At 36.1% G+C, this 130,145-nt stretch overlaps 1 long non-coding RNA gene and 1 pseudogene across 1 annotated transcript; both read right to left on the bottom strand.

The window, feature by feature from the left end:
- Nucleotides 1–9,223: 9,223 nt before the first annotated feature.
- LOC114206210 (heat shock cognate 71 kDa protein pseudogene) lies at nt 9,224–41,054 on the bottom strand (annotated as a pseudogene).
- Nucleotides 41,052–70,181, bottom strand: LOC114206086 (uncharacterized). Its single transcript, XR_003608551.2, has 4 exons — nt 70,104–70,181; nt 49,253–49,419; nt 48,625–48,725; nt 41,052–41,154 (listed from the first exon to the last, which is right to left on the bottom strand). It is a non-coding gene; the product is annotated as an uncharacterized LOC114206086 (long non-coding RNA).
- Nucleotides 70,182–130,145: the final 59,964 nt, after the last annotated feature.

Below are 130,145 nucleotides of genomic sequence, written 5' to 3'. Positions count from 1 at the left end.
ACTAAACATCACCTGAGTTTATGTTAAAATAACACTAATATAAACAATTAGCATATATTTACTGTTTTCTAAATATTGATGCCCCCCATCCATTGGCACATTTGTTCATGCATGCAGTCATGACAGCTTTTATTTAAAAGTGTTTGTTCCTGGGACGCCTGGGTGGCTCAGTCAGTTAAGTGTCTGCCTTCGGCTCAGGTCATGATTTAGGGGTCCTGGAATCAAGTCCCGCATCGGGCTCCCTGCTCAGCGGTGAGCCTGCTTCTCTCCGTCTGCCACTCCCCCTGCTTGTGCTCTCTCTCTCTGACAGATAAAAAATTAAATCTTTAAAAAAAAAAGTAGTTTGTTCTGACCGATCAGAAAACTCATAAAGGCCCTTTGCAAACTTAAATAGTACAAAGTAATAATTATTATTAGTAGCAGTATTTCTATATATTTCATACATATATGATTACTGCTAGGTTAGTTGACACAGGGCATGTTATGAAGAGATCCTTGATAATTAGGACATAACAAGGCATGACAAATTATTGACTCTTACATAGCAGGTAACATTTCTTGAGGACAACAGAATGAAGGTAGGGAAGCAAGAATGCAGACAGTGAATTGGAGAGCATTTGGTTCAGGAATAAAGATGTGAAAAGAATCAATAATTAAATTTGAAAGGATTACTATGGGGACTCAGGAAGGGAATCATCAAAATATGAGGAGGGAAATAAAAGATTTCAGAGATGTGCACTTGCTGTGAAGAAGTCAGACGTTGTGATTTTGTAGTGAGCCAGGTCATCACAGTTCTGTGATAATCACTAAAAACATTTTCTGGACATATAAAAAAAAAAAATCCCTTCACTAGTTTCTTTAACATTTTGTTACCATCACATCTCTAGTATATATGAAAGAAATCTATTCTAAGTGTGGAAAAAGGAGTGAATTAGTTGTCTTTTAAAAAAATTATGTAATTTGAAAGTAGTTTTTAATTAAATAATTCCTGGGTAATATTTTGATACTAAAATTTCAGCTGATGCTCAGAGTAAAAACTCAGCTAGATCTTGTGAACCTTCAAGTCAGGGAAGAATTTCAATGTTAATAAATCAGAGTATGAGAAAAATGAGTTATTAATCCTTTAATGTCTGTGTCAAGCTTGAAGCTAGTGAGCCATTAGTCTTTCTAAAGAAGAGAATATTCTCATTATTTTAAATGTCTATTAAACAGGAACTAGCACATTTTAATATTGATAAAGATAGTAAGTAAATATTTCTGAAAACTTTTATGCATTTGAATGTAAACTGAATCAAACCATATCAAATTTTATGTCATGTCATAGGCCATGTGGACCTTCAAAATATGAGAATGTATTCTGATTTCTTGTTATATTTTAAACTACAGAAATAAAATCTGGTTAAGAAAAAAATATTTTAACAGATAATCCAATCTTCTCTGTTGTATAATTTCATTTTTTCTGCAACCATTAATAAACAATACTGATTCCTTTTATGTTATTGCCCGAATATAGTAATTCCAAATCTTACTAGGATAGACTGTAAATCTAAATGAAAACTGAAAAACAAACTGAAAAATTGCTGACTTTCAACTTGGAGGCAATAAAGTTAATAGCTGTTTATTCTACAGTTGACATAATGATGTGTATCAGTATCAGAAATAAATATAAAGTTTCCGAAGTCAGAAAGTGAATAGTAACTAGATTTGGGATGCATACCAGTCTAAGCATATGACTGAAAGATGAGGAACACAATTAAGTCATCCATAAGGGAAATAGCCATATAACACTGATATTATCATATACATTTTTTTTTCTTTCCAGGTGGGATAAATAACTGTTTTACAATAATTCTGAATTAAATCGTTTAACTATCAGTATTGTTTAAGATTTGGAAACTTCAAATATAGAATACAGAGAACAATGAATACTTTTTCATAATTCAACATAAAGAAATGGATCTTCTTGTAGTTTGTCACCTGTGCCTTCAACTACTCCTAAACATAAACAATTTAGCTGTTCCCTAATTGAAGTATCATGTTTTAAGTTCTCAACCAAGTCAAGTCGTAGAGGGTGAAAAACTAACAAATTACTTTTATAAGTCACCAATGCCTTTTAAAGCTTTGAGACACCTGTGTGTCACTTAACTGTATTTGCATGTGAGTTACTCTCACTTGGGTACTACTGATTAATAATTGTAGAGCTGTGATTAAAAAAAAATTCTCATAATTTGGGGCATCTGGGTGGCTCAGTCGGTTAAGTGCCTGACTCGGTTTTGGCTCAGGGCTCAGGTCATGATCTCAGATTTGTGAGATCAAGCCCCTCATGGGGCTCCGTGCTCATCCGGGAGTCTGCTTCTCTCCTTCAGCCCCTCCTCCGTTCGCATGCACGCACTCTCTTAAATAAAAATAATCTTTTTGTAAAAAAATCTCATAATTCAAGTGTAAATATTCTAGATATGATAAAAGTTTTAAAATAGAATTCTATAATATTTCAGAGGACAGATCTTAATTTAAAAATGTTTGACAGACATCACTGGACATCCCTTAAAATTGGGTAGTTGGAATTGAGAATGAGAGAATCCGTCAAGTTAACCCAAGACCAACTATGACTTATGTCACTTTTGCAGGCACTGTGGTCTTCGGTCTTTTAGCTTTTTCCATTTTACTACTCTGCATTGCCTTTATCATTTCTGACCACAAGGAGAAAAAATTTAAGTATTAGAACTACTTGATCACTAACACTTTAAACAAAGTTTCCTTTATTTTTTTGAGTGGCTGCCCCTCAAATCTCCTACTTTAATCAAACCGATGGCTTAACTCCTCAGCTCCTTTTCCTGGGTAGCAGGGGCTGGTGAGGGATCAATAAGATGCTGCAGAGTGCTGTATTACACATTCTCATCTCCAATTTGACTGAGCCCTCATAACCTGTCAATCTTTTTACTTGTCCTTATTTTTCTCCCCAAGCTTCTATCAAACACTAGCAAATTATCTAAACTCATGCAACCTTGATAAAATTGTGAAAAAAATCTTGAACTTCCTCCAGTTACTGACTCCAGTGTTCACACTTCCCTACAGGCGCCTTCATCAACCCTGCCCCTGGTATTAGAGGGTGACTTTGTCCCTCCAATCCCTGCTTTTTAGAAATTATCCTGAATTCTGTCCCTCCCTATAGCTTGAGTTCTACCCAATCAATCGTGCTCTCTCTTGTCTGTTTTTTTCAACCTTCCCAGTTTTCCTAGCACCTGCTCCTTGACCTAGAAAAACATTTTAATAAAAATAAACAAATGTTAAAATGCTATTATGAAAGAGCTTTATTAAACCTGTTAATATTTCATAAAATCTACTTTTCTGATGTTAGTAGAACCAGTGTGCATGTGCATGCACTTGTGCATGTGTATTGACATGGAATGTTGTGTTCTATCCTTTAACTTTTAATGTGTTCATGTCCTTATAAAGACCATGTTCACTTTGAATAATCTGATGAGTCATTTTCAGTTACCACTGTTAAAGTAACCAGGTTGGGGCATGATGGAGTCACTCATGCTAAGTCCCACATCAGCAAACTAAAACTTCACTCTATTTCTATGCTCAGATCTCCCAGAACAGGAGGGCCTACGCCGCTTGGCACAAGTTACTAATTTGGCTCCAAGACTTCCCTTTGCCTTCTATGAGGAAAGTAACTCTGCATTAACAAATCGGCAAATGCCCAGTATTGTTCTTGCTCACTTTGGTCTATAAAAAGCTCTTGCCTTGCAAGATCTTTGGAGCTCCTGTCTATCCTTTGGATGCTGCCCAATTTATGACTCACTGAATAAAACTGCTAAGATCTTTGACATTTACCCAGTTGAATTTCGTTCTTTGTCACCACAGTTTAGTTAAATAAACTTGTTACTTCCTCAGCCACGTGCGTCAGTTTTCAGTTACCATGGTGTATTCACTCTGAGTGTATTCACTTCTATGCTAGCTCTTTAATCCATATACATTAACCAACATGTGCATTTCCTGACTTTGTTGATCGCTGCACATCTGGTGTTAGGTTTATGCACAGACAGCAGAGCATGTGGTTGTGGTGACTTTTGTTTCCTAGTGATAAACCCACATGACATTTTACAAAAATGGATGTCAAAAGAGGAAACTGGCTAAGAAAGACAAAAGAAGGAACAAGAAAATGTAAAGTGTTCATTCTAGAAGTCAAATTCAAATCAAGTGTAAATGGAGTTTAAGAGAGACAGCTGACTAGGGAACATGGAACGAGCTACTATTCAAGAGACTAGCTATGCAGCTAAAGGCACATGGTGAAGGCCAACGTATTCACAAAAATTTTGCAAGTGGTTGTGACAAAAATAATTAAGATGTTCTGGACAAACTGACACTGGCTAAAACTTCACATTAAAGGAACTCTCAGAGATATTTCATGACTTGAAAGCAAAAGATAAAATGCTGAAGGTATTCCACCTTAGAAAAGAGTATAAAAAATTGCCAACGTAAAAAAAAAAAGATGCTTCCTCTGTATAATGTTATATAATCAGCAGAAGGCAAGTGTTATTGATCCTTCTCCTGATATATTTTCTTTTTACAAAGGAGTAAAAGACTTAAATCCTCAATGTTTCAATTTTTAAAATTACAGTGTTTTAAGGAAATAACAGTTTTACTCTTTTTTGTTTTTAAATTTTCCTATACATTTATAGCATATGGTAAGAGAGTCCTTAATGTTTGGACAAAAATTAATGTTAAAGTTGATGGAGTTATTATAATTTTTTTCACTGACTAAACTTGCTTATCGCATTTTCAACTGGCAGGGTCATTTTCACTGTCTCACACTACCATTCAAAGTGACAACTGCTTATATTTAAAGTGGATGTTTTCATGACAGTGAAATGATGTTTTATCCAACTGCCAGTATGTTCATATTGTGTAAACATAACACATAATAGCAATTAAGACATAATGACAATCTACATGAACAAAAATGTGATTTGTAGATAATTTCCTTCTAAAACATCAGACAGAATGACAGAAAGAAAACTCTAATTACACGCATTGTTCTGTTTGATGGAACTCTGCCAGCAAGATGGTATCATTTTATAAGTTGTGACCTGAAGTAGCATGCTCAAGAAACTAAGTACAAGTACGTCATTTTAAAAATCAAACAATTTATAATTAAAATAAAATGATGCAGATGTAATGATACAGTTAAGGAAAAGCATGATGAATAGATATTTGCATGGGGTAGTTCTCAAAAATGTTTGTAATCCGAATTCTTTGACACAGTGAAGTTGGTTTGCTTCGTCTGTTTTTACTTTGTGATTTCCCTTTATCTATAAGCAATATCAATATTGACAGTACCCACGGCACCACGGTAGCATTTGCTCAACCTTTTGCAGATGTGTGCACATAGATTAAAAGACAAAAGTCAGGTTTTAATTCCCTAGTTTCTAAGATTGCTTTGTCCCTAGACTCCTTTTACGTCATAGAATTGCCAAGCTCTGACTTTTGCTCAGGTATCATGCTTTTCCAGGCTTCTCCTCCCTTCTGAAGATTTCTTACATATTGTGCCCACTCCTTTATAAAATTAATTTCCTTTTCATGTAAACATTCAAAGTAGACCCTGGAAGTTCAGGCACATCAACTATATAAAATTTATTTTTTATTGCAGGTTTTAAAAACTCAAATATTATTTAAAAATGCAATTAGAAGAATGCATACTGCTCTCTACCCTGCCCTAAATCTGGGGGTTTTAAAGTGACAGAAAGAAAAGAGTTTGGCTTCATTGCCATGATGGGATGAGTGCCCTTGAAAGAGGAGGAGACACCACACTCTGTCATGTGACAATAGAGCAACAAGGGAGCCATCTGCAAGCCAGAAATAGGTTTTTACCAAGAACCCGCTATGCTGATGCCTGATCTCAGACTTCTAGCCTCTGGAACTGTGAGGATAAATGCTTGCTGTTTAAGTCATCCAGTATTTTGTTATTATATCTTTCTTTCTTTCAAGATTTTATTTATTTGAGAGAGAGAGAGAGAGAGCACGAGTGGGGGGGCGTGGAGGGGCAGAGGGAGAGAAGCAGGCTCCCCACCGAGCTGGGAGCCCCATGAGGGGCTCACTCCCAGGACCCCAAGATCATGACCTGAGCCGAAGTCATATGCCTAACTGACTGAGCCACCCAGGCGCCCTGTAGTTGTGTCTCTTTCAAGAAACACAGACAATAACTCCAATTCAACACAGCAGACTGATCATACGTTGAAGTCTCCTCCTTCTGCACCAAATCTATACAAATAACCCAAAACAGAGGAAGATAAATACAGGCCCACTCTTAAAAAGCAATTAAGAACTTGAAAGAGATCAAAATCTAAGAGAACCCCTTGAACAAGAGAAAACAGAATTCAGAGCCCAAAAGACATTCAACAGACTATTCCTACAAACAGTCGATGCAGCATAAATTATGCTCATCATCGATAATGCAGGAAACGGGAAGATACTTGGGGCAAGTTACAGGATGACTAGATAAAGCAGCAGCAATTAGTGTCTAAGCAGTGAACGACCAATTTGGGACCTTAGATCAAAGAGGCAAGTATCTCCCCCTTGTGGCTGCCATAAAGACAGGCTAACTGGGTTGTTACATAGCAAGAAATGAACAGGTACCTGATGTGAGAAGAAGCAATTTAAAAGGCCATAATAGAGGGCTACTTTCTTTCTTCCTCAGTTTGTGAAGGTTTCTCAAACCCATTCAAAACTAAAAAGTTAATTTTAAGAGTGTCATACTATAGTTATTCTATATAAAGGTTTTCTCTCATGTACAATTTATCAAAGGCAATTTCAGTTTTTTTTTTTGAGATTATTATGAGGTTTTTATTTTTATTTTTTAAAGATTTATTTATTTATTTGAGAGAGAGAGCGAGAGAGAGTGAGAGCATGAGTGGGGAGAGGGGCAGAGGGAGAGGGAGAGAGAATCCCAAGCAAATTCCCTGCTGAGCACAAAGCCTGACGCAGGACTCGATCTCACGACGCTGAGATCATGACCCAAACCAAAACCAAGAGTCAGACCTTAACTGAGCCACCCAGGCACCCCATCATTCAATAATTATTTATTGAATATGAACTCCAGTACATATCGAGCACAATGTTAAACCCCAGTTAAATAGCAAATGAGTAAGGCAGACATAGTCCCTGACTTGCTGGGTCTTATCTTTATAATGCAGTAGATTTCTAATTGTAAAATAATGAACGCCTCTCCTTTTATTTACATGCTATTTTATAACTTTGTAAAGTTTGCATTTCTATTTGAAGAGGCTCTATGCATTCTTCTTCTTCTTCTTTTGGCTTTATCTAACATATTATTTTAAAATTTGAATGTAAGGTTTTGTTTTGCTTCGATATAGTATCTTCTGTTTTCTGCTGCATTATAGGAAAGATATTGAGTAAAACACAGGCATTCACACATTGGTGTGTTTGTGGTGTGTATTGTGTGTTTGTGTATATCTTCTATTTAAATTCTTTAGGCTTTAATATTTTCTTGGGATTTTTAGATAATCATACAATAAGTTAAACATTTTTTCTCCCATTTTCCAATTGTTATAACTTATTAAGTACTTCACAGCTTATGGAATCAGCCAGAATTTTTAGAAAAATATTAAACTTAAAATAACTTAGCAATAAAATCATCTGAGCTTACAGGCCAGTTATTTGTCCATTTAGGTGTTTAATTCTTTCTGAACCCTTTTGATTGATTTATCTGTTCCAGATATTCATCCATTCAATTTATCTAAATATTTTATTATGAGCTTTATATTTACTTATAGTTTATAAAATTTCTTTTTTATTATAAATTCTTTCTCATTTCTGATATTACTTGATTTCTCTCTTTTGCTTAGAAAAATTGTTAATCTATTTTAAAGTTCTCAGCAACATTTGGTAGTTCTGGATATTGTTCTGAATATGCCAGAAATATGTTCTGGATAACATGAAGTGCAAAGGAATTCCTTGGAAAAATATGGAGTAGCTCAAATGAAAAGTTAGACAAGACTTCCAGAAGGACATGGATCAGGGCCGTAGTGTGGATAACAGAAATCGAAGGGCATTTCGAATTTCAGGTTCCTTCCCTGACCGTGGATGAGCTCCAACTTTTTTTCATCCTGTGTTACTCAATATTCAAATTATTGAAAAAGAGAGTCTTATCAGTATCGTTTTATATTAATTATTATTGCTCTATAACAAATGACCTCCAAACTTAGTGGCTTAAAACCAATGTTTAGGCGTGCCTGGGTGGTTCAGTAGGTTAAGCGTCTGCCTTTGTTTTCTTTTCTTTTTTTTTTTAAAGATTTATTTATTTATTTGACAGAGACAGACACAGCGAGAGAGGGAACACAAACAGGGGGAGTGGGAGAGGGAGAAGCAGGCTTCCTGCAGAGCGGGGAGCCCTATGCGGGGCTCGATCCCAGGACCCTGGGATCATGACCTGAGCCAAAGGCAGACGCTTAACCAACTGAGCCACCCAGGTCCCCCAAGAGTCTGCCTTTGGCTCAGGTCATGATTCTAGGGTCCTGGGATTGAGCCTCACATCTGGCTCCCTGCTGGGTGAGGAGGCTGCTTCTCTCCCCACCCCCTCCTCTGTGCTCTCACTATCTTTCTCAAATAAATAAAATCTTTTTTTTTAAAGATTTTATTTATTTATTTGACAGAGACAGACACAACGAGAGAGGGAACACAAGCAGGGGGAGTGGGAGAGGGAGAAGCAGGCCTCCTGCTGAGCAGGGAGCCCGATGCGGGGCTCGATCCCAGGATATTGGGATCATGACCTGAGCCGAAGGCAGACGCTTAATGACTGAGCCACCCAGGCGCCCCTCAAATAAATAAAATCTTAAAAACCAAACCAAACCAATGTTTATTATCTCACAGTTTCTATGGGTCAGAAAACTGGGTTGCAGTCAAGATGTTGCCTGTTGCAGTCAAGATGTTGCCTGTGTCTGCAGTCTCCTGCAGGCCAAGCTGGGCTGGATGATCTGCCTCCAAGCTCGCCCACATGGCTTGGTGTTTGGTTTTGCCAATTTTAAATACAGTTTTATTTAAGACACTGCATTTTCCACTTATGATACAGTACATGTAAGTTGCAATATTTCCTTTCCCTGTGTACATATTCCATATTCAAGTATCAAGAATGCCCAATTATTTACTATAGCACCTCAACTTTGAAATTACCATGGCATTTGCTACACATATGGGTCCTTCAATATTTTGTGTGGAACAATGGTAAACCTATGCTTAGGTTGGCTGAATCAATCTCTCCCATGAAAGGCCCAAGGGAGATACCATCATTTGGAGGAGCTCCACCACCAGGGAAGCCCCAGACATTCCTCCTGATATGCCTCCTGCACTCTGGGATAGGTTGGTAGTGATAGGGTTGCAGTCTTTCTGTTGATGTTCATATTCTTTCTCCTCTGCAGTCTGATTTTTATCAAGCCATTTGATGATTTGATTACTCTTGTCAAGAATTTTTGGTTTGTCCTCAAAGTAGATCTTGCCTTGAAGTTTTTCATCTTTAATAGCTGCTTGAATGTTGAATGCACAGGATGCAAGCCAGTTCTTGGAAGGCAGAGACAATGGGAATGTCGCTGTCATCAATATCAAAAGTGACTTCCATTTGAGGAACCCTATAGGGTGCAGGAGGTGTTGTCTGTGTGTTCAAACTCGCCAAACAGGTTATTGTCCTTGGTCCTGGCGCACTCACTTCCATAAACCTGAGTAAACACACCAGGCTGGTTGTCAGCATAGGTAGTGAAGGTCTGGGTCCGCTTGGTTGGAAAGGTGGTATTGAGTTTGATGAGGATAGCCATGACTGCCAGTGGTTATAATGCCAAGGGGAAGAGTGACATCCATGCACAGCAAATATTGAAAATTTTTAGATTTGTCTCCATGGAGGATGGTTGCCTGGACCTCCCAGTTCCACAAATGGGTGTCTTCACGATATGACCACTGACTTCCCCTAGATCTAGTGTTGCAAGAAGAGCGAGCATAAAGTCACAGCACATTTTATGACCTGGTACCCCAATCGACACTATCACTTTTGCTCTATTCTAGAAACTGAAAATGAGTCTCTAGGTGCAATCCACACTCAAAGAGAGAAGATTTAGGCTTGACTTCTTGAAAGGAAAATCAGTAGAGAACTTATTTTAAGCCATCAGAAACAGATCAGAAGTACTGGGTAGCTGGTTAGAAAATGGTATGGCAATTTGGTAAATAAGTGGCAACAACATTTTGTGGAATGAGAGAAAACACAAACTAAAATGTTGTCACCAAGAAAGGGAAGAGAAGCTTTTGGATGGCAAAATGCACCATGCCCACTTTTCAAAGACAAAACCCTTCCTTATTTTGATATCTTGAGACATGCTTTTAACTTTATTATTTTCTCTCACCTTTGTGGTTTCCTTTTATATTCTCTTCTCTAAACTGTTAAATTTAATAAATATTTCACTTAATTTGTATGATAAACATGGTTAGATTGTAACATTGCCTGCAAGAATAGCACGGGTCTTACCTCAGTTATTATTATCCTTTAAACATAATATACTTAAAATGCAATAACCTTAAGCATACAACTCAGTGAATTGTTGCATATGTACACTTCCTAACATATCACTTAGACTGGGATAAGGAAGATTTTTGGCTGCCTCTTCCCTATTTCCAGTCTGTATACCCCTCCCCCACTGAAGTTTCTGACATTGGCAAGCATATATTAATTTTACAGTATCTTGAACTTCACCTAAATGAAGCATCTTTTATATTGTTTATTTCTAGCATTTGCATTCTTACAATTTTCTAGAAAGAAATAATAGATTGCTTCTTTCATTTTCAAGGTTTGGGGGGCAGGATGCTCAAGCTTGTTTTTAATATTTTTTTATTACCTTTTTAGTTGAAGAATGTGATTTTTAAATATAATGATACAGGGGCATCTGGGTGGCTCAGTCATCTAAGCATCTGCCTTTGACTCAGGTCATGATCTCAGAGTCCTGGGATGGAGCCCCGCGTCGGGCTCCCTGCTTAGCGTGGAGTCTATTCTTCCTGTCCCTCTCTTTCTGCCCCTTCCCTCTGCTCGTGCTCTCTCTTTCAAATAAATAAATAAAATCTTTAAAAAAATAAATATAATGATACAATATTAAAACTCTTGAAATATATTGTACATCTTCAGAGAAAGGATATTCTAACCTTCGTTTTATCCTCAAAGTCGTATCTTTATTAGCTTTGCTGAATTAAAGGCAGTGCATCACATTTCTTATAATGAGCTAATATCTCTAGCACGTGTCCATTTTTACAAATAAGTGTATACCATTCAGCATCATTGATCCATCAGAAAGCAAACAATCATTTCCTAGGATAACATTCAATTTAAGTAAGAATGTGATTTCAATTTTAGCTTTATATAGTTCTAATGAACTTTTACTTCTTAGCCATATTAATTTTCAATGAATTTTTGTTACAATCCTAACAGATTTGCTGTATGGTAGCTATTCTTTCCATATTTTACTCAATCATAGACATTGCCCTAAAAGTTTTTATCATTCATTCAATCCAATTCTCTAGTTCACTGTACATTCCTTATATCTCTATTAAAATTTGAAAATGCAATTTGATAGACTAAATCTTAGGCTTTTAAAATTATATCTGGCTTAATTTCTGTTTTGATATTTATTATAATTTCTAAACATTTGTATGGGCATTATGTTGTCTAAATTTAAAGTAAAACTGAGATGTGTGTCACCATCTGACTTATTCAGGATTTAGTCTCATTCTAATTCCCAGTTGGGACACTCTAATTGGTCTAGAAAATTATTCTCAAAAATAGCAAGGCATAATTTTGGAAAACTATGAGGCAGAAATAGGGTTCATTTCTCTTCCATTGTTTCCTCCACCCTAATGAGCACAAAAATAATATTAAGTTCAAACAATATTCTATTACGCTTCTCTGAACTAGAGATGTGTATTATTGAAAGTAATACTTCATTGTACAATAATTGAAACTTCCACTAGATACATGAAAAATAATATAAAGTTCAAACAATATTCTATTACGCTTCTCTGAACTAGAGATGTGTAATATTGAAAGTAATACTTCATTGTACAGTAATTGAAACTTCCACTAGATACTTCTTGTGCACCATTGTAGTCTGGGCCCTGACTTTTGCTCTGGCTGCTACTGGAGCATCTAACTCATGGCAGGCTTCACCCAGAATCTGGGCAACACCCCATTTGTCCAAAGCCCTCCTGTATCTCTTGCTTCCTTCTCTAGAGTTTTGTTGATGCTGTCACTTTTTTTTTTTTTAAGATTTATTTACTTATTTGAGACAGAGACAGCAGGGGGAGGGGCAGAAGGAGAGGGAGAGAGAGTCTTAAGCAGATTCTGTGCTCAGAGCAGAGCCTGAAGCAGGGCTCCAATGCACAACCCAGAGATCACAACCCCAGCCCAAACGAGAGTCTGATACTTAACCAACTGCACCACCCTGGTGCTCCTGACGGTGTCACTCTTAAAAGGGTGACCTGGAACTTTGGAGGGTCACTCTTTAAAAAAGTAGAGTTATCCCTGACCAATGGGGGACAGAAACGGTGGATAAATGCTTTTATTCCTTTCTCCAAAAAGACCACTCTGAGACACATTTAATTAAGTTTCTTTACATCTGGCCTTGAGCACAAGTCACCTATAACATTGGCCAACTTAATAAAATTTCCTTGTACTGTTTTTTTTTTTTTCCTCTTTCCTTTTTCCCTTTTCTGGGTCTCAACCTTGGATTAGTTAAAAACAAAACAATAATAAAAACCAAATGACCGACACATGAGCCTTTGTATGAGGTTTTTTTCTTGGAGGCAGGAAGGGAAGACGACTAAAATAGAGTAAATGTGCACATTTCAGTCCTCTCCTCCTCTCCCGCTGTTTCCAGCCCTCCACGCACTTTTATCTGGCCTGGGTCAACTGGCTCTTCGCTTGCTGAGCTAGGGAGGCATTTTCTCTGGGACACGACAGACTGTCAGCTACACCTCCCAGATCTTTGATCCTTCCCCTTTGCTTATGCACAATCCAGAGTGAATGGTAATGACAGGCTGTACTATGTTCTGTGTCTCAAAACAGAACTAGCAGCAGGCGATTTGCTCAAGAAATCAGAGTGCTTGGAGTACCCAACTTGTCATTTGCATCTAGATCTTCTCCAGAAAAGTGGGGATATCAGTGGTGTCTGGTCCCTCTCTTGTTCACTCCGTGTTTGCATTTGATCTGACTGAGTGTAGGCTATAATCCGTATTCCATGCCAGAAAATGCACAACCACTTTTGCCTTTTTGCTTTCTCATCCCTTCTTTGCAAACCACTAAATATTTCATTTTGGGGAAACCTAGAATATAAGTTTAAAAAGATTTGTTTCCTATGCATTTCTATTTACCACATCTGTGGTATTTTAAAAAATATTATATATTTCTCTTAAAATATTTTGTTTCAAGCTTACAAAGTAATAGAACTCATTTTTTGACTTCAGCTCAGATGCCTCTGCTTGATGCTGACCTTTTCTTGATTGTATCCATGAAGCACCTCTAACTTTTCACCTATGGAAAGATTCCCTTTGTTATTTTATTTTTTATTATTTTTTAAGATTTTATTTATTTATTTGTCAGAGAGAGGGAGCACAAGCAGGGTGAGAGGGAGGCAGAGGGAAAAGCAGACTCCCCGCTGAGCAAGGAGCCTGATGCATGACTCGATCCCAGAGCCCTGGGATGATGACATGCACCGAAGGCAGATGCTTAACTGACTGAGCCACCCAGGCATCCCCCCTTTGTTATTTTAAATGCCAGTTCAATAACATCATAGCCTTCAATTTCCAATCTATGCTTTCCTTCCTAAGAACACAGGCATGCCCATTATACAGACTGGCATAATTGAATACACTAAAAAAAATGGAGCCTCAGTAAGTGCTTGAAACGCTATCTTTATGCATATTATTTCCCTAACTTCATAGAAAATAGAACAGAAGTCCATATATACTTGAAGTCTCTAAATAGCTGATGTAAATATGCACTCTATGTATATTCTATGTGTGCATAGGTTCATCCTGAGGCCTTTAGAATTTACATTGACTTTGATTTGGGTTTTTCACTGTCTTATCTAGAAAGATCCAATAAGTTGGATAAGAGACAAGTCTCTATGTACTTTTTAAAAAAATATTTTATTTATTTGAGAGAGAGAGAGCATGAGCAAGAGGGGGGGGAGAGGCAGAGGGAGAAGCAGATTCCCTGCTGAACAGGAAGTCCCACACTAGGCTCCATCCCAGGACCCTGAGTTCATGACCCGAGCTGAAGGCAGATGTTTAACCAACCGAGCCACCCAGAGACTCCTCTACTTTATGTACTTTTGAAAGCTAAGTTGTCTACAGTTCCTGTTTTGTTTATCATTAGAGGTATTTTAAAAAGTCCTCAAATCTTGGCTTGAAGAGAACAAGGAAATATAAAATGGATCAAATGCTTTCAAAAGAATGAATAGAATCCAAAGTTAAGAATTTGATTTTATGTATTTTTACTGTAGATGTATTTATTGGCCCTCTTACTGAGGCTTACAGATTATATATTCATGACATAATTAAAATTATCCTTAAACTTCTGTCAAATAAGGTCTTTATGAATAATTTGAATCTTTAATTAAAACCCAGCTGTAGCATTTAGTGATAAGATCATTTGGATCTGTTTATAAATTGTGTATCAAAGGTACATGTATTTTTTTTGTATAATGAATTTAGCAAATATTGGGGGAAAGTAAATTTCCATAATCCTGACTTCTAACACCATATATTAGTTTTGCTTGTTTTTGAATATTTTATAAATGTAATCATGCATTTTTCTTTATGTTTAGATTTTTTCATACACTATTATGTTTGTGAATTATTGAGGCATAATACTGTGGTTCATTTGTTCTAATTGGTATATAGTATTCTATTGTATGAGTAAAAATTTATTTGTCCACTTTACTGTAAATTGACTTTTAGGTTGTTTTTCATACTGAGTTAATATAAATAATATTGCTATGAACATTATTGTATATGTGTTTTGGTTTGTTCCCACTAAATAAAAGTATATATTAATGTTAATATTTTTTAGGTGAATATGAAAGAATGGAATTTATAGATAATAGAGAATGCAAATATTCAGGACTAGTAAATAATGATAAGCAATCTTTAAAAGTATTTTTACCGATTTACACTATCAGGAAATTAGTTTTCAGGTGCTCCTCGTTCTTATTAATTTGGTATTTTCTGCCTTTACCATTTTAGCCATTCTGTTATATGCATGACTTTAATTTGCCTTTCTCTAATGATTAATGAATTTGAGTGAATTTTATGTGTATTGGCTTTTGGGTATCCTCATCTGTAAAATGCCATTTGAGTTTTTTTGTCTATTTTTTTATGGGTTGGAATTTTGTCTTTTTGATTTACAGATTTTTCTATAATTTTATGAGTCCTTTGCCAAATATGTATAGCAAATATCTTCCTTAAGGATAGTAGTTGATTTTTCTTTTTCTCAGCTCTCTTCAGCTTTATCCCTTTTGAAGAAATCTTTGCTTATGAGGTCTTAAGGGTATTCTCTTATGTTTTCCTCTAAAGCTTTATTATTTCACTTAAACATTAGATCTACAAGACAGCTTGAACTGATTTTTCTGTTTTGTGTAATAGAGATTTGGTTTGGTCTTTTCTATGTAGATATTTAATTAACCTAACACCACTTATTAAAAAGACATTCCCTTCCCAATAGCACTTCAAAGTAACCTATGTTACAAATCAAATGACCTTCTATGTATGAGTCTGCTTCTGCACTTTTGTTCTGTTTTATTAGTCTTCTTGTTGTATTCTAATTGTCTTGCTAACCATACAATTTTCACTGTATTATTAACTAATATCTCAAACATACAATCCATTCACAATGCAATTTATTTATTTTTCACAATAATAAATAGAATTTTCTATTTCAGAATGCTCAATTTAAATTTTTTATAACTTCTCATATTCAATTAGGTCTTCAAAGTTTTTGCCTCATAACGTAGTTGATGAAGACTCTATTCTTAGAGTAGACATGACAACTAAACAATTTTCTTCTGAGTCTCTGGTTTTTAATTATCTTCAAAATACGTTTGTCTTGGTGAATTTTTTAGAACACTTGATTTTTCACTTAGTTAAAATTACATAATAGAACTCCAGATATGCTTAATTAGAAATGTTATATTAATTTCAATACGCTGAAAAGGAAATGATTCCACTACCAACCTCCCAGCATTAAGAAACTTAAACTTTTATCTCAAGATAACTCCTGATACAGCATTTAACACAAGAGCCAAATGAAACTGCTGGCTTCAATAAGACCATAAAATACAAATGTAAATTTTAATTTTCTCTTGTTTTGGTTTCTTTTTTTAAGATGAAAAGTAAATAGAACTTCTACTTCCAGTCACGAAGAAGTAGCAGTGACTAGATTTTTCTTTTTGCCCCAAACAACCATAAAACTAGATAAAATATATGAAAACAATTTTCGGGAATGCCTGGATGGCTCAGTTGGTTAAGCATCCAGCATTTGATTTCGGCTCAGGTCATGATCTCTGGGTCATGGGATCAAGTCTGGTGTCAGGATCCACACTGCGTTTGGGGCCTGCTTAAGATTCTCTCTTTTCCTCTCTTTCTTCCCCTCCTTATCCCTACTTATGCACGTTCTCTCTCTTTAAAATAAATAAATAAGAGAAAAAAAGAAGAAAGAAAATAATTTTCAGACATTAGACACAAAGAAGCACAAGACAATGATTCCTGAGAGAAGGGAATCTATAAGACGAACCCCACAACTGCCCCTGGCGGAAGGTCTGGGGGAAGCATGGATGGCTGAACCCAAAGCAGAGCCTACTGTGGAACCCATAAATAATTCAGCAGACAATGAAGGAAACTGAGGTTGGGGAGGGAGGATAGGCAGTTGTTAATACTTTTTATTCTTTTCTTTGTATTTAAATATAGTTGAAACCTGTTCTTTAGTGCCAAGTCCTTAACCCATTAATAATTCCCTGTTGAAAATTTCCTTATTGCACAATCCTGCCTTCACTTTTGTTGAATGGCTCCCTTCCCATTTTGTTGTCTGCTTTTAACATTTTTGTGAAAGTTTCTGTAAAGAAAAATCTAGAAAAGTCTTTCAAAACTTTCATAAAATCTGTTATTTAGACCAAAGTCTGTCTTCACATAGTTATTAGAGTGCCTATTTGCTGTTTGATTGATTCTGCATGCAAACTGTTAATGTGATGATCTAAGTATAAAGAATCAAAGTGAATCATAATGTAATTTTATTTCATGTTCACAGGAAATGACAATCTTTTATGGGATTGTATACTTTATACATTCCCTTTCCATTATCATCAAGAATAAGCAATTAGTAATTGAGAGAAATTGATTTGAAAAATGAATTGATCCAAAACAGTAGAAGAATCTGGATTTCCTCCTTCATAGTTTTATTAAAATGGAAATTTGCAGCATAATTCTACTTTCTGTTATTTCATCAATTGATTCAAAATTTAATATTCATTTACATTCATTTACATTTTACAAAATTTAATATTCATTTACATTACTGTAATAAAATATAGATTATGTTAAGAATAAATTAGTAGCAGTGTCATAGGAATGAGGTTCAAGATGGTGGCATTGGAAGATCCTAAATTCACCTCTTCCCATGAACACAACAAATTTACAACTACATATAGAATAATTTTCTCTGTTAAAAGACCTGAAAACCAGATAAACAGAGCCTCCACAACAAAGGATAAAAGGGCAGTATCAAAATGGGTAGGAGAGGCAGAGACATAATCTTGCAAAATAAAACAAATACCACCCCAGGCATAGCAATTCACAATCAGGAGAGATCTCAAAAATATAGAACTTTTCCTTGAGATGCAGGAGTCTTTGCTCTACATCAGGCACCGCAACCCCTAGATCCTACATAGGAGAGATGAGCCCCCAAAACGCTTGGCTTTGAAAACCATGGAGGTTATGTCCAGTAAAACCATGGAACTGTAGGGAATGGAGAACCTGCTCTTTTTAAAATTTTATTTTATTTTTCATTTTTTAGTTGGGGGGAGAGAGAGAAAGAGAGAAAGAGGAGGGGCAGAGGAAGAGAGAGAGAATCTTAAGGAGGCTCCATGCCCAGCACAGAGCCTAACATGGGGCTCTATCTCATAACCCTAAGATCATGAACTGAGCCAAAATCAAGAGTCAGATGCTTAACTGACTGAGCCACACAGGCACCTCAGAGAACCTGTTCTTAAAGGGCTTGCACAAAGATTCACTTGCCCTAGCACCTAGTGCCAAAACACCATTTTGAAAAGTGCCTAGACCATATGTGAAAGAGATCCACTTAATAGTTTTAAAGGATCTTCTAGAGAGGCAGAAATTTGTTGTGATGCTCTCCAGGGACAGAGACAGTGGTAGGAGCCATTTTTGCTATCTCATTCTAATGTGCTCATGTTGGTGCTGGCAGGTGCCATTTTGGAACTCTTAACTTGTGAGTGCCAGAAGGCATACCCCACTGAAGGCTCTTCCCACCTCTGAGCCACAGCCACGCATCAGCCAGGCTAGGCAAGAGCCCTGCCCTCCTGTGTGCTGCCGTCATGCACCACAGCAGACCCAGGTGAGAGCCTATCCTGAACCCACACTGCAGCTACAGTCTCATCAAAGAAGACAGGCATGTGCAGATCACAAAGGGAACACTGTTGAGTGTCTAAGATATAGCACTGAGAGCCCCATGAGACATGTCCTACACAGGGTACTCCTTTAAGACTGGTAGAGGTAGCTGATTTGCCTAATACATAGAAATCAACACAGAGAGACAGGCAAAATGAGGAGACAGAGCAATATATTCCAAATGAAAGAATAAAACAGAACCTCAGATAAAGACCTTAATAAGACAGAGATGAGCAATCTACCTGATAAGGAGTTCAAGGTAATTGTTATCAAGATGCTCACTGAAGTTTGGAGAACTGCGAACTTCAATAGATAGAAAATATAAGAAAGTACCAAACAGAAGTTACAGACTTCAAGAATACAATAACTGAACTAGAAGGTACACTAATGGGGCTCAACAGCAAACTGGATGAAGCAGAAGAAAGGATCAGTGAGTTGGAAAACAAAACAATGAAACTCACCCAGACAAAACAGCAAAAAGAAAAAAATAATTTTAAAAAGTGAAGATATCTTAAGGGACCTTTGGAACAACATCAACAGAGAACATTCACATTATAGGGATAACAGAAGAAGATTAAAGGGCCAGGAAACATAATTGAAAAAAAAATGGCAGAAAATTTTTCTGATCTGGGGAGGAAACAGATCCAGGAAGCCCATAGAGTTCCAAGATGAACTACAGAGATCCCTACCAATATACATTATAATTAAAATGGTAAAAGTCAAAGATAGAGAATCTTAAAAGCAGTAAGAGAAAAAAATAATTTGTTACATATAAGGGAAACCTCATGAGGCTCTCAGCAGAATTTTCACAGAAACTTTGCAGGCCAGAAGAGAGTGGCCCTGAAAACTATGACACTGATGAAACATTTTTAAGAATACACAAACAAAGTGAAAGATATTCCATGCTTACGGATTGGAAAATTTAATATTGTTAAAATGTCCATACTACCCATCAACAGGTTTGATGCAATACCTACACAAATCCCAATGGCATTTTCCACAGAACTAGAACAAACAATTCTAAAGTTGGTATGGAATCGGATAAGATCCCAAATAGCCAAAGCAATCCTGAGAAAGAACAAAGGTGGAGATCTCACACTCCTTGATTTCAAACTATACTACACTATTGTAATAATACCACTATGGCATTGGCATAAAAACACACACAGAGATCAACTGAACGGAACTGAGAGCCCAATAATAAATCCACACATATGTGGGCAACTAATTTATAACAAAGGAACCAAGAACATATAATGGAGAAAGGACAGGCTCTTCAATAAATGGTGCTGGGAAAACTGGACAGCCACATGCAAAAGAATAAAACTAGACAATCTTACACCATATATAAAAATTAACTCAAAATGAATTAAAGACTTATATGTAAGACCTCAAATCTAATATTCCTAAAAGAAAACAAGGGGATAAGCAACCTGATTTCAGTTTTAGTGTTGTGTTTGTGAATCTGGTTCTAAAGTCAAGGAAAACAAAATTAAAAAATAAATAAATGTGACTATATCAGACTTACACTAAAAAGCTTCTGCACAGTGAAGGAAACCATTAACAAGATGAAAAGGCAACCTACTGAATGGGAGAACATATTTGCAAATCATATATTGGGTAAGGGGTTAATATCCAAAATATATAAAGAACTCATGCAACTCAACAATAAAGAAAGCAAACAACCAGTTTAAAAAATGGGCAGCGAATTTTAAAATACATTTTTCCAAAGAAGACATACTGATAGCCAACAGACAAATGAAAATATGTTTAACAGCACTATTATGGAAATGCAAACCAAAAGCACAATGAGATACCACGTTACACCTGTTAGAATGGCTACTATGAAAGGGCAAGTAATAACACATGTTGGAAAGGATGAAGAAAAAAAGGAACATTCATGTACTGCTGGTGGAAAGGTGAATTGGTGTAACCATTATGGAAAACTGTATTAAAAAATTAAAAATAGATCTACCATATGATCTAGTGATTCCACTTGTGGATATTTATTCAAAGAATACAAGAACACTAATCTGAAAATATATATGCACCCCTATGTTCATTTGAGCATTATTTACAACAGCTAAGAAATTGAAACAACCTTAGTGTCCAAGTGTCCATCAATGGATGAATGAAGACGAGGTATATTTATATATACAATGGCATACTACTCAGCCATAAAGAAGAATGAAATCTTACCACTTGTGACAACATGGATAGATCTTGAGGGTAGTATGCTAAGTGAAATAAGTCAGATGAAGAAGACAAATACCATATGATTTCACTCGTATATGGAATCTAAAGAACAAACAAAGCAATATAAAAGCAAACTCATAGATACATAAAACGAATTTATATTTACAACAAGGAAGGGAATTTAGGGGTGGGCATAATGGTCAAGAGGGTCAACTGTATGGTGTTGGATGGTGACTAGACTTCTTTGGTACCACTCTGTAGCATATACAGATGTTGATTTATAATGTACACCTGAAACTTACATAATGTCATATACTAATTTTACTTTAATAATAATAATAAAAGAATGAATAAACCTAAGCAAATGGATATATTTTTTCACACTAAATGATGCCAGTTAATTGGTCCACGTTTTCTGTCTACAGAATGCTGAACTCCAACTGACATTACATCAAAATGAAGAAATATTTTAGATTATATGAATGAATAAGAAAATGAAAAATAAGTGTTATTGAATTCAACAGGAGATATGGCAACACTTGAAATAAATAAATAAATAAATAAATAACAACAACTAATTATCTTAGTAATTCTGAATGAAAACTTTGGCCTCAGTGGCCCTTCACAGTAGGAAGAAAGCCCAGGTCTCTCCCAGTATATGGTAGTCCATGTTATGGCACATGCCAGCCTATGAAATGGGCATATAGACTTGAACAAAGGAGCAAGTCTGAGTTTCCCAATCACTAGATTTGTCATTATGGTACATTTCAGTAAGTAGAGTAGAATCATAATTTTTTCACCTCACTGAAAGGCGTTTTCTGCTGAGCACCATGCAACTGTATCTAAAAGAGATGATGATACTCATGGGCTGAATCTCCCTAAGTCTTGGCAAATGGTTCTCCTAATGGATGGTCATGGACTGGGAGCAGGAAATAAGATTATTTTTAGAATTAATACTGATTAAATTTCAGAGTTATGAGTAGGCAACAAATCTGGACCTCTTACCTCCTTCCTGCTAAAATTTTTATCATTATTGAAGCAAAAAAATTGCTCTCATCTCTTCTCTGGGAAGTTTACTGATGAAGCAAATTTTATAAATCCAAAATGTTCACTGGATATATTTGCTAGGAGAAGAGTTAAGAAAAGGAAAACACAAAGTGAAATTTTTCTCATTATCCTGAATCCTTTTATAATAACAATGATATATGTATATTTAAAACTGTTCACATCCAGTGTAGTATTTTGAAGTGACCTAATGGGGAAAAAAAAAAAAACTATTGTACAGTCTACTTCTAAACTCTTGATGATGATAATTTTAAACTCTGAACAAAATATGGGGCGCCTGGGTGGCTCAGTCAGTTGAGCGTCTGCCTTCAGTTCAGGTCATGATCTCAGGGTCCTGGGATCGGGTCCTGCATTGGGCTACCTGCCCAGTGAAGAACCTGCTTCTTCCCCCCTTCTCCCATCACCCACTTGTGTGCTCACTCTCTCTCTTTCTTTATCTCAAATAAATAAATAAAATCTTAAATAAGAATATGAAAAAACAGACACTATCTCTATAAGCATCAGTTTCCTCATCTTTAAAACAGAGGTGTTAAACAATATCATCACAGGGTTTTAGGAGGAGGTTCTTTAGAACCTTGCCTTTAGAGAGCTTACAGCATGTAGTTCCTGGATTTGGTAAGTCTTTTCAAATGTCTGCTGTTAGGGAAAAGAAAAAGAAAAAGATCAGAAGACAAAGCGAGCATTAATAAACTCATATACATTCCTATCACATGGAAAAGTCTCTAGACTGGGGAGCAAGTTTTCTAGAACTCTCTCCTTGGAAGTGTGACAAGGACTTTGGGAAACAAGATTTCATCAGAGCGAATCTTCCTGGATCCTACAGTCACCCCCTGAGGTCCTAGATTTACTTCATAAAGAACCCCATAGATAACAGCATGGTTTGGGGAACACTGGTGACTCCAGAACCTACTTCCAAATCATTAACTTCCAAATTGCTGTGAGGATTTTAGTGAAGCTTCCTTCCTATCGCATCCTTCATCAGAATGCAATGAAAGATTAAAGCTCTCTTCCTGTATGTTAGGCCAGAGGCTGGCAAAGTCACAGAGAAATGCATTTGAGCAATTAAATTCAAGTCTCAGATGGTCTGAAACTCTACCCTTTCCTAGGTCATGGCGGTTGTCCTAGACCCCCATTTGTATATATCCTTTGAGGGGCATTTAAAAATGATGGCCAGACCAGAGAACAAGCCTTCTTTCCCTGGTGTATGTAGAAGTAAATGAGTCTAAGGAGTAACCCAAACTGCCCCAGAAAAAAATGTATTACTACTCTGTGAGGTCAGAGGAGCACAGAAAGAGGAGGAATAATGGGAACCAGCTTACAAGAAGAATTTTGTTACACTGCCCCTGAGGACCCAGATGTGTGACCACACTGTTTTGGTAAGGTGGCAGGGAACAGAACAACTTGGGCGGATGAGTTGCAGAGAGAGAATGAGTCAAAGACCTGGGCCTCTGGCAAGGAGAGAAAGTGCTCTCAAAGAGATGCACACAGACAGAGGGGTAGAAGTGAGCTTAGAGGTGAAGCCGGCGGAGTCTCAAACTTTAGAACTGTTTCAGGAGAAGGGATTAAGAACAAAAGCACTTGGGATCATAGCAGACAAGAAGCCCATCTCTAAATCGGAATTTCTACAAGTGAAAGTTAAGCTGGGTCATGGAATCCTCTATTTACTGAGGACAGCAGCTTCAGTGTTGCTAGATCTCCTAAGCAGGGATATTTACTGGTGTGACTATCAGCACCTCATGAGAGGGCAGGCATCCTGACACAGCTTAGAAAAATCCAGATGTATATGTTTGGAGAAACCTCACCACTTTAGGAATGAACACTGAGTCTTAGGAAAAGAGAGTACAAAGGATTTTTAAAAAGCAAGAAATATTAAAAATGGTAAAAAAATAAAGTTACAAAATTGCTAAGGATGGCCCCTATAATAGTTATACTTAATAGTGAAGAATCAAAATTAAAACATAAAGAAAGAAAAGAGAAAAAGGGTCTACCGACCATAAGCACAAAGAAGAAGAGGTGGCACTATTCTCCCATCTGGAATAGGGCAGGAAACTCTTATCATCTAAGTTTTTTTATTTTCCTGTTGGCCCAAATGAGAAAGATGGTAAGTGCAATGCTAATGGTTCATCTTGGACATGAACTGGCTGTGCTCTCAGCTAGTTTGTGGCTTCTATTACAGTCAAAGTCAGCAGAGTAGGATTGAGTTCTATCCAAAGAGAATGCATGCAGTAAGCTAAGAACTGCATCCTACCCCAAACTGGGACCACTCCATGTTATGTACATCTACCACAAGGATGTTACATAAGATAGCAAGGTCTAAAATCTCACTGGTTTACCTGGTTTAGCTTCCTGACTGATTAAACCTAGTCCAAAGTTATCTTTAACTTATTAATCTAAGACCTAGCATTCTAAATCAAGCATACTTAATAAATGAGCCTAATCATATTCACTAAGATTCTCATTTTACCTTTCTTAAAGAATAGGGAATTGATAATATTCTTCAAGAAATTCAAAGAGCCTATTCTGGGAATGAGCTAAAAGAAATGTATCTGAGAGTTCACAACAGAATATAAAACAGCATTCCCTCCAAAGCAGGACCTGTGGAATCCTACTCTTAAAAATTCAAATTTTAACATATACTAATCAATTTATGTCCTGCTATATTTTGCTTAAAATGTTAAAAAAATTATTTTTTCTAATGTGCATACCACATTTGTTACAATAAAAAAACTAAAGTGAATGTCGATGGTTCAGTGGTTGGCATCTTCCTAAAGAAAAACCAAAGTAAACCAGTGGTTTTATTTGGTTGAGTAGAAGCTGGAGAAAGTAAATGACCAAATAATAAAAGTAAACAGCAAAAACTTATCAAAAAGTCAGAATGTTGTAACAAAAATAGAAACCTTGGCATATGTATTTAGTTAACACATACTTATTGTATGACTAATATAACTCAAATTTTGTTGGGCCCTGCCCAAAAAGTAACATTTTGGGGTTAAAATGCATATTAGGGAAAATATATGAACATTAGCAAAAAAAAAGAAAATTAAAATCTAGCAGTAAGAGTCCTTTAGCACAGGGGTACAGAGTTTGTCACTAGAACATTTAATAGGGACACTGAGCTCAGACTGCTTTGTGGAGAAAAGAGTACTAATTAATAAGCAGAATTAAATAAAAGGACATTACAGAATAAAAAACTTTTTTCTGTGTGTAGGGAAAGACAAAAACAAAATAAGATGGCAATAGAAAATTTAAAAAATGTTTAAGAAAAGGCAAATAATTGAATACGAGATGAGAACAGGAGAAAAATATATACAAATATTTTTTAATGATTTTGCATTGAGGAAGAAAAAAACTAATTCTGATACCATGATACTGTATTAGACATCAAAGAATGGGGAGGAAGCACATAGACCTTAGGGCCCAGTGGCTTCGGTTCATGTCTTAACTCATAAGAGGGACAGGAGAAGTAGTGTTCCAGGACTTCAGCACTTCAGTTGCCTTATGTGAAAATGAAGAATAATAGTCCCAGAATTCTGGGCATCTCCAAGGGTGAGCATAGAGCTGTCCAAGGCCACTTCCCACTCATGTTCAAACTTTTTAAATTATAAACTGTTCATTATCATATTTCTGTATCTTTTGTACCATTTATAAAACAGAAAAATCCAAGAACAACCAAAATACTAAGTATTTGCATCATGCCATGAAATGAATATTGCTTCAAAGGACCACTTCTATTTCCAAACATTCCAACCCAACCCAAACTTGTCTGTAATCCTGTAAAACTTGACAACTTTTTAACATGATTTCATCACCAAAATTTGAACTTTGGAAGTGATATCAATAGATTGACTAACAATTATTTAATTATTAACTATATAGAGTTGTTACTCTATCCAACCAGCTTTCAACAGACGAACATTTTGTGGAGGTTTTAATTCAATCTTTCATTATATTTGATCATTAATATCATTATTATCAATTCAATTTAGTAGTACCAATTATACCAATATTATGATAAAAGTTGCCTTATGAGTTAGAAGATTATTAGAAAATTGGTTTTAAATATAATAGCCTTTGCTCAGCCTTTCCAGCAAAAGCAGCCCTTGCCCTCATGAGAAATGTCATTGCTTAGGGTACAAATCAAAAGTGAAATTTCAGCTAATTTTGGATTCTAAATCTCTCATGGGAATATTATCTCATGCCATCAGGTTGTACTGATAACGGTTCTCAATGGGCCTTATCTTTAAGTAGTGCCCATTTTTCCTCACTGGTAAAATTCTTATCAATTTCCAATTCCAAATAACTGAAGAATTGAGTACATATGAATTTTGTTTATGAGTGGAACTTGGTAGTTTGAGAGCACCCATGCAAATTACACTGTCCAACTATGAATTTTTATAGGCTAGAAGGACCATAAGTCTCTCATAAAATCATTCCTTGTGCTTCTGCTGCCATGATCCCAGGCCATTACCCTTAGGCAGATGAAGCAACATTAGAATTATTCCAAGTGTTTATTCACAAGGTGCTGTCAGGGTCATTGACACATAACATACAGATGACTCCAGATTAAATGCTTCTTAGATCAGCTGAGGCCCATGCTAGATCTTTAGCTCGAAACAAATGAAGTGATTTCTGTAAGCAGTTACCTAGACCCTTAAGGGCATCAGTAAATAAAGCTAAGAGATAACATCTTTTTTTTAAATACAACTTTGGCTTTTATTCTCATTGTTTAATCACAAAAATAATATTAATATATTGTTTCTAATATTATATATGTTTCGTTACTGATTCTATCAACTGTTTACAAGACTAATAAGAGATAACATAATTTTCTTGTTCTCAGCCTCTCACAAGGCACTAAGTTAACATAGGCTCCTCTTTTTTGTTTTGTTTTGTTTTGTTTTGTTTTAAGAGAGAGAGGGAGAGAGTGTGGGGCAGATGGAGAGGGAGAGAGAGAATCTTAAGCAGGCTCCCCCTCCAGCGTGGAGCCCCAATGCGGGGCTCAGTCTCACAATCCAGAGATCGTGACCTGAGTCGAAATCAAGAGACAGATGTTTAATGGACTGAACCACCCAGTCACCCCTAGGCTTTTCCTTTTCTGAATGATCATTTACTGGTTTCTTTTCCAATATCAGTCATTTCCTCTTCTTTCCATTTATCATTATTTTCACCCGGAGCCTCTGGGAAATGCCATCAGGTCCCATCAAAGGATGACCCACAGAGCTGGTGGCAATGTGACTCTGGCTAATCCAGCTCAAGTACAAATTTATCAGACTACTTCATCTCTTGACTAGGAGAGGGGCAGGAACCATTGATCCTAGCTTAACCAGGTGAGGGAAACACACAACCTAACCCATCACCCCCTTAAGAATTGGGATAGTAAAATTTTGAGGAAGTGCCAAGAGTAATATTTAGCAACCAATCCTTCGTCTGGAACCCATAAACACAATGCAGATCTTAGTACTCTAGGATCAGGGAGATAGAAAAATAAAATAAAATAAAAGTAGGAAAGAAGCTTATGTAAGTTCCTGTGCCATCTGCTATCCCTTCTACCTTATCCTCCCCACAATATTTCAACTCCAATATTCTAATAATCCAATCCAATATTTCAACAATCCAATAATGATCCGTCTTTATTTCCAGGCATATGGAGTTCTAACACACATTCATCCAACTGTACAAGCCATTTCTTCAGTCTTTCCTTGTTGGGGTTACTGTAGAGCAAGAAATCATCCGTAATACCTGGCTTGCTAAAATGTAACATGGAGGCTGCTGAGGGCAGGGAAGGTTTGGAGAAGGCCGTGAGCTTTGGAATGCCGAGGCCTGCGTGACCACTCTGCCCTAGGAATGCCGTGGGGAGTTGCCTTCCTGAAGCTTTCTTAGCCCAAACAGCCGCCCCGGGATCTAAAAGGTGTCTGCATTGTCCCCTAGGCTATGTTTAGCAGAACGTGTAGAACATGCAGATTAGCATATCATATCTTTCCCGTAAATAGATCCTCCCAGTTCCAGTAAGACCCCTTGTCACACTTCACGTGCTTAAGAAACAGAGTGAAAAAGATTCATGATTTGTGATTACCCTGAAGGACCAATAAAAGCTGGAGCAAAGAAGAGGAAACGGTCTGTGTTTCTGAGTGTTGACTCCCTTGCCTTCTCCTCTCTTTCACAGCAAAGTCTGGAGTCATCTTTCATCCATCGGTACAGGGATTGCTGGCCATTACCGGCATTTCCTTACCCTGATGTTTTTGTAAGTAGGTGCTTTAACTACTTCTTTATGGATGGAGAGATATATGATAAGCCCATTGTATATGATGCTCCTTGGACCATTGTAATATTGCACCTAAGGTAAAGTTGTTTCTACCATCAGATAATATATAAGCAGAGGATCGAAACTGAACATTTTCTGTGATAATTCTTTTCCTTTAAGATTTTATTTATTTATTTTAGAGAGAGCATGCAGAGGGAGGAGCAGAGGGAGAGGGACAAGCAGACTCCATGCAGAGCCTGATTCAGGGCTTGAACCCATGACCCTGAGATCATGACCTGAGCTGAAATCAAGAGTCAGACGCTTAACCGACTGAGCCATCTAGGCGCCCTTCTGTGATAATTCTTTTAGAAAGTTAGAACTTAATTACTAGGTATGCAAACCCAAAATAAGAATGAGAATTGGTTCCAGTCAAGACCCACTGATACAGACACCAAGCTAGAGGCAACAGTAAATGCATTCCACCTGCTAGCTATGGTCCACTTCCAGTTAGGCCCCACTAAGTAGGTAGATCTCTTTAGTTGCTTTTAGTTTATGATGGTCTTGTTGACAAGCAGAAATGCTATTAGTCACTTTTCAAATTTCTGAGGATGACAGTAGGCTGCATCTTTATTGTGCCTTTTTTTAAATTTTGCATTACTTGTATCCTTCCACAACCACTCATCTTGTGCAGCAAAAGATCAAAGACAACACAAGAAAAAAATTATAAAAAATTATGATTAGGGCAAGATGGCAGAGGAGTAGGAGACCTGGATTTCGTCTGGTCTCAGGAATTCAGCTGGATAGGGATCAAACCATTCTGAACACCTACGAACTCAACAGGAAATTGAAGAAAAGAATAGCAACAACTCTCTGAACAGAAAAGCGACCACTTTCTGGAAGGTAGGACATGCGGAGAAGTGAATCCGAGGCGATATTCGGGAGGATAGACGGCGGGGGAGGGGGCCTCCATCGGCCGCTTCTGGCAAGTGATAGAGCCCCGGAGCACAAAATCAGAACTTTTAGAAGTCGGCTCCACTGAGGACGTTGCTCCAGTGGCTAAGCGGGGGTAGAACCCTTGCTGGACAGTGTGCTCTCAGGACCCTCGGGGTCACAGAAAGACCGGGGGTGCCTGAGTGTGGCAGAGCTCCAGGTATCGGAGCGGAGAAGCTGGCTGCAGAGAGGGAGCCGAGGTGTGGGCTCTCAGCTCGGGGTTGCCATAAACCGTGATCAGTGGCACAGTCGGGCCACTGCTCCTCCAGCAGGGACCCAAAAAGCGGCAGATCTGGGGAGACTCCCCTTCCTCCCCCGGAGCGGTGCGGGAGCGCACCGCAGGGATCTGATGGGTTTGGAGACTCCACACCAAGTCAGTGCCAGAGATAGAAACGTTCGGTCACAGGCTGGGAAAGCACAGAGTGTGGCCGGAGACCAGGGAGACAGGAGTGATTGACTGCTTTTCTCTGGGGGCGCACTGAGAGGCGGGGCCCCGAGTTCTCGTCTCCTCTGGGTGGAGATTGGGAGGCCGCCATTTTCACTCTAGTCCTCCAAGCTGTACCGAAAGCCTACAGGGAACAAAAGCTCCTGAGAGCAAACCCAAGCAGATTACTTAGCCCGACTGGGCAAGGGTGGGGCAATTCCGCCTCCAGCAAAGACATTTGGGAACCACGGCAACAGGCCCCTCCCCTAGAAGATCAACAAGAACAGCCAGCCAAGACCAAGTTTACCGATCAATGAGAACGGCAGAACTCCAGCGCTAGGGCGATACTGCACATAGAATTGATGGCTTTTTTACCATGATTCTTGAGTCTTTCAAAGTTAATTTTTTTAACTTTTTTTTTGAAATTTTCTTTTTCCCTTTTCCAATCAATATTTTATCAATCCTTTTTTAAAAAAAAACATTTTTATTTTTCATTTTTAGAGTCATAGTCTATCCCTTCATAGTAGTTACCTTTATTTTTGGCATATATATATAAGTTATTCTCTCTTTAAAATTTTGAGATACAGTTTCTTCTAACAGATCAAAACATACCCTAAATTTCTAGTGTATGGCTTTGTTCTAGTCTCCTGCCTGATCACATTCTCTCCCCCTTTTTTTTCTTCATTCCTTCTTTTTTTAATCCTCTTCTTCTTTTTTTCAAACTTCATATCTAATCAATTCCGTTTACAAAATTTTTTATAATTTTCATCTATACAGTCATATTCCATCCCTTCATCATATCAACCCTTATTTTGTACATATATAAGTCTTTCATTCTTTAAAATTTTGGGAGGCACTTTCTTCTAACAGACCAAAATACACCCAAAATGTAGTGTGTGGCACTGATCTATGCACTAGCCTGATCATATGTGATCATATTCTGTTTATTTGTTTTGTTCTGTTTTTGTTTGTTTTTATCTTTTTCTTTTTCTTTCCCTTTCTTCTTCCCTGGTTTCAGGTCTTTTCTGATTTGTTTAGAGTATATTTTCTGCGGACATTGTTACCCTGTTAGCATTTTGTTCTCTCATTCGTCTATTCTCCTCTGGGCAAAATGACAAGATGGAAAAAATCACCTTAACAAAAAGAACAAGAGGTACTACCATCTGCCAGGGACCTACTCAATACAGACATTAGTAAAATGTTGGACCTAGAGTTAAGAATCATGATTTTAAAGATACTAGCTGGGCTTGAAAAAAGCATGGAAGTTATTAGAGAAACGCTTTCTGGAGAAATAAAAGAACTAAAATCTAACCAAGGCAAAATCAAAAAGGCTACTAAAGAGGTGCAATAAAAAATGGGGGCACTAACTGCTAGGATAAATGAGGCAGAAGAGAGAATCAGTGATATAGAGGACCACCTGATGGAAAATAAAGAAGCTGAGAAAAAGAGAGAAACAACTACTGGATCACGAGGGCAGAATTCGAGAGATAAGCAATACCATAAGATGAAACAACATTTGAATAATTGGGATCCCAGAAGAAGAAGAAAGAGAGAGAGGGGCAGAAGGTATATTGGAGCAAATTATAGCAGAGAACTTCCCTAATGTGGGGAAGGAAACAGGCATCAAAATCCAGGAGGCACAGAGAACCCCTCACAAAATCAATAAAAATAGGTCAACACCCCGACATCTAATAGTAAAACTTACGAGTCTCAGAGACAAACAGAAAATCTTGAAAGGAGCTCGGGAGAAGAGATATGTAACCTATAATGGTAGAAACATTAGATTGGCAACAAATCTATCCACAGAGACCTGGCAGGCCAGAAAGGAGTGGCATGATATATTCAGAGCACTAAAAGAGAAAAATATGCAGCAAAGAATACTATATCCAGCTAGGCTGTCATTGAAAATAGAAGGAGAGATCATAAGCTTCCAGGACAAACAAAAACTAAAGGAATTTGCAAACACCAAACCAACCCTACAAGAAATATTGAAAGGGGTCCTCGAAGCAAAGAGAGAGCCTAAAAGCAGCATAGACCAGAAAGGAACACAGACAATATACAGTAACAGTCACCTTACAGGCAATATAATGTAACTAAATTCATATCTTTCAATAGTTACCCTGAATGTAAATGGGCTAAATGCCCCAATCAAAAGACACAGGGTATCAGATTGGATTAAAAAATGAGACCCATCAATGTGCTGTCTGCCAGAGACCCATTCTAGATCCAAAGACACCCCCACATTGAAAGTGAGGGGGTGGAAAATCATTTACCATGCTAATGGACACCAAAAGAAAGCTGGGATGGCAATCCTTCTATCAGACAAATTAGATTTGAAAAAAAGACTGTAATAAGAGATGAGGAAGGACACTATATCCTACTTAAAGGGTCTATCCAACAAGAAGATCTAACAACTGTAAATATCTATGCCCCTAACATGGGAGCACCCAATTATATAAGGCAATTAATAACAAAAGCAAAAAAACACATTGACAACAATACAATAATAGTGGGGGACATTAACACCCCCTTCACTGAAATGGACAGATCATCTAAGCAAAAGATCAACAGGGAAATAAAGACTTTAAATGACACACTGGACCAAATGGACTTCACAGACATATTCAGAACATTCCATCCCAAAGCAACGGAATACACATTCTTCTCTAGTGCCCATGGAACATTCTCCAGAATAGATCACATCCTAGGTCACAAATCAGGTCTCAACCAGTACCAAAAGATTGGGATTATTCCCTGCATATTTTCAGACCACAATGCTTTGAAACTAGAACTCAATCACAAGAGGAAAGTCGGAAAGAACTCAAGTACATGGAGGCTAAAGAGCATCCTACTAAAGAATGAATGGGTCAATCAGGAAATTAAAGAAAAATTTAAAAAATTCATGGAAACAAATGAAAATGAAAACACAACTATTCCAAATCTTTGGGATGCAGCAAAGGCAGTCCTGAGAGGAAAGTATATAGCCATACAAGCCTTTCTCAAGAAACAAGAAAGGTCTCAAATACACAACCTAACCCTACACCTAAAAGAGCTAGAGAAAAAAGAGCAAATAAAGCCTAAACCCAGCAGGAGAAGAGAAATAATAAAGATCAGAGCAGAAATCAATGAAATAGAAACTAAAAGAACAGTAGAACAGATCAACAAAACTAGGAGCTGGTTCTTTGAAAGAATTAACAAGATAGATAAACCCCTAGCCAGACTTATCAAAAAGAAAAGAGAAATGACCCAAATCAACAAAATCATGAATGAAAGAGGAGAGATCACAACCAACACCAAAGACATACAAACAATTATAAGAACATATTATGAGCAACTCTATGCCAGCAAATTAGATCACGTGGAAGAAATGGATGCATTCCTAGAGATGTATCAACTATCAAAACTGAACCAGGAAGAAAGAGAAAACCTGAACAGACCTATAACCACTAAGGAAATTGAAGCAGTCATCAAAAATCTCCCAACAAATGAAAGCCCAGGGCCAAATGGCTTCCCAGGGGAATTCTAGCAAACATTTCAAGAAGAATTAATACCTATTCTTCTGAAACTGTTCCAAAAAATAGAAATGGAAGGAAAACTTCCAAACTCGTTTTATGAGGCCACCATTACCTTGATCCCCAAACCAGACAAAGACCCCATCAAAAAGGAGAATTACAGACCAATATCCTTGATGAACATGGATGCAAAAAGTCTCACCAAAATACTAGCCAATAGGATACAACAGTACATTAAAAGGATTATTCACCATGACCAAGTGGGATTTATCCCTTGGCTGCAAGGTTGGCTCAACATCCGCAAAACTATCAACATGATACAATACATTAACAAAAGAAAGAACAAGAATCATATCCTCTCAATAGATGCAGAAAAAGCATTTGACAAAGTACAGTATCCTTTCTTGATCAAAACTCTTCAGAGTATAGGGATAGAGGGTACATACCACAATATCATAAAAGCCATCTATGAAAAACCCACAGCGAATATCATTCTTAATGGGGAAAACCTGAGAGCTTTCCTCCTAAGGTCAGGAACATGGCAGGGATGTCCACTATCACCACTGCTATTCAACATAGTATTAGGGGCGCCAGGGTGGTTCAGTTGGTTAAGCGACTGCCTTCGCCCAGGTCATGATCCTGGAGTTCTGGGATCGAGTCCCACGTCGGGCTCCCTGCTCATCAGTGAGTCTGCTTCTCCCTCTGACCCTCTTCCCTCTCGTGTTCTCTATCTCTCATTCTCTCTTTCTCAAATAAATAAATAAAATCTTAAAAAAAAACAAAAAACAACAAAAAAACCCCATAGTATTAGAAGTCCTAGCCACAGCAATCACAACAAAAAGAAATCAAAGGCATCCAAATCGGCAAAGAAGAAGTCAAACTCTCACTCTTTGCAGATGATATGATACTTTATGTGGAAAACCCAAAAGACTCCACTCCAAAACTGCTAGAACTCATACAGGAATTCAGCAAAGTGGCAGGATATAAAATTCGTGCACAGAAATCAGTGGCATTCCTGTACACCAACAACAAGACAGAAGAGAGAGAAATGAAGGAGTCGATCCCATTTACAATTGCACCCAAAACCATAAGATACCTAGGAATAAATCTAACCAAAGAGGCAAAGGATCTGTACTCAGAAAACTATAAAATACTCATGAAAGAAACTGAGGAAGACACAAAGAAATGGAAAAACGTTCCATGCTCATGGATTGGAAGAAGAAATATTGTGAAGATGTCAATGCTACCTAGAACATTCAATGCAATCCCCATCAAAATACCATCCACATTTTTCAAAGAAATGGAACAAATAATCCTAAAATTTGTATGGAACCAGAAAAGACCCCGAATAGCCAGAGGAATGTTGAAAAAGCAAAGCAAAGCTGGCGGCATCACAATTCCGGACTCCCAGCTCTATTACAAAGCTGTCATCATCAAGACAGTATGGTACTGGCACAAACACAGACACATAGATCAATGGAACAGAAGAGAGAGCCCAGAAATGGACCCTCAACTCTATGGTCAACTAATCTTCGACAAAGCAGGAAAGAATGTCCAATGGAAAAAAGACAGTCTCTTCAACAAATGGTGTTGGGAAAATTGGACAGCCACATGCAGAAGAATGAAACTGGACCATTTCCTTACACCACACACCAAAATAGACTCAAAATGGTTGAATGACCTAAGTGTGAGACAGGAGTCCATCAAAATCCTAAAGGAAAACACAGGCAGCACCTCTTTGACCTCAGCCGCAGCAACTTCTCCCTAGAAACATCACCAAAGGCAAGGGAAGCAGGGGCAAAAATGAACTATTGGGATTTCAACAAGATAAAAAGCTTTTGCACAGCAAAAGAAGCAGTCAACAAAACCAAAAGACAACCGACAGAATGGGAGAAAATATTTGCAAATGACATATCAGATAAAGGGCTATTATCCAAAATCTATAAAGAACTTTTCAAACTCAACACCCAAAGAAAACATAATGCAATCAAAAAATGGGCAGAAGACATGAACAGACATTTTTCCAAAGAAGACATCCAAATGGCCAACAGACACATGAAAAAGTGTTCAACATTGCTCGGCATCAGGGAAATCAAAATCAAAACCTCAATAAGATACCACCTCACACCCGTCAGAATGGCTAAAATTAACAAGTCAGGAGACGACAGATGTTGGCGGGGATGTGGAGAAAGGGGAATCCTCCTACACTGTTGGTGGGAATGCAAGCTGGTGCAACCACTCTGGAAAACAGTATGGAGGTTCCTCAAAAAGTTGAAAATAGAGCTACCATACGATCCAGCAATTGCACGACTGGGTATTTACCACAAAGATACAAATGTAGGGATCCGAAGGGGTACATGCACCCCAATGTTTATAGCAGCAATGTCCACAATAGCCAAATTGTGGAAAGAGCCAAGATGTCCGTCGACAGATGAATGGATAAAGAAGAAGTGGTGTATATATACACAATGGAATATTATGCAGCCATCAAAAGGAATGAGATCTTGCCATTTGCAATGACGTGGATGGAACTGGAGGGTGTTATGCTGAGTGAAATAAGTCAATCAGAGAAAGACATGTATCATATGACCTCACTGATATGAGGAATTCTTAATCTCAGTAAACAAACTGAGGGTTGCTGGAGTGGTGGGGGTGGGAGGGATGGGGTGGCTGGGTGACAGACATTGGTGAGCGCTGTGAATTGTGCAAGACTGTTGAATCACAGATCTGTACATCTGAAACAAATGCAATATATGTTAAGAAAAAAAAAAGAAGAAGAAGATAGCAGGAGGGGAAGAATGAAGGGGGGAATCAGAGGAGGAGACGAACCATGAGAGATGATGGACTCTGAAAAAGAAACTGAGGGTTCTAGAGGGGAGGGGGATGGGGGTTGGGTTAGCCTGGTGATGGGTATTAGAGAGGGCACGTTTGCGTGGAGCACTGGGTATTATATACAATCAATGAATCATGGAACACTACATCAAAAACTAATGATGTAATATATGGTGATTAACATAACAATAAAAAAATTAAAAAAAACTAATGATGTAATGTATGGTGATTAACATAACAATAACAAATTTAAAGGAAAAAATTATGATTAGTTATTCTAACAATGTTAATGAAACATCATTGACATATAATGAATTAGAAATATATATACTGTAAAATGTTATGTTTGACCTGTCCAGAGCCATGAAACAATCATCACAATGAGGATAAAGAACATATCCATCATCTTTCTGAATGTCCTCATGCCCCTTCGCAATCTCTCCCTTCTGCCCTTTTCCATACTCCCTCTGTGGTTACTAGGCAACAGTGATCTGCTTTGTGTCACTAAGTTTGACTAACAATTTCTCGAATTTTATATAAATGGAATTATATACTATATGCTCTTTTTTTAAAGGCTTCTTTTACTCTGCATAATTATTTTGAGTTTCATTCATGTTTAAGAATATTGTAGCTTTTCTTGGCTCTTGACTCACTGATATATTTTAGAAATACATGCTCCCAAAAATGTCTATTAGTACTTTAATTAGAATCTTATTAAATCTATGGATCTACTCGTGAGTTGAAGATACTATGCCTTTCTACCCATAAGTATTGTATGTTTGTCCATTCATTTATTTAGAACTTATTTAGTGCCTTTAACTCAAGGTTTCATTTTCTCCATAGCTGATTATATACATCTTATTAGATTCATTCCTAAGTAGCATGTCAGAGTTTTTGCTACCATAAATAAAATCTTTAGTACAGCATTTATCATTATGTTCTCTGTGTATAAAAATGAAATTAATTTTTATATACTGAATTTATATTCAACAATTTACTAAATTCTCTCATTGACTCTATCTCTTTGGGTTTTCTTTTTTTTTTTTAAAGATTTATTTATTTATTTTAGAGAGAGAGAGAAAGAGAGCACAAGCAGGAGGGGCAGATGGGGAGAATCCTAAGCAGACTCTGCACTGAGTGGAAAGCCCAGCGGCGGACTTGATCTCACAACCCCAAGACCAGGACCTGAGCCGACCAACACCAAGAGTCGGATGCTCAACAGACTGTGCCACCCAGGTGCTCTTCTCTTTGGATTTTCTATGCAAAAAACTTACTATTTGTGGACAATGATAATTTTGTTATTTTAAAATAATTTAGAATATATACATTTATCCTGTTTTGGAGGCCATCAATGTCTACAAGTACAATAATGAATATAAGTGTTTGTAGGGGGCATCCTTATTTGTTCTTGATATTAAGGAGAATGTTTTTAACATTTCACAATTATATTTTCTCTAAGTCTTTGGTAGATATTTTTGATAAAATGAAGGAGATTCAACTCTGCATCTAATTTGCCAACAGTCTTTATCATAAACACTTTGAATGGTATCAGATGCTCTTATTCTGGGTCTACTGAGAAAATAATATGATTTATCAGTTTAATTTTTAATTTGATTAACTAGTTTAATAAATTTTTTCTTCATAAACAACCTTGCAATCCTAGAGTAAGCCAAACTTTTTTCCCTAATAATTTATTTTATTTGTCATTAGGTTGATGAATTAGTTTGCTAATATTTGGGGAGTGGTAAAGTTTTTTTAGATGTGACAACAAAAGTATGATTCATAAAGTAACAAATTGTTAAAGTGGACTTCATCAAAATTAGACATGTTTGCTCTTCGAAAGACACTGTTAGGAAAATATAAAGACAAGTTACCGACTAAGAAAAGCATGCATAAGATGACTAATAGTAGCGTTGTTCATTATGGCAAAAACAAACAACAATAACAAAAATCCAAATGTCTAGCTACAGTAGAATGAATAACTAAATTGGATCTATTGATTTAATGGCTTACTATAGGAAGAGAAGACGAATACAGAAGAGCTTATCAGCATAAATGAATTTCAGGAATATGTTGAACAATAAAATGCTAATTATAGATGAATACAATTAGATGGATTTAATTAGATTCAATTTACGAAAATTCGAAGAACTGGAAAAACTATTAATTTTATTTTGGAGGATACTAGGAAAAGCTTGAAGTAAAACAGGATTTACTTTAAAATTTAGGATCATGAATGGGTAAATTTCAGCCTATGATCTGGGGTAATACAAAATAACTTATTTTTTTAATTGAAGTATAATTGATATGCAATATTCTATTAGTTTCAGGTGTACATTATAGTGATTCAGTATTTTTACACATTATGAAATGATCTCCATGATAATGGTAGTTACCATCTGTCACCATACAAAGTTATTACAGTAGTATTGACTATATTCCCTATGCTGTACATTACATTCTCATGACTTCCTTATTTTATAACTGGAAGTTTGTACCTCTTCATCCCTTCACCTAGTTCACCTGCTCCCTAACCCCTCCCTTCTCTGGTAACCAACAGCTTTTTTCCTATATCTCTGATTCTGTTTTAGTTTTATTTTGTTTGTTCTTGTTTTGTTCCAGATTCTACATATAAGATTCTACATATTTGTTTTTCTCTGTTTGGCTTATATCACTTAGCATAATATCCTCTAGGTCTATCCATGTTGTCGCAAATCGCAAAACCTCATTCTTATTTATGACTGAATAACATTCCATTCCACACATCCACACGTGCAAAATATATAATCACATCTTTACCCACGCACCTATTGACGGGCACTTAGGTGCTTCCATATAAATAATGCTGCAATAAATATAGGGGCACATATATTTCTTCAAATTGGTGTTTTGTTTTCTTCAGATAAGTATCCAGAATAGCTAGATCATATGGTATTACTATTTTTAATTTTTTGGAGAACTTTCATATTGTTTTCCACAGTGGCTGCACCAATTTACATTCCCACCAACAGTGCATGAGGGTTCTCTTTGCTCCATATTTCCACCAGCATTTGCTATTTTTCATCTTCTTGATACTAGCCACTCTGACAGGTGTGAGGAGGTATCTCATTTTAGTTTTGATTTGCATTTCCCTGTTGATGAGTGATGTTGAGCATCTTTTTGTGTATCTGTTGGCCAACTGTATGTCTTCTTTGGAAAAATGTTTATTCATAAAGTCCTCTTTTCATTTTTCAATCACACAATTTATTTTTTAGAGAGAGAGAGAGAACGAGCAGGGAGGAGGTACAGAGGAAGAGAGAGAGAAAAGCAAACTCCCCGCTGAGCAGGGAGCCCAACACGGGCCTCAATCCCAGGACCCTGAGATCATGACCTGAGCTGAAGGCAGACACTTAACTGGCTGAGCCACCTTGGTGCTCCAATCTATTTTTTTAAGTGTGAGTAGGACATATAAATAATTTATTATTATAAACCTCTATTCATTATACAAATTACTATATGTTTATTAATAATTTCATAGTTAACATAACAAAAATAAGTATTCAGTTACTAACATTACAATATATGCCTCTATGTGTGTATACATGCCTATGTATGTGTGTATATATATTAGGCAATTGTTAAAACAAAATATATATCTATATGTATCCCTATATATGTCTGTATGTATGTGTACCCTTATTGACATATAACCTTTTTCATGGCATATTTTTACTGGAAAAAATGTTCTTCAACAAATATTCTTGCCATATAGGACCATTTAGAAAGTCAGTGTGTTAGCAGGAATTTTGTTTCTATTCTCATATTGAAGCTATGGAGGGAATAAAATATGAATTAATTTGAAATATATTTAAAATAGCATAATCCTATTAATCATCTAAGAAAATTCAGTTGATGTTAAAAACAAGGACTTTGCAATATGCTACTGCAATAAGCTAATATGACTTAACTTGTGCATGCTCAGAGTTCACATATGAAATCCCAATCCCCAGTAACTAAAAATGTGACCTCATTTGGAGATAAGGTCTTCACAGAAGTAATCAAGTTAAAGCGTCACTAGAGTGGGCTGGTGTCCTTAGTAAAAGGGGAATCTGGACACAGAAGCCTGGGGCAGATCTTCCCTTGCAGAAGGACTCAATCCCACTGATCCCTGGATTTGGGATTTTTATCCTCCAGGGCTGTGAGACCATAAATCTCAGTTATCGAAGCGCCCAGTTTGTAGTCCATTGTTGCTGCAGCCCTAGCCCCTGAACAGAGCCAATACGGAAATTTACCTGGAGGTTTTAAATGATACACTGTTTTTTGTTTTTTTTTTTAAAAAAAACCTTCCATCAGCTCTCATACATAAATGGTTTCCAAAAATGAAGCTGCTAACTATTTTGGTAGTTTTGAGATACAATATTTTACTTTTTTATGTATTTTTCTAAGATGTGTAGGCCAGTATATGCTTCAAAAAGAAACCCAGAAACATGATTAGATAGGAAGATATGGATCATCCATGACTAATTACTTACAAGTACTTATGGAAAGTATTTTGAGAAAAAGCAACATAACATTCCATAAGTTAAAGATTACAAACATAAAGAAAAAAAGTACATAACCAAGGGCAACTAAATTCAAAACATAACATCCTCCTGAGCAAAGCAGGTAAAACTATTTTCACTTTTACAATCTTAGTACATTATGTGCCTTTGAGTATTTCTACCACCTTCCCTCAGGATATGTCTTCTTAATAAACCATAACAGATAACATTAAATGTATACTAGATATCTCCAGCAGCCTGCTTTACATTTGAAAGTTAGGTAATGATATTTCAAATGTACATTCAGTTACAGCCTATATAATTAAAAAATATATATATGTATATACACCCATTCTCAAGTAATAACTAAACAAGCATTTAATACCTCAAACAAAGATATCAAAACAAAGAAACTACAAGAAAAAAAAAGAACCCCATATTCAAGGTAACTTAAATTAGAAAAGTGGATCTGAAATCAATTAACTATATAACATACCATTTTCTGAAGTTTTGGTGGTAGAATCATAGCCTATTTTTGTAAAATGCATCCGTAGTCTCATCTCAATGTGAAGAATTCAATTCAGCTTTTATTTATTAAGCAAGTGCAATGGCAGATTTCATTTCCCCCATGGCCACACAGTCCCTTGTCTGGAATTAGAAATAAGGCAGGTGTAGAAGAAACTACAAGGCATTCACATAAAATTATTTGTAAATAACTGAGATACTGTCGTACACGCGTGATTGCTATGCAGAATGCAGGATTTGTTACCGAGTGACCGAGATGCCATGGAGAGCGACTTTCAATGTGTGGATGGGGTAAATCTCTGAGGAGGTGACGTTATGGTGAGGAACTGGGGTTTTGTGACGGTTTGGGAGAAGAGCCTGCAGGCTGAGGAACCTCACATACAAAGGCCCTGAGGTAGGAACAGGGTGAAAAGACTTAGAGTGTCCTAGAGAGTGGTGAATAAATGGTAACAAACCAAGGACTGACCAAAAAGGACAAGGGATCGGAAAGATCCAGTAAGTGCTAGCCAAAAGCCTGGGTTAGCATATTAGGAAGCCATTAGAGGGCTTAAATACAGTAATGGCATTTTCTGATTTATGTTTTTAAAATTCCATATTGGCTGCTCTGAGAAGAATGGACTGTAAGGGGGGGGAATGTAATGATAGAAATCAGTTGGAAAGTTAAATATTCACTGCTGAACTCTCAGTGGCTAAGACATAATAGGTGCTCAGCCTTTGTTAAATGAAGAAAGGAATGAATTCCTGGGTTGCAATGGATAAGTGTAAGAAGTTCGTGACACGGTATGTTTAAAAGTGGACAGTTTTTAAAGGTACATCAGTCTTCTCTATCTCTTTGGGGTGCTGAGTAACGAACATATCTGGAGATGTGGAATTGTAATTTGAGCACTGTCAGTTATCACTCATACTGGTAAAATTTATGAAAGAAAATAGAAGAAAGAGGAAGAAAATGACCCCAAAACACCATTAATTTACAAGGCCTATGAGTCAGAGATAGCAGCATGTGAATTTTTAATTGACTGTGACACTTCTCCAAAATTATACATCTGCTATGTACGTGTCCCTGAGGATAATACAACTTTTCTGTTAATGATGATTAAAATAGAAAACATATTTTACCTCATTAAAATTCATTTAACAAATAATTATTTAGTCCCTAATTTTTCCAGGGACTGTAAAAAGATGAATAAAGCCCAGTCTTTGCAATCAGGGTCTAGCTGAGGGCAGTGCCACTGTCAGGCCCAGGCACGAGGGGCTCCCACCTTTGGTTTGTAGGGCCACGTCTTTTTTTTTAAAAAAGATTTTATTCATTTATTTGTCAGAGAGAGAGAAAGAGAGTGAGCGCGCACTAGCAGGGGGAGTGGCAGGCAGAGGGAGAGGCAGACTCCCCAGTGAGCAAGAAGACCAATGCAGAACTCGATCCCAAGACCCTGGGATCATGACCTGAGCCGAAGGCAGCCGCTTAATTGACTGAGCCACCCAGATGTCCCTCGAGGGCCACATTTTTCAGAAACATTGAAACAAAAAGACTTTTTATTTCTTCCCCTCACCTGTATGGTCTTATGTGAAAGCTCAGCAACTTAGTGAGCCAAGAGAAAGTGCAGAGAGCAGATGTGCGCCCCCCAAGGCAAGAAGATGGGGCACACAGTGCAGGCCAATGAGGATGCTCCTGGGTGGGTGTGGGCCTTAGCTCGAGAAAGAGAGACTGCTATTTTTACAGTGGGCCACCCCCAATCACCCAACACCAGTTGGGTTCCACAAATTATCATGCTCCTTCCCTCCTCTCTGCCCAGGTAGAGGGTGTAGAATTGCCTGGAAAACTTTCTTAAAAGGGAAGGTTTGGGGAGGGATAACTAGCCAACAAGAGGGTTCCTGTTCCAATCTAGGCAGATCTGGGGCAGGCCCGCCTCTGACCAGCTCTGCCCCAGCAGATCCTGGGGAATCTGAAGCTCACAGGCTGCCAGGCTGGAGGGAGACAAGGGTCTGGTGGAACTCGGCCCTTTTAGCTTTAGCCTGGGAGTGCCAAGACTGATGCTTGCTGAGCTGGCTGCAGGGTCCTGGGCTAAAACCTATGCTGGACTTTGGAGATTAATTTAGAACTTTGAATATTTCAGATATAGCTACGTGGGCCTTTCTTTGCAGCCACAAACGTTAAGCGAGCCTACTGAGGTGATGATTAAAAGAACCGTAATAAAGTATGATAGGTAGAACCGTAATAAAGTATGATAGGTAGAACCGCACAATGGAAATGGCAGCATGGAATTAGTGGGAACTGATAAGGGTGAATCGCAGCTCCCTCTCCTGATAGTTCTGTTTAACTTTTGGAACACTCATTGTCTGAGTCTCAAGGGCTCTAACAGTAGGGAGGCAGAAACAGTGTCTCCTCCACACAGTGTGGTCCTGGGGATTCGTCACAAAGCTGAGGCCACCAATGCAGGAAGAGTGCGCAAGGAAGGCTAGTGCCACCTCCCCAAATTTTGGTGCTATGGAAAATGGCAGGGAGAGATAGTCATTCTTCCCTGGTGTTCACAGTCATACAGGGCTTCAAAGAAAGAAGGGCATTTACTTTGGCCTTAAAATTAAAGCTTCAGAAAAGAAATAAAAGAGCAAAAGTATGGTGTATGCAAGGTGCATGTGACCGAACTTGGCGTTGATTGGGGGTAGTAGTAGGAATTAAAGGTAGAATGACTGGTCTGTGATGATATTTTATTATATACAACAAAGTAAGAGGTTTTACCTTGTGGGTAACTGGATATTATTGATGTTTAATTTTCTTTTAGATGAGAGCAATGACCTGATCAGAAAAAATGTTTTAGCAAGATAATGCCCACTGTAGATTGACTTCTCCAGAAATAATCATTGACAGTTAATTTCCAAATGGCAAAGCCATCCAATAACCTAAATGAGAGTTCTGAAGAGGTGCCTTCTCAGGAAGAAAATGGTGGTGCCAATGGATTGAAATGGGAATAGAACAATTATTTCCATGCAAAATCCAAGGGTTATTTGTAGGATGTGCAAGCTAAGTGTGATATTTATAATATCCTCTTGTGCTTACAACTATGTTCACAGTTTATTTCCATATAACTTGTGTTTTAGACCCTACATCTATAAGTTTTATATTTTAGACTATAACAATAAAAATACAATATTAAAAACTCAGAAGAAAAGTTATGTTACTCTGATTGCAGTGGATATGTAAATAGCAAAACATCTAAAATTGCCAAGAGCAAGTGTGTGGCTTGGTTCCTAGAAAATTTCAGTTGGATTGGATTTCTGAGATTTTTAAATACTCTAGATTTTAATGCCTACAGTTTTGTTGCCTTTCATTGCTGTGGTGGAAGTAGGCTACTTCATGCTGTATTTGCTTTTCCTTTTCAGATTCCATTTTAAATAGTTAAAGCCCTAGCTCCACAATAGTGAAGGAAAGTAAGGAAGAGAAGAAACAGAAAAGAAAAAATACTTAGTACTTCAAGGTTTAACTTTTACAATCCAATGGTTTTGAATAATTTATCGTCTGTAAAATAAGACCCCCTTGTCTGTTTCTAAGCACCGGATGCCAAACAGCAAATATCAATAACAAAATCCTAGTCATTTTTATCACAACTTTATTGCTCCTCTGTGGTTCTTTTCTGGGCATTTTATTGCTTTTCCACTTTTGTCCAAGCTAATAAAAGAGTCTGATACTTCTTTCCTATCCAAACAATTCAGCAGCAACTGTGAGGATAATAAAGATGATATATAGCCCATTTGGATAATTTCTTGAAGCAGGTTATGAACTATCTCATAAGTCTCAACCTAATGTGAAATAATATAATTCAGAAAATCCTAACACTGCAGCAGCATTGAGAAAGAGGTCGAGTACAAAGTATCATTTTTATATCCAGGTGGACTGATGCCTAAGTCATTCTAATCAAAATTATTCTCCAGATTTTGCAAAAAAAAAAAAGAGAGAGAGAGAATGAAAGGAAAATGCTTTGTGTTGTTTTAACAAATATTTTAGAGTTTTGACAAGTATTTTAAGAAAGTTTGGCAAATATATGAATTGATAACAGGAAAAAAAAGTGGAAAATGTATGGGAAATATCAATAATTTTTCTGGGGAAACATAGATAAACCAGGACAATCTCCAGCAAACCAACATTTATTGTCACTCTGATACTCTTTTCCCAAAACTGTAACTCTAGTACTTTTTCTCTCTTGTGCCCTTAGAGTTCCTTCTGTACATGTCATTTTCCTACTTAATTGCTTCAGTGGCATCTCACTGCAATTGGGACATCTTCCTAATTTTGAATCAGGTGTGTAAAACCTACACAGTCCATTCTGTTTGTACGACCCTTGCCTTGACTGTTGTCACTAAGACTGCTCTAGCCATATGGCCTTTTACCGTTCCTTGAATTCGCCACACTAATTCTTGCCACACTTTTTGTAGCTCTTCTATCTGAGCTGTATTTCTCCATGTTTGCATGGCTGCTTCCATTTCCTCACTCAGGCTTGACCTCAAATATAGGCATTTCCAAAAACCCAGCCGGAAGAGGCCCTCCCACCCTGGACTTCTCAGCCTCTTTTTGTCTTATTGCCTAGTTGATTTTTTTCTACCACATTGAACACTTATTGAACTTTCCCCATCAATTTACTTATTTATGTTTTATCTCTTCTCCTTTAAAATGAGCTTCATGAAGGCAGGACCATTGTCTGCATGATGCACTGCTGTGTCACAGGCGAGCCCAACCTGGACCTCCACAACATGGTAACTTGGCAAAGAATTGCTGATTAAATGAGTAGGTGGATGGATAGTGCATTGCTTCACTCAGCAGGATCTATAAAAACTTCTACATGTACTTGAACTACATTGTGTTATGGAGAGATGAAGGTCATATTGATTAAAGCAAACAATTTAATTTTTAAGCCCTAAAATACTGCATAGAGTCATCAATCAGGAGGAATTTTAAGATAAGTGTGTTGCACAAGTTAGTATTTTCATTCATCCCTTCATTTACATGTAATCTATATAAAGTAAGATATATATGCAAAATATATGTGCAGCAATATTTATTTAAAGTCTACTAAATGCTATACATATGATAAAAAGAGGGTTAAAAAGCACAGCTTTGGATTTGTGGAGTTTATTAGCTAATGGGGGAATAGTAACAAAAGATTTATGTAGATTAATGTAAAATTATAACTATTATAATGTAATAAAGAATTACCTGAAACTATGAGATTATATAAAATAGGGAATTGTATATGTAAATTATATCTATTTTATGAATAATGGTAATTATTACATTATCACTTATTCTTATTTAAAAAATATTGAGTAGGGGCGCCTGGGTGGCTCAGTTGGTTAAGCGTCTGCCTTCGGCTCAGGTCATGATCCCAGGGTCCTGGGATGGAGCCCCGCATCGGGCTGCCTGCTCAGTGGGAAGCCTGCTTCTCCCTCTCCCACTCCCCCTGCTTGTGTTTCCTCTCTTGCTGTGTCTCTCTCTGTCAAATAAATAAATAAAATCTTTAAGAAAAATAAAAAATATTGAGTAGATACAAATTTATGTTTGTAACGTGTGGAGGATGTGAGGTATAATCGTCATAAGTCTATGTACTCATTATGCAGGTTCAGAAATAGAACATTACCATTATCTTTCAAATTTCTCTGTGTGCTTTTCCAGTTCCAATAACTTCTCTTTTACCTTGGTGAAAACCCTATCATGAATTTTGTGTTTATAATTTCATTGCTTTATTTGTAATTTTACAACCTTAAAGTTTATACATTTTACCTTACTAAATTTGTTCAATATATCTCAGTATGAACTATTCCATGAGACTGGCCTTTTTCCCTTAATATTATCATTCTGAGGATCATCTATGTTGTTTCTTATAAATAATCCATTCATTCTCTGATGATCATTGTTTCTTTGTGTAAATTTACCCTCAATTTATTTAACCCTTCTCCTTTCAGTGAACATTTGCATTGTTTCTGGTTTGGGACTATTAAGAAGAGGCAGTTACAAAGGCTCTTGTATTTGTCTCCTGGGAACGTTTGCAAGCATTTCCCTGGAGTATATAACGAGAGAGGGAGGGCAGGGTGCTCATGTATGCTCATCTCCACATTTACAAAATAATGAAAAATTGTCTTCCTGAAAGTTTATCATGGTTTATTCCTATTAGCAATGTTCAATTTTATCCACTGTTGCAAGAGTTTGTGAATGATGATGACAGATTTTTTTTTTAAAGCCCATCTCTTCTGTTTACAACATTATAGAGTTTTAATTTGCATTTTTCTGACCTCTGCCCTTCTCAAGGATGAAGGTAACATCCGAGTCACTAAAGCCACTGTGATTTTTTCGTCTCTATCTGATTCAATGCAGCAGCAATTGATATAATTAATCCTTTCTACCCTTTAAAAATTGTTTTTAAATTTTTTTTTAAGTAATCCTACACCCAGTGTGGGGCTCAAACTCACAAACCCGGGATCCAGAGTTGCATGCTCCACCGACTGAGCCAACCAGGTGCCCCCTTTCTGCCACTTTTGACACACTTCTTCATCTGACTCCCCTCCTGCCTTTTTGGTTATCCCTATTCACGTTTATTTGCTGCTTCCTTCTCATGTGTTAACCCCTCAGTTCTGTACAATCCTGGTCAGTTACTGACCTTTTCTGTCTGTGCTTACTCCCTAGGTGATTCCAGCTAATTTCATTGCTTCCAATGCAATACACAACCTGAGAATTCTTACACTTATACCCCAGCCCTCATCCCCCCTGAACTTCCCATCCAATAATGGTCAAATCGATGTCTTCCAATGGATGTCTAACGGTCATCTTTGACTGAAAGAACCCTGAGCTCCAGATATCGCCTATTCCCTTCCCAAACCTGCTTCCCCCTCAACCGTCCACATCTTATTTAATGATGACTCAATTCTTTCCACTTCTGATGCTAACCACCTCATGCCCACCTTTGACTCCTTTTCCCTCAAAAGCCTCATCCATTCTATCAGCAAATCCTGTTAGCACCATCTTAAAAATAGATCCAGAATTCTATCACTCCTCACCAACCCAGCAAGCACTGTTTGGTCTCAGTACCATGCTCTCTCCCTTCAGTTGCTGAGACAGGTTCCTACCTGACCTTCTGACGTCTGTCCCTGCCTCAGGAGAGAATTCAGGACACCACAGTCCCAGGGATTCTCTTTAAATGTATGTCTTGTGGTGTCACTTCTCTAGTGTCTCCCTGTCTCAGAGTAAAAGATAAATCCTCCACGGTGACTCAGGGGTCTGCTGGCATTGTGCCTCATCATCTGTCTGAGTTCGCTTTTTACTCTGCCCTCCATTCAGGCACATGAGCTGCTTTTCTGTTGGTGGAACATGGCAGATACACTCGCTCTTCAGGGACTGTGCATGTGAACTTCCTTCTGCCTGCAATGCTCTTCTCCAACATCTGCAAGGTAGCTCTCTCATTTCCTTCAGGTCTTTATTCGAAAGCCTCTTTCTCAGTGAGACATTTCCCCAGTCTCAACTGTCATTTCCTATCACTCTTCTCTGATTCTCTGCTTTGTTTTTCTCATTAACACTTATCACCAAATAAAATACTGCGTGTTTTATTCACTCACCTAATTATTGTCTGTCTCCAGTCACTAGAATGCAAGCTCCATGTGAAGAAAGGCTTTCTCCATTTTGTTCAGTGGTATATTCCCGTTACCTGCACGACAGCCTGGAACACAAGACACCTAATTGATATTTGTTGACTGTATCACTGAAATTAGCTCTTCTTAACTCTGCATTCTTATTGTCATGCTGTTTCTCTGCTTTAAATGAGATTCAAATTTCTCAAGAGTTGCATACACAGGCACACATTCTACCTTCTCACCTCCCTTTCCCTCTGCAGCTTGCTCCTACCTGGCTTCCACCCTCACCATTTGCCCACATGCTTCTTGTTAATGTCTCCTATGCCTACAAACAGCCAGTCCCTCATCAAACATTACAGTCATCATTATTTGTAACTTTACAATATTTCACACAGATTAACACTTCTGCCACTTTCATGGACTTCTGCGAAACTACATTCTTCAGGGGTTCATGAACAATTCTTGTCTCCGTTGAAAGTTCATCCTTTATCTGATGTCTCAATTTCAAGTTTCTTAAGCCCCTGTCTTTCATGGATTTTGTATTCCCCCTGCATGTGATTTACCATCCATTTCAATAGCACTAAAGTCCATTCATATGACTAAATACACTTACCTCTGCAGGTCATAAACTCTTTGGAAATGAAAGAATGAAATGTATTTTGGCTTCTCTGGCTTTAACAGCACCCTACTAGTTTCTGTATCCCCATGGTAGTTCCCATTATTCTGTAAGACCACCAGTCATGGGAGGAAACACGACCTCAGTAGAAGGTACCAAACATTCTAGGGAAAGAAATGGAGCTGCATTATTTCCTCACTTGTACCTTTTGGTCCTATAGAGAGTAATATAAAATGCTATATATTGACTTACACTATGAAAAATGTCCAATGGAAATATGAATATGTCTGAAAAGATGTCTCTTAGGTACTGGAATGCTATTTGAGACAAGAAGTTGGATGAACTCTCTGTATCAGGGATGTTGTTTTAAAAGAGCATGCATTTATTCAAAGATGGTTCTCTACTTTCTTACTTAGTCAATGTTATGTTATAAATTGCTACAAAAATACTTATTTTTCATTTCCTTTGTATTCTGAGAGTCATTTCATTATTTATTTTTTTCTCAGGTAGATTTAACTTATATCCCATTTGTTACCATTCCTTAGAGAAATGTATCATGTCTCTTTTTATTAAACTCTATTTTACCAAGATGTGATGCGGTTTACAAAACTAATGTCTTTAGAATATTAGAAAATTAAGAGGAGGAAGGAGGATTCTGAAAAATCTCTACAGAAACAATGAATCATGGAACACTACATCAAAAACTAATGATGTAATGTATGGTGATTAACATAACAATAAAAAATTAAAAAATAAAATAATTTTGAAATACAAAAAAAAATTAAATTAAATTAAATTAAAAAAAGACTCATAAATAATTGCTTTTCTCTTAGGTAATTTCAACAGGGCTGTCTTTACACTTTATTGGTCACTTTTTTTTTTTTTCCTGTCAGGAGGCCACCAAAAAAGAAAAAAAAAAGAAAAAACTCTGTATGTATATGATTAAACATGAAATCAATATGACATCCTTACTAAGTTTAAATTCAATTTTCCTAAATAGGTACATGAGAATTCTAGAAATTTCCTTCATCCTTGCTGTATATATGCTGTTCTTTCTATCCTGTTGGAAGCAGAATATAACCTAAGCAAAAGTTCAAGCACTTCTCTACTCCAAAAATAAATAGATGGCTTGTACTTCTTTTGGTAGGTAATATGTTTTGTGTGAAGTACAAAGTGATATTGTGATATGCTAATGTCAGCACATCTAGCTTAGACCACAACACCAATGGAAACTTAATTCCAAGGAAAGGTGGGCCAGTGGAATGGGTTGTAACAGAAATATCACTTTATGATGATTATTGAAGAACTAGTCTCCTCTAGTCCATAGTGTGTTGCCATGACTCACACAGTCTCAACCACAAGGGATATGGGTGAATGGGGCAAAGTGAGAGAGAGATCCAGGCAAGAAAAGGCATGAAAAAATTGGTCCTGCAGAAGGACTTGCCTTTTTGGTACAGTCATTCAGTAGGGTATAGTGTCTAATGGCTCGCAGGGGATTAATGGATCTAAACCAATAGATGTGATTTTATGGAAGGATTCTGCTGTCTAACAAATGGAGACCAGGAAATCCTTCATTTGCCCTCATTCTTAGAAACATAGAACTAGTAGGAAAATCTCCAGGGATCTCCCCCAAAGACAAATAAAATAAGAAACCAACTATGAGCCCAAACTGGATTTGGTAGTGGTCAACAATAAGGAAACTAGGGAGCTAAGACTGACTGATCACAAATGCTGCTGATAGTGTTCCAGAACAAACACTGAGCCTTGGCCAGGAGCCATGTGAGAACTAACCTGAGAGTCCACGTTATGGGAAGGCACTTGAAGAAGAATGAAGTGCTGCCATTATTCTCCTTCAAATAATTTGACTTGAAGTACCCTGACTTCTAGCACAAGTGGACATAAAACTTTTCTTGAAGAGGACATTTCCAATATAGCTATTCACTACTCACACAGATTGAGAACAAGAAACATGAGTTCACAAGTATCACCAAGAATACAGGGAGGCAAGCCACCAAGAGTGTCAGCACAGACTTTAGCAACAGACCAGGCCCACAAAGGAATTTTAAGGATGAAAGTGTCAAAGAATAAACAACTGCTATATAGGTTAGTTATATATAAGAATGTGAGGTAGCATATGAGGTAACAGATTATTAAGAAAGAAAAGACATATATGAAGAGAATCAAAAATTCCAGAAATGAAAACTGCAATTGTCGAAATTAAAAGAGAAGCTTCCACAGATAGATTAAACAGAAAATGAGACACAGCTGAACAGAGAATTATTAAACAGAAAGATTTATCTGAAGAAATTAAGCAGAATTCAGTAGGAGTGGGAGTGGAAAGGAAGTGGAAATTGCCAATAGACATTGGAAATAAAATGTTTAAAATCCACCTTATTGGAGTTTCAAAAGAAAGAGGCAGTACTGAAAGGAAAATGGTTGAGAATTTTCCAAAACCACTCAAATTTCTCTTAAGCATATTATTTGAACTAATTTTATTTTAAGTCTGAAACATAAATATATTGGGTGAAACACACAAAAAGGGAAATTTAAAGGATTATTCATCAATCTAAGCATGGCAATATTCTTTTTATCTCAAATAATTACTTATTCAAAGTATGAAGGTTAATACATAAGTAGTTTAATAAAAAATAAGTGGTGGTAAGGAAGATTAGGGTAAATATTTTATCTTTCTTTTATTTCTTATTTATTTATTTGAGAGAGAGAGTGCACGTGAGTGGAGGGAAGGGCAGTGGCAGAGGGAGAGCAGAGGATCTCAAGCAGAGGGCTCGACCCCATGACCCAGAGACCATGACTGGAGCTGAAACCAAGAGTTGGATGCTCAACAAATTGAGCCACCCAGGCGCCCCTATGGTGAGTGTTTTAAATAACATTTTCATATTAATCTTAATAGAAATGGTTCTGTATGAATTAGTATTTAACACTCCATTTTTATTATTATAAAGAAAAGGTATATGTCAGAGTAAAATTGTTGGAATGGATTGTTTTGTCCACAAGAGAGCATCATCTTACTCATTAAAAATGTTCCCTATATTTCATAATCTCTCTGTGTTATTGTACCTTTTTCTTCCACATAAATATCCACATTAGATTCAACGTGAGTTACCAGAATGTTTGATGCTGTCAGCAACACTGTAAGCAAAATTGGAAGCTCTGCTACATTCTGATATATCTTAAAGCTACTCTCCATTCAAATTCATTCACATCTGGTTCATTCTTTGTCTCCAACAAAATAAATCAGAATAATGTAAGCTCAGAATATTTTAGCCATGTGCTTTCTCAAAACAAAGATACTTTAGATGCTAAGTAATTTGATTTAAATCCTGCTGAAGACTTTGATGATCACACAAAGTTTTTATTAATACTTTAACCTCTATAAGAGGACAATTATTGCTGATGTGGCCAGTGTAACATTCATTTAAGGAGGCGTTATCAAAATTACGCACCGTTCTGTAGGTATAGTTGAGCTAATGATGGTGAAAATAAGCCTGACCATAAAGATATGTAGAGAGCAAATTCACTCATAAGAAAAATCTGTGCCCAGGGCACCTGGGTGGCTCAGCCATTAAGCGGCTGCCCTCAGCTCAGGTCATGATCCCAGGACCCTGGGATCAAGCCCCCCATCGGGCTCCCTGCTCAATGGGAAGCCTGCTTCTTCCTCTCACACTCCCCTTGTCTGTGTTCCCTCTCTCACTGTCTCTCTCTCTCTCTCTCTGTCAAATAAATAAAATTAAAAAAAAAAGAAAAATCTGTGCACAAACTTGAATTCATCAAAGACACTCAAAAATGCGTACTAAATGAATAAAAGAATGAAAAGTAATTAATAACACTTAAAATATGTTACTTAGAGAAGATTCTGGTGACTAGTGTTCTATTTTGGATATCTGAAATATAAGTACCTCATTATAGCCATATGTTCCAAACTAAACCAGCAAAATAGCTAAGTTTACTATGTGCCAGGAAATATTGTAAGCATATTAAATGCATTAACTCATTTGAATATTAAACAAGGTTATGGATAAAGTATTACTATTATATGCATTTTCAAGAGAGAAAACCTAGGTACATAAAAAAAGAGAACAGTTGCTTCCGTTAGTAATTTCATTTTTATTTCTAACAACTCAAAAGATGACTTAGTGCTCAGCACATAGCTTTGTCTTCCACGCTTACCATTTTTTTTACGACTCCAGGAAAGATACTTATGTGCACGAATTACAAGTTTTCTCATTATTCCTCCTCTCACCTGTTATGTTTTTTTTATGAGGAAGAAAAGTGCATGAGATAATTCTGGTAACGTCCTTAGCTCAGTGTCTTCAAAAAAAAAAAAAAAGTCAATGCTCCATTATATGTCTGTGATGATGATGATGATGGTGAGAATGATGATTTTCACAAAAATAAGGCTAACATGGAAGTGTCTTGTAAGCTCTGAGCCATTTTCTACAAATTTTTAAGTTCCAGGTAGATTCTCTACAAATGAATTCCTGGAATACAGCCTTTCTATTAGCAGTAAAGTCACTTTTTTATTCCTTTGAAATATAGAACTTGTGCTAATGTGTGGCAGATAGATGACAAAAGGATGCATAACCAGCTGCTGTACTGCAGGTAAAATGAAATTACTTTAGACAAGGTGGGCAAAAGGAGCTCCAGAAGGCTCTAAGGCAAGACAAAATGTCAGCTTCCATAAGAGCCCATGTTTAATGGATGCAGAGAAGCTGGGGCAGAGGGGTAGCAGACAGAACAACACAGCCCATAGTCATCAGAGAGCTTGTGGTTCACGGTGGGTAAATCTGGGAAGGGAAGAAAAAGAAAGGAGACTCTAAGTGTTAGCTTTATAAGAGAGCAAAATCAGTCTTCATTTGTATGCAACTGGAAGCAACTGCCTGTCATCCTTTGCTGGCCTTTTAAGCAGACCTGCATGGACTGATAGCCATATTATCTCTAGTATGCTATCTGAAAACAAAGGACATTGGTACATATATTAAACTTTCTACCTTTATCCCATCACTTTGGACTTTTTCCAAAAAATTCTTAAGTTTGACAATATACTTCAAGTGCCCAAGAGACAAGTGAAGCCCCTACAGCTGGTATGACAATGGAAAGATACACTTCTTTGATTCTATGAGAACAGAGTTTAATGGCAGACAAGACACGGGATGCTTTAGGCAGAATATGAATCATATTTGGAATTATAATAAGACTGTGGCCACCTTCATCCCCTAGTGGAAGATGACATATCACTTTACCCAAAGTTTTTGTTGTGCTCATGAACTATTGTTAAAATCACCTTATTTCTAGGCAAATGCAAAATCATATTCTGACAGAGACTGTTTCTCCTTGACTTGGAAATAAGATCTCTGCTAAATTTAAGCCCATTAAGTAAGGAGACTAAAATGCAATGACTATGACTGAGGAGATGTGATAGAATCTGCTTGAATTTTCAAAGCATCAGAGGAAAAGATATACCCTGCTATAGAAGAATCCCTAAATCATGGTGATAGTTAAGTCCCCAGCAGCAACACCACACACATACATCCAAAGTCATCTACTTGTTCTTTGACAAATTTTGTAAGACAGGAGAAAACAAAATTAAATGATCTGAGTAATGTGACAATAATGCCTCTTCATTTTCTGACTTCTTTTCTTCAATGGGAAATGTCTTCATTTATATGATAAAGAAGGGTGCCCCCTTTTCTCTGACTGGAGGGTTTGGCCAATTCTCCGCTCAAGTGCTTTTAACTCCTGATTAATTGGCAATTGGACAAAATTATATCTTCAGTTGCACTCTGGGCTCTCTATATTCAATTTAGGATGAATTGCCTTCAAAACAAATAAAACATTAGTTGAAAGTAACAAAAAAAGTGCTTTATGTTACATAAAAGGTCTTTTTCTTTGTTAATGAACTGCATTAACAATCAAAATGAATCACAAAGGTTCGAACAATTTGTCTTGCCATGGTCTATTCAAAATTCCATGGGAGGGCGCCTGGGTGGCTCAGTTGGTTAAGCGACTGCCTTCGGCTCAGGTTATGGTCCTGGGGTCCTGGGATCGAGTCCCGCATCGGGTTCCCCCTGCTCTGCGGGAAGCCTGCTACTCCCTCGGCCTCTGCCTGCCATTCCCCCTGCTTGTTCTCTCTCTCTCTCTGTCAAATAGGTAGATAAAATCTTAAAAAAAAAAAAAAAAAGTCCACATTCTTTAAAAAAAAAGAAAAAAAATCCATGGGAAGCCAGATGAAAAAGATGTCTGCAGCTTAAGGCTCTGGGAAGCACGGGCATGTTTCATTATGACACTTGCTGGCAGCTCATGGGCTGTGCTGAGCAACTGATGGTCTCCCAGCAAGCCAAATGAATTTCTTGCCTTTTCGGGCCTTTTGGTTCTCCACCCTCTGGCCACATATATCTCTTTTCCTAAAATTGATATAGTACTAATTCTCCACATTTTTATAACAGCTTCAGACTAACAAAACTGAAAATAAGTCACCTTAAGATGTTCTTGATTACAAGGATGGCTTAAAAAATTATTGAATATGCTTGATTGCAAATATATATAATTACAGCATGGTTTGTTTTATCTTTTTCAATTAGGAATTATAGATTAATGATTATATTTATTTTTTGAAAAGTTGTGAGGGCACATGTTGGTGATCTACTATCATTAGGCAGCAAGCTGTACATAATTGTGGGCAAATAACTTTCTCAGATTTAATTCTTCATTTTTAAAATGAGTATATTTACTTAAATTATCACATCTCCCTCCAGTTATGTAAAAAAGAGCCCTTCACTATTGTTTGCTTCATATTTTTTCAAGATAAAACCAAATGTACCACCCATTAGGATAAGTTAGGAATGTTAAGGTAAATGATTGCATTCACAATACCAATATGAATTAAACATTTTTAAAAAAAATGGATGACAAGATTATAAGAAATATTCTAGAAAAAATATGAAAGTCACAAAACTTTTCAAAGAGGAACTGAATTAGAGGAGCAGTCCATGTACTTAGATGAAGAGAGGAAATATTGCAAAGATACCAGTATTTATAATGCTTTTCTAATGAGATTAGAAATGAAATGCTTTGTTCGTATATTTTGTACTCCTTAAAATTTTGTGAAGAAACCATAAAGTTATCTGGAAGAGTAAGAACCAGAAAGCAAACAGAAATATTCTAAAAATAAAAAATAATGAAGGAAGACTTTCTTTACCTGATATTATTTGCTCAGAAATAGACAAGAAATATGAGGAATTAGAATAGAAACTCTAAAAACTACCTATGGATGAGAATTTGGTATATGTTAGAACATGTAAAATCAATGAGGAAAAGAATGAATGATTTATATTTTAGAAAAATCCAAATCAAATACAGCTACATAAAAAGAAGAAAACAATAATTATGATACTAGCACCAAGAAAAAATCACTCTGACATGTAGAGAATACTATGCAGATTAGCATAAAATAAAATCATTATTTATTCTTTTTAAAACTACATTGTAATCATGTATTTGTATAGCAAAATAAATTTCTACAATATCATTTGTAATACCTGCATAGTATTTCATGGCAAGGAAATAGCTTATTTAACCGAACAATTTTTTGTACTTTCAAGTAATTGAAAATTGTATAATTTAAAAAAAACACCTTTGGGGAGTACTTTTTAAAAAATATTTTATTTATTTATTTGAGAAAGAGAGAGAGAGCTAGGAAGAGAGAGCACAAGCAGGGGGGTGGGGGTGGAAGGGAGAAGCAGACTCCCCACTGAGCTGGGAGACTGATGCGGGGCTAGATACTAGGACCCTGGGATCATGACCTGAGCCCAAGGCAGACACTTAACTGACTGAACCACTTTTATATTTAAATATTTTAATAATACTTTAACCATTTCCTTAGTATACATTTCTAGATATACAATTGCTTCATAAAATATTAAGACTTTTGATAATCATTTCCAAATTGCCAAATGGAAAGGTAGTGCTAAGAATTTTCCAGAAGCCTAATCCTTAAAACGGGTATTGCCATTTTTCCTTGCATTTGCCAATTTGATACTCATAATGGTACTTTACTTCTGTTCTATCTTACAACAATTCAGTTGAAAAATTTAAAGATATTCTTAGTCATGGTATGAAATAGACTTTCCAAGACTTTTGTTTATATTTTTAGATTGGTATTTTCCTTTTTCATTATGGACATGAAAATGTTTGATAAGTAGTAAATCTCTGTTGTGAATGTTACAAAAATTTCCCCAAATTGTTTTTTGTGTTTAGGACTAATACATCTGATCATGAAGAGTATTTTCTCTTCAAAATATACTAGCCACATAGAGGCCCCATATATCCTAAATGTGTTTATTTAATGCTATGTTTTGCTTTCTTATGTAAAATTTTAATATTCTATAGGTCTCGTTTAGAATATGTTTTAAAAAATATCATGGAATTAATTCTTCAATATTTTAATGTTTTCAGAGAAGAGCTGATAGGGGACCTTCGGAATTGAGTAAGAGGGCCCAATAGAAGGAACATGTACGTCCATGGCCAACACACACTTGCTCACAGAGAGTTAGAGGGGCAATTACACTTGCTTTCAGCTGGAGCTGCTAACTGACCTATAAAACAGGCATGAGATTTATCTTTTTGGGCAGGGCACTTATGGAACCACATTCATTGTACCCAATATGTGGCTGATTGAGACCCAGAGGTCACATATTTGTGACTTGGTCTTTTACCTAGAATAAACAGTCAATTTTGTTCTATTATATACTGTATTTCCTCTACCTTCAGCATATCTGACTAGCTATGAAGTTACTCCCTATATATAGTATCTGCCATGAATCTTGTGGATGTTCACATGCTAGTTACATCCTTACCTACTTAGTATTTATTTACTATATTTAGCATTTTGTATCAATCCTGGTTTGTTTTCACATTTTCCCTAATAAAATTACATTTTCTCGACTAGTGTAAAAAACTCACATTAGTCACATGAGGCAAAAAGGCAGAGAGCTGACACTAATTACAATTCAATATTTGTCATGTCCAAAGTACTGCATTAGGCATATTGCATCTGCTAGCTCAGTTCTTTCCTACCAGGAACATGGGAGGAAGATAGCATATTCCCAATGTATAGAAGACGCATAATGCTCAGAGAATGTAGGTAATTTGTTCATTGTCATGTAGCTGTCATAGTCTGGAGCCTGCATATGATCCAAATCTCTCTGGCATCAAAGTATATACAAGCCGCTGCCTGAAACAGTCATTGGATAGGAAATTGTTCTCTTATTCACCTAGACCACCTAGAATAAAACACAATGTTGCTCCAGGTTCTGCTGGATGGGTAAAATAACTCCCTCTTTTTCTCTCCCTCTCTCTCTCTTTCTTAATAAAGATGTTACTTAACTGCATATATCTGGTTAAATCTTTTCCTAGGCATTTAGGTTTTTTGTGATTACACTTACAAGTGATACTCTTTTAAAAAGGTATTTATATTTTCAGTTCTTGGTTTCTGGTCAATCCATAAGAATGATTAATCAGAAATTAGAAATGTAGGTCTGTAAAACTCTTTGCCAAATTCTGAGAAGTCCTCATGTGAAATATATTTTGAATTTAAACTCTCCTTAATTAATTTCAAACTGTGTTCATTCAAGGCATAAAGACTATTTACTCCTAAGTATAATATTCTACTAAATATTATAAGCTAATTACATTTAAATTAGGGGAGAATTTAACTTAAATCTTTAAAGTTAAAGCAATATTTGGTAAAATGTTTCTATCATCATAACCGCCACCATCAAAATGTGATGGAAATTGACAGCAGTATCCTTACAACTCTAGTTGTAATTTACACTGGTGCTCCTTTACAATGAAATATACAACCAGTATGGAAACCTTTTACACACTTTTTGCTATTGTATCAGGCATCATGTAAATTTTCAGCAAAATAGGTATTCATATACACTTCACTTACAAAGATAAGTAAAATATAAGAATAATGAAATTTGATTTTATTACATTGGAAATGGAAAATGGGTCAATAAACACTTTTATTTCTTTATAAAAAAGCAATTTCTGATTTATTGGTAGTTTTCCTCATAGTTTCCTTTTAATATACCCTAGCTGGGAAAAGACAGGGAACTTAACTATCCATCATTGGCTCTGGCAGTACATAACTTAGTCATTGGGATACATGATAATCCAGATTTCTCCCAAGGCATAAGCTATAATGTGGTAGTAATTTAGTTAGTTTTGGAAGCTGTTTTAACTCTTTCAGAAGGCCAGAGCACCAAGAGTGTGCTGCTGCAGAGTTATTAAGTGACAATTACATGCTTGAAAAAACTCAATTATTAATTTGGAAAAACATTTTGAAGCAAGTCGAGCCTAATTTTCTAAGCATGTACCTATCACTTAGCAAAAAGTATTGTGACATTGTTCAAATATTTCATATATTTTCTATAAGGTAGATGCTAACCTATTTATAGCTAAACCCTATTATGAAATCCTATATTACATAAAAATGGATTCTAACACTTCATTTTCATGAAGCTATTTCTGAGATAGTACAGATTAGAACCTCCTAACTGTACTGTATAAGTGTGATTTTTCCTACATGTTCAAAAAAATGTTGGTAAAGTTAAATGTATTTTCTAGCATAATGGTTCTAAGGAAAATGAGAACACTTGATTAATTGAATGTTCAACCTAATGGTGAAGGGCATTTATAATTGCATAACATTGAGAACACTTAAAATAGCTCACAGAGACAAGAGATCTTGTCATGTGAACAAACTTAACTGTCTTGTCAACAGTAGGTTGACTCCTCTTTATAATTGTTCAGAAAGAAAGAAGGAATCTGATGGGATATGTGACCTCTAATATTTGGGGTCCTAATTTCACCCAAAATTTCTAGCTCCTTGGGAGTCACAAAGCAGAAATGACTGAAAAGTGTTTTGTATAATTTCATATATTCAGTTGTTCTCCTAATTCTTATTTATAATACATTTAAAGAATTTTATAGTTAAATCATTTTCAAATAGTTCCCATAAAAATAATAATAGGGAAGTAAATTCCCCCACACAAAATTAAAAATACCCTACTGTTTAAAATTTTTAAGCACTATAAAAATACTTAATATATTATACACACAATTCTAGCAGAAAAGTATCCAGAAATGTATGAACCAAAATATTAAAATGGATTATTTAGGGTGAGGGCATTATAAATGAGTTTTCTCTAGTAATTCTGCAACAAAAATATGTTGGTACAAATCTATCATTTTTTTAATATGTATTTAATTAAACATATACTAGTATCCATAAGCCTGGATACAAAAATGAACACAAAAGCAATTTGTTACAAAGTCTTTGCCTTTAAGAACTTGATGGAAAGAAGAACAAACAGAGTTGATCTTTGGGCATTTCCCTAAGTGGGTAGGTCTAGAAAACAATCTGAAAATCCTTTTGGATAAGGTTTTATTCATAATGATGAAACATGACTAAAATAAAAATTAAGAAGATTGCAGTTTCTCTTTCTCAGGTTTTAAGCCCAAATGTAGACTTGAGATTATTAATATGCACAGAAATATTCATCCATGACATTGCTTATGTCCTTTGCAAGAAAAGAGATGAAAATCATCAAGAGTTCTTTATGTAGTAGTAAGCCTTAGTTAAAAATAAAAGCTCTTGTCATAAAGAGAAAAAAGAAACTAGGTGAGAATACATGTATTTTTAAATAACTTTTTTTCATACAAATATATTTATTGTTAATAATTTAGGAAATTTAGAAAACAAAAAAATTATCATTTTAACCCATTAAACAAAAATGATACAGCATGATAAAATATTTTGTAGTTTTCTCTGTGAACACATGTTTTTTAAAACTTAAAATTTTTAAAAAAACAGAATAATGCTGAACAGATTTTCATTGAGTTTGATTCATTTAATACACACTTTCAACTCAGGTATTTTAAAATTATTTTCATAACTTCATTTTATAAATTAATGAATCAGCCCACCATAATTTATTTAGCTCATTCCTATTTGTTGAACATTTGATTTCTGATGATTCCTATTTAATAACACCATGTTATAGACCTCATTTTAACAAAATCTTTGCACACATTTTCATAGAGGAAAGTCCAAAAAGTGGAATTACTGGCTCAAGGAGAACATGAATATTGAGGCTTTTCATATTAGCATTTTTTTCAAGGGAAAGTGAAAGACTGTGGACTGAAATAGACTACTTAAATTTAGATAAGAAACAAGATCATGTTACCTTGTCTCTACTCAGAAAATTACAAGATTGAGAGGCTGAATAATGACCTGTGTTTTAAAGGACAGGAAGATTGTCATTTGATGAATGCAGACAAAGAAGCAATTCTGATCACGGAAATAAATAACAGAGCTAGATAAAAAAAGAAAAAAATTAATAGAAAAACACAGAAAAGTCTCTAATATATGATGAAAAAGGAATAGTTGTGGTCAGATATTTGTACCTGATGTGAATGGTAGAAAATGTCCAGAGGGATTAAAAATGATCAAGGTGGATGGAGTTCAACTGAAAGGAAAATAATCTGAATGTAAAAATATAATTTTTAAAATTCTAGATCTATAATTACTGTTATTATATCAAATCTTTAATTTTTATTATTATTATATTTTTTGCCTTGCAGAGCTGTTTTAGAAATGGATCACATATCCACAATTATACTCCATTCATGAGAATATGAGTAGGACAAAAAAAGAGATCTTTGAGAATCACAAAATTTTTCATTTATAAAATATCATACTTTTCTTGAAAACTGTGAAGCCATTGTAAGCCTTGACTATTAAAGAAAACTTTTTCCTTGAGAACTTTTAATTAGTTTTGAGAGCAAAATGTTTGTTCCTTGGTTAAGAAAAAAAAAAGGCTTGCATTATCTTTTTTTTTTTTAGTCACAAATCCTTTATGTAATATGTTGCTGTTGTCCAGGACTCATTAATTCTATTTTTCTCCTTGTTGTTAGTGCTCATTACTTTGCTCCTTTGAAATCAGGTTAGAAAGGTTGGAAACTTTTTCTTTTTAATGTGTGTCCTGAAAATAAACAGCCTATGAGATAAAGCTGAACACCTGAGCATTTGATATATTACATCTCAGTAGTATCTGACAACCCTCATTCCCTGGCGATGCAATTTTTTTCTAATAATTTAGTCTCAGTCTATTAAAAGACAATTACAGATAATGCACACAGGCAAGTGGTGAAGGATGCCCACAGCAGCTTTTGTAGAGAGGTAACCAAAACACAACACGCCAAAAAGATTGTAGCATTGATTTTTTCGAAATTATTTCAAAAACAGTTACATAGATTTTTTAAAGGACTAAATAAAACAAAGATAGGAAGGATTTCCTCTTTGCCACTTCCTACAACACATTTTTAAAACCGTAAGGTAAATGGCTATTTGTTGCTTTATTATAATTACCTGCTTGCTTTTTATTGCGGTGTTCAGTGTTGAAAAATTAACATGTTTGGGGACACTGATGTGATTTTATAGCTTCTTGACTGACTGCTGTAGTGAGGGGCAGGGTTACAGTAGCAGCCACTGCCCAATGTTGAGATCCTCATGTCACCGTCTACAGCAAAGCAAAGAAGCCTCTTGGGACATTCTGAGTATATTCAGTTGAAACTATCACTGTGTTGGGGCGCCTGGGTGGCTCAGTCGTTAAAGCGTCTGCCTTCGGCTCAGGTCCTGATCTGGGATCCAGCCCTGCATCGAGCCCCACATCCAGCCCCGCATCCAGCCCCGCATCCGGCTCCCTGCTCCGCGTGAAGCCTGCATCTCCCTCTCCCACTCCCCCGCTTGTGTTCCCTCGCTCGCTGTGTCTCTGTCAACTAAATAAATAAAATCTTAAAAAAAAAAAAGAAACTATCACTGTGTTTACTCAGTAACCTCAACTTAGCCCTCTAGAGGTTTCAAACACACTAACAATCACCTCGAATGGCAGTGATTGTTGATTGTGTGTAGCAAATGAGAAATGCATTCACTCAAGAAGTTCCTTTTTTTGTTTTGTTTTTAAAGATTGATTGATTGATTGATTGATTCATTTGAGAGAGAGAGAGAGAGAGGCGCCAGTGCGTGCAAGTCAGGGGAGGGGCAGAGAGAGAGGGAGAGAAGCAGACTCCCCACTGAGCAAGGAGCCCAACATGGCGGCTGATCCCAAGACCCTGAGATCACAACCTGATCCGAAATCAAGAGCCGGCTGCTTAACCGACTGAGCCACACAGGTTCCCCTGGAAGTCCTTTTTGATATCTTATTTCATATATGAGTTATAGGTGCTCTGCTTGCTGTGTTGACAAGAAAGCTACAGTGTGGAATCACTACATGTAACATGCCCTGATTTATGTGAAAATAAAATATACCCCTTGTTACCTCATTCCCTGTACCCCCAGAAAGGGGCTGCCTGAGCTGGTATGTTTTTCTGAATTTAACGGTTTCTGGAATGAGTTCAGAAAAATAACATGCCTCTCTTCTGGACTTACTGTAGATTGGATTTGGAAGCAGATTAGAAGGAAACTTCTTGGAATAGTTGGTGTACATGATTTTTTAAGAACATTCTCTATGTGATAAATAGAGCATGTGATACCAATGCAGGAGAACTGGATGGACATCAGATGACCTGGCCTCCTGCCTCCTCTGCTAGTCACACAATCTCTCTAAACACCCATTTCTTGTTCTCTTAAAATGAAGAGGGTGGAGATAGGGTCTCTAAGGAATGACTTCTGCACCTGTAACCAGAGAGACCTCAAACAACCCTTTTGCTTGTAAGGGCAACAATAGGAAGAATACAAGCAGAAAGGCAACTGTGTAGTGGAAATACATTTGACTATAACATCAACTAGCTCTGTGGCCCATGGTTGGTTGCATAAGTTTTCTGCATCTCAGTCTGCTTCTCTGAAATAAAGGGATGGAAGTAGAACAGTGATTTTCTTTTTTTTTTTTTTTTTAAAGATTTTATTTATTTATTTGAGAGAGAGAATGAGAGATAGAGAGCATGAGAAGGAAGAGGGTCAGAGGGAGAAGCAGACTCCCTGCTGAGCAGGGAGCCCGATGTGGGACTCGATCCAGGGACTCCAGGATCATGACCTGAGCCAAAGGCAGTCGCTTAACCAACTGAGCCACCCAGGCGCCCAAAACAGTGATTTTCAAGCATTTTTCAGCATAACCTGTTTTTGCCTACAGGAAAATCACATGTAGAAACCTGATATATAAAAAAGGGAAACTGCTTCAGAGGAAGATGGATTGGGATTGATAGGTTTGGAGCTGTGTCCATGTAGCTTCCATTTTGTTCCCTACTCAAATCCATGAATGGATGCAGAACAGCGTTACATTAGATGCTCTTCATAAGAACGATGTTGAGGTAGATCTGCTACTCCATGGTTCTTTCCTCTTCTCTGCCCTCCCTCCCCCCAACAAAAGTAATTTTCTACCAAGATCTTTGAAATCAGATTGCTCCCAGGGTTTTGACTAGTAATGTCCACACATAGGGATGTAACTATCCAACTGGAGCAGCAAGCACCAAGACTATCTCATGGCAAGAACTAAAGAGATTTGAAAATATCCAAACTTCATGTAACCTCAGGGAGGGAGAGTTAAATACTGGAGATGTGCAGTGGTCTGGCCTCTACCCTGTCTGAAGGGAGACTATTATGAGGAGAGGATGGGACAAAGCCAGTATGGTATCTCCCAGAGAACACATTTCTGGGAGATATTAGTAGCTGCATTTTAGGAAAGAATATATGCCTCCTCTATTAGTGTCAGAAATGTAGGATTAGATAAAATTGTTTCCTTACTCTTTTTACATATTTTTTAAAGATTTTATTTATTTATTTGACAAACAGAGACACGGCGAGAGAGGGAACATAAGCAGGGGGAATGGGAGAGGGAGAAGCAGGCTTTCCACTGAGCAGAGAGCCCGATGCAGGGCTTGATCCCAGGACCCTAGGATCATGACCTGAGCCGAAGGGAGATGCCCAATGACTGAGCCACCGAGGTGCCCCTACATATGTCTTAATACACTAAAATTCCAAATAAAATTTCAGGAGAGGTCATATAGTTTGCAGCATTTTCAAACATACATTGGGGAATGGAAAGATTTAAAGGAGAGCTTACTTTGCATTAGATGAAGACAGTGTTGGAATCATAGGTTCCATAGGTCCAATCAGAGGTTGATGGTTCTAGAAGAACTCTCTTAGGCTTCTTACACATAAATATGTAAACCTAGAATAACATAAAAATGCCCTCCACTCCCCTTTCCATGCTTCTATGGCAATCTGGCCTGGTCCTGTCTTGCAAAATTCTTTCCTGGTATCACAAATAACAGAGTTCACAAACTAAGAGTCTGGTCATCCTTTCAAATGAAAGAAAACTGCACTGGGGACTGTGTAATAAAAAAGGGATTTGTAGTTTTGCAAAACAAATTTTTTTTTGCTCATAACACAGGTTATAATTAGATGGCCACTTGAATATAGCAGTGTCAACAATAATTTTAAAATGGTATTACAGAAATTTAGAGTAATGTGGTTGGGGGTATGAGAAGGTTTTTGAAGAACTCATCTGGATGTTTGTTTATTCTAGCATTACCTAAATAAGATGGCCATAATATAACATTACCACCAAGCTAAGGGTAGCTCCGTTGAGCAACTTAAGAGAATTGAGAAATTATTCTTTTAACTCCCCATAGGCTGAAGTGTCCCAAAATGTTCCTTTATCTTTTATTCCAATAAAATGTTATTGGTATTGGATTTATGTGTCATAGTGCTTATTATGACAAGCCTCAAATTCAATAATCTAGGGATTTACTTTAGCAACCCATTCCATCTGGAAAGGGAACCCAGCTATCATTAGCAATCGGAGGGCATGTGTCACGCTCTTCTTTTTACATTTACATACATATTTGTATTTTATATACACAGTTCACTTCCTTTGTCTTTTTCCTTTGCAGAAATGACAGCATACCATGAATACTCTTAAGTAACCTTAAAAAGCCTTAAGTTTGATAGATCTTCCCACATCTGAACTTATATATCTACAAAATGGTTTTTATGGCTGTGTTGTATGAGAGTGATTCTTTTATACAGAATGCTAACATGAGCTCAGTGGCTTCTATCATAGGTTTGTGGGTCAGCTGTAACTTGGCACAGCTCAGATTTGGGCCCCAGAATGCTGCCTATCAGGTTTAGATCTACTTCAAGTATCCCATGTCCCAGGACCCAGGCTAAAAGAGCAAGAGGTGCCTGGGGTGTGTTCTTTGCAAGGTAGAGGGTGAAAGTCTCAAGAAGGGTCATCAGTCCTAAAACTTTGTCTCAGCCCAGACAATGCTGCTTCCACTAGCATTCCTCTAGATAAAGCAATTCACATGGTCAAACCCAGAGTCGATAAGATTGGAGATATAATCTCCACAAGGACATGCCGGAGGCAAAAAGAGAGGTAGAATAGTGGACAAACAATAATCTGTCACCATAGATGGGGGTCAGTCCTGTGATAACTTTGTGTTTCCTATGATATCTTTCAAATCTTTAAAAGATAAGGAAACTAGAAACTTAACATTGAACTAATCAACTTTTGCATGCACTCTATTGAGTGGATGTCCAACTAAGCTATGGCAACAACACAACACATAAATACAACTCAAAACCTGAACTAATCTATCCAGGCATTAGGAACACCTCTACCTTAGAATAAGCCAAATCAAAAATTGGGGAGATTAAAATTTTAAACATTAGTGTCTTGGAAGTTTAACTCAAAAGGGCTAATATTAGAATCAAATTTGAGGGTATTTTATTTGAACTTTGATTCCTTTGGATTTTAAGCTGTGGAAGAGCAAAAGTCTTTGTAATTATTTTGCTAGAAATTACTGATGCATAGGTTGTTTTTATCTCATGTGGTTTCTATCAAATATATCATAAACCTCGATGTTTTAAACCAAATCTGAGAGTTTATAATGAAATAATTTTATTTTAGAATATGATTTTGGGATATTATATGAGATTTGATGTAATAGTAAATTAGACTGCAGATATGATTGCAGTTCACTTTCCAACCCTAAAAACCTTGAATTTTTGAACTCTTTCCATTGCTTGCTTTTAAAGCATCCAGTTTTCGCCCAGCTCATCTCTATTTTTATAGTACCTTGCTATAATCCTCAAGGAACCGCTATTACATATTGACATCTGGCTCTTTACAAATGCTTCCTGCAGAACAGCAAAGTTAGTGGGTATATAGTCTGCATTCCAGGTTGTCCAAGGTGACAATTTCAGAAAATGTTTTCTCTGACACAAGAGAGGAATACAGCTATCTAACCTGCAATATTTGTATATTTGGTACAACCTGCCTGTCTAGTAAGACATTGCAACATATTTTGAGTTATATAGTACCTTGTTTTCTATAACAACTTTATGTCAGTTAGAATAAACATCTATAATAAATAACCTTCACATTGACTTAAGTTGGAATAACAGAAACTGGATTTACACTCTCATGTGAAACAAGAAATTAAAGAAGAAAACATACATGTAACATTGGCATTGGGAATATTGGTCATTGCACAAGAAAAAAATAAAGGATTCATGAGGAACAGAAATTAAATGAGGTGACACACAAATGTGACTTATGAATGCCCATCTTGTTTGCTAGAGAGAGTATCTAGCACCAGAAGTAGAGCCAGAAATCTGAAGAAGCCAAGCCACTGTTGTTCACAGGCTAGCATACAGGAGATGAGGGAGTTACAAGCAGGAGGACTCCTAAGATGTGCAGAGTCTCTTCCAAGTATTCAGTTGAGTACTGATAGATCGACATGTATGTGAGGGGGCTATTTGAGGCTGAGGGGTAAACTATGCAAAAGATTATTGGAAATAGTATTCATGGATCACACAAGGTCAGGGATCATGCCCATTCCCAAGGCAGAGTGAAAAACTTTATAATTCAGTATTTAATATTAATATTAGAGTATTAAGAAGGGGTGCCTGGGTGGATCAGTTGGTTAAGCATCTGCCTTCGGCTTGGGTCATGATCCCAGGGTCCTCGGATTGAGCCCCCCATCGGGCTCCTTGCCCAGAGGAGAGCCTGCTTCTCCCTCTCTCCATCCCCTGCTCATGCTCTCTCTCTCTCACTATCTCTCTCTCTCAGATAAATGAATAAAACCTTAAAAAAAAAAAAGAAGGACCTTGCCTTAACAGGAGATAAAATTTAGTTCTAGAGTAAGTACTCTTCTGATATGACCTAACAAAGCTTAAAAGTAGGACTTGAAAGAATCAAATTGAATTTAAGTAACTTAATTGCATCCCATAGCAAAGCTGCAAAATATGTTTAAGAAAACAAAACTATCCAGCACCTGTATATCTGGCATCTAATAAAAAATTATCAGGTAAAAAAGCAGAAAATACAATCCATAATGAAGAGAAAAATAAATCATTAGAAGCTTACTCAGAAATGACAGATGTGATAGAATTAATAGTTAATAGCCTTAAAACAGTTATTAGTACAACCTGTCATCAGATCAAGAAGCTAGAGGAATGTTACATACAGATATGGAAAATATAAAAAATATCCTTTTAGAGATGAAAACTACAATGTCTGAGATTTTTTAAAAGACACTAAACGTGTTTAATAGCAGACTGGACAATGTAGAAGAAACAATTAATGGACTTGAACACATAAGAACAGAAACTATCCAAAAGAAAAGATGGTGGAGAAAGTGTATCAAAACACAAATAAACAAACAACAACAAAAACAAATCATCAGCGGGCTGTGAGACAATATAAGGTGGTTAATTATATGTGTAATTTGAATTCTCAAAGAGACTAGGGGGATATTTGAAAACTGGTGGCTAAAAATTTCCAATTTGATAAAAAGTATAAATCCTCTCTTCTAAGAGCCTCAATGAACCCCAAACAAAAGAAATATAGAGAAAAATACACCAAAGCACAGCATAATCAAAGCTTAAAGCCAATGCTAAAGAGAAAATCTTAGAAGCAATGAAAGAAAGTCAATTTTTGTACAGAGGAAAATGTATAAGAATGTTTGACGTTTTTTCACTAGAAATGATGAACGCGAGGAGATAATGGAACAACATCTTTAGAGTACTGAAAAGAAAAAAAAAACCCTGTCAATTTACAATTTTTTATCCTGCAAAAATATCCTTCAAAATGACAATACTTTCCCAGATACACAAAAATGGGTATGCAAAAATTCAACTGTTATGAGATAATGCTCAATAGTTTAACAGAATTATTCTTCCAAAACCTTGCTATTATTAGGTTTTTTAATTTTAACTGATTTAGTGGGCCAAATTATGATCCTAATATACATTTAAGACTGTACAAACATCTTTATATTGATTTATTTATCTATTGCCCATTCATATTATTTGCACATTTTTATTGGTTTGACTTTTGCTTAATGATTTGTATTGTATAAAAATAGTTTTTTGTCCTGTAATACATATGGCTATTATTATCTATGTGTAATGATGTCCACTGAGTAATAATATTTTTAATTTTAATGTAGACATATTTGTTGATATTTTATTTTATGGTATGTTGGAGTCTTGATAAAATAATTTTCTATCACAACAGCATAAAAATAGACTTTATAATTTCTTCCTAAACATTTTAAAATATAAACATCCCTTTCTTTGCACAGTTCTGATATGCACAAATTTCAGTTATCAGAGTTCAACTAAATAACACTCATTCCACAACAATATGGTATAAATTTTAGTTACCAGGGTATATTAACTGTGAATAATTGCAAAGTACAAACTTCACTGTAGCTCTCCAAGCCACAAATTGCTACATAAATAAAAGATGCATACCATGATCAGTGACAAATCATGTCTTCTTTTTCAGAGTCTTCTGATGATTGGTCACTGCACATTTCTTATTCAGTTCTGGTGTAGACAGCAAAGCATGCAGGTGTGTTGAATTGTCTCCCGGTGATAAACCTAGATGGCATTTTAAAAGAATGAATAAACAAAAGAGGAAATTGACCAAAAATGATACAAATGCAATAAAGGAAAAAAAGGTGATGACACTAGAAGTGAAATTCAAATTGAACAAAAATGGAGTATAACATGGGAACACTGACATGCTGCCATTTGAGAGACTCTAGATAGGCAGCCAGAGGAAGTTCGGGACAACAAATTTATCAACATAAATGTGGAAAGTGGTGGGGGATGACAAAGCTGATGCTACAGAGGAAATGACACTAGTAAAAAAAATCATATTAAAGGAGCCCCTTGGAGATATTTCATAACCTTCAAAGCTCAAAGGATAAAATGTTGGAAGCTATTCCAAATTTTTGGCAATTTACCAAGGCACAGGAAAGATGCATGCTCCACATCACTGGATATGTGCAATGCAAAGAAAGGAAAGCTTTTCAAGGTATTCTTGGTGTTTCTTCCACAGAAAAATGAAACACTGTAATCCTCAACACTCCTAATGTATAAAACATCATATTAAGTAAATTTTAGTCTTATCGTCTTTTTTTCTACATATACATTTATAAGCAATAGTAAGAGTTTTAATGTTTTGGAAGGAAAAAAATGCTTAAAGGTCATGGAACAATCATGTTTCCCACTGATTAAGAAGATCATTTTTCAGTTTTAGCTTGCTCAGTCCTCTTTATGGTCCTGCACTTCCATGCAAGCAAGGCCTGCTTGTATAGTTTTTTATCTTTAATTCCTTATTCATCTAGCATTGTTTTTTGGAATTGTATGAGGTAGGAAATTATTACATACGGTGATTTATTTTCTTTTTCTAAAAATATAGATATTCTAATGTCTTAGCTGATCATATATTGTTAGTCCCTCTCTTTCATTACTAATTGATTAGCAATATCATTGGTTTTATCTCTTTTGCATATATAAGCGAGCCCTCTGATACATTTTAATGGTCATTATCTATCCCTGCTCACTACCATAATTTGATTAACATATTGTATACTAAATATTGATAATGCAAAGCAAAAGTACCTCTTTTTTATTATGCTTTAGGAGCATCTTAGCTTTTATTGGTTCTTTGAACTGCCTTAAAAATTTAATAATGGGCTAATAAACTTTCAGATTTGTACTCTATAGAAGGAGACTATTTTCTAACATCTACACACATTTAGATCTTAACTTCCAGGTGAATTGAAACTTTTATCATAACATGGTAACTTCTTTATCCACGACAATGATTTTTTTCCTAAAGTCTATTTTGTCTGATGTTAATTTACCTTTCCCAGGTTTCCTTGGGTTGGTATTTTCCTAGTATGTCTTTTTCTCTTTCAAAGTTTTCATATATTTATTCTTTAAGCATGTTTTTAAAACACCATGTAACGATTTTTTCTTACTTTTTTACTGCAATGTGATAACCTCTATACTTTTAACTACCAAACTTAAATAGCTTCATTTATGTAACACCTGACATATTTGGACTTTGTTATCTTTTTGTATTTTCTTTGTCTTGCATGTTCTATACTTGTTTTTTTTCCTGTGTTCCTTTTCTGGGATTGATTTAAGCTTTTGCTTTCCCTATTTTTTTTTTTTTTACTGGTTTAGAAGTTAAAGCCTTTATATCTCTCCTTTAATCACTTCCCTTGAAATATTATCATGCATATTTAATCAACTTTACCATGCATATCTTACCTCATCTTACTTCAAACCTAATTATACCCTCCTGATAATCAAGTAAATGTTCCCCATCATATTTTATTTCATGTATATATGTGTATGTGTGTGTATATATATATAATCTATGAATGAAACATAAAATTTACCATTTTAACCATTTTTAACCATTTGTACATTTACACTGTTGTGCAACCATTACTACCACCCACCTATAGAACTTTTTTTTTGCTCTTGCCAAACAGAAACTAGTCATTAAACTAGTGACTAGTTTAACTCCCCATTCCTCTCTCTTGCTGGCACCAGGAAACTGCTATTCTACTTTTTGTCTCTGTAATTTGATATTCTAGACTTCCTCTTAGTGGAATTATACAGTATTTGTCCTTTAGTGAATGACTTAAATTAATTACTATAATGTCTACAAGCTTTATCCTTATTTTAAAATGTGTCAGAGTTTCCATTCTTTTAATGTTGACTAATATTTCATTATATGTGTATACTACATTTTATTTATCTATTCACCTGTGTTGGATACTTGGGTTGTTTCTATCTTTTGGCTATTGTGAGTAAATAAAAAAAATAATGCTACTATGAACATGGTTATGCAACTATTTGTTTGAGTCTCAGCATTCAAAACTTTTGGACATACACCAAGAATTGGAATTTCTGGATCATATGGTGCTTCTATTTTTAATTTTATGAGAAACAATCATGCTGTTTTCCATATTGGCTGCACAATTTTACATTCCCACCAGCAATTTCCTAGAAAAAAATTATGAGTATAGATGAACAGCAGAGTAGAATATGATAGATATTTCAAAAGAAGTACAAATAAAATATAGAGAATATAACATAATGTTTTCCAAGTGTGGAAAATGTGTCATCTGGAATTACTTGTTTAAATGCATTTTTCTTCCATACTACAGATAGAAGATGAATTTCTGAGACACGATCTGGTAATGTTCATTTTATGTATGCCTACATTCTGAGAATCACTTGTCAAAGGAAGAAGATGTGTTCAGTCTTGGGTTTAAAAGCAGGTCTTATGAAACCGAGCTTGTCCATAGCCTAAGTACCCAGTAGAGAGAGAGAATAATTGAGTATATGAGTTTCCCAGACAGGAAGAAATGGAAGGTGTCTTAAATATAAGTTGTAGAGTTATTCTTGAAGGGCAAGATGCCTACTTAACCTATCTTTCCTTTAATTTACTATAATAAACTTCTTAGAAGAAGACATGAATGAGATGAGTTATTAAAAGAAGTAAAAGTAACTTGTTGAATGATGAGCTACTTAAAGTATATCTGGAATAATGGTGGGAAGAATGCTGCACGTACTGGTTATTGACAAAAAGAAAGTTTTCTTGACTGTAACAAAACAGGTTTGAAAGAAATGGCACAGTGGTTACTAATTGGAGTTAATAAATTAATAAGAGTGCTTTAAGAAAAGGGGAATTATAATAAACATAGTGACCAATTTCTGAATTTGTCACCATTATTTAATGCCATTTCCAAATACAGGACACTTGAACAAAATGGGTTTGAACTACCTGGGTCCACTTACATGCAGATTTTTCTTGATAAATACAGTACAGCATTGTAAATGTATCTTAACTTCCTTATTATTTTAATAACATTTTCTTTTCTCTAGCTTACTTTATTATAAGAATAATGTATATAATACAAATCACATACAAAATACGTGTTAACCAACCATTTATGTTATAGTAAGGCTTCTGTCAAAAGTAGCATATTAATAATTCAGATTTGGGCTGGAGTCAAAAATTACACACAAATTTTTTACTGCATGTGTGGGAGGATGCGTACCCCAAACCCATGTTGTTCAAGGGTCAACTGTAAAAGGAATATGAACACTAGTGTTGTGTTTTTATTTATTTTCTCCTCATGTCCAGTGCATGGCTGGTCTTACACTCATATTTTATATTTTCTAAGTGCCACACACTTTAGAAGGTGTTCTACAGTATTTCACAAAGTTCTAAAGAATGAACCTAAGGGGAGCCTGGGTGGCTCAGATGGTTAAGCATCTGCCTTCAGCTCAGGTCATGATCCCAGGGTACCGGGATCGAGTCCCGCCATCGGTCTCCCTGCTAGGCAGGGAGCCTGCTTCTCCCCCTGCCTCTGCCTCTCTCTCTCTCTCTCTCTCTCTCTCTCTGACTCTCATGAATAAATAAATAAAACATTTTTAAAAAATTAAAAAAAAAAGGATTAACCTAAGTCCTAAGCAAACTACATCTACTCCATTAAAGAGCATACAGTAACTGGAGGAAAAAGAAAAATACCTACCATATTGGTAAAAGCATGCCAATTAATCTTGGAACCATTTAAATAACACAGGTGCGGATTTAGTTTACTTAGGTTTCGGATATACAGCATATGCTGATTTTTAGGTCTAAACACTGTAAGAGCAGCTGCAAAGTGATGAAAGTGATCACATCACGTTAGGCTTAATCAGAGTAGCTCTTGAGACAGTAATGGAGTTGATATGCTGAAAAGAAACAGCTGGCTTTGTTTGGTGTTGTAATTCCCAGCAATATGGATGAAACCCAGCTGCTGATCATTCTGATTAATTACGTATCAAACCACAGTTTTATTTTTTTCTGTAATAGTTGAACATAAAGTTTCCAAGGTTTTTCTTGTTTTCTTTTTTAAGAGATTAGGGACAGATGCTTTCCACAGAATTTGATTTTATATGTGAAATTATACAGACGCTGACTTAGGATGTGATGAAACTCACTCCGGCCACGGCATCTGGGTTGCATAGTGGTAAATTTTGACCTTGTCAGGGGAAGACGGTTGAATTATGATTCAGCTCCTGTGAAAAATGATATGTCTCCAATATTAGATTCATTTCCTGTAAACTTGACTATTCCACATTACCAAACCTTGTAAATGTCATCTTTATCCATCATCTTGAGGTATTTTGATGTTGCTTGTATAGTGATTGTGATTTCATTTTCAGTTTTTCTAAAAAGACAGTTATTTCCCTATTAAATCACACTCTACATTTTTATTACAAATCTTTTACAAAGACATATAATATCTCTTTGAAAAATTAATGTTTGTTTAGTTTCCATATAAATTAGGTAATGGATGGGTAATGTGGAGAGTTAGAGAATAAATACTGAACTTAAATTAATATATTTTTCTACAATATAGAAATAAACTATCACTAACTTGTGGATTAATTCATCCCATCAGTGTGTTGTTTTTGCAGAATTTGAAATTACTAAACACCCAGGTTCATAATGACTTCACTAAGGTATAAAGAACACTACACAAGTTTTAAGAGACTCAGTGTTCTCATCTTGGATCAACTAAGTCACTTTTATTACCGTGAATGAGACACAGTTGACCCTTAATGCAGGTTTAAACTGGGCAGGTCCACTTATACATTGGTTCTTTTTTTTGATAAATACAGTACAGTACTGGGGCGCCTGGGTAGCCCAGTCAGTTAAGCGTCTGTCTTCGGCTCAGGTCATGATCTCACAGTCCTAGGATGGAGCCTCTCACTGGGCTCTCTCCGCAGTAGGGAGTCTACTTTTCCCTCTCCCTCTCCCTCTGTGTGCATGCACACTCTCTCTCTCTCTCAAATAAATAAAATCTTTTAAAAAAATACAGTACAGTACTGTAAATATATTTCTCTTCCTCATGATTTTCTTAATAACATTTTCTTTAGCTCACTTTAACAATACACTGTATAATATATGTGACATATAAAATATGGGTTAAACTAGTGTTTATGTTATCAGTAAGGCTTCTGAAGGTCAACAGTAGGCCATTAGTAGTCAAATTTTGGGGGGAGTCAAAAATTATATGTAGATTTTCACCACTACATGAGAGGTTGGTGCCCCGGGCCCCTGCATGGTTCAAAGGTCAACCCTATTCAATTTCAATAGACCTTTCTTTAGTGGTGTACCGAAAAATGTAATCGAAGTATCTGTTTCAAAACTCACTTCTGGTTCAGGTGTTCCATAATGTTATAAGTTTATTATGTTTAATGGACAAAGAGTGTTCATGTTTTCATATCTAAATTTTATGCATAAGCATAGGTAAATTCGGAGTAAATATTTCAATTCATTATTTATTTATTGAGTACCTATTAAATAAAAAAAAACCTGTACCTTACAGAGAATATTAATTCTAGGTGTGGAAAAACTGCAAAATTAGCACAAGATTTTGCAACTCCACATCAGTTGATAGAGTTGATTTCTCCACTGTTGGAATCTGGGCTGGCTTTGTGATATGCTTTGACCTATGATTGCAACTGGGACACTGTGCCAGTTCTGACACTAGGCCTCCAGAAGCCTTGCAGCTTTCACTCTTGCTCTCTTGGAACCCTGAACCTGCCAAGCCAAAGTTACAAGCCAAGTCACCTGTCATCAAGCCAGTTAGTTTGCTAGATTTTAAGAGACAGCCAACCAAGCCTGAAAGTAACCTGTAGATGCATGAATGAGCCCAGTGGAGAAGCAGATAAATTATCCAAGTAAGCCCAGACCCCATTTGTCAACCCACAGAATTGTGAGCTCAATAAATGTTGCTTGTTTGAAGCACAAACATCTGAGGCAGTTCATTCTGTGTCAATCAATAACATAGGGTTATTAATTGATTAACCCTGTATAGGGTTAATATTCACTGGGATTTTACCATGTGTCAGACATTATTAGTTTAGGCAAATAAGATAGGTTATCTTATTATTATCCTCACTCTAATCTCTGAAATAAAATTATGTTTACCCTCAGTTTACAGAAGAGGACCACAAAGCCTAGAGTTCACTTAACTTGCCCAAGGTCACAGAGCTAGTACGCTGTGGAGCCATGATTTTCACTTTGTCATTTTGACATCAGTAGCTGAAATATTGGGCAATACTTCTCTGTTCTTAAATAAAACACAGCTGGAGTTTTCTTGTGTGTTATGTCTATAATGATGTAGTTGTCTGCAAACATGAATACCTATATATATATTCATTTATATTATTACCTTCCCCCTTTCTACCCACATGTTCTCCAATCTAAAATATTGGCAAATTTAATGCAGCACTCTTGTCTAGAAGTTGACCATATTGCTACCAGAGTTCCTGTTCTTGAATTCCTTGTTACATGAGTGTTTGAAACAGTATTTTTGCTACTGCTTCCAAAGCTCTGAAGTCAACTAGCTTGTAACTATCTCCTCCAGTTGAGAAAGGTAGATTTATTCCTCATTTTTCAAGTTGTATATCAAGGTACAGTTGAACAGTAATAACAATGGCTGACTGATCACTTAATGCTTTGAAATGATATCATTTGAACTATATATTAGTTAAGGATGAATTATTCTTTTGCGGTCTGGCCTCAGATAATTTTTTTCCTATGTGAATATATATTTTAAATAATAGCAATGGATTTACCAATCATCTTTAGAAATTTTTTTGAATGTTAGGGACTTACTACGCATGTGTATATATGTATATACACATATAGATGCATAAGTATGTATGTCAATTCATACATGTATTTATATATTATATGCACAAAGGTCTTTATTTTAATCCTCTGCTACTAATTAAATAACATTACAAAGACAAGTACTACAAACTGAATAAGTTTATAAAATAAAGAATATTTTTCATATTTAAACGTAATATTTTTCTTAAAATAGTTTCAGAGAAAGATGATTTTCGTTACAAAAAAATGGAGAAAAATCACAACAATGACCATCAAAAGCAATGCTGCATTTTTTTGTTGCTAAATAATAAGCAGATTTTATAATTTATTTAATTTTCTTACTAAGCTATTATGCAGCATTGTATGATTTAAACCCACTTAAATAGGCAAAGGTATATGAATGTGCTGAAAATAGGTTAAAATATAATTTTTAAAAGTCATAATCAGAGACAATGAAAGTGAGAGACAAAAAATACTTTGGTCAGTATAAAGATAATCTAACTGACCACATAGTTTTACCAAAGGGAGATTTAGCTATTGCTTTATTCAGAACTATCTACATTGACTAATTAAGTATATGGTACTGCACTGAATTAGTTGTGCAATTTGCAAAACTCTTCTTTATGCTTCATTTGCATTATACTGAAATCCATAAAACACATTTGCATATTTGACCAATAATTATCCTTTGACTATAGCAAATACATTGTTGCAAAAACAAATTAACACAAAAGAAAAACACTGGGTGATATAAATTTAAGGATTTGGAACTGCTTAAAATGAAATTCAGAAATTGTGGGGCGCCTGGGTGGCTCAGTCGTTAAGCGTCTGCCTTCGGCTCAGGTCATGATCCCAGGGTCCTGGGATCGAGCCCCGCATTGGGCTCCCTCCTTGGCGGGAAGCCTGCTTCTCCCTCTCCCACTCCCCCTGCTTGTGTTCCTGCTCTCACTCTCTCTCTCTCCCTCTGTCAAATAAGTAAAATCTAAAAAAAAAAATGATAAAAATAAAAAAGAATAAGCCTTTGAAAAAAAAAGAAATTCAGAAACTGTAATTTTGCCAAAAGTCTTTTGGTGAAATAATTAAATTTGTCTCTATCTGAACTGACTGGACAGTCTTCTAGACAAAGTGAAATTTGCCAGATAATTTATAACATATTATGCCATCACCAGCTCTTGTGTTAGAGATTGGCTGTTGGGAAGCCATCTGGTGGCAAAATACCTCAGGTCTAAATGAGATTAAAATTATCTCCAAATTTTCTTACAAGAATGTATAGGGGGTTTCTAAATGTTCACACTGAAATGAGCCTATGCGAGTCCTTTCAAGAACAACATTCTAGGGCGCCTGGGTGGCTCAATTGGTTAAGCGACTGCCTTCGGCTCAGGTCATGATCCTGGAGTCCCGGGATCGAGTCCCGCATTGGGCTCCCTGCTCAGCGGGGAGTCTGCTTCTCCCTCTGACCCTCTTCACTCTCGTGCTCTCTGTCTCTCATTCTCTCTCTCTCTCAAATAAATAAATAAAATCTTTAAAAAAAAAAAAAGAACAACATTCTAATTACCTTTCTATTCCCTCTCCCACACACATACACACAAAAAAGGAATTTTAGCCAAAGAGGTGAGGCCAAGCCATCTTTCTATTGATAGTGGGAAACATATTTGGATTCAGAAAATAACAAATGTAAAACATTGTGCAAAAGTGGAAGTCTTTATTCCCAGTTTTACCTGGTGCACCATGACTATATACTGATCAAAGATGGGGCATGGCAGCAGATGACTTCTAATGAAGGCCTCTTCTCCTCTGGGGCCTCCTTCCAAATGGACTCTCATCATTTATTCATCTACTTTGAACTTCACAGCATACCACTGACTGACAAACTACAGAACTGACTCCAAAAAAGAACCACCCAGAAAAGCCCTTCCCAATTTCCTGCATATAATGCCAAGATAGCATGTTCTAATTTTCAGATAATTTTTGTGCTGTAGTAGTAACTGAAACAGAAAATGTTTTGCTGTATTTAAAAAAATATTTTAGTCTGGCTCCATTCCAATGAAAATCATAGATATTGTAAGCTCTTCAATATAGAATATACCACCCACATGTTAATGGATAATAACTCTGGTTATAAACACTTCATTTTAAATAACTCTGTATTCTTATCTCTTTATAACTTAATATTTGAATGAAGTAATATTTACTCAGCTTTTTATAAATTTAGAGTTCCATGGTTTAATGTACATTGAGATTTTCTAATATAATTTGTTATATTATATATCCATGCTTTCAGGTTATATTCCTTTAAGGTTATAAAAAAGCAATTAACATAATTACCAAAAAGGGATGATCAAGCAGAAGTTAGCAACAGAGTAGGAGGACCCTAGGCTAGCCTCAGCCCACGAATACAACTGGATAACTATCAAATCATCTTAAATGACCCAGAAATCAACTTGAAGACTGGAAGAACACTCTACAACTAAAGGTAGAGAAAAGGCCACGCTGAAGGAGGTAGAAAGTGCAGAGATGCAGCTTGGGAGAGAAAGAGATCTTGGCCACTAAGGTGAGGAAAAGATGGTCATGGAGAAGAGCAAGAGACAGACTAGCACAGAGGGGAGCACATGGAAAAAACTAACCCTATAACAACTGGCTTGGAAAGCAAGTGGGCTGAATTTTGTGAGTTCTTATAACTAGTGGGGCTTAAAGGCTGAGTTTTGAGGGTCAGCATGCTTGGCTTGGATAGAACACGGAGGGCATTGGGGCTGTTCTGTTCTTGGAGAAAATGCAGGGCAAACATCCCACACACATAGAGCATGGACACAGCAATTTGAAGAGTGCCTGGGGAAAATGAAGTAGGAAAGTTATTTGCTCATCTCACAGTGCATCCCAGAGAGACAGCATTCACAGAGAGACCTCTCTGGGAACAAAGGAACTTGCAGGTACCATTTCCCTCCCCTGCCCCTCAGCCTAAACACAGAGCCACCTGCAGGAACCAGGGCAGTGCTGACACTCACTACCTAACTTGCTTACACCAAGCCCCACCACCCCTAGTAATGCTTGCCTCAGTCCCAGCAGAGTGGGTCTCCTCCCCCAGAAGACTGGTCCAAACCCCTGCAACACTGTGTCTCCCAACCCAGGAGTTTTTCAGAGCCTTGATTCCAGCAGTGATGGTGATAGGTCACATTTCACAAGCTGACCAGAGCATACCTAGTTAAAACTTGCCACTTTCAGGCCAGGGACCAAACGCTGCATACAATCAACAAAAAGAGGCTCTGTAGACAACTAGCCTGGGATAAAGCAACCAGGACACACAAGCAGATTGCATGCAGCACACACTGGAGGCAATCTCTAAAGCACCAGACCCTGGGGAACAGAGGTCACTACACAATAGGGCATTACAGGACTTCTTCTTCATAAGGTCATTACCCTTAAGAACAAGATATGTAGCTGACTTTCCTAACACATAGAAACAGACACAGAGATTTAGATAAAATGAAAAGACAGAGAAATTTGTCCCAGATGAAAAAACATTGTCGTCACACACTGAAATAAAATTTTCAGACAATGATCTGAGTGGCCATGTAGGACTGCCTCTGCAAGGGAGAGCAGCAGCAGCTGAATTTTTCACATAGCTTTTATTTTATTTCTTATCAGAAAAGTAAGGTCAGATGCATCAAAGCATGGGAAAGGAGTACAAAGGGATGGCAGCTATCCTGAAGCCATAAAGCAGGCTTGCACCCTCCCCTACGTGCTGGCTCTCAGGGAGGCAGTCATGGGATAAGGGAGCCACAGGATGTTTGCGCTAGCAATCGCCGGGTGCAGGAAGGGGGACTGAGGGTTACATTCTTTCATAGCTCTAAAGCTATGCCCTGCCCCAGGGGATCATGGGATCATGTTCACACCAGGCTACTACATTCAATAGCCCAAGAACAGGAATGCTGCTGACGTTTCAGCTGCCTCCACAGTCACCCTTAGGGCTTACAATACATTCTAAGAATAACTCCACAAATAGGACAAAGCCACGGTTGGAAATCTAACTGAAACACAAATAAGTAACATGCCTGATGGAGTATTTAAAGCAATGATCATAAAACTACTCATTGGAATTGAGAGAGTGGAAGACATTGGTAGACACTTAACACAGAAGTAAAAATGAACCAATCAGAGATGAAGAATGCAATAAATGAGATTAGAAACATGCTTATGCAATGAACAGCAGGCTGAAAGAAGCAGAGCAAATTAATGACCTAGAAGACAGAGTAATGGAAAGTAATCAAGCTGATTAAAAGAGAGAAAAAAGAATTATGGAAAACATGAATAGACTTAGAAAACTCAGTGACTCCATCAAACATAATAATATTTATATTATAGGAAACTCAGAAGAAGAAGAGAGAGGAAAGGGGGCAGAAAATTTATTTGAAGATATAATAGCTGAAAACTTCCCCAATCTGGAGAAGGAAACAGATATCCAGATCCAGGAGGCACAGAGAACTTCCAACAAAATGAACAAAAGCAAATCCACACCAAGACGTGTTGGAATTAAATTGGCAAAATATAGTAAAGAAAAAAATTAGCACCAAGACAAAAGTAGAGAGTAAATACAAGAGGAACCTCATAAGGCTATCAGATAATTTTTCAGCAGAAACTTTCCAAGCCAGAAGAGAGTAGCATGATATATTGAAAGTGCTGAATGGTAAAAATCTGTAGCCAAGAATACTATGTCCAGCAAGGTTATCATTCAGAATAGAAGGAGAGGTAACAAGCTTCCCAGGCAAACAAAAACCAGAGGAGTTCATGACCACTAAAGCAGCCCTGCAAGAAATAGTACAGAACACTCTTTAAGTGGAAAGGAAAGACCAAAGTGACAGTATCAAGTTAGGAAACACAAAAGCAGTAAAATGAATATTTCTGGGGGCACCTGGGTGGCTCAGTTGGGTAAGTGTCCAACTCATGATTTCAGCTCAGGTCGTGATCTCATGGGTCATGGGATCGAGTCCTGTGTCAGGCTCCAGTGCGGAGTCTGCTTGAGGTTCTCTCTCCCTCTCCCTCTGCTCCTCTCCCCTCTCTCTCTCTCTAAAAAACAAAAACAAAAAAAACAAAAAAAAACAAACTTAAAAATGAATATTTCTGTAAAAAATCAGTTTAGGAACTCACAAGATAAAAGGATATAAAATAAGATACCACATACCTAAAATATGGGGAGGAAAGGAGTAAAGAATAGGTTCAAACTTAAATGGCCATCAACTTAATATAGGCTGTTATATGAAGAAGGTGTTATGTACAAACCTAATGGTAACCACAAATCAAAACTCACAAAATAAAAGGATATAAAATATGACACCATATACCTAAAACGTGGAGAGGAGAGGAGTAAAGAATCAGTTCAAACATAAATGATGATTAATTTAATATAGACTGCTATATGCAGAAGACGTTAAATACACACCCAAAAATCAAAAACCACAAATAAATATGCAAAGAATAGAGAGAAAGAAATCCAAACATATCACCAAAGAAAACTAGCAAACCATGAAAGAGAGAAAAACAAGAAAGGATCAGAGAAAATCTTCAGAAACAACAAGAAAACAAGTAATAAGATAGCAATAAATACATATCTATCAATAATTATTTTGAATGTAAATGGACTAAATGTTCTAATCAAAAGACATGGGTGACAGAATAGATAAAAAACCAAGACCCATCCACATGCTGCCTACAAGAGACATTTTAGACCTAAAGACACCCACAGATTGAAAGTGAGGGGATGGAGGAACATCTATCATGAAAATGAATGTCAAAAGAAAGCCAGAGTAGCAATTCTTATATCAGACAAAATAGATGTTAAAACAAAGACTGTAACAAGAGAAAAAGGACACTATGTAAAAATAAAGGGCACAATCCAACAAGAAGATATAAAAATTGTAATATTTATGCACCCAATATGGGAGTTGGTTAATAACAAGCATAAAGGAACTGACTGATAATAATACAATAATAGTAGTGGACTTTAACACCCTACTTACATCCATGGACAGATCATCTAAACAAAAATATCAACAAGGAAACAAAGGTTTTGAGTAACACATTGGACCAGATGGGTTTAACAGATATATTCAGAACATTCCATTCTAAAACAGTAAAGTACACATTCTTTTCAAGAGCACATGGAACATTCTACAGAATAGATCATATATTAGGTCACAAAACAAGCCTCAACAAATTCAAGGAGGTCAAAATCTTACCATGCACCTTTTTTTGACCACAACACTATGAAACTTGAAGTCAACCATAAAAAAAATCTGGAAAACCCACAAATGCATAAGGTTAAATAACACGCTACTAAATAAATTAATGGGCCAACCAGGAAATAAAAGAAGAAATAAAAAAAGTACATGGAAACAAATGAATATGAAACACAATGGTCTGAAGCCACTAGGCTGCAGCAAAAGCAGTTCTAAGAGGGAAGTTTATAGCAATACAGACCTACCTCAAGAAGCAAGAAAAATCCCAAATAAACAACCTAAACTTGTACCTAAAGGAGCTAGAGAAGAAACAACAAACAAAACCTAAAATCAACACAGGGAAGCAAATAATAAAGATGAGAGCAGAAATAAATGATATAGAAACTAAAAAAACAACCCCCCCAAAAAAAACAAAACCCTCCAAAAAAACCAATAGGACAGATTAATGAAACCAGGAGATGGTTCTTTGAAAAAAATCAGTAAAATTGATAAACCACTAGCCAGACTTATCAAGAAAAAAAGAGAAAAAAACTCAAATAAATAAAATCACAAATAAGTGGAGAAATAACAACGAACACTACAGAAATACACTTATAAAAGAATATTATAAAAAATTAGATGCCAACAAATTGGACAACCCAGAGGAAATGGATGAATTCCTAGAAACATATAAACTACCAAAACTGAATAGGAAGAAATAGAAAATTTGAACAGACTGATAGCCAGTAAAGAAATTGAATCAGTAATCAAAAACTCCCAAGAAACAAAAGTCCAGGGCCAAATGTCTTCACTGCTTAATCTACCAAATATTTAAAGAGTTAATACCTATTTTTCTCAAAGTATTCCAAAAAATAGAAAAGGAAGAAAAACTTTCAAATACATTCTATGAAGCCAGCATCACCCTTAGGCCAAAACCAGATAAAGACACCACCAAAAAAAAAAAGAATTACAGACCAATATCTCTGATATAAATGATGCAAAAATCCTCAACACAATACTAACAAACTGAATCCAACAATAAATTTAAAAAGTCATTCACCAGGGGCACCTAGGTGATGCAGTTGGTTAAGTGTGTGACTCTTGGTTTCGACTCAGGTAAAGATCTGAGGGTTGTAAGATCAAGCCCCACATTGGGCTCTGTGTTGGGCATGGAGCCTGCTTAAGAATCTTTCTCTCTCTTTCTCTCAAAAAAAAAAAAAAAAAAAAAGCCCATTCACCATGATCAAGTGGGACTTACTCCTGGAGTAAGTGTGGTTCAATATTTGCAAATCAATCAATGTGATACATCACATCAGTAAGAGAAAGGATAAGAACTGTATCATTTCAGTAGAAGCAGAAAAAGCATTTGACAAAGAACAACAACCATTCATGATAAAAACCTCAACAAAGTTGGTTTATAGGGAACATACCTCAACATAATACAGGCCATATATGAAAAGCCTACAGCTAACATCATCCTCAGTGGGAAAAACTGAGAGCTTTTCTCCTAAGGTCAGGAACAACACAAGGATGTCAACTCTCACCATTTCTATTCAACATAGTACTAGAAGTCCTAGGCACAGCAACCAGACAAGAAAAGGAAATAAAAGGTAGCCAATTGGTAAGGAAGAATTAAAACTTTCATCATTTACAGATGACATGATACTGTATATCGAAAACTGGAAACACCCCACTAAAAAACTGCTGAAACTGATAAATTCAGTGAAGTCACAGGATACAAAATCAATGTACAGAAATCTGTTGCATATATCTATACACCATAATGAAGCAGTAAAAAGAGAAATGAAGAAAACAGTCTCATTTAAAATTGCACCAAAAATAATAAGATACCTAGCAATAAACCTAACCAAAGAGATGAAAGACTTGTACTCTGAAAACTATAAATCACTGATGAAAGTAATTGAGATCAAACAAAGAAATAGAAAGATACTCTATGCTCATGGATTGCAAGAACAAATATTGTTAATGTGTCTATATTCCCCAAAGCAATGTACAGATTTAATGCAGTCCCTATTAAAATACCAACAGCACTTTTCACAGAACTAGAACAAACAATCCTAAATTTGTATGGAGCCACAAAAGACCCAGAATAGCCAAAGCAATCTTGAAAAAGAAAAGCAAAGCCAGAGGCATCATAATTCTGGACTTCAAGTTTTATTACAAAGCTGTCTGTAGTAATTAAAATAGTATGGTACTGGTACAAAAAATAGACCATAGATCGATGGAACAGAATAGAAAATTCAGAAATAAACCTACAATTATACGGTCAATTAATCTTCAACAAAGCAGGAAAGAACATCCAATGGGAAAAAGACAGTCTCTTTAACAAATGGTATTGGGAAAACTGAACAGCAAAATGCAAAATGATGAAACAAGATCACTTTCCTACACCATACACAAAAATAAATTCAAAATGGATTAAAAACCTAAATGTGAGACCTGAAACCATAAGAATCCTAGAACAGAACACAGGCACTAGCTTCTCTGACGTTGGCTGAAAACAACTTTTTTCTAGATAGGTCTTCTGAGGCAAGGGAAACAAAAGTAAAAATAAACTATCGGAACTTCATCAAATAAAAAGCTTCTGCATAGTGAGGGAAATAATTACAAAACTAAAAGGCAACCTACAGAATGAGAGAAGATATTTGCAAATGACGTATCTGATAAAGAGGTATTATCCAAAATATATAAAGAACTGATACCATTCAACACACCAAAGCAAATAATCCAATTAAAAATGGCAGAAGACACGAACAGACATTTTTTCCAAGGAAGACATACAGATTGCCAACCAACACATGAAAAAATGCTCAACATCACTTATCATTAGGGAAATGCATATGAAAACTACAATGAGCTATCCACACCTGTCAGAATGGCTAAAATCAACAACACAAGAAACAAGTGTTGGTGAGGATGTTGTACAAAAGGAACCCCCATAGTGATGAATCACTAAATCCTACACCTAAAACTAATATTACACTGTATGTTAACTAACTGGAATTTAAATAAAAATTTGGAAGAAGAAAAAGATACAAGGCATTGTAAATTTATGTGTAGAAACATATGAAAAAAGAATAAAGTGTAAGTCTAAGAAAAAAAACAGAACACTTGTGCACTCTTGGTGGGATGCAAAATGGTGCAGCCCATGTGGAAAACTGTATGGAGGTTCCTCAAAAGGTTAAAAATAGAACTACTCTATGATTCAGCAATCACACTACTATTTACCCAAAGAACACAAGAACACTAATTCAATGGGATACACGCAACCCTATGTTTATAGCAGCATTTTTTACAGTGGTCAAATTATGGAAATAGCTGTATCCATCGATTGATGAATGGATAAAGAAGATGTGGTATGTACATACAATGGAATATTATTCAGCCATAAAAAAGAATGAAATCCTGTCATTTGCAATGACATAGATGAAGCTGGACAGTATAACGTTAGACAAAGTCAGTCAGTCAGAGAAAGACAAATACCATATGATTGCACTCATGTGGAATTTAAGAAACAAAACAAAGGAGCAAAGGGAAAAAAAGAGAGAGAGAGACGAATGAAGAAACACTCTTAACTACAGAGAACAAACTGATGGTTACCAGAGGGAAGGGGCGTAAGGGATGGGTGATAGGCGACATGAGGATTAAGGAAGGCACTTGCTGTGATGAGCACGAGGTGATGTATGGAAGTGTTGAATCACTATATTATACACCTAAAACTAATATAACACTGTATGTTAACTAACTGGAATTAAAATTAAAACAAAAAAAATTACCAAAAAGTGGGGGTGAATACACAGGAAAGTTGTAGATTAAAGCATGAAGGCAACTTCAGATCACAATTTATGATTCTGTGGTATTTACTAAGTGGATCTGAATGGCTCTCCTTTCGTGGTAGTAATCTGCCCCGCCCCCAATATTGGGCAAGAATCTGAGACTATTGTGTATTGTCCAAAAGTTGGAAAAGAGTCTTTTGTATCCAGGCTGACATGGTCATTGATGTCTGTAATGTTAAAGGTTACATGACATTTTAAGTCAAATTAAAAAATTAAAAAAGAAGATTGATTGATTGATTTGAGAGAGAGCGTGCACGCACCTTTTCTCGTTCTTTCTATCCCTCTAGCATAGCTTCAGAAACCAATCCAGAAATGGTGATTACTTTTGAACGTTGTCATCTCACAAAAACCCAAGGGAGCACAAAACATCTAGGCAACATTACTGAGTCTTAGAATGGGGGGAAAAAAAACAGAAAACAAAGATAATTTGAATAAATTAACTAACCACAATAATTGAGTTTAATGCCTCTTGACTTCATTAGGAGTTTTACCTCACTTGATCCCCACAGCTAAGTTATGAAGTAGATGTCATTTTACATATCTTTATACATTAAAATGCCCAAATATAAAATGGGGCTGTTTTTATATCTGCACTCTAGCTGGGTTAACAAATCCCCATGCAACGGTACTCAGAACTACCACTTACAGCTATGTATAAATGCTCAGGACCAATTCAACGGTTAATATCAGGGGACACCGTGGCAATCACTGTCCTCTATAAGATTAAACCCTCTCTATAGGAGTTCATGAACACAAATCCCTCAGATAATGCAAGAATAGGAGGAGGGTAGTTTTTACTCATTTAAATTAAGAAATACTGAAAAAGATGTGGGTAAAATAATTTTATCTTTATTGAAAAAATTGTATGTTTGGAGTGACCAAATCTTCCTGTTACCTGGTTTTACTTTTTTTTTTTCCTGGTTTTAACACTGAGAGTCCTGTGTCCTAGGAAACTGTTCAGTCTTAGGCAAACCAGGACCATTGATCACCACATGTATACTGGTCACTCGGCAAGGCCCATATATAGTTATCTTAGAATAATACTTATTAATAACAGGAAGAACCAGAGGCAAAGAAGGAAGCTTCATGGGGCATGCAAATTTACTTGTAGCAGAGAAAACGAATAGGAAAGAGGTAATGAAAGCAGACTTCAAAAATTCTGATGAAGAGTGAAATTCAGGAGTAAACAAGATATTCACTGTTCATTGTATGATGAAGTATTGAAGGACAGCAGTATTCTACAAAACCACACTGAAACACAGCAACAAGCTCTGAATCACTGTGATTTTTAAGAACATCACAATACCAAACCCTTATAGAACTTTTGAGATGATGTAACACTTGCATAGAAGAAAAGTGCAGTGCCAAAGAGGTTTGATTTTCTTTAATTGCAGAACTACTTTTAGTCCATATGATTTAGAAAGCAATGTCAGTTTTACATTCATACCTTTAGTTATAGCTGAGGTATGGATCACAATATCTTTGAATAAAACAACAAATAATGTGTTTTATGGTTCATTAACCATGGTGATACATACATATTTTGCCAGTTAATTTGAATAACAGATTAGAGTTGACTGTGCATTTTCAGCAGAGTTTACTTATTTATTTTTAAGTAATCGGATCAGGAAATAAAAGGAAGTTTTGATTATGGCATCCAGCCCTATTATAAATGCATTCCTTGAGCCTCTGCACCTTTACAAAAACACGGGATTTTGCTTAGAATTTTTCTCAGGTAGTTGTTTTGTCTGTTTACACTATTTTTAATTTCTAAAGTTCCATACTGACCAACATGATTTATGTCAACATTATGACCATTACTTCCAATAAATTATAAAAAAAATCTGCAAGGTGATTTCTCATTATTATCCTAATCATTACTTCAAACAGTTTCAATTTGTCCTCAAATATTATTAATTGCCCATTTGATTTTTGTTTTAATTTGGTCTTTTTTTTTGTTCAGTTCTAGCTACTAATAAAAAGAAGGATGAATAAATCAAGAAATCAAGAATTCAGAAAGTCAAATAAATCAAAGCTTTGAGCCCAAGGAAAATTTCCAAGCACCAAAGTAACTTCTAGCAAAAGGCTAACAAGAAGGTGTGAAAACCTCCTTTACTTCTTACCCAGCTACATTCATCTACAGGCAGTGTTTGGAATTCTACTGTGGTCTTGTAGCAGGCAGGAAGTGGAAGACAACCATATTCTGGAAAGAGGGCAATTTATCCAGAGGAATGTAGACTGATAGCAGAATTACCTTGATGAGAAGGAAACAACAGAATTCAACTTTCTCCTATCCACTTGCACAGAGAGCTCACATCATTATTTCTTTGAATTCTGCTGCCATTTCCAAGTCCGCCCTCAACTGTCATTGAATTTCATTCCCACATGGTCTGGCAGCAATGCCAGCAACAACAGAGATGGGAGTGGCTACAGTGTGGGCAGTGGCCCTCCTCCCTCTCATCCACTTTTCCAGGGTGCTTCTCCATGTGTAATTCAGTTGCAGCTGAATGAACACAGTGTTGTTTAGTGGACTGGTTAACATTAAAATGAACCAGAGAACTAACCACATGATTCCACAAACACTGAGATGTGCATATGTTTTTAATTGACTAAAAGTCATTTTCTTTACAGTTTTATTATTTCAACCTATAATATAATTATTAGGTATAAACTTAAATATGTCTCAGATATGGTATATGCTATGATTAAAGCAATATCCTCTCTATAGTTCTATGTATTTAAAATATTTCTATAGCTTTTCAAAATATATTTCTATACATTGTTTTCTATGTTTTTGGCTTTGTTAGGAAACAATATAGCTATCTCCTCTTCCTAAACTTTATAGTGAGTTTCAATTTATTTTAAGTATTTTACGCTTTGAGAATTATTTCCTATTTCCTTACTCCATCCTAATATTTATTCATTTCCCAGAGCATTCATTTATACTTGTTTACAGATATCCTTAGGAAAGTATTATAATATATGAAGATGTCCCAGCATTATGAATCTCACTATTAAACTGAGAAAGTGAAGGTTGTCTATATAGACAACGAATCACATTTAATGAGTTTTTTTGTAACAATAAGCTAAGGTCATCAAACAAAGGAACACATGAACCTGCAGAAGATGAACTTTTAGATGCTATCAAAAAATAAACAGGTACCTATTTGTAGCTTGCAATATTAAAGGAAAGAGAAAAATAATGGAGGATTACTTTAGGTCACTGAGTTATGTGTTGATATTACGATGGTGACAAAAAAAAGAAAAATCAAATAATGTTTGTTCTGAAATTTAATATTAAATATACACAAGATAATGAAATTCAATATTATTAAGAGATAAAAGTTTCTATGAAACATTAACCTTACAGCCTGTGTTAGGTTTTAAAGATGTTTTCCAGCATGTATATTATATAACTCATCATGTCATGGAGACTTCTTATTTTAGTTAAAAATTAAATAGCAAATGATATGTTGTAGGTGATCCCATTCTTCAAGAAGTCATCCTTTTATTTAATACCCTTCTAAACTCTAATAAGATTTAGTTTTGCCATGATTTCTTCAAATCTTTTCATCAATGAAAATTCATGTGGATTATTATTTAAATAAAACATTTACCTACATATGGAAATTTCTATACTTTTCCAACAATATAAATTCCATGAATAGAATCATCAAAATACCATTGTCTTTATATCCATACATTTTTCTACAACCACAGGAAACTAAAAAGGAATAACAGAAATTTTTAATATATATGAAAATGACTACTATGTAGAGAAAGAATGTGATCACTAGTATCTTGCCTTCATTGTTAATTTCTTCTTTGCTTATTATGAAAATATTGAAAATCAGCGAATAAAGCAAGTAATCACTAGTGCTATTCACAAAATAGGTTCCCAGCCTTCCTGACACAGAGAAAGATTGTATTTTTCCATATTCGTTGACGTAAGGCATGTGACAAGTTCTGGCCAATGATTTGAAAGCCACATATTTTAATTTGCTGGTGAGAGATATTCCAGCTATACTGTACATTGCGTTGCCCACTAGTTACGTTATGGGTTGAGTTGTGTTCCCTCCCAAATTTATAATTTGAAGTCCCAAACCTTAGTACTCAGAATGCGACCTTATTTGGAGATAGGATCCTAGCAGAAGTACTCAAGCTAAACTGAGCTCATTAAGGTGGACCCTAATCTAATACGACTAGTGTCCTTATAAAAAGGGGAAATTTGAGCACGGAGACACAAACAAAGCAAAGATGCAAAAGACACAGAGCAAAGATGATAAGAGACATAGGGAGAAGATAGATGTCTACAAGCCAAGGAAACAGGCCTGGAACATTCCACATATGGATTTGAAGACTCAGCATTTCTAAGACATTAGTTCTCTCCAAATTGATCTATAGATTCAATACAATTGAATTACAGTCATAGCAGCGTCTTTGAAGAAACTGATAAGCCAATTCTAAAATTTAAATAGACATACAAAGGACCTAGAATAGCCAAAAGAACTTTAAAAAGAACTAAACTGGATTAATATTACTATCAGAATACATAAGTAAGTTTCTAAAGTCAATAAAAGAATTAAAAATCCAGGGGCGCCTGGGTGGCTCAGTCGGTTAAGCGTCTGCCTTCAGCTCAGGTCATGATCCCAGAGTCCTGGGATCAAGCCCCGCATCAGGCTCCCTGCTCAGTGGAAAGCCTGCTTCTCCCTCTCCCACTCCCCCTGCTTGTGTTCCCTCTCTCGCTGTGTCTCTATCTGTCAAATAAATAAATCTTAAAAAAAAAAAAAGAATTAAAAATCCACTGAAAAATGGTAAAAAATAAATTGAACACTTTACCACAACAGATTTATGTATTACAACTAAAAGGGTTGCACATCAAAAGATACTCAATATCACTAACCATCATGGCAATGAAAATTAAAACCTAATGAGAGATCATGTATATTAGAATGGATAAAGGCAAAGATTGAACATACCACGTGTTGGCAACAATTTGAGCAACTGGAACTCTAAAAACTGTTAATAGGAATAGAAACTGATAAAACCACTTGGAAAACAACTTGTTAGTGTTTTTAAAAGTTAAATGTACACCCACAGTATATCCTACCAAAAAGAATGAAAGCAATATCCATACAAAGACTTACACATAAATGTCCATTGCAGTTTCATTTCTAATAGCCTCACACTGAAAATAGTCCAACTGTCCATCAATAGGTGAACGGATAAAAATCTTGTGGTATATCAATACAATGGGATACATCGTAGCAATAAAAAAAGATGAACAATTGCCACATGTAGCACTTGTGAATTTCAAAACAATTATGCTCCAGGCAAGAAGCCTTCTAGAGAAAGAAGATTGTACGCTGAATGATTCCATGTATACAAAATGTAAATTAATGAGTAGGAAATATAAATTAATTTATAGTGACAGAAAGAAGCTCCGTGGTTGCCGGGGAAGAAGGAGAAGGGGCAGAAGAGGCAGGAGGGAGAGATTGCAACTGGCATGCAGAAAATTTAGGGTGATGGAGACGTTTATTACCTTGAGTGTGGAGATGGCTTCATTGTTATATACATACTTCAAAGCATGTCAAATTGCATAGTTTAATTAGGTCCAGTTTATTATGTAGCAATTATATCTACATAAAGGTACTAAAATCATGTTAGGTGGCAAGTCTGAAAGAATTTAAGAGATTATGAATAATGAGGTTTCTTCAGAGAGAGAGTGAAGGAGATTTGGGGGATGCTGGCAACTATGTTTTATGGTGAAAATGATAAAATAATAAAATGTTGAGAATTTTCATGAGATTCTATAGAATAAAAATTATTAATGTGAGGTGGCACACTCATTTTTAAAACATTCTCTTTTCCCATTAGTACTAAAGTGTTCCATTTCAGGTGTGAAAAAGATTTTAGAATGCATGCAGGTATAGGAATTTTTTGGATTTGTGTAGGAGCATGAACAACAGCTGTTAAAGAATAGTTCATCTGACTGGAAGGAAAAGTCAGAGAGGGTAGGAGAAGATTGATAAACCGAGGGGAAAAGAATACCAAGGGTGAAAGGTACTGAGAGGACTGACAAAAACAAAGTGTGGGGGGGCAGTGAGATGCTGGGGAAATTGGAAGGACTGAAGCTTGTAAAGAGACCGTCAAATACTAAAATTCCAGATATTGAGCAGTTCTGCATAAAAACCTTTCCTATCTGCCTTTGTTTCATGCTGTGTTTGGAGGGGGGAGGAACAGAATCACATACATTTTAAATAACATCTGGAGTTGTGAGAAATAGTGAGAAACACATTACTCCATGCCAAACACTCAAATACTCAAGTAAAAAATGTGTTTACTGCTAGAGTGTACTAATGATTTCACTGTAATATAATGAAACTGAACTAGAAGACATTTGTAATTTGCCTTTCATGTGTCAGAAATAGAGGATATCAGGGGCGCCTCAGTGGCTCAGTCAGTTAAGGGTTTGACTCCTGATTTCAGCTCAGGTCATGATCTCAGGGTCATGAGATCGAGCTCTGGTTCTGGCTCCATGCTCAGCAGGGAGTCTGCTTGAGATGCTCTCCCTCTCCCTCTGCCCCTCGCCCTGCTCATGTGTGCACTCTCTCTCTCTCTCTCAACCAAAATATTTTTTTTAAAAGAAATAGAGAATATCAAAAAAGAAAGGCATAATGGAGCTTGTTCACCAGCACTCACAATTCAATATGGGACGGAGAGATGTAAAGACACGATTTAAAATAATTGAAGATATTATGGGGATAGAATAATGTATAAATATAGAAAAAGGGCAGAGAGAATACAGAAAATTGCTTCAGGGACCTTATAGAGGAGATTACATCTGACCTGGCTTTGAATGATAAATAAGAATTTGCCAATTAGACAAGGACAATGGGAAGAGTATTTTAGGCCAAAGAAATAATATGGGCAAGAATGCAGGGTAAATCAAACAGTTTGGAATCTAAAATCATATCTCCTAAAACACCGACAGGGACTAGAAAATATTCTATAATTTTAAGAACATGAGTGTATAACAAAGACAGTCCATAATGTGTACATTTGAAAAAAGGTTTGATATTCCCAAAAACAAGTTTTTCAAGAAACAGTTTACTTTTAAATGTCAATTTAAACCAAAAAATCTCCAAAGAACAAATAAGATACAAATAGCAACTAAAGTTAGTACGATAGTTCACTGATTTCTTTTTGACCAATAATGTAGGCTTATATAGGTGATGTAACTGCAACTAAACAGAACACTACTAGCTTTTAGTCACTGGTTTGGAGGCTGTGTAAGGTGATGATCAGATCCTGTAACAGAGAAGTGGATTAAAGAAGGAAGAAATTTATCTTCCTCTTATGTAATACACTGAAACGGAGTTCCAACTGTCAAGTGGCTGTTCTCTACAGAGCCATTTAAGGACAAGGTCTTTTTTGTCTCTTTGCTCCACAGTCCCCTAGGGCACTTCTGTCATCAAATGGTCAAAATGAAGTTGCTCTGGTTTCCAGCTGACTTTAACAGGAGAGAGTGCAGAAGAGCCCTGCTGTTCTCTTTAGCCTATGCTTGCAAGGTCCCACGTTATTTCTCTTCACACGACATGAGAAAGACCTCAGACACATGCTACAACTGACTGCAAAATAGGGTTGGCTACGTGTTCAAGACAGAGGAGAAAACAGATTTCATTGACAATGAGTAGTATCCACTGCAGAGAATCAGCACCTCAAATTCTCTTTGAAGGAATTCCCATTTCATTCATCTTAGTAGGGAGGAAATCTGAACTACTAGATATTTGACTCCATCCTCTCTAGGACAAAGGAATGTGACCCAGATTTGCTAATCAGATACATTAGTGCCAGACTTGACTCAGTGGGCAATATATTTTATTTACACAGAGAGCTGGACCAAGGAGCACACCGTGGAGGCAATAACAATAGTGTAGCTACAAAGTGGAGATCTGCCCCCTCCCCCCGCCCCCGAGCTGAGCTGTGGCATTCAGAGACTTCAGTGGTAGCAGATGCCATGAGGCATAAAAGCACATGCATATGCACACAACACACCTCGAGGGGTGTGTTAAGGTGTAGAGCACAGGGGCGACAACAAATGTTCTCATGTTCTCATCAAATGAGATCTATGGAGTGGTTTGGTCCCTTGTTCCAGAAGGCTCCTGTCTTAACCCATTCAGGCTGCTATAACAAGATACCATAGCTTGGGCAGCTTATAAACAACAGAAACTCATTTCACACAGTCTGGAGGCTGGAAAGTCTAAGATCAAGGTGCCAGTAGATTTCAGTGTCCAGTGAGAACCTGCTTCCTGATTCACAGATGGTTGTCCTTTTGCTGTGTTCTCATATGGCAAAGGGAGCTCTTTGGGGTCTCTTTTATAAGAGCACAATCCCATTCATGAGGGCTCTGTCCTCATGCCCTGATAACCTCTCCAAAGCCCCACCTCCAAACACCATCACATTGAGGATTAAGTTTCAACATATAATTTTTTGGAGGACACATTCACAGCAGATCTCGGTGATTCTTTCAACTATTGATATCTTTTTATTATTATTATTGAGATGATTTTTCATAGATTAAAATGTGCAGAACTTATGTGTACAGTTTGATGAATTTTGAAAAAGGTGCACACCAATTTAACCATCCCCCATTAATACATAAAATATTTTCATAATTGCTGAAAGAGTCTCATTTCCCTTTGTCCTCAGTACTCCCTCCCTTGAGGGAAACACCATTCTACTCTTATCCTTATAAATTAGCCTCGGTGATTTAAACTTCATATGGATAGAACCATATGGTATCTATCCTTTTGTGTCTGGCTTCTTTTGCCCAATCTAATATTTTTGAGATTCACTGTGTTATTACTAGGAGCAGTAATTCATACCTATTTTATTACTGAGAAGTACCTTTTTGTATGAATATGTTACAATTCATTTTTTCATTTTCCCACTGATATACATTTTATTTGTTTCCAGTTTGCCACTGTTATGAATTAATCCAAGGTGAACATTCATATATACGTCTTTTTGTGGACTTGTGCTTTCATTTCTTTTGAGTAAATTCCTAGGAGCAGAATTGTTGGTCCAATATACCTTAATTAAACAGTTTTTGACACAATCATCTAGAGTTGGATTCTATTGCTTAGAACCAGGAATATTATTGATTCAGAGTATTTATTAGATTATTCTAACACTTGAGCAAGAGATGTTACTCATCTCATAGTGTGGATAAAAATTTTTAATTAGTGCAATATTTTGAATGTTGAATACCATCATGACTCTCTAATGGTGTCAAAGTTTAAATTTCAAAAGATTTCACTTTATCATTACCAGTTACTTGAATTGCAGAAAACATGTGAATAATAACTTCCACTTTACTGTGAGAGCATAATGGCAGCCTCATATAATATAGCCTCCTATAACATTTTTACAACTCAGTAATTAAACTAGGGTAAACATTAAAATTTAAGCTTAAGCAAAACAGCTGAACTTATTGAAAAGATATAGGGATGACTCATTGAGTCAAAGGGGAAATGTACCCAGGCCCTTGTGAGAGACTTGAATATGAAACTGGAATGTCATCAAGAACCAAGGTGGTGCTCACTCTCTCTCGGAGGTTGTGGCCTCTTTGCATGTCTTCCTAATTCTCCTCTTTCCCAAATCATCTTCTTCAGACTATCCATCTGCTTGTGCACAGATCATCATAGCTACCTTAAAATGTTTGTGTCCACATTCAAATTAACATGACTTTATATATCCAATCATTGAGGAAAAAATACTTTCGTTACATCAATTTCAAGTTCCTGAGATTGAGAGAGAATCTGATTCCTTCCTTGAGTCTGATATGCACTGCCAGTTCAATCAGCTGTGACATGGGACTCAGACTCAAGTGGTACTTAGGCTTGGCCCTTATGAACATTGGAAGTGAAGGTGCTCTATACAGAAATACAGTGGCAGGGAAGAAATGACTGGCTGGGGATGTGCTCTAATATAAATCTTTGCAAGTTTTATTCAGTTCAGTTGGAATCTGATTTGAAGTTACCAAATTCTATTTATTCCGTCCATCAGTTCAAAGTGGGAGTTTTGATCACAGGCTTTCTGAAGGAAGCAAATATTGGATTACATTTTGCCTTTGTGTCCTCTACTGTGTTCACTCAGTGCTAAGAATGGAGGAGGCATTCAAATGCTAAAATAATTTTATGTTCCTTAGTTAGAAATATTCCCCCATGTCTTGCATTCAAGGCAGAAAAAAACATGAAGATATACATGGCACGGCCTCACAGACTCATGATTCCATTACACATCACTGGCCTAAATAATTAATCAATGATTTCCTGTTATACTTGAAAAAGTTTTTCTGGCTTTAATTCAATACTTTTTAGAGTTGTTGATTGCTTTATTTATGGATATAAGCCCTATGGTTACTTGAAATTTATCTTCCCAACAGAAATTCTGTGGGGAACATTTACTCTACTTCAATCCTGCATTCTTCTCTTTCTGAAAGTACCAATAATGGTCCAAGTTATACAATTAGCTCTGGAGAATGGCATGTGTATTTTGGTCAACTGGAAAGCAAAATATTCATTTAAAAAATGACTAGGGTTTTTATGTTCAAAGGTGGCTTATAACATTAGAAAGCATACTGAGATCCAGCCTTCTGGCTTTTATAATCTAATTATGGGGACAATACAAAGAGGTAGTTTTTAAAAGTTATGAAATGGTAAATAATAATGTACAAAAGTTGACAAAGAAAAGTATTATTTGCTGCTGAAGCAGTGGTACAGTGAATGAGAGGTGGAAAATTTCAAAGATGAAAAGTGTTATTATAGATGTCTATTGTTATTCTTTAAGCAACTGGTAAGAATTGCGCTGGAACATTTTTGGAACTGGACAGATAGGAGTGAGCATCAAAAAATGAAAAAAATGTTGTAGACACCTTCATAGAAGTGAGCAGAACATTTTTCTAAGAACAATAAGGAGGATAGTCGGATTGGGGCTAAGGGCAAAAGGAATGAGTTCTTAAAGATAACTTGGATCCAGAACCTCAAGATATGAAAGCTTGTGTTGGCCCTAACAAAGGATTCTAGATTTATATCATTTTATATAGTAAGTTAAAAAGGGAATCAATGATTGCTGAAGAGGACTTTCATCATGACCCTACCGTAGAACTTTCTTTCTAAAACATTATTTATAGAAATAACTACAACTGGACTCACATCAAAAATATTCTTGCTTTAAGACAGTTGTACCAGCAAGGCATTATCCAATACATGGTTATTATAAGTGAAGTAATTGCTAAGGATGGCTCTGTGCAGCACTGGAATTCTCACTGTCCTCTTTGTTCATAAATCAAAAATATTCAAGGCCTTTGTACTGTCTCCTGCCCACATCCAGACTGACTCTATTCCTTGGGAGGTTTGTTGCTCTTTGTCTCACCATCATCAAAAGCATCTTTGCCTTTTTATCTTACTTTAGTTAGTTCTCATAAACCCTGAACAAATAGTTCAATCTAAAATGGACTCTAGACAACTAAATCTATTATTTAACTTTCAGGGAAAATGACAAATAAAATCCTCATATTTTGAACATATTATTTTATAATTGATGATACTTTACTACCCTGAATGCAGTACTTTAATACTCCACAACTTTATTTCAAATGCAACTGGGTGATGATATATAGAGTACTATTCAAACACTCAGATCATTCTTTGGGAGATGAAGTGGATTTAAGCATTACTGCTTCAATGTGATCCAAAAATAGAAGGAAATGAGAAATTAACAGGATAACTTTGATAAGGGAGACAACTGAAACTGGGTCATACCCACAATTTTTAATGTGATAGGAATCTCATTTTCAATTTACCTTCATCTGTACACTGCTAGGTACAAACACATTTGGAAATCTGATGGGGCCAGGCTGATAGAATTTTATTCATAAGGAGGGAAAAATTCTCTTGGATTTGTACCCATTATTGCAGTGTAGACATTTGAAATTGTATGTCTGAAAAGTAATGTGATGGCCTGACTAGAAGTCTTTTGATATGGGCCACTGAAAGTCTCTTTGAGAGAAATTTCAGTTTAGGAAATTTTGAAGAATTTGCCTAGCAAAATAACATTAATTCAGAAACAAATTCTCAGTAATGATAAGGGAAAACAGATTCTTTGCTGTTATGGTTTCTCTTGCTTTAACTTGGCTTTGGTCTTATCCCTGCACTCATGTAAGGGACTAAAAGAAAAATTTCAAAAGAGCTATTTGTAAGTGACTGAAATCTAATATCACTTTAAAAGAGTTTAATCCAAAATGCTGGGAACCTTCTCTTGTTGCAGCCTGCTGACTCAACCCAGCAAATTACAGTCGTACTAGACACAGCAGGGTGAGGTCGTGGTACATGCCCCTCAGAGCTCATCAGAGGCAGGGCTGGTTCCAGGAGGACCTGGCTCTCACCATGACTAGAGGACCACTAGCCTTAATCATAAACCAGGGACAATAAAGTGACCCAGACAGAAAAGCACACGGAGAGATGGCACAAAAATTGATTTGCATCCTTCACCTGGGTCCGGAGACCTTCCTTTAGCAAGTGGAGACAAGGACAAGTGAGAGTTGAGTTAACTATTAACGTGACCTCATCTGAACCTTGAGCTCTGGAGAGCCTGGAACTGTGTTTTGTAACTGATCCAGAAACACAGTATGTTTTGAATGATAATTTTTCATTCTAGCCCTTTAAGATTTCTCTAGATCTCTCTCAAGGCATTCCAGGCCATGAATAAAAATACTGTAGTATAAGGAAATGATAAACCCCTTAAACTTTGTGCATTTGCTGGTTATCCCTTGTTATCCCATTCTCATTATCAGAAGCTTCTTTTGACAAGACTACTTCCCTTGACCCCATTCCTCAGACAGAATTTGTATTGTATGCTGGTAAGAGGTCTCTAGGATGTATTCCTCTTCAACAGAGGCCCGGAACTACTCACACCATGCTATACCTTCACCAAAGCAGGGGACAGATGATATTTTTCTCCATAAATGAATCTTTAACTCTTGTTTAAGGGTTCCAGCAGGACAGTGCAACTACTAGTAAATTACTGAAGCAAGAATATCCCTTCTCTATTTGGAGTAGATTTTCTCTTTTCAATAAGATATGTTTAAGTAGAGATGCACATGAAATGGTGGGTGAGAATTAGCCAAAACCATTGAACTTACCCTGGTAATCAATAGGGTGACAGATGCCCCTCTGGTGTTGACTATTCCACCCTCATCTTCCATTATACCCCTAGTTTTCATGCACCCCATGGTCTTCAGATCATATATTCCCAGAGACACTTAGCTTGCTTCACCTATACACATGTTCACTCATATTCTTCCCTTCCTTTGTTCTGAAATGCCTCCCTTCACTATCCCCTGCTGGGAATGGCCAGCAATCCCTTGGGATAAAAGACGACTCCAAACTTTCCTGTGAAAGAGAGGAGAAGGCAAAGGGGTCAACGCTCAGAGGCGAAGACCGTTTGCTCTTCTTTGCTCCCAATTTTATTGGTCCTTCAGGATAATCACAAATCCTTATTGCTGTTTCTCAAGCATCTGATGTGTGACAAGAGGTCTTACTGAAACTGAGAGGATTTATGGTAAAGATAAGATATGCTAATCTGCATGTTCTACTAAACAGCCTAGGGACAATGCATACATCTCTTAGATCACAGGGCGGCTGTTTGGGCTAAGAAAGCTTCGGGAAGGCAAGTCCCCGCCTTCCTAGGCATTCCTAGGCCAGAGTGGTCACGCAGGCCTCAGCATTCCAAAGGCCCACGCCCTTCTCCAAACCTTCCCTGCCCTCAGTGGCCACCATGTTACATTTTAGTAAGCCAGGTATTATGGATGATTTCATGCTCTACAGTAACCCCAACAATCCCCATCTGTTGAAATCTCTCCGGTTCTTTAATGACCAGTCAACATCTAGTCTTTCAATAGTGTCACTTAAAATCATGTCTTATATACAAAAAAATATAAGACCCAAAACAATCATGGTTCCCTCTAAGGGAAATATTTACCATGCTGTCAAATTAATAAGCTCAGTGTTCCTTCAGTATCCTTATGTGTAATTTGTTATTGCCTCCTATATCATGCCTTTCAATTATGGACATTTTGTCTTCTCACTAAATCTTACAGGTATAATAACAACTAATATTTATGGAGTGCTTCTTATAAGCCAGATGCTTTGTTAAATTCTTAGAACACATTATAACATTTACCACTATGTAAGCCCACCTTTCCACTTGTAAGGATCGGACAATTAGAAGGATTGAACTAACTGCCAAAATTTCAACTCTGGGACTCAAAACTAACACTCTTTAACTTCAAATCCATGTTCTTAATCACATCATTATATGTCAAATACCACATTACATAGAAAAATGTTATATACAAAATGATAAAGTGCTCATAATTTCTTGAATGTCACTGTAAGAAAAATATTAACTAAAAACCTCGTTACCAATAAAGTTTTGACAACACAAAATTTTACTAAAAAAACGAAAATAATCACGACAGAAATCCTTCCTGTCATGCTCTATTAAGTCCAGAGCAAAGAGAAATATCTAAAAACTTCAGGGGAAAAAATCCAGCAACGAAAGTATGAAAAATCTCCTTCATGTCTTTCTCTTTGCTTTTGTTGTTTTTATGCTATGTTCTGTATTCTTCAAATTGACTGTTTTTGGCAATTCACAAGTTGAATAGCTATTCAGTAAGAACAACCTCATACAGGGGTTCTCCAAAAATCACGAGAAAAGAAAATGTTTTAAATTTCATTGAAACTCAATGTGCACAACATATGACAATTTAGATATGGAAGGACTCCAACAATAAAGTTTTTATTTAATTCAGTATATGTCAAGTGCCTACTATACAACATTTCAGTTTCTTATCCTGCCATAATGATTGTTATGGAAGAGGAGATGGGTTGATGGGTACTCCAATTCCTGGCAACAATGATAAAGATGAAGTACAGGAAATAGCTTGATTTAAAAAGAGAGAAAGAAGAACTATATGTACTTACTTACCCTTCTCTACTTAGTGGAACTTTTTGCCATAACCACATAAAATGTATTCTTCTTTGGTAGAAAATGAGAATATGGCCAATATGTCACTCAACCAATCCACAGTAGGGGATTATGGAGCCCAGAGTGGGAGATACTCTTGCCTCTTGGCATAAGAGGATATCCTTTTGAGTTTTTCTCCATTTTTCCAAATCATTAACTTTTCCAGGTTTTATTTCAGACCTAACTTTCAAAATAGGCTTCTCAAAGTTTTTATTCCTCTTATTTTGATGTATACAACACAAGGTACTTCAAAATAATCATGTCTTAAAAATGGGATTATAACAATTTTAATTTTTCTTTTTGAAAAATGTCTATATAGAATTATTATATCGGTCAAATATATCTTAACAATTTTAGCGGAGGCATATGATAATAGAGAGGACAAATGTCATAAATATTAATAAGCAACCATAAATATTTAACCTCCCAAATTAATTACTAGTATTTTATGAGAAGAGGTTTGAAGAAATGAAATAAAGTAAATATTATATTAATAGTACATTTTTGTATCATGAAACATATCTTTTCCTCTGTAAATTTTTTAAAACATGGTCATGGACTTTTGCCAAGCATGATTATTTCTATATGAATGTCTAAAGTAATCTACTTGTATACATAAGCAGTAGACTATTATGCAGAATACTAATTACTGTTTCTAGCTAGAAATGTTTAATACTTTTTTACTTACAAAAACTGCATATCATGAAATTTGATTAAAATCTCTTGTTTTTGTTACTCTTTAATCATGTCTGTAATTTAATATCTGTAGAAAGCATAGTCCAACATAAATGTGTATTTTGGCAAATTCTATTTATTGCCATCCCATTTTATCATACAATACATATACTGGTATGATTATAGCTTTGGGGTTTTAATACTGAAATGTAAATGCTATTTATTTATTTATTTAACTTATGAGTATTATTTGTGGTACAGTTTTTAAGAGTATGCTAAAACCTTTTGACAATATAATTGAAATTGAAAATAAGGAAATGACTATTATCAGCAGGTGGTATTTATCCTGAGGCATAGAATTTATCCATTTTGTGAATAGCCACCAGTAAACTCAATTTGGTTTTTTTCTAAGGAAAGGTTAATTTAGCAGCAACCACACCTACCTTTCTCTGAGAAGCACAATGGTTGATATAATCCTACACCATGCTGTTCAGCAAATGAAAGAGTCTATTTTATATGATTACAGGGAATGAGGCTCTGCTTGTTCACCATGAGTCCAGGAATGCTTAAGCACTTTTCTGAATAGGCTTGGCAAGCAGGAATATCTGGGGAGAGCTTAAAAGAAACATTCAAGTAAAAGAAGATGCAAAACCAAATCTTTTCTGATGATTCAAAAACCTCTGCACCAGTTGAGGATTTAGAGTGAGAAATATTTATTCTTTGGGATTGATAAGGACGGGCCTGGACAAGAGCTATAGCAATAAGGAAGTCATATGGCACCCAACACTTCCACAAGCCTGTTTCATGGTATAATCCAGGAGAAAATTAGCACACATAACTTAAAGCTTTTATATTCTTTTAAAATTTGTATATTGCAAAGCCTTTATGGCCTACTTAAGAGCTCCATGCAGTGGCTGGCATCCAGTTATGGTGGAGAGAAAAAATTTCTTTCAGGCAATGTTTTACTGTTTTTTCAAAGCATTGCAAGTATAAAACCCAAATAGCTTTTACCAAAGACTGGGATACTTTTCTTTATTCTTGGTTGAAAAAATGAAATAAACCTATAGGCAGCAAAGATAATCACTAAGGAATCATCAGTAAATTTAAATTTACTTAAATTTAAATATATTATGCCATTTAAGTCTCCCAGTTAAGGTTTAGCAACACATAAAACAGTAATTTGTAATGGTTGCTAAAATTTACATTTGTATATTCTTTCATTAAAATCAATGCAAGAGGTTATATTTTAAATAGTTTCAAAATCCTTCCCCTTTTAATTAGGAGCTTATGAATCCTAGAATTTTACTATTCTCTTAGGACCCACTCATATAATTTGGGGGGTGGGGGCTGTTAGAATGAAAAGGGTGGGCAGAACTACTATTTACAGGAGATACCAAAGTAGGATTGTGATTACTTTTCCATCCTTGTCTTGCTGATTTCCTCAGGTGAGCTTTATTGTTATTTGAAACTACCACAGGTTGAGGTAATTTTCGGCTATTATAGCTTTCCTCCAAAAGTACTTTTTTTTGTTTAAAATACAGAACTAAGGGAATACTCTACTGTATGAAAGATTTTATAAAGACTCAAATATAAAATATTCATTTTCTGAGGGATAGTTCTAGTCATAGGGGAGGGAATGCCCTAAAATAAGATATACATTTTTATCCCCCACTTCTTGTCATTTGTTACCTCTTACCCTAAATCTGCCTGGTGCCACAGCTTAAAATGTATTCCTGTTCATTCTACTGCACACCAACCACACTGCTACTCTAACAACTTTGCTTTTTGGTTGGGGGGGGATTGTTTTTGTTACTTAATATTTCACACAAGAAAAAGAATATGTAATGTAAATTTAAAGTATAAAGAATAACAAAATAACCGATGGACCTACTCCCCATATTTAGCAATTAAGTAACATCACACCTTCATCTATTAAGATGATCACATAGTTTTCTTCTTTATTTGTTAAAATGGTAGGTTTCATTGATTGATTAATTTCTGAATACTAAACAAGTCTTGCTTTTCTGGGATAAACCACACATGGCTATGTGTAGCATCTTTTTTATATTTGTTGGATTCAATTTGCTAATATTTTATAAATAACACTAAAACATATGCACACCAATGTTCATAGCAGCAATGTCCACAATAGTCAAACTGTGGAAAGAGCTGAGATGCCCTTCAACAGATGAATGGATAAAGAAGATGTGGTCATTATTTCTTGATAACCCATACACTCTTCCTTATCCAACTATCACATTCTAATGCATCTTTCAAGACTATTCTGAAATTTTGCCTTCTTGTTTAAGATTCACTGGTCCTATATATGCCCAACATTCCATGTAATGGTGTCACCACCCTTTAATGTCTCATTTCCTTATTCAATTATTTATTAAAAATTATTAAATATTATATGCCAAGCATTATCCTCAGTGTTGAGTGTATAGTGAGATATTAAACACATTAGGCCTATTTCTTCATAAAACTTTAGCATCCACTAAATAGGTTAGATAATAAGCAAGTAAACAACATATTCACTGCAGAGAAGACATTTGTACTGAGGAATTTGAAGTATCACTTCAGACCTGAAAACACCCAGGTAAATGTACATTTTATTTTAATAAGAGGGCAGTATACACAAAGAATGGAGTATTTAGGAAATATAGAGAAGAAAACTGGGGGAGATTTAAAAAATGAAGTTGGAAAGAAAGCAGGGCATTGCCTAAGTTCTTAATAGTATTGGCTGATGGAATTTGTTTTATCTACTTGAAGAACTAGGAGATGGTGTATTAGATAAGGTAATAAAATCTTTCATTTGCTACATAAAACTTAGAGCAAGAATGTGATATTAATAGTGACAATGTAAAAACACAGAAAAAAGTACAGTTAGGTGGACAGTCTAATTTATGAAAATAATTGTTTTACTAAAAGGATCCTCACCCCACGACAGGAGAAAAGTATTCCAAGAAAATGTTTATTTCATTGAATTATCTCTTGGTGATTTGATTTCTATCCTACAGAACTACCACACATATATATTCATTTGGCTGTCTTTAAAACCATTGTTTCAAATCTTCTTCAGAGGATTTGGGAATGAAAAGTTGAACAAGAAACTCATAAAGAAATTTTTACAAACATCAGGATTCATATACTTCAGATAGATATGTTAAATAATATAAGGCAGAGAGATCATATAGCAATTTATAAAGGTCATTGTGGCATAATAAAACTGTATAGTCTTGAGTGATTTGACATAGTTATTCTACATTTATCTTTTTATTCTATAAGCACAGCTGTTACACCAAAGTAAATCTTCAACAAATGAGTAAATCAGTCCCGTATTGTTAAATAGCTATGTCTTGGGAATATATGTCTTAATTCGAGAAAATAAGATAAGTGAATAGTTATTTAACACATCCTATACTTTACAATTGCACCTTTTGACCCCATAACATTTGATGGCCAATGTGAAATTTAATGTTATCATATTCTATCTTTATTGTTACTATTGTGTAAATATGTTAGCTCAATTAGGATGAATGCTTTATTTTCTAGTCAGTGGCTTCATTTTGCTCATTTCTGTATACATCATAATGTCTGACACAATGTTATCCTCAGAAAAGATCTTTTTTAGTTTAAATAAACATCTGAGATATTGTTATTTCTCACCAATATTTATCTTTTTGTTTTGTTTTGTCTTCTAGGTAAGCAGATACTTCTACTTTTGAGCTTTTACATAGCTGGGACCCTATGACTAATTCTAGCCAGTAGGTAATTAGCATTTGTGACATGTTTCATTTCTTGTCCTAAGCATTTAATTCCAGAACACATTTCTCAATTGTCTCTTTTCATACAAAATAACAGAGATGACGTATTCCTGATGGTGACGCTAAAAGATGAAACAGCTTCTGTTGGCCTGAGTCCTTAAATATCTGTGTGGAGCAGAGACCTGTACAAACCTCCGTTGGATATAGAGGAACAAAACGTTTTTTTTCTGTTTTTTGTTTTTTTTTTTTTCCTTAAGCCACAAAGATGTTTTGGAATGTGTGTCACTGCAATAAAGCAAACTTCATCATAACAAATTTATCCCTTTATTCTTAAGGAATAAAAAATTAATATTCGTATAAATCTTAATGTTACCTCCTCATTGCTTTCTCTTACTGGGGAATTGTTCAAATGGAAAAAAAATCAACAGTCCTAATGAGTCATATATAAATAACCATCCATTTGTTCTTCAAAGTATCTATTGTTCTATGTAGGATGGATATTAAAAAGTGATTTCACTTCAGATACTGAAGAAAACTTCAGGGGAGAGGGTTTGTTCATAACAGATGCTCAATAAATTGATTAAGAGAAACTTCGTATCTCTGGGGTCATGTCTTGAAGACCATAAATACATGAATTTGTAGCAATCCTGAACCAGATACATATTGCCCTCATGTATTTTTGTCCAGAATTAGACAGAATCCTCAGTATTCTGCTAGAGATTTTTAAATCAATCTTTCCAAAAACCATTAAATAAACATCTCTCAACATGCTCTCCTTCAGTGGCTCGTTTTTCTTTAAACTGAACGTGTAATGGATTTCTGACTAGTTTGTATTACAGGTTTTTCTCTACAGCAAATCAGGATGATATGCCAATGAATGGGTGATGGGAGAGGAGAGTTGTGTGAGTCTATTCTTTTCATTATCATCTTACCACATGCTTACTCTATTTGTTATGACATTTCTGTCTCTGTCTTTTTCCTTTCTAACCTAATAAGGCTATGTCCTAAGACATTTGAGGAAAAATGCATAAAAAATTGTGGAAACATAAGAAAAATTGTTTTCCTGATATTTAAGTCTCCGGATTCAATATTCAAACTAGGCTAGAGTCTTAGGTGTCCCTTGTTATTTTTCAAACTGCTCCAGCAATTGTTTGCTTTCTTTTTCTTCCTAAAAGCTATCATTAATAACCATTTCTTGAGGGTATGCACTCTGTGAATTCAAGATAGGACAGTGTGAGTTGCTTATCAACTTAACTATTTCCTTCTTCGGAAAACAAAGAGAGGACTTTCTACGTGCGATATAAGAAAACAAGTAGAATTTTTAAAGTTTCAGTTTGTAAGACATATGTCAATGGGTACATAGTGGTTTCATTTTACATTCTCAACTTTCTTTTATAAATATTTCTTGGTTTCATATCCGCCCCCCCCACACCCACTTTCATTTTTTTATTCTTGAAGGCAGAATTTATCACTCTGACTTTAGGTTAGCAGCTCCTTGCTCAACAAGGCTTCGATAGTTCAATAGTCCTGAAGGTACAATTAGAAAGAAACAAGAAACTCACAAACAGATCATTTATACGTCAGGGAAAAAGCCAGATGGGTGACTCACATCCTATTCTATTTTCAGTCCTCATGGGACAAACTACCTTGGGACACAGATTTCTAATATTTACTGGATGAGGAAATTCTATAATATGAAAAAGGGTGTATTGACAGACACTTGAAAATAGTTGTTGTTTTAGTACCTGTTGGTTGAGAAAGTGCTTAGTAACATAAATCTTTCAATAATACTCTGGTGTTATTACTAGGTTGGGCTGTGGTTAAAAAGAAAAAAAACTGTATTTATATATCTGTATCCATATATCTAAGTGACTTAATGACAAAACGTTTAGTTCTCACTCACATTAAAGATTGGTGGCTATGGTTTGGTCACAGAACTACCCCATGTGTTTCTTAATACCAGCGTTTCAGCTACTAAGTAGACCCCATCAGAGACAAGCTGTTCTTGTGTCAGAGAGAAAAGATCAACAGAATGGGTAAAGCATGCAATGGCTCTTAAGGGGAAGAGATTTTCAACATTTCTATTCACAGTACATTGGCCAAAGCAAATCGTATGGCCAAACCAGACAGCAGGGCAGGAAAATACTCTCTCCCACCCCAAAGGCAGTCTAAATCATACAGTATAGTAGATTGCCTATGTACATATTGAGAATTATTGAATATAATTCTTCCTGTATCCATGATTGTTGGAATGTGACTTTCTAGAGTCTCCCTTCAAGATATGGGGACTATGTCACCACCCTTTAAAGAGGGGCTGGCCTTGTGATTGACTTTAGACAATAAATAGTGGCATAAGTACTGGTACTCTGCTTCTGAACATAGAACTTAAGAGTTTTCACACTTTTACTCTCTCTCTTGGATCCCTGTCATATCCTGAGAAGAGATGTTCACCCAACTGAGGAAATCCTAGACAAATCAGCCACAGCCTGCTCCTCAGTTCCCTAAAAATGCATTACTGATCCTAACTGAGATCAACTAAGTCTGGCCCTGACCAGAAGCCTCATCTGGGAGACTAATAAACTCACGAGTAATAAAAAAAAAAAAAAAGGTCCCTGTCTTATGACATTATGTTTTAAGTCATTTTGTAACATTTACTGAGGCAGTATCATGAAAATAGATAACTGAAACACATGACAATTAGCAGGGTATAAAATCTTATAGACAAAGGATAGTGGTGAATAATTCCAAAAAACAGTGTATAATTTTATACATTTTTAAGTGAATTCCATTTTGTCTAAAATATAGAAATAAGAGAATATAGTACTTATGCCATTATTCAGACTGAAATGGATTAGTACATTGCAGATTCATGAACTCCTTAAAAAACTGTTAACTAATCTAAGAGTTCCAGATCAACAAGTTGGCAACTTAGAGAATTTCCATAGAATAAACTCCAAATTTAGAAAATGCACCAAGCATCAGATGCTCTTTTCGTTCTAGTTTCTTCTGGGAGAATTCAGCATTCTCATTTTTTTGTAAGACATATAAGAATAAATAATGTGTCTTTGGTTAATTATAAGGAAAAATAATTTTTCATAATAACTTCGTGATTTGCCACTCCATTGTTCTTTTTTTGTTCTTAGATCTTTTATCTCAGGATTTTTTCAACATTTCATACTATATTCTCTTTTTTTAATTTATTTTATTTTTTATTGTTATGTTAATCACCATACATTACATCATTAGTTTTTGATGTAGTGTTCCATGATTCATTGTTTGTGCGTAACACCCAGTGCTCCACGCAGAATGTGCCCTCTTTAATACCCATCACCAGGCTAACCCATCCCCCCAACCCCTCATACTATATTCTCTTTTCTAAAAGTTCTCATTCCATTTACTTTCTTGTACTCTACCTTCTTTTCTCTCTTCCTCTTTTTTCAATAGACTAAGTCTAATTAAATGATGTTTTTTATTTTTCTGGCTGCAAAATAAATGCATTACTAAAAATCAATCTGCTGCCTTTAATTTCTCTCATAGAGACAGTTTTTTTTCCTTACTATTTCAACTCTCATCTCATTAACGAATAATTCCCCGTGTATATTTCTGTTGTTGACCTATTCTGTTAATAACAGTCTTATATTTTCAGCCACCTGATGGCATTTACTGTACTCTTAAAATGTATTTTTTTTCCTAAAATTTAACTGCCTCTTGTCAACCAGATTGGAAATATCAGTCATCTTTCGCTAGTTCCTGTATCTTATTCTATTTTTCCCTAGTCACTAAGGCCCACTTAAATTCTTACATCTACTTCTTCCTTTGTGCACTATCAACTCTAAAATCCACATATTTATCAGTTGATACCTTGACTGACCTTTTTCATTTTGGGCTTGTCCAATTTAATCTGCCAGGCGCATTAATGCTGGAGTAATTTTCCTAAAACACAACTATAATCAGTATACCCTCGTTTCAAGATTTTTAAAAGTTTTTATTTAAATTCCAGTTAGTTAACATACAGTGTAATATTAATTTCAGGTGTACAATTTAGTGATTCAACACTTTACATACAACACCTGGTGCTCATCACAACAGGTGCACTCCTTAATCCCCATCATCTATTTTACCCCACCCACCACCCACCTCCCTTCTGGTAACCATCAGTTTGTTCTCTATAGTTAAGAATCTGTTTCTTGGTTTCTCTCTTTTTCCTCTTTGCTCATTTGTTTGGCTTCTTAAATTCCATATATGAGTGAAATCATATAGTATTTTTCTTTCTCTGACTTACTTTGCTTAGCATAATACTCTCTAGCTCCATCCATGTCATTGCGAATGGCAAGATTTCATTCTTTGTTATGGCTGAGAAATATTCCATTGTGTATATATATATGCCAGATCTTTTTTATCCATTCATCAGTTGATAGACACTTGGGCTGTTTCCATAGTTTGGCTATTGTAGATAACACTGCTATACACATTGGGGTGCCATGTGTCCCTTGGAATTAATATTCTTGTATTCTTTGGGTAAATACCTAGTAGTGCAATTGCTGGATCATAGGGTAGTTCTATTTTTAACTTTCTGAAGAACCTCAATAATGTTACCTAGAGTGGCTGCACCAGTTTGCATTCCCATCAACAGTGCAAAAGGGTTCCCCTTTCTCCACATCCTTGCCAATATCTGTTGTTTCTTGTGTTGTTGATTTTAGCCATTCTGTTAGGTGTGAGGTGATATCAAAATTTCTTAATTGCTCCCTAATGATAATAGGATATAGTCCATATTTCTTTATGTAGCATACTAAAACTTCAGAAGTCAAAACTTAACCTAACCTTTCATTCTTATTGTCTCATCTCCCCTGAAACCAAATATCTGCTGTATGTAGCATAATAGGTATCACTCTTTTATATTTGTGCACAGCTTTACTATATTCTCTTTTTAAATGTTTTCTACAACAGTCCAGATCTTACCCATTCTCAGGATGTATCTCAAGGATTCCCCAAAACAAGAAGACTTTTTGCGCTAGCATAGGATAGCTTATTCCTTTCAGACTGTTATAAATTGGTTTTGAGTGCACTCCTGTGTCTTAAACATAACTATAATTACCATAAATACATCAGCAACTGCAAAGTCTGTATTTTTAGCTTTAATTTCCCTTCACGAGATGTGTGTATACAAATGTTTTCTTGATACCTCTACAAGAAGAGTCTTCATGATTTTGTCACTAAGAACTTGCTGTAAAACATGGTAAATTTACCAAATGATAAACCTAAACAACTAATAACTCTGTTGACTGAATGACCAAGTACTTGCTTGGTCACTGCAAACCAAGGAATTAAGGGAAAACTCAAAAAATAAAATAGTCCATGCATGCTGTCCCTTCATTCTGGCTTTTTAGGCCTGAGTGAATCTCTTTTTCCCTCATTATATTATAAGATTACTCAAGTGAGAGAGTGAGACTTAAATGTATTTCTATTTCTTAGAGCAGTGTCCAACAGAAATACAATGTGAGGTACATACACAATTTTAAATGTTTGAGATGCTACATTTGTAAAAGTAAAAAAAAAGATACAATTAATACAAATATCAGATTTTATTTAACCTAATAAATCTGAAATGTTATCATTTAAACTGTAACTATATACAGATTAAGATTTTTACATTATTTTTCCATATTATGTCCTTCAAATCTGATGTATATTTTACATCAACAGCATGTAAATTCAGACACTAAATGTTCACCAGAAATATTTGTATTTAATAAAATTTATATCAAAGAAGATTCATATGCCTATGTTCTAAACACACTTAAATTTTCCAGAAACTGAATTAAATACCAACCTCATTTCTTTAGTATTCATATCTGCATTGCAAAACTGGTTCATCTGTTTATAAGAATTGAATGTGAAACAAAATCATTTCAGTTTCAAAACTACATCTGTCCAAGTTAAGTGAAGTCACTAAGTGTTGTATTAAATCAGTAATATTAAGGTTAAATTTAAAGGGACCTTGCACAAATTGAAAAGTAACTCTAAATTTATTAATGTCAATAAGTGGTTCTTCAAAGTTTTCTTATAGTTTTTACTGCCATTTCACATTGAAAATTAAGATTTTTTGCATAATAAATCATGTTATAAAATGTTTAAAATTGGGGCACCTGGGTGGCTCAGTTGGTTGGGCGACTGCCTTCGGCTCAGGTCATGATCCTGGAGTCCCTGGATTGAGTCCTGCATCGGGCTCCCTGCTCGGCAGGGAGTCTGCTTCTCCCTCTGACCCTCCCCCCTCTCATGTGCTCTCTCTCTCATTCTCTCTGTCTCAAATAAATAAATAAAATCTTTAAAAATATAAATTCATTTAAAAAATAAAATAAAATGTTTAAAATTATTATTTTGAACTAGTAAAGTTTCACCTCAACATAAATTCAGTTACCATAACTGCCTAGGTTATAAATAAACTTTTGTTTCCCCTTGGAATTTCAAATTTAGCTTATTCATATGCAGATGTAAAGTGTTTAACGATGTCTATACCATGAGTTAAACTTCCTTTAAGTCACAAATGGACTACATAAATATGGAAGTGTTATGAGATGAAAGATACCCAAAGCATTTACTACATAGTATTTCTTCTATTGCATGACTCACAGTTCAAGAAAAGTTCTTGCAATTTTTTTTAAATTAGAATCTACTGATATTTGACACTGTAAAAGAGGTCATATTCTTTGTATTCTTTGGTGACTTCACTGTAAACCTTTGCTTTTTTGTAAACTATATATATTTTTACTTTCTCTTATAAATTTTTCAAACATTTCTCTCACTAAAATAATTACTTTACTATCCTTCTAAAATAATTTCCTTTTTTCTTTCTTTTGTTTTTTCAAGAATCCGTGGCCTCCATTTTAAAGCTGGTCAAAGTTATCAACTCAGAACCTGTTAAATCATTAAATTTTTTTTGTTGTTGGACCTTTAGTTCCTGTCTCAGGTGATAATCTCATTATTTCTGAATGTAGAGAGGATGCTTTTTATCATATCCACTATCTTTTTGCTGAAAACATCTCTTAAAATTATTCACATTAATATTTTTAAGACAACTATTTTTTTTTTATTTTGCCCATCTAGAACAATTTGAAATTTATTCAATACAGACTACTTCCATAATTGGGCTATTGTAAATAATGCTGCAATAAACATAGGGTGCACATATCTTTTCAAATTAGTGTTTTCATATTCTTTGGGTAAATACCCAGTAGTGGAATCACTGGATCATATGGTAATTCTATTTTTAATTTTTTGAGGAATTTCCATACTGTTTTCCAGAGTGGTTGCACCAGTTTGCATTCCCACCAACAGTGCAAGAGTGTTCCTTTTTCTCCACATCCTTGCCAAGACTTGTTGTTCATTGTGTATTTGATTTTAGCCATTCTGATATGTGAGTGATATGGCATTGTGGTTTTGATTTCCTTTTCCGTGATGATCAGTGATGTAGAGCATCTTCTTATGTGTCTGTTGGCCCTCTGTATATCTTGTTTGGAGAAATGTCTGTTCATGGCTTCTGTCCATTTTTTAATTAGATTATTTGTTCTTTGGGTGTTGAGTTGTATGGATTCTTTATACATTTCAGAGACTAACGCTTTATTGGATAAGTAGTTTGCAAACATCTTCTCCCATTCAGTAGGCTGTCTTATAGTTTTGTTGACTGCTTCCTTTGCTGGGCAGAAGCTTTTTATCTCAATGTAGTCCAAATAGTTTATTTCTGCTTTTGTTTCCCTTGCATCAGGAGACATATTTAGAAAGATGTTGTTATGACTAATGTCACAGAAGTTACCTCCCGTGCCCTCCTCTAGGGTTTTTTATTGTTACAGGTCCTACATTTAGGTCTTTAATCCATTTTTAATTTATTTTTGTGTATGATATTAAAAAAAATGGTCCAGTTTCATTCTTTTTTTTTTTAAAGATTTTTTATTTATTTATTTGACAGAGAGAGAGAGCAAGCACGAGCACCAGCAGGGGGAGTAGGAGAGGGAGAAGCAGGCTCCCCGCTGAGAAGGGAGCCCAATGTGGGGCTTGGTCCCAGGACCCTGGGATCATGACCTGAGCCGAAGGCAGCCATCTAACTGACTGAGCCACCTAGGCGCCCCCCAGTTTCATTCATTTGATGTTGCTGTTCAGTTTTCTCAACACCATTTCTTGAAGAGATTGTTTCTTTCCCCATTGGATATTCTTTCCTGCTTTATCAAAGATTAATTGACCATGTAATTGTGGATTTATTTCTGGGCTCTCTAATCTGTTCCATTGATCTATATGTCTATTTTTTTTTTTTTTTTTGCCAGTACCATACTGTTTTGATTAGCATGGCTTTGTAATATAACTTGAAGTCTGGAATTGTGATACCTCCAGTGTTGTTTTTCTGTTACAGGACTGCCTTGGCTAGTCTTGGTTTCTTCTGTTTCCAAACAAATTTTAGGATTTTATGTTCTACTTCAGTGAAAAATGCTGTTGGTATTTTCACAGTATGGACATTTTTAACAAAATCTGTTTTCCAATCCATGAACATGGAATATCTTTCCATTTGTTTTTGTCATCTTCAATTTCTCTCATTGATGTTTTATAGTTTTCAGGTTATAGGTCTTTCACCTACTTGGTTACATTTATTCCTAGGTTTTTATTATTTTGGATGCAATTGTAAATGAGACTGTTTCCTTAATTTCCCTTTCTGCTACTTCATTATTAGTGTATAAAATGCAACAGATTTCTATATAATGATTTTTGTATCCTGTGACCATACTGAATTCACTTACCTCTATTCATTTAGCTCTCTTACTGTGATTTTGTCCTTTTCTTTCCTTTGGGACATATTCCTCTGTTTCCCTATTTTGTCTACCTCTCTGGGTCTGTTTCTCTGTGTTAGGAAAGTCAGCTATGTCTCCTGCTCTTAAAAGTAGTGGTCTTATAAAGACAAGGTCTTATGGTGCCTTGCAGGACAATGTCCTGGTGCTTCACTGGTGTCTCTTTTGTGTATTATTTGCTCTTACTGTTGTGGCTGAGGCATGTTTACCCTCAGTCCAGTTTTCTGTAATGCATCTCTTTGCCTGTTGTGGGAATGTTTTGGTCCCTGTTGTTTGTGGGCCAGTCTGGGGCCACCTTGGGTTTGAGTTGAGTCAGACCAAGTGTTTTCCAGAGCTGTGGTAGCACCAAAATGCAGGTATTTTCCCTGTGTTGTCTCCTGAGAAGGCTTCATTGGGGGGTGGAACCTGCAGTCAGACCAGATGTCTGTCCCCAGAGCACTGATGGGGACTTAGACTAGTGTGTGTGGTACCTTCTCCTCTGCCATTGCAGGAATCACTTTGGAGCAGTGTTGGCCCTGATTGGTCTGCTTGCACACTCTCAGGTTTATTGTGCCATTTTGGATAGGTTCCTGCCAAGAACATGTTGGAGAGGACAGGTCCTCAGGAGAAAGTGTGGGTGGGGGTTGTGGTGCTAGGAATGCGTGTGCTAGTCTGCTTCAGGAGGGGACCTGGAGCCACCCAGGAAACTCCTGCCAAGGCCAGGATTGAGCAGGTAGGTCTGTAGAAAAGTATGTGGGTGGGGAATACTATTAGCAAGCTAGGAGGATAGGGTTCACACTGAGCAGGTGTCTGTGTATCCAAGCTTGGTGATGGGAGAGAGAAATTGCAGCCACCAGCTCTTTTGTTCTTGAAGAAGTCTCCCAAAGATTCCTGCCCCTCCAGCATGTGCCCTGAGATTAATAAATAACTCTTTCCAATATACTTCAAGTCATTTTTCCCAAACTTCTATGCTGTATTTCAGGACTGTTTGTTGTACTGCCTCTTTAAGGGACTCAGTTTCCTGTTGCTCTTCAGCTCTCTCAGAGCCAAGCCCAGTGATTTTTAAAGTTCCAGGTGTTAAGCCCCATTGATTTTAAGAATGCGTGTGAAGTTAGGTCCCTCTGGTTTTCAAAGCCAAATGTTATGGGGATTTGTCTTCCCAGTGTAGGTTCCCTGTGCCTGAGACACCTTTTGTGGAGTCTCTCTGTGTCTGTGGTGTCTCTCCCTCTTGCTCCCAACCACATCTCCACACTTCCTACTCTCTTCAATATGGCCTATTCTCTACATTTAGCTGTAGAGCGTCTGTTCTGCCAGTCTTCAAGTCATTTTCTGGGTTATTTATACTGATGTGGGTGTTGTCTAGGTTTATTCATAAGACAAGGTGAGCCTAGGATCCTCCTACTCTACCATCTTCTCCAGAAATCTAAAATTCAGTGCTTTGGTCACACTAGTTACACTTCAAGTACTGAATAACTACTTGGGGTTAGCGGCGACATTAGACAATACAATCTTAGGGCAACTAACACTGTGATTTTCATGAGTAGTAACTGATTAATTGCATTAAGGGGGACTATTTAAAAAATGGAGATGCCCAAAGGTTGATGTTTTGAAGATACGGTTTTTGTAGCATGTATATTTGCTATTGAATATTAAGTATTTTATCACAATAATGGGTAAATTAAAAAGAAGTTCTGTTTCATTGTGCTTTATCATGCCTGATTTAAACCCTAGGTTTCCTAGCCAAAAAATTCTAATTGAGAAAAAACACCCTAAATAAACAAATCTGTAATGAATGCCAAACACTGTGTTAGAAGTCATATATCTTGTATTGTTTAATCATCTAATTTGGATAACTGATCTATTTAAAGCTTTTCTCATTCCCTGAAATGTTTCTATATAGCATTTCTAGTGAAATGCTGGCATGGGAATACATGTATCTGGTTTCTATTTACAACTTTGTTATGAGCCACTTGTATCACTTTGGAGAAATCATTTGAAATTGATTCTCAATGCTACCGTGACACACAACCTAAAATTAGTTATATATGGAGAGATACTGCCTTCCCTTCTCCAATCATAAACAATTGGTCACTTTTGTACAAGGATAAAAAATACATAGAACACAAAATTGACTGGGTTGTGATAACACATAGTACATCTTGACTTTTGACTAGAAAGTCACTTGAGATTTAAGGCGTGTTCTTCGAATAAGCTAGAATACATTGTTTTTTATAGTTCTTCACAGTACCATCTGAATTTGTAGGCCAATGAGTGAAAAAGAAGAAATTTTAAAAACAGCATTTATAAGTGATTAGCTCGAAACTAGGTAGGGATTATCCAGGTGTCAATCTACATTTCTGTACTATTAATATACAAGGAAACAATCACAATTGAGTCATTAGCCATACATTATCTATTAAACGTCCTATCAATGTTCCTCTAATCTTTCCATGGCCACAAAATAAACAAACTGTTTGGAAGTTTGAAATTATGATTGCCCAAAGGCCATGATCTTGGTTCTATCACCTAATATCAAATTCCACCATTTTGTACATAAGGTTTGTGATTGCAAATGCTAGTTTGATTAACAAAGGAATGCCTTACTCCTTTATAGGATAAAAATGACATCATGTTTAAACTTGCAAAATTAGCTTTGCATTCTTACAGAGGAAATCATGTGTTTTAGTGGCAAGATCACTGCTGGGAATTAGAAAGCTTTTCTTCTTCTGTTTGTGGTCTCATTGCTGACATGCTGTTCAGAATTAACATCAAACTTCCCACCGTCTCAACTTGCTCATGTGTATAATGAGTTCTTCTGTTACACCACTGGTATCTACTTAACAGGGATGATATGAAAATTAATTGGGGGGAATCTTTAATCTGCTTATTGCTGCTCTAAGAAATATATTTAAAAATAAACAAACCAAAGTTACTTAGTAATTAACATGCTTTATAGATATCCCCAGAAATGATACTTTTGATTTAATGGTTTCCAAAAGGAGTGACCAAAATTCAACTACTTTCCACTTTGAATTAAGGAATGACCACATAGCTACAGCATTATATAGTGATGTGTTTTCCATGAACACACTAGTCATCACACCCTACTTCTCCCACAGAGATGCATAATAAAGTTAAGCATCTGCTCTTCCACAGCAAAATGAAGATATCCATATTAACCAAACACACTTGAATGGACAATAATTTTTACTAAAGGATAAAAAAAAAAAAACCACCTTGCTTTGCTAGAAGTCTTGATACAGATGGCACAAAACTCTGTAGCATAGCACATGAAATAAGGTTTTAATGTTGAAATCCACTGATCAAACACGACACATTAAGGATGCATGCTTTTTGAAAACACAATAAAAATAGAGATTAGAATTATAATTTTGGTGTGACGAACATGCCATTATAATTTTAAAGGATTTTTTAAAAAATAACACCATAGAATGAAAATTTATATTAGTGTAAGTAAAAATACATCTTGTAGTAGGAAGGCCTAAATATAAGTAAATCACATATAATCTCACTTTATGAGTAAGTCTAGACATACATCCAGAAAATTCTATAAGCCAGGCACCATTGGTAACTGTTTAGATTATACTGAATCACCTCCCAAATTCTAACTCAAGTCCTTAAAATCATACAAGTTTAACAAAGGAGAGGCCTAACATTTTGAAATATGTTATTCTACTAATGCTTAAAAATAGCATAAAATATATTGAACTAACATTGAAAATACACAAATACAATATTTAAGATGCTGAATAATAAATGAAAACCTAAAAGTTTGAATATATGTTGTGCAAGTCTACAAACTTGTATGCATATGTGGATTGGTAAAAGACATGGCTTTAGCATACCCGGGTTTTCATCTTGGATTTGATATTTGAACTCTGTGATCCTGTGCAAGTCAAGTTTTCTCTCCCGAGAAATAACAAAACTAGATGAAATTATCCTTTTATTCCTCTTAAACTAAAATCTCTGAATCCTGTATGAATTCATTTTTCCTTAAGGAAAATAGTGTTTACCTGGTAAATTATAAAAAGGAGAGTGTTAAACCGGTTGTAAAAAATAATGTTATATATTGGTAATTTTTTTTAAGATTTTATTGATTTATTTGACAGAGAGAGACACAGCAAGAGAGGGAACACAAGCAGGGGGAGTGGGAGAGGGAGAAGCAGGTTTCCCGCTGAGCAGGGAGCCCGATGCGGGGCTCGATCCCAGGACCCTGGGATCATGACCTGAGCCGAAGGCAGATGCTTAATGACTGAGCCACCCAGGTGCCCTATATTGTTAATGTTTGAAAGCACTTTCAAATAATTCAATTATAAAACATCACAATTCTAGCCAGTTTTCATAAAAATATGTAATTATGGACATCAATATTATCAGAAACTCATATAAAAAGCAAAGGAATAACAGACTTTTAAATTGTAAAACCTAAAGCCAAGTAAATAGCCCCTGATCCCATTTTTTTTATTTTTTAAGATTTTATTGATTTATTTGACAGAGAGAGACACAGCAAGAGAGGGAACACAAGCAGGGGGAGTGGGAGAGGGAGAAGCAGGCTCCCCGCTGAGTAGGGAGCCCGTTGCGGGGCTCAATCCCAGGACCCTGGGATCATGACCTGAGCTGAAGGCAGACACTTAATGACTGAGCAACTCAGGCGCCCCCCCCAACCCATTTTTAAGTAACAGACATATTTAGCTTAAATAAATAAGATCTGTTAAGAATGCTTACCAGCGGGACACCTGGGTGGCTCAGTTGGTCAAGTGCATGCCTTCGGCTCAGGTCATGATCCCGGGTCTGGGATCGAGACCCACATTGGCCTCGTTGCTCAGTGGGAGCCTGCTTCTCCCTCCCCTTGCCTATGCTCTCTCCCTCTCTCTCTCTCTCTGACAAATAAATAGAATCTAAAAAAAAAAAAATGCCTACCAGCATGTTTAAGGCAGTAATCTCTGATTTCTGTCATCATTTACACCAACTCACAATTAATCAGTTAAAATGTGCTTATTCAAAAAAAGTGTTTATTCAGAAGGCAACGAAAGAAAAATTAACAAGCCGATGTAAAAACAGGTTGAAATACAAAAATAAGGAACTTCAAGAAATGCCTTATAACAGGTAACATTTGATGAACACCTCATGTCAGATGGTATTTTAAATGCTTTATATTTACTTGTTCCTAAAATTCTCACAGCTCAAAGAGATAGGCATTACCACTGTGTCATTTACACAGATGATACCAAGACACAGAGGAGTTTAGAGACACTCGAGCTCACCTAGTTACCAAGTAGCAGAGGATATGAAGCTAGGAATTCTAGTTCCAGAGCCTATGCTTTTTAACACTTTATAGCCTCCTGATATATGTCATGTAGTTTGGGAAGCAACAGGTGTGTCAATTTGACTGAACTTCAAGAAAATGTGAGAGGGTGGTTAAGAATTAGCATTTGGACCTTCTGGTTCAAATGGCCACATAGGAAGATCCTGAACTCACCTCCTCCCACAAATACATCAAATCTTCTGGTATATATGGAACAATAGCCTCTGGAAAACAAACAAACTAACTAAAAACTGGCAAAGCAACACCTACACATCAAGCAACCAAGAAGAAAACCACATCTAAACAGGTAGGAAAGACTGAGACACAATCATGCCATAAACCACACCCCTGCAGCAGTGACTTACAATTGAAAAGGAAATCAAAACCTCGAGTTTCTCCCTGAGGAGCAAAGAATCTGTCCCACTGTAACTTTTAAGACATACACCTGAGAGATGAGCCCCCGAAACACCTGACTCTGAAGACCAATGGGCCTCACGCCCATGAGACCCATGCATCTGTGGCAAACTGAGGATCATCTCTTTAAGGGCCCATAAGCAGACTCCCCTGCTCCAGGGGCCTAGCACAAAAGCAGCCCTTTGAAAAGCTCCCAGACTTTATGGAAAGAGACTTATTTCTCAACTTTAAAGTATTGGTCTAAGGGGCAGGGGCCTGCTGGCATACTCCCTGGGGACAGAGGCTGGTGGGTGCCATCTTCTTACTCTTCCTTGGCTTTGCTAAAGCCAGAAAGAGCTATCATTCTCTTTTTCTCTTTCCTCATGGGTGCCATCTTTATGCTCCAGCTGGTGGGCACCATCTTCCATACTCTCCCCCTGCCTTTCTTTTCTTTCTTTGGTTTTTCCTTTTGTCTTTTCCTTTCTTATTTTCTTTTACTTTTTCTCCCACTCTGTTTTTGGCAAGCACCATCTTTGCACTCCCCTTGGCCTCACTCCAGCCAGCGAGCACCATCTTCATGGTCTCCTTCTGCTATGCTCCAGAGTGCCAGTATCTCCCAGAGGAGAGTGTCATGCATGTCTGGTGCCCCAGTTTCGTGACTGTCACTGAGGAGACACCCCTTGACCACCTGGATCTGAAGGCCAGAGGGGCTTGTGATCTCGGGTCTCATGAGACTATAACAATCAGAGAGACCATTCTTGGCAGACTACCACTGCCAGGGCACTGCACAGACAGCAGACTGAAACACATTCCCAGTGTTTCTGAGAAAGAGGCTTATGTTATCCAGGAGCTTTGGCCTGAGGCAGGCTTCTGGGCTGTAACACTTACAGGAGTGTAGGAAGATGCTCATAGGGAGTGGAAGCTGGTGAATGCAATCCCAATCTCTGTACCCTCCCTCTGCGTTGCTCCAGCAAGGAGCAAGGGGTGTTTCGTCATTATCAGAGAATATAATACTTACAGAAAGGAGTTTTTACCCTTCTCTGGCTCCTTGTTTTCATGGCTGCTGTCAAACTGCAACTTCACATTACCTGGCTCTGGCAGCCATCAGGGCTTAACTCATAGATCCTACAGGACTATAACCAACAGAGAAAGCTCTTCAACAGCTACCATCCCCAGGGCATGGCAAGAGGCAACAATCCCAGGAGCCTAGTCTTTCTGGAAAAAGGCCTATTATGTTATCATCATAGCAACAGCCAGTGGAGCAGGATTCTGATTAAACACATATCTAAGGGCTGACTGCTAACCTTCTCTGAAAGCTCAGAAGGCAGATATTATCCTTGTGCTCTATGTAGACTGCATAGTGCCCGCATCTCTGAGAGGGAGAGCTTCTATGTACCTGGCACCCCAGTTTTTATTTCTGGCACACTGGTTTTTGTGGCTGTCATCTAAAGGACACACTTTGATTGCCTGGCTCTGGTGGACAGCAGGACTTAATATTCCTGGGTCCCACAATGATCAGAGACACAGTTCTTGGCAGGCTATGATCCCAGGGCACTACACAAACAGAAGACTGAAATACACTCCAAGCCTTTCCATGAAAGAGGCCTACTTGTTGGTCCTGGACCTTTGGCCTTAGGTGTAGGCTTCAGGTTTGGCACAAATCTAGAGGTTACAAAGCTGCTCTCAGGGAATGTAGGCTGGAGGACACCATCTGTGATGTCTGTTTCTGCCTCACCAAAGCTCACCACTATGTCCAAGAAAGGAGCATGTACACTCATCTGGAGCCCCAATTTTTGCAACTTCTGCCCATGGGAAATGAAATTTATTCTAGGGATACAAGGATAGTTCAACATCCATCAATCAGTTAATGTGATATACCACATTAATAAAATGTAGAATAAAATGATATGATTATCTCAATAGATGCAGGACAAGCATTTGACAAAATTGAATATCCATTTATGATAAAACTCTTAACAAAGTGGGTAAAGAGATACATACCTCAACATAATAAAGACTATTTAGGGTAAGTTCATAGCTAGTACCATACTCACCAGTGACAAGCTGAAATGTTTTTCTCTAAAACCAGGGATAAGACAAGGATATTCACTTCTGTAACTTTTATTCAACATAGTTTTGGAAGTATTAGCCAAAGCAATTAGAAATCAATCCCATTTACAACTGTATCAGAAAGAATAAAAACTAGGAATAAATTTATCCATGGAAGTGAAACCTGTACACTGAGAACCATAAGGCAATGATGGAAGAAACTGAAGAAGATGCAAATAAATGTAAAGATATCCCATGCTCTTGATCGGAAGAATTAATATTGTTGAAATGTTCATAACATCCTAAGAAATCTACAGATTTGAGGCAATACCTATCCAAATCCCAGTGGCATTTTTCACAGAGATAGAACAAAAATTCTAAACATCTTACAGAACCACAAAAGACCTTGATAAGCCAATGCAATCTTGAGAAAGAAGAACAAAGCTGGAGGCACATGCTCCCTGAATGCAAGCTATATTACAAAGCTATAGTAATCAACACAGTATGATACTGGCATAAGAAACACATAGATCAATGAACCAGAATAGAGAGCCCCAAAATAAACCCACACATATATGGTCAATTAATTTATGACAAAGGAGCTAAGAAGATACAGTGGGAAGAGGAGAGTCTCTTCAATAAATGATGAAAAAACTGAACAGCCACCTGCAAAAGAATGAAATTGAACCACTATCTTAAATCATACACAAAAAATTAACTGCAAATGTATTAAAGACTTGAATGTAAGGCCTGAGACCATCACAATTCTAGAAGAAAACACATATAATAAGTTCCTTGACATTGGTCTTGGTGCTGACTTTTTGGATTTGACACCAAATCAAAGGCAACAAAAGCAAAAATAAACAAGTGGGACTACATCAAACTAAAAAAAAATTCTGCACAGCAAAGGAAACGACCAACAAAATGAAAAGGCAACCTACTGAAAGGGAGAAGATATTTAAAAATCATGTATCCGATAAGGGTTTAATATCTAAAATATATAAAGAACACATAACAACCAAACACCAAAAAAGCAAACAATCCAATAAAAAAATGGGCATTGGACCTAAATAGGCATTTTTCCAAGAAAGACATAAAGATGGTCAACAGACACATGAAAAGATGCTCAACATCACACATCATCAGGGAAATGTCATCAAAGCCACAATGAGATAGTGTTACTGTCAAAAAGACAGCAAGTGTTGGCAAAGATGTAGAGAAAAAGGAATGCATGCGCACTATTGGTGGGAATGTGAATTGGTATAGACAATGTGGAAAATAGTATGAAGGTTCTGCAAAAAAAAAAAAAATGAAATTAGAACTACCGTAAGATCCAGCAATTGCACTTCTGGGTACTTACCCAAAGAAAACAAAAACACTAATTTGAAAAATATATGCACTCCAATGCTTATTGTCACATTATTCACAATAGCCAAGATATGAAAACAACCTAAGTATCTAACACAGGATGAATGAATAAAGAAATTGTGAATATATACAATGGAACATTATTCGTTGATAAAAAAGAATAAAATCTTGCCATTTGTGATAACATGAATGGACTTTGAGTGCATTATGCTGAGTGAAATAAGTGAGACAGAGAAAAACAAATGCCATATGATCTCACTTACATGTGGAATCTAAAAAAAAAAAAGCCAAGTTCAAAGATACAGATGAGTGAAAGAAATGAAAAGGTACAAACTTCCAGTTATAAAACAGATAAGCCATAGGGATATAATGTACAGCATGGTGAGTACAGCTAATAATACCGTACTGTAGATCTCAAAGTTGCTAAGAGAGCAAATCTTCAAAGTTTTCATCACAAGACGTTGGTAACTGTGTGTGGTGTTGGATGTTGACTAGATTTATTGTGGTGAACATTTCACGGTATATACATATATTGAATCATTCTGTTGTACACCTGAAATCAATATTATGTATGTCAATTATACCTCAATAAAAATTAATAAAGCCAATTCTAATAAATTAATAATCATCCATGAGGAAAAAAAAGGTTGAGTTTGTGTGTATTAGGTGCTAGGTCAAAGAGTCTAGATTTAACTGAGATTATTGAAATTTTCCAAGCAGAGAAGTGATATGATAAGAGCAAAGTTTTGAAATGCTTCATCTGGCAGGGGTGCACACAGTGTGTTAGAAGGACATTGCCAGTTAGGTGGCTCCTACTATTGTGAAAATGAGCTGGCAGCGACTCCGGAATGGAAAGATAGTGTAAGAAATCTGAGGAAGCATTGTGAAAATAAAATGACTAAGGCAAGCAGTGACAATTGTTTGCAATAATAGGAAGTTCCAAGGTTTTGAATTTGACGGACTTCGAAATGCATGATGCCATCAGCCAAAAAGAACACCAGAAAGCACAATTGGTTTGGGACAGTTAAGGGTGAGATGATGAATACAATTTTAGGTTTTTAAACACACCCTAAAGGCTCAGTTTAATATTATGAAGTTCTGAAGATAAAATAGCTTCTATCTAATGCCCTCTTCTGGGCAGAGAGAGGTTATAAGAGAACACGTCAAATTTCCAAAGGCTAGGCTGCATATAAGTTTTTGAAATGTCACCGAAAACCATATTTAGACTTTGCATCATAAAAGGATGCAATTGTTGGTCAAAGAAATGAAATCCATGTAAACCTGGATACCTTCCCAGAAAAGACATTTGCCATTTTAACATGCTGGAGAAAAATTTGAAATAGATTTTAAGTAACAAAACTAACTTGGTACTTCATATCATATAAACTATTTCTCCATCTGTAGCTTTGAACCTGCCAATCTAAATAATTTGAGATAAAGTACTTTAAAAATGTTAAAGAAAATCTAAGATACTTTATGTACATGTATATATATGGATATGCATTTGTGTATACTTTTATGTATGTTTATGTATGTGTATATATATTCTTTCATATATATATTCATCATATATAAATATATTATTCATGTATATATATTCACACACGAATCCATTCTTCCAATATCTGCTGTGTTTCTCAGTCCTTTTTATTGCTATCATTATCATTCTATTATTTTGAAAAATGTGCATACCTTTATTGCTGTGACTTTTATATTAATATCTTTAGTCTCCTCTTTCCTTATTTCTTTTATGAATAAAAATAAAATTTCTTGTCCTGCTTCCCTTCTTCTCCCCCATTAGCCTATTTAGTCGAGTGTTATCTTCCTTTGGCATATATCTTTGTGTTCATAAATATGCTTAAGCTTTTACTTTTTAATTTGTCAATGTTAATAATACGTTTTTACTTTAAGCTATTATCTATGAGGCAAGAAATGGGCTTATTTTGTAACAACTCTTCCAATTTTTGTTAGTTGGGCTGTTTCATCATTATCAGAGAATATAACATTTACATAATATTTTGTCATCTTATGTCAGCTTTTCTTTGTTCATAATTTTATAATAAAAAATATTCAATACTCACCACCAACTGTCTCTGTATGGTGTGGTTTCCACATTCACCTGTTGAAATGAGGCAGATCTTCTAGTAGTGGAATCATCAGGAAATCAATATTTCCTAGGTTATTGTGTGTTCAAAATTGTTTCTCTGTAGGCTTTTGATTTGAAAGAAAGGCTAGTTAATTATAAAACCCTTGGCTCGGAATTTCTTTCCTTGAATATCATTAAATATGGTTCAACTGTTTAATAACATTAAAGATTAGCATCTAAAAATCTGATAATGATCTCATTTTCTTTTGTTTATATGTAGCATGAACCTGGGCATAAAAATATTTATTGTAGTATATTTTCTAATCTTCTTTTCAAAAAGTATACTTGGCTGAATGTTTTTTGAATTTCTCTGTATCTGAAAAAAATATTCTGATACCTTAATATGGCTAAGTGTTTCAGGTTAATCCTAAGTGAGATTTTTATATTTCTAAACATTTCTGGAAAATAAATACAAAGAACTTCCAGAGTCTGATGGCATTTGGAAAATTTGTTGCAAAAGAGAAGAGACCAAAGTATAAGTATGACCTATTAAGGGATCTTTATATTAGAGACAAAAGGAAATTATGACCACTGCATATTTATCCTGAAGATTGTTTTTTAATAGGATATCCCAGAAATTAAAACATGGATACTTAATTATCAAAGCCATATGTTAATCAAAAATTTGATCCTTCTTGATAGTACAAGAACCATTAGATACTTTAACTTTTTTTTTCTTACTGTACATGCTGTCATTGTCCTGCCCGTATCAACTTAGCACTTAACTCCTCACATTGCTACCCAGAGTTTCAACGGCCAGCAATCTCCAACTCTGCCTGAGGACTTTGCGCTCTGGAAAGGCAGTCCAGAAGGGTTTGTGAACTAGTGCACTCCAGGAGCATCCCTCAAACACTGACTAATAGAAGCTGGAAAATTTCCCAATCTTTCACCTTTCTGAGATTCTGAGGCACATTCTGCTCCTTCTCAGGTTTCCAAGGGATAACTGACTTGATAACACCATCTGACTAGCTTTCATGTCTCTCCTCTCTCACTTCCCCACTTCTCTACCACTGTTTTCTGACTTCTCTTTCCAAATAAACATACTCAAATATTCATCCCAAAGATTGCTTCTGAGGGAACTCAAATCAAAAGGCTGGCACCAGAAGTGGTCCTAGAAAATAGACTCCTCAGGAAAGAATTTTAGAATTGGATTACTGATATACCACATGGCAACATGGAACCTATGACTAGGGGTGTGATTAAGAATGACAATGATGCCTATCTGCCCAATAACTTGAGGTGAATTGGGATAGGGATTGGTAAAAAGGATGGACTGATTTATGCAACACATCAATCATGAAAGACATGAGCAAACTAGTAAATATGTAAGAATTATGAAATCAGCTCCTGTTGTTAACTGCCACTGAAATCTTAATGAAGGAAATGGTGGGCTCATGTTAATCAATTATTAACTCAGGGCATGGTGTGAAATCCGTAAGTTCTCCATGTCAGTATCTAAAGGGCCTTATTTCCAGCAGCAGGGAACAGACTATGCTGAAAACTGAGTCCAGGATCTAATTGAGAGAACAAAAGAGTTCCAAAGAAAGCCAAATTAGCAGATCTGACAAGGCTCCTTTGATAAAGTCAGGTACAAAATTGCCTTAAATCCTCTGGGCCAACAGAAGTGGCCCCATTCCCCTTCTTAGAGCAATGGTTTTCCGAGAGACCAGGGAAATGTCTTGCCTTAGGCTGATGGGCTTGATGTTTGTCTTCCTCAAGATCTGCCCATACCTTTCCTTACTGCTTCTAAGTGAAAAGTAAGATCTAGAACTTGGCATGACTGGGAAGTTCTTTTCCTGCTCTAGAAAGAGAGGTCATTCACCAAAAGATCTACAAGTCTTAGTTAAATATACAAGCAGGGACTGGGAGAACATGCATGGGTATGAATCCTAAAAGTTATTTCTCTTATAACAAAATGGAAAATGGTTAGTAATCTTATAGTGCAATGGAAAATGTATAATAAAATGGCTATTTTAGGAGAAAATTATTTTTACAGTTAGTGAAGAAATTTTGTAACATACATTATACACAGAGTTGATAAATTGCCAGCTGTGGTCCCACATTCCTCAATTAGCTTACTTCAGTCTAAAATATTTCTTATTCTCTTTCAGGCTAAGGCAGACAAGATCTTTTTGCTCCATCTACTCTGTGTTCTTTATCTTGTCCAATGTTTGGAAATTGATTAATCTCTAAAGGAGATTATATTTTATCTGGGTCTTAAATAATTCATTCAATTTCATAGCTAATCTTAGTTTACTCATTGTCACCACATTCTAAGTCAGTGCAGCCCCTTTTACTCTGCACCCAGAAATTATCCGAACTTTTTCTACTCTTAACTAATTTCCAACCTTTCAGAGCTGAAGATAAACTTGATTAAAAATTTCTTTGATAATCTTTCATTTGGGTGATATTGGGTGATTTTTCAACCAGTGTGTGTCATCATTCATTCTGAGGGAGAAAAAAAATCCTTATTCTTTTAAAATTGAGTTCAATATGAGAATAAACATAGCATGTATTTGCATATTTGCTACTTGAAATTAAATGATCAATCCTCAGTGTACTTCCTAAATATTAAAATGACTACATTAAAATTTTAAAAGACATATTCTTCTGAATCCTGCTTTTGTTTCAGTTTCAATATTACCCAGAATAAATTAGGAAAAAAAAAAAAACCCTAAGATTTAAAATAATGTTTTATTTTGAAGATAACATTAAAAGTTCTAGCAACACCTCTTAATATGTAAATGTGCCAGAAAAATCATGTTTTCCATGATCAAAAGATCAAATCTTAGCAAAAAAATATCAAAAATTCATGCTGCCTTAAGTATAACCATATAAACACTGTCTTTGTTATTAATAAAAATTACTTTTATTTTTTATTTTATTTTTTTTTAAAGATTTTATTTATTTATTCATGAGAGAGAGAGAGAGAGAGAGGCAGAGGGAGAAGCAGGCTCCCAAGGAGCAGGGAGCCCGATGCGGGACTCGATCCCAGGACCCTGGGGATCATGACCTGAGCCGAAGGCAGACGCTTAACCATCTGAGCCACCCAGGCGCCCTAAAAATTACTTTTAGTAAGTGACAAAACAGGAAACCCTGCTGGAATATTAATTAC

Source organism: Eumetopias jubatus, unplaced genomic scaffold (genome assembly GCF_037043125.1).
Source record: "Eumetopias jubatus isolate StellerSeaLion01/CBP00866 unplaced genomic scaffold, mEumJub1_p1.0 scaffold_2, whole genome shotgun sequence".
Classification (NCBI taxonomy): domain Eukaryota; kingdom Metazoa; phylum Chordata; class Mammalia; order Carnivora; family Otariidae; genus Eumetopias; species Eumetopias jubatus.
The sequence above is the reverse complement of the archived record's forward strand: the minus strand, read 5'-3'. Positions and strand labels throughout refer to the sequence as shown.